The following is a 108,179-nucleotide window of genomic DNA, read 5'->3' as shown; positions in this document are numbered from 1 at the left end:
TGCTTCCACGTGGACGATTGTGCTTTTGTTTCGACATCATAACCGTACACCCATGTTTCATCACCAGTTATGACCCTTTCAAGTAAAGTCGTTTAACAGCTCCTGAGCGATGGTAATGCGTTTGTTTTTTTGATCAAAAATTCTGCAGTTTTGGAACGAATTTTGCTGCCACTCTTTTCATGAAAAAATATGATGGCATGAGCCAACTGATATGCCAACTTCATCTACAACTTCTCTAATAGTGATTCGGCGATCATCCATAATCATTTTTTCCACTTTTCCCACATTTTCATCGATTATTGACGTGCTGGGTCGACCGGAGCGTTCGTCGTCTTCAACGTCTTCGCGGCCATCTTGGAAACGCTTATACCACTCGTAAACACTTGTTTTTTTCATAGCAGACTCACCGTAGGCTCTCTGTAACATTTCGCACACTTGGTTACACTTTATTTCATTTTTCACGCAAAATTTAATACAAATTCTTCAATTCTTCCATTTTTAAACTAACAAAAATCGCCGAGCTCAAAAAAACACGTCTACACCAGCCGCTACAAGACAGAATGTAAACAATGAATACAGCTGAAAATTTCACCATACATTAGGGACATATGTACCAACACAATAAAGAAAAAATTTTGACCACCGGACTCTCCAGACGCGCGCAATTAAAAAATTCCGGGAACTTTTTGAACAGACCTCGTATTATTACACGTAGAAATATGCCAGTTGTTTAAATAAACGATTAGTTTCCCTACAAACCACAAAATAGTGTTTTTAAACCGAGATATTCCCGATTCAAACAAAATATGCTTGCTAGAAACTAAAATATGGTTGTTCCAAACAAATTTTAGTTACTTCAAACACTTTTTTGATGAATCAAACCAATTAATTGAATACGGTTTACTTAATTTAAAATCGAAAGAAAAGAATAAAAAAACTCAAAACTAAGCAATAAAAAGTCAAATAATAGATAGCTTTCATTTTCTGCTTGACGCTGATTGTGCAAGAATTTTTCGATTGCGTTTCGAATTAGATTACGTTTACACGTTTGTCGTTTACACTGCAGTTTACACATGTGTCTCACTAGGTTATATTGAAATTATGTGTTTCACTAGATTCGAAACTATTGATTCAAGTATAACTACACTCCATCTAGCAAATGATGTTCGCTAATCGGAATGACTGGCAGATGGTTGAATCACAGACTAACAGACAGGACACTCAAATTAGATTCGTCAATCATTTTAACGGTCATTTCGAATATTCCTTTATTTGGGACAGTACTCACCTGTGTCATGATGGCGCCACGTTACCCTATCAAAAATATCCTTTCTGTCATCTAGACTGTGTTTATTTTTTTCATTTACCAACAGAGTTGCCATTCATACAGAATTACTTGTAATGTATTGATTTGTCTACGTCCATGCGAATTTCATGCAGGATACAGATTTAATACATATTGCCAAAACTATATACATAATTGTGCTACTTCTCATCCTCCAACGCAGTACAAAATCGAACCCGTTTTGTTACAATATTTACTTGCTTCTGGTCTACCGCCACTTAATTTCGGATGAAAATTACCAACACAATAAAAAATAATCTAGATGAGCAACGTTGAGAAAAATAAATGGTTACCTTCCAAGATCGCTGAAAAAGTTAAGTATATTATCAACGTAATCCAATAATTTATTGTGATGATTCATTTTCAAATATTATGATGAAATCAGGCATCCCTGCAAGCAGCTGATCGGTGTTGACAAACGAGGGGAAACCAACTAGTAAAAAAACTTTCACATAACACAAGGGGTGTACCGATAGTAAATAGTTCGCGCAGTACAATATAGGTGGAACTAGTGAATCACGAAAAATTATTTTGATAAGAATTTACTCATACTGTCATGTCTGTTAGTCTGTGGTTGAATATCATTAAGTAGACGAAGAATTTTTTTCTGGTGTTTTCTCAATAATCGTCGATGGTTTTGTCGATCTCTTCATTTAAATGACTATCAAACGTCAATGTACTTTTTACATTAGATTTAGATATTGCAATGCCTTTTGATGCATGCTTCACCCAACGAGTACTCCAATTGAGGTCCCAATTTTTAATTCCGGCTGTATTTTACACAAAAATTACTGCGGATTTCAAGTTATCTAAAGAGTATGATGCACGGAAACAAAGCCAATGCGATTTTAATAACGCTTTAATGCAATCGAGTTTGCAAAAAAAAAAAAAGATTTCAACCGACGACACGACCAGGCACTTCGAAGAAAAATTGGCAATGAAATTGTCCGTTAACGATTTACCGCCAGTTACCGCAAATATAGCGACCCCTTGATAATGATGAAAATAATCTTCTTGAGCAACACTGTTTATGTTGCTACGAACTAGTTACCAAAGAGGTCCAGAGTAAATAAACAAAAAATTTAAAAACGCAAGATATGCGAAAGGTACACATTTTTGTAAGGATTTTGTTCAATATAGTAGAAAATATGGATCTGTTAGTGCTTCAAGCATGGAACCAGTTACTTCTACTATGAAATCCGAAGAAGGTATCAAATCTTTCCATTATACGCAATTGAATTACTAACCAGTCAACATGTTCTAGCTCATGCGGTGATGGACTCTCAAAGACACGAGTTGCAAAACGTTTCGTAAAAAAAATCGAATTCATGATCGAGAAATAAAAACAATTTATCGATCGAGCGTTTTTTAATGTTCTAGCTGTAATGATGTAGAATACGGATACAAAAATCAAACAAAAGATTGTAAAAGTAGGTAGTAGCTCACAGTCTTACTCAAGATCGCGACCAACATCACATTTCGTCGCTCTAGAATCAAACAATCTCCGTCGTAAAATTTGTTCCCGACGGTCTGGAATTCTAGAATGTAAATAGGCCAGTCTGCGCCCTGATTCAAACATAGGCGCCCCCATTCTCGTTCGATAGAATGGCGCACCATTCGTGGATGATCCCCTTCGCATAAAGATGTGAGATAATGGTTCTTGATAGATACAAACAGGATTATTACGATCTACTGTATACTCCAATTTCAGTAATCCAATTTCGGGAAGGTCCCGGTACGATGGTTATTCACGGTAGAACGTGTACGATCGCTATTTTTACGCATACGAATTTTTTTCGCTTTTCTCGGCGAGCGAGATAAGACCAACGGATTTATTCATACCGAAGTATTTGATCTGCAATGGAGGGTAAAATAGAGTTAAGGTCCATGGTAAAACGATGATTCATAACTAGTACAAGCGAATATGCCCTGCTACTGTTTTCTAATCAATCGAATGTAATATTTTCTGCCGTCCGTTCACCTTGCGCTATGAACATCTAGTAAATGCTAAGCTGATCCTATTTTTTCGGTTCACAGATATCCATATTTCTTTTGGTTTATAGATATAACTTTTTTTGTGTTTTGTGGTTATTTATATAGTACGTTCCATTAAAAAACATACGTAGCCATGGTTCTGGTAACTGTTATCTAAAATCAACAGTTTTCGACTTTTGTTGCCAGTTTTAATAGATTTTCAAGCAACCTCGTTTTGACATTACCAGTTACTGAGGGGTAGTTAGATTTTCGATACAGTTTATATAGACGAGTGGCAAGTCGTGTCGTCGTTTCAACTATCTGCAAAACAAAACTGTTTGCTGCTGATTTAAGAAATCTACCGATTTATGCCCCGTTTACACTTCTGCTGGCTGCCAGCATGCTGGTGCTTGGCTCCAGCACGCTACCAGTGTAATGTAAACGCTTACCAGCTGTTGGTTGTTGCCAGTATGAAAATTTCTGAACGTTCTAAATTTCATGCTGACAAGCGATGCTGGTGAAGAAATTCAAGATGCCGATGAACTGAAAATATTGAAAATCTCGTACGTATTTTATGTTTTTTCAGTTGAAAGCAACAATATCCAAACTAGGAATAATGACTTAAATATTAGAAGATATAGGGTAACAGAGGTATTTTGGCCCACTTTAGGATTGATTTTATTTTGGCCCACTTTTAATAAATATCCACCAAATGTTGTAATATCTTTGAAAAACCCTTCCGCAAGAGGTAATTTAATGTGTTTACCTTCAAATTTATGTAACATGAGTTACTTCACATCAATTAAATCCGATATAATCGATAAAGTTTGTTAGGTGGGCCAAAATATATGAAGTGGCCAAAATACCTCTGTTACCCTATATACTATAGTAATTCAAACATACTCTGAACCACTTTTGAATTCGGCCCTGGTTATACGTGATGACAAGCAATAGTTTATGCTGCTAGGGCTTTCATTTAATGCATATTAATTTCCTTGCAACTCGCCGGTGATTTCAACATATCCGTGTGTATGTTTAGCATATCCTTGGATTGTTTTCGGAATAATGCTCAGATCATTCCGTAACGATATATGTTATATGTGACAGAAATAAAGACAACAAAAAGTAAAGTGAAACGAGTCATTCCAGAATAAAGCTTCTTCAATACGAGCATAATAATCATTGTTTACGCGACCAAACAACTTCTCCAACATTGCATGTTTTTTAAGGATTTTGTTCGTTGTGCAAATTAGACTTTTTAATAGGTGAATAGTGGAATTTCGAACGCGATTTTGGCAATATAGTAAACCACTGAGATTTTACTTACAATTCAGGTAAGTTTTACTTTATTCGAAAAAAATACAGCAAATTAAATACTTGGTTGTGTGCCAGGACTGGCTCTGCTTATCCTTTTACCAGTGTTATTCGTGTATAGTCTGTAAATATAAAATACATAAAAACGATTCCTACAAGCTGCTGAAGGGTTTTCGCTATAAAATGAACTTTGATAATAAGTGGCTACAGTGAGTTTTACTTGTTCCGGGTATCCTGTAAGGTAAATGAGTATTTTAATCCTTGCTTTGTCTGGTGTATCAGTATTTAAATATGCTTGATCAGAGATTTACTAATTAATAACGAATTAACCTAGATCTGCTATAACCGAATCTAGATCCGCCTGCAGTGTACAGCACATCTCCCTAGTTTTATTGATTTCATCTTTAATTCTATCCACATTAGCTTGCAAAAGATAGTTGCCCTTCTTAAGAGAAGCTAACCGTCCTTCGTGTCGTTTCACGCGCGGTTCCAGATTGGCTTTCTTCTTTTCATCAGGGGCATCCTGAAAAGGAAATTATCCACCGAAATTATATGAAATCGATATGAAAAATTAATAAGAGTTTACATCCGCTTCATTTCCACTTTCGCTTTCACTTTCCGATTCTGATTCCGATTCGCTCTCTTCTTCAGTCTCCTCCTCCTCTTCTTCTTCTGGTTCTTCTGGTGCTGGTTCCTTATTTTCTTCCGTATCCTCGTCATCTTCCTCCATCTTCATCATAGCTGCCATCTTATCAACTTCCTTTTGCAGTTTCTTATATTTTTTACGCTCATTCCTAAAGAAGTTAGAATAAAAACAACTTAATTAGTTCAAATTCATCCTAAAAATAATTAATTTGGCTTACTTCAGAGCATATTGATTAGTCTTCATGGCATATTTCAGTGCCTGCCGTTCAGAGTGCTTCTCTTCCTGTTTTTCCTTCAGTCGAATCAATCTAGCTGAGAGCATGTTGACTTCGCGACTCAACCGCTTAGCTGCTTTCTCAGCCTTTTTCTCTTCGTCCTCTTCCTCTTCTTCTTCCTCTTCCTCATCGGGTGCCAGCTCCGGAGAACTCTCCTTTTGGGCCGCTTCACTGATACGCCGTGTTGAACTGTTGCCTCCATCCGTTATGCCCTGCGAATGATCCCCATAGAAAAAAAAGTTGCAATATTATTTCAATAATCAACATTCAAAGGCACAGATCGCTAAAAAGATTGACTACGGCTACGTACTAGTCTGCTTGTGTACAGATTTTAGTATCGAACCACTCGTTTGCGATACTAAGCTACGACGGAAAATCAATCAACCAAAAACACATTACTCGTTACTTTACCTGGTGCTCATTCAAATAGTAGTCATCATCCGTTAAGCACTGCGATCGTGCGTCAAAGAATTGCAACAAAAGAGGTCAAAAAATGCATTAGATTATTCGTTATAGCTGTCATCAACGGCACTTATGATGTGGAGGTACCGTACTACAGTTTGATGATTTCCGAATGAGTAATAATCGACTCTATTTGTCATATTAATATTACGTTTTTCATGAGCTGAATCAGCTGATTAGAAGCAGAAGTATTTCTATTCTTCAGGCTATGGAATCGTCGTTAACCAAATAATCCCAAATAGCATGCGTGTCAGTTGATAATGCAGGATTTTTTTTAATGGAACTACGTGTTGCTTGTATGTAATAAACGATTAACACATCGAAAGAACTGTTCATCGTTTGAAGCGATTCAGCCATAAAGCCATGTTTCCAGGTCTTCATGACTAGTGAAGTGCTGCTCAGCAAGTGCGTGAGGCATCGATGAAAACAAGTGATAGACAAAAGGGACCACGTCTGGAAAGTATGGTGGGTGGGGCAAAAGTTCATATCTGATTTTAGCAATGATGTTTTTGATCGCTTTCGCTGTGTGTGCGGAGGTGTTGTCGTACTGCGAAAGCACTCTTGTCTTGTTGTCGTCTTTCGAGTCGTTGAGCTATGCTTGATTTAATTTCTTCACTTGCTGTCGATGTCGATTGGTATTTACAGTTAACCCTGTTTTGAGAAGCTCGTAGTAGACTTTTTGATCCCACCACCATCGTTTTCTTTCTAAAGCGATGAGGTTTGGCCAGGTTCGATCCATAATATTCTCAAAATAAATCCATTTCCCATCTTGACGGTGAATCTTGAAAAAAATCCGCATTGTTAACTGACACATCTGGCAGATAACGAATATTATTGTTATTCTACTTGTTATTATACTTTTCGCTTTTAGAGTGAGATATGGTATGAGATCTTATGCAACGTATTTGACAAGAAATGTCATCAAAATACACAATATGTACTTGAGTGATAGTTTAGAAAAATCGGATGCAATTTTTACGCATTTTGTTTTCGGTTTTATGAAACAACACAAAGAACTGTTACCGCGATGCGAAAATATTGAAGCGGTTGCTCCAATTTTCATCACACCCTTTGGGATAATGTATCGAACAGAGATAGCAGATAACTAATGCTTTCATTATTTAAATGAATGAGAATCCCGTTATCGGTTTATAAAAAGGTTGCCATTTTCTTTGAATGAAAAAGCCATTAGCAAATCGAATTTGAATAGTTTTGCGATCAGTTTTGGGTGCTTTGCACTATAAATGTTAAACACTCATCACCAGAAATCGAACATGGATAAAAATCAATAGCAACCAAAAAGACTGTGAGAACGTTCATTTGAGTGTAAGTTTGTGAAAATCTGTTCAGCCGTCTTGGAGTAAATTAAGTGACATTCTGTAGCTCCGTAATCGCAAGTTGGATCTAGATGAAATTAAATTGATTTTTGTACGGCTTTCATTTAAATCTAAGAATTTGTGAAGAAAAACTTATGTATATTGTCTATGAAATGAACGTATTTATGGAAGACAAACATTTTGCAATCACGACGAACTGAGTCTACTTATATGACAAGGTGTTTACAGTTACGGGCGAAAAAACGGTTGTTCAAACAAACAAGTCTTTGGACAAATGTACAAGCAGGAGTTCCTGAAAAGTGTGTTCTCCCGTACATTAGAACTCATAATTGACTTGTACATTTTTTGTCTGATTTGGCAAATTGTCACTACATCGGTGTCGAGACAACGGGGTGAATTTCTTTTAAAACAGGTGTCGTAACCTTTTGAGTCGAAAGAGTCAAAAACACAATTCACAAAATTTAAAACGTTTTATGGAGCCATACAATATTTGCTTACCAACAATAAATAGTACTGGTAATTCGAAGAAAATAAAAAAAAATGTTACCCCCAAATTTATGCTAGGTGCACATACCCATAATTCAATAAAATCAATAAATAGTACTTTGATTAACTCCAACGACAGGACAGAATTTACAAAAAAATCTTGCTGATATCTGTTGCCAATTCATCTGCATTTTTTCTATAACAGTTCTGAAGTATTTCGAATTCACAGTTACGCTAGTTTTATCGAAATATTGCTTTGTAGATTCAGACTAAAATAATTTACAGTTTTAAAACAAAACAGTTCGTGTGTCGGAACACAGACTGGGCTCGCTTTCCTTGCAGTTTTATAAAAATTTCTATATTGGTAAGCTATAGAATTTTTCTATAGTTATAGACTGTTGTTGATATTGAAAGTTCTTTCTTCACAAGAGCCCAACATCGCCCGATAGGTCGTAACTCCGGGCAGTCGATACGCCTCTGTCGGTACAACATGGACTCCATTTGTTTTATACCATACCAATATATGTTTGGCGTAGTGACAAGATGCCAAATCAGCTCAGAATAGCGAGGAAGCGTCATGGCTAGGTAGGATTGGTTACAATCGTTTCTTTGGGCATTCTTCACGACATATTTCCTTGTGTACCGTTCCGGTGGTGATGTAGCTTTGGCTTGCTCGACAGCATATCACCTAGTCTGGTTTTGCCCTACAACGAGTCCTGATTAGCACTACGGATTTCTGGTTGGTCATTTCTGCGCGACTTCATATGAAAACTAATGCATATTTTTCCCACTCAATAATTGAGAATTGTTTCTGAAGGTTGAATCTACACCACAGTAGAGATATCTTGGGTAAAAACCTATTTTTTCAGTTTCAAAAAAGGGCCCGGTTTCCCCTATAATATGACTTAAACATATTTAAGTTAATAATAAAATTTATAATTTCCAACAAACGATTTTATAACCAAAATTTTTTCTAGTAATTATACATATTTTCAGATGTATGGTAATTGATAAACAAAAACCATTGTCTCCGTTAGGGAAAGTCAGTTAGTGCAAGATTTTTAGCAGACAGAAAACTCATCACCCTGTAATTCCAGAATCGGTAGTCAGAATTGGATAAAATTCATTAATTTAGTATGGGACTATAAATTCTTTAATTTGAAATTTTGATTTTGAAATTCGATTTGGCCTTTTTTGAGAAAACGATTTAGCTTTGAGAAACGATTCGATACTGGAACCGGAATTCGAAAATCGGTGTAGCCGAAGTTAGTTAAATTCACCTGAGAAGCTGTATAGTTTACATTTGTATCAAAATGTTTAAAAATGTAGTGTAGACATATTTGAAAAATCGCAGCGCGAATTAAATTTTTGAATACCTTCCGAATCGAAAACTGAATACCACTAAAACTGAAATAAGTTTATTTGGTTATCGACTATCCAAATCTGCATACTAATCACACTGTATCCCCAAAACCGGAAGTTGGATCTGACTAAAAAGTAAGATGTTTTATAAGATCTCAATACTTTTCATTTGAATCTTAAATCGGTTCAGCCATCTACGAGAAAAATGAGTTACAAAATTTAAATTTTGTTTCACATACCATCCTGTAGTTCTGGAACCTGAAGTCGGATCCAAACATAATTCATACATACATAAAGTACAACTTTTCATATGAATGTGAGTTTGTAGAAAACCGTTCAACCATCTCCGAGGATATTGAGTGAAATTATTTGTCACACATGTATTTGCTGATCTAGACGAACTGATTCGAATGGTATATGGGTGTTATGTTCTTCCAACATTTATTGCTGTAAGCAGTTTAAATCAATATAATTGTGGAACTGCTTTCAACTCGAAAATGCTGCCATTATCTAGTTTACATGTGTCTTATTCGAACGATTATGTTGCCAAAAAACGAACCGTGCTAAAATCGGTCCGTGGAAATGTCATAAAAAAGGATGCTGTACACAGTCTTTTTGGTACTTAGAAACAATTGCATGTAACGGTATAAAAATCAAGCATTGCTTTGTCATACAGCGCTCAAAACTCCTACTACCGGAATAGGGGGAAAAGTCGCTTACACAAAAATATCGATATTTCCGCTAAAATGGCGGGTTTTAACAATCTATTGCTTGTTGGATAGCTATTACGGTGCGAAATCTAAGTCTAAGAACATATTTTGTTTTCAAGGTCAGTTGTGACAGATATTGTTAAAACATTGAAATTTTTGACATCAAACAGTATAACTCAAAAATAACATACAGACCCACATACACACGCGCGCGCGGACATTTGCTCAGCTGAATCGATTGGTATATGAGACTCGGCCTTCCCATTTTTTATCTTTATAAAAAAAGGTCAAAATCAAAGATGTGTTCCACGTCAAAATGAATTTCTTATCGACTAGTGAATCTTTAATTTGACGAATACTTCTTAGTTAACACGGGACTCCAGTAGAAAATTGTACATACGAACTGAAGTATTTTTTTATGTGGTTTTCTAATACCAGATTTCAAAATCTCATGCTTTTCTAACACATTTGGCATCAACAAAAATTTCGATTTCGGAAGTCTCAAAATTCTCAAAGGTCTCAAAAACGAAGTTCCAAAGTAGATACTCGAAAAATGAAGAGAATTTTTTTCAAGACAACATACGTTTCATGAATTCATGACATCTGGCGACAAAAAATTGAACACGACTTATTTCACTGTGGGACACCTTTTCAAATTTTACTCTCTGAGAGAGTGATAAGATTTTGATCGCGAATATCTCTTGTTGTATCTAACGTATCCACATGATTTTTGCTACATGCCATCGAATATATGATTATAATTTTATGATAAAATTTTCAGTTGTATGCATAATCTGAAATAGTTCAAATTAACCTTTTCTGAAATGGTTCATATCAACGAGTATCAAAGAGGAAAACTCATCATGACGCGTGTGTGACTTTTTCCTATTTTGTAAGCTCATTGCACAGAAGGATTTATATAATCTAACTACCAATAGATTCGAAATTTTTCAACTTGAACGTGTGTTGCAACAACATTGAAGTGTTTCAATAGTACAGTATTGAATTTAATGAATAATATTGAACAATCTTCCACCTGGCAAATATTTCGTCAACGAAAAGTCTAAAGCTTTCTTGAAAGAGGAAGAAGAAGCTTTATGAGGGTGCATATTGCCTCGTGGTTGTCATGAGCTTTAATCCGTTGTTTTGATGGATGTTTACCCGTTGTTTAAGATCATCCTGCCTCTATGTTCAGATAATTGCACTTCGCACAATTTAGAATGTATATTTTTCATGTTTTCCATGATCGGGCGTCATGCCCCGCATATATTTCAATAGACAATTTTTAAGGGTTTTAGAAAATAAGACATTTCATGTATTTTTCAATGTATTCAGCGAGTATTTGTACGTAATTTTGAGAAATAATGATTACGAAAGATAATCATGCATGAAACTCTTTCGTGTTATTCTCTATAGTTAAGATATAGCTACATTTCCTTGGGGGGTGCATTTTACCCCATCTACCCCTATATTATCGTAAAAATATGCCGATGATAATTGTGGGAGATTTCGATATAGATGCCTCAAAACAAGATTATATTAAGTTCATTGATTTCATGAGCAAGTATATGAAGTTGTATATGAGATCTGCTCCTTCACCCTTGAAGGCACATGTATTGATCTCGTATTTGCTAGGAACATCAATATAGAAAGCCGTAGATATGTTTCAAACTTTTCATATCGTAAGCCTACTGTATGATTAATCAATCGCGGGAATTCATGGTTTCTTCATTGGAAGATTAAAATCGGTTGTGAATGCTGTACCTACGCCAACCATATCAGTATCTCATCCACGGACAACAGGTCAGCTTGGAAATAGATGATTCGAATTGAGATCGTCACTCTCCAACACAACCGCCTTCATAAAAGGTTCTTCTCAGAACCACCATTATTCGGAATGTCGAGTTAGTGGTTCAATGCATAGGGCACTGGTCTTACAAACCAGTTGTCGTATGTTCGAGCCCCGACCTGGAAGGATTCGTAGTGTCAGTAGGATCCATAGTACTAGCCATGCAATGTTTAATGTACACTTCTGAATCGGCTGCAAAGTCTGTTGAAACAGAAAGTCAAATTCCACTACAGGAATGTAATACCAAGGCTTTGCTTATTATTCGGAATTGTGAAGAAAACGTGTCAGTTTTATTCGTGTTCACGACATCCAGTTATGTCTCTGACATTACACACCCGCCTTTTTTCCCTAGGCTTTTGATTTTTAATGCGAATTTTCAAAGTTGAGCGAATTTTTCCATTTTACTAGAATTTGAAAACGAGAAAAAACGACACAACAAAGTTGGCATTAAATTAAAAAAGACTCATGTCCATTTCCATTCGTGTTTCGGCGAAGAATTTGTTCTGGCCTTATGCCTACCTCATATTGTCTCTGTTACATAATTAGTCTTTTTAATAATTTTGATGTCACAAAGTTTCTGATTACTTTCTAAATTATATATTTGATAGTAATTTCAATAAAAACTTGTTTGGTCCTATGACCAGTTTTTGCAATATGACCATTGAAAAAATAAAACATCTTACCTGTAACTTTTTCTCCAAATCAGCAATTTTCCGCTTCTGCTCCTCGGACTGCTTGTAAGCGGTATCCAATTCCTTCGCCACCGTCTGATACTTCTCCTCCAGCTGCTTTGACTGTTGCTGTGCTTCGAGTGCTTCATTTTTCAGTGACTGAATCAACCCAGCGTCCGGTCCACTGATGGAACTCTTTTCGTCTCCACTCAATGGGTTCCATCGTTCGCGAGAAAGTTCCGCTTCCAGATTCTGCACCCTCTGCAGAAGCCGTTTGTTCTCCCGTTCGAGTGCTTCATTGTTCCGCAGTTCCATCGCCAGCAGTTGTTTGGTGCTTTGCAAATCATCTCGAACCTTGTCGATGTCATCCATTTCGTCAACTTCATCGTCATCGACGGGTGGTGCTTCCAAATTGGCCCGGGATTCGGATTTCGCCAGCTGCTCTTCCAGTGTCATTTGCCGACGGAATTTTCGCAGACCCTCCAGGTTGGGTTTGCTACGGTCATTACATTTGGTCGGTTTCAGTGATATACCCGATTGGATCTCCTTGAGTAATACGTTGTGGACCGTAGCTTTCTCAGTTTCAAAAATAAACTGATCCTTAACTTTGGTGATCGATTTCGAATGAATGATCGGCTTCGATCTAAAACGGCAAAGGGAAAACTGTTAGCAACGACTGGGAGTTAGTGATAACGAACGTGCAACGAAACAACGGCCATCAAGCAACAGAGCTTCGGAGAGTTACAATACCTATCATTGCATTCAACGTGGCGCAGCTTTCTACCCTGTTCTACCTCTTTCATCATGTCGGACCAGTCCGGTCGTTTACGCGGCCGTTTTCTGCAATCGAAACAGGCATTGGGCTGATTAGTGGTTAGTCTAGACGAGCTCTGGTATTGGTATGGATCTGAGCGACATCAATGTTCTACGAGTATGGATGTACATATTCGGTTATTTACTTGGACGACTTCATACAGTGGGTCATGCAGTACATTTCACAGTTCACTTTTATGTTTTTAATCTATCCCTCGTAGAAATAGTTATTCTAGCTATTACATTTATGTTTTGTTTTTGACGACAAAGCTGTCTTTGATTTTTTCTTTTTTGGTTTAGTTTTCGATTAATAACATTCAATTGTGGTTTCATCATGCCAGCAAGCAAAGACAGCTTTGTTTCTATTTCCATAGGACTAGCTTTACCAGCTTCAACTTACTTGAGCTTCTCGACCAATTCCTTGTGCTTTCCTGAAACATCTCCTTTTTTGAAATCCGGTGGTGGACCCAACTTTGGTGGTGGAGGAGGTGGCGGTGGGACGTTAGATTTTGGCATCGGAGGCGGTGGGGGAACTGTAAAAAGGTTTACAATATTAGGCTGTGCAATTGACTTTGAGGAAAGGTAGAACTTTTTTTTGATTTTGCTTAACTAATATGTACAGTATGAAACATGCAATTTTACGTGATATTATCAGATACCGTGAAAAAGATTCGAGAAGCAATACCATTTCTCAAAACCTACTTAAACCTTACTACTCTCACATATTAGCAAACAGGCAAAAAGCTTGCTTACTTCAGGCGTCTTTCAAAATTTCTCCAACAATGAGACAACTTCTTGTCAATGTTTTTGCAATGACTGCGCGGAAATATATATTGGAGAAGCCAAGTGAAAGAAAAACTAACAGAAAAGATGAATTTTTGGAAAAAGATACGCTCAGAGACAGGACTCGAACCCGCGTTCTTATGCATTCCGTGCATACGCGCTACTATTTCGCCACTCTGATCTTGTTTTAGCCACTCCAAAACTCGAAACAGACATAGTAGCAACGTACATCGAACATGGTCTACATCCTGGCCGTCACCCGACCGATATCTCACATCCAAACATCCTCTCTGTTCATCAAACACTAGTCCTCTCGCTTTATACCTATTTCTCCGATCAAGCATTGAGTAGGAGAGTGTATTCTTGTCAATGGAAAATATCTCTTTGATATCATGAATGTAGTGCGAACACACATTGTAACACGTCGATCAATAAGTCCCCGGTCTGACAGACAGATGACGTCACTAATCAAAAATCCCTCTAGCGTTCAATAGAAACATCTATCAGATGCCATCTGTCTGTCAAGTATGGCAGTTATGTCAATGAAGAAAAAGGAATTTCGGGCGTAGTTTCAACACTTTTTTTTTAATAAAAATACCGTACAAGCAAAGAAATTGCTTGATAAGCATTATCCGTTACTCCAAGCAACTCAACCATAATTAACTGGTATGCTGAATATAAACGTGATGGAAAACCTGAATATGAAATTGTAGGAGATAGTTGACATCGTAAAGGAAGTTTAATAAGATTTTTGCATGAGCATGTTTTCAAAGTTGATGTCGCGTTTTCTCACAGATGATCAAAAACAAAATAAAATCGTTGCGATGGCCGATGAAATTCGAATTCATGTTCGTTAGATTTATTTCCCAGCGACTATTTTTTGTTCTCAGATTTAAAAAAGAAGCTTACAGAAAAGACTGAATTCTAAATTCAGAGCGACATAGTTTGAGAAATCCGTTTAAGTATTTTTGAATTCAAAAACCGGGTAAAGGCATTGAGTGCAAAAACCAATGCAAAAATCGATTGAAAACATCTTTTTTGCAAGAATCGGTTTAAAAAATTTTTAATGAAAAAATCGGTCAAAGCCGTAGAAACAATTATTTTTTACCGGTTTTGGTCTGTCCATACTGAGACTCAATCAGTCAGGGGAGTTTTAAAGCCGAGTCGGTCGGCAAGCAAACCCCGTTCGTCCGGTTCTGTCAAAATTAGGAGCTTTTTCCTTAGTTAAGAGTGAAGTCGTGTTATTTACATTGAACCTTTTCTGTACATTATGAGAAAATGCTGTCCGAGTCCACATCAGACCAATCTGAAAAGATGGCTTCTTTCATACCAACCTGTAAACGGTCTACTGAAAGATAGTTTGCTGTCAGAGTGCAAGCGTTACACGAGGTGTCAAGACGCGCGTGCGAACCAGTTACATTTGATCGAAGCAAACCTGTTAGAGCGTGTACGATGTGGTAAAATTTCATCGCAACAAAACGTTTCCCAAATCGCGTTCGCTCTGACAGCACTCTTAAGATGAAGCGAGAGTAAGCCCGAAACGCTTAACGTTGCTGTCAGAGTGCGAGTGTCACGCGACGCGTTAAGACGCGCGTACGAGCTACACGCTCATTGGACATAACTCAAAATTTGAGTTGAGATTACTCTAATCCATAAACTGAAGCAATCTGTCAACATTTGATTTCTGATTTGATTAAAAATAACTCAAGTTTTGAGTTCTCTCACATTTACTCATGCGTTATAAAGTAAGCGTTGAGTTTTCAAATATTTGAGTGACAAAAAAAACTTAACCGCCGTGTTGTTTGGTGTGTTGTTTAAATACAAACACTCGTCAATAACATATTGGATTCAAAGACCCTTTCCTGACATTGTTGGCTATTTTAATCAAATATGTGATTCTTATGGGTGTTCTAGGTTTCAATTACATCCGGTAAGAAGTCGAACAAGAATGTTTCAAAACCATTTAATTTTAGTCCCATACAGGTCACTTCATTGTGGATTGTTGGAACATTTTGGTCCAACGTCAAAAAAATCTTTAAATTTGTGAAAGAGAATATTTTAGGGTTAAAGAACTCAATGTTTAGTGAAATGTACTCAAATATGAGTGAAAAAACATTATTAAAATTAGAGTTCAAAGAACTCAAATTTCGAGTTAAAATCATTCAAATTTTTTGGTAAAACATTTTTTTTTGTTTTGATTTAATATTACTCAAATTTCATCATCTTTATTTCTTTACTTAAAAATGAGTAAACATAAAGAAACTCAAGTTTTGACTTCGTGCACTTTTTATGAAATTGAGTGGTCACTCATTCTTGAGTGGCTAGTCACTCATTTTTGTTCAATGAGTATGTAGCAGGGGTGATCGGGACTAGTTGGCCGAGTGGCTTTTATGAAAAGGCTATTATGCGCAAAGGCGACATCTATTGTGGTTTTGGTGGAGTATTGGGCCACCTATGTACCGACGTAATTTCAGGTGTTTTTGTGTTGTCGTTTGTACAGGGATCCGTGAATTCTTTTTTCGGCGCAAATAAGTTATCTCCTGAATTCCAAAAACAGTCTAACAGACGGAAAGGGCATTGAAAACCCTAAGAAATGGTATAATGGTTTTCAGTGTTCTCTGCATTTATTGTATGCGTAGTTAATTAATATGCATGCACCTATTCCTATTTACTCGGTATTATTATTCCTTCGTACATATACTTTACTACGAGTTAATCCGGTTTTCTTATGAGAAGTGATATCTACTCGATTCTCTCTCGCTTTTTTTTCTCTCCTCTCTTATTCTGGACCATTGGATGTGCACGGACTTGTTTCCACTAATAAACATTTTCCATTGATGCATTTGATGTGTTTCACATATTTCATTATACTCGGCCAACCTGCCCTTGTTAATAACCTTTTCCCTGATTTTTCTGCAGTAACGAAATTATTTACAAATGTGCTTAAAAGATGTATCTACAAGACAGCGTAAACAGTTTATCAAAAAGTCTAACTCGGTCAACCAGCCCCGGTCTCCCCTACATCACATTGAACCGCTTCGCTTCGCTCCGCGTTCTTCGCTTCGCTCCGCGTTCTTCGCTCACTCTGCCTTCCAGGTGACTATAGTACATTAAATTACGTACAATAATCAGTAACGACTGGTGCACGGTCAACCGACGACAGATTCCCAGCACCTGGACTATCGGAGATGAGTGAGGAGATCGGTAAGCTGAGAACAACAAAGCCGCGGGAAATGACCGACCAATTGCCAGGCGAACTGCTCAAACTTGGAGGAGAGACACTGGCTAGAGCGTTGAACTTGATGATTTCTTAGATTTGGAAGGAGAAGATTCTACCGCAGGAGTGGATGAAAGGGGTAGTATATCCCATCTACAAAGAGGATGATGAGCTTGACTGTTGCAACTACCGCGCAATCACATTGCTGGACGCTGCTTTCAAGGTACTCTCCCAAATCCTTTGTCGCCGTCTATCATCAATAGCTAAGGAATTCGTGGGGTCGTACCAACTGGGATTTTCCGGGGCCCGTGCCACTACGATGAGACGCGTACTCAAAAAGTGTCGTGAATACAACGTCCCACACATCATCTAATCATTGACTTCAAAGCGGCATACGACCCCACAATCGATCGAGAACAGTTATGATAGATTATGCACTAATACGGTTATCCGGATAAACTGACGCGATTGGTCAAAGCAACAATGGATAGAGTGATGTGTTACGTCTGAGTTTCTGGGACGGTCTCGAGTCCCTTCGAAGCTCGGAATGGGCTACGGTAAGGTAATGGACTCCCTTGTCTCTTGTCCAATGTTGCTCTGAAAGGTGTGATTCGGAGAGCGAGGATTCACACGGGTGGTACGAACTTCCGAAAGTCCGTGCAGTTTTCGGTTTCGGTAACGACATTGATATTGTGACACGTAACTTTGAGAAGATGATGGAAACATACATCGAACTGAAAGCCGAAACTAAACGTACCGGACTGGCAATAAATGCGTGAAAAAAAATACATAAAAGGAAGAGGCTCTAGAGAAGAAACACTATGCCTCCCATTAGGAATGATGATAGATGGTATTGATTTCAAGGTGGTTGACGAGTTCGTGTAATTGGGCTTACTGGTGCCCGCCAATAGGAAATTCAGAGGCGTATTTTGACTGGAAATCGTATGTACTTTGAACTCAGAAAAACCTTTCGGTCGAGTAAAGTACGTCACCGCACGAAATTAACCATCTACAATGTGCGTTCTAGATCGGCTGTTCTCTGTGGTCACGAGACCTGGACTATGTTGGTAGAGGATCGATGCGATCTTAGTATTTTCGAAAGAAAAGCGGACTTCAGCTGGAAGACGGAACGTGGAGACGGCGAGTGAACCACGAATTGCAACAGTTCCTTGGAGAACAGCTTATCGTACGTACAGCAAAAGTCAGACGACTGCGATGGGCTGGGCTTGCCATCAGAATGTCGGACGGCAACCCAGTGATCCAATGATCTGATCCGATAGCCACAAGAAAAATAGGAGAACATCGAGCAAGGTGGATCGATCAAGTGGAAGGAGATTTATGAAGTACCCAAGCCTTGAGTGACTGGCGGAGAGCGGTCATGAATCGAGCTACATGGATACGTTTGCTAGATACAGCAAAGAACACCACAGGACTAGTCTGATTCGGGTAAGTAATGGGAGCTCGGTGCATGGAACTGCAAATCGCTTGGCTTCTCAGGGTGCGATCGAATACTGTATGACGAGCTGTAAACTTGCAGCTTCGTTGTTAGAGCCCCACAGGAATTTTGTTGGACAGGAAAAAGGAAGTGGAGAAGCGGCCATCGATCAGCTATACAAGAGTTATGGCACATCTAGTGTGCTTGGGACGAATTTCAAAGTGCTAGCCAAGATGCGCTTAATTGAGTAACAACTAGTCAGTATAAGGATGTACGTATTGAGTTTTAAAGGCCGTTCCTTTAATTACAGCATCATCAACGTTCACATGAAACGAGACACGATACAAATTTGTTATATGAAACCCGGCGTCGGCGACATGAACGTTCATGTAGCCCGGAACACACCCATAAAGACATGCAAAGAGATGGAACAATCATACCACGTAAATAACCCAAGGAAGTTGTATGAAAAGATTAACCGTTTACGTAAGAGCCTTTCAACGAACGAGTGCGAGGAGATCGATAGATGGAAGCAGTACTATGAGTATCATTTGAATCGCAAAACAAAAGATACAGTGAACGACACAGAAAATTATCTGGGGACACGTTCAGCCGACGACAGATTTCCAGCACCAGCTCTATTGGAGATAGGAGAGGAGATCGGTAAGCTGAGAAACAACAAAGCATCAATAACCAGGCAACCAGCTTTTCGGTGTTGCGATCTAGGTACTTCACGCATAATCTATTTAACATATTGTCTTCAAATCAGCATACGACACAATCGATCTAAATCGGCTATGGCAGTTTATGCACGATCACGGGTTTTCGAATAAGGAGTGTATCGAAAATAAGCTATCCACATACATTTGTGTTGTACGCATGTATTTGTGATGGTTTTGTTTTGCTCAGATCACAGCATTCTGTGCGTTTGGCTGTCAGCTTTCGTTTGGTTACTTGTTTGTGCCGTTGGAATTCTGCGTTTTCAAAATGTCGTGTATTGGAAAGGAAGTGAAAATTAAGGTTCTGGACACATGGCTGAGTGAGAAGGGTATTACTATGCGAAAATTGGCAAAGCGGTTTGGAATTCATCATGGCAGTGTTAAAACTAGAGATGGGCAATTCGTTCGCGAACGGTTCAAAAGAACTAGTTCATTTGAAAGAATGAACGAGCTATAGTTCTTTTTTCGAGAACGGTAGTTCTTCATTTCAAAGTCACGGGATCTTTTTTTTTTGTTTTTTGAGTCCGCTTTTTTCAAGAACGATACTAATAAGAAAGTTTTATCACGAAACCGCAGTTCTACTTCGAGGGACCTTTTTTTTGCTCGCTTAAGCTTACAAAAGTAAGTTCTCGTTTAGTCTTTGAACAAACAAACCAACTATGAATAGAACGAACGAACGGCTCTGGAGAACTAGTTCTTTCAACAGAACTCTGCATCACTGAACGGTTCTTTGAAATGAACTGTTTTGCCCATCTCTAGTTAAAACCATCATTAATAAGTTTGGGGAACACTATTCTTTGAATGAGCTACCAGGAAGATGCAGAAAACCCGGTTCTTCCAATCCGAAACAGGACCAGAAAGTGGTATCTCTAATCATGAAGAACAAATCAAGGTCAATACGTGATTTGATCAAAAAAGCAGGAACGAGTGTCGGAGTGATCCAACGTATCAAGAGGCGAAATCACCTGAAGACCTAGACAAAGCAGAAAATCTCGAAACGAAGTGTAGAACAGAAGAATTGAGCAGCAACAAGGGCCCGGAAATTGTATTCGCGACTTTTGCAGTGTTCGGATGCATGCGTTTTGGTGGACGATGAGACTTATGTAAAGGAGGACTCAAAACCCCTTCCAGGTCCACAATATTTTACTGTCGTCGTTGGGGAGGATGTGAGCGATGCGGACAGGTCGATTCAAGTGGAGAAATTCGGTCAAAAGGTACTGGTATGGCAAGCAATATGTTCCTGTGGTTTAAAGTCAACCATTTTTTACACTATCGATCTGAGTGTCTCCAGAGGAGATTGCTGCCTTTATATAAGAAACATAGGACACCTCCACTGTTTTGGCCGGATTTAGCGTCGGCTCACTATGCCAAAATCACTCTCAATTGGCTTACGGAAAAGGGTATAAATTTGGTTGAGCAAAATATCAATCCACCAAATTGCCCTCAGCTTCGACCCATCGAACGTTACTGAGCAATCGTGAAGAGGCTCTTCAAGAAGACTGGTAAGGCAGCTGGGAACATGCAGGAGTTAAAAAAAATTTGGACTCAAGCGTCCAAAAAATGTGATGCAACACTTGTCCGGAACTTGATGAAGAACGTTCGATCAAAAGTTAGAAAATTCGGGAAGGAATAACTTAAATTTCATCCGGTTTTCATTTTGCTCAAGTTTAACCTAGTACGATGAAGGATCAATTTTGAGTTTTAATAAAATATCGTTTTTTATCATAATTTGAAGAAAAAAAATTGTGGATAGCTTTTTTTCGATACACTCCTTAAACTGGTGCGATTGGTCAAAGCAACCCTGAACGAAGTGATGTGTGTTCCTTCAGGTCTCAGAGAGAGTTAAGACAAGGCGATAAACTTTCTGGTCACTTGTTTAACATTTCATTTGAAGGTGTAATTAGAAAAGCGAAGATTGACAGGAGTGACTTCCGAAAGTTCGGCTTCGCCGACGACGTCGATTTCGTGACAGTAACTTTGAGATGATGATGGAAACATACATCGGACCGAACGCTTTCCACTGTGGATATTGTATTGTCGAAGAATTCGTGCATTTGGGATCTAGCAAAGATATACAGTGATATAATGACGTCGACACTCATTTCGATAGTATTGGGCTCACCGAAAGTAGTTAATTTACGTGGCGAGGAATTGCAATTACTTTGAACTAAGAGAACATGTAAATGATTTGATTGGATTTGATCTTCGTTAAACAATAATTAGTTTTCAAACAAACAAATATTTGTGCCATGTACTATTTAATACAATAGAAATCACAAAGCAAAAAAATACTCACTTCTTTTACTACTCTCAGATTTCAGCATCGACGGTTTATGTGGATACGCCTCCTCTTTTTTGGGAATATCTTCCAGCAGTGGTTTTTCCACTTTTTTGAGCTGCACTTCGGGAAGTTTCTCCTTCAAGCGGGGTGCTTTCAGATTCGAAGGAACCTTGCGCAGCTGAATGCGAAAGTTCTTCGGTTCCGGTGATGGCGAACGTTCCCTAACCTGCTCCGACGGTTGCCGAATTACCTTCTTGAGCGGTGGCTTAACAAATGTTTTCGGTTCCGGTGAGGAAGATTTATCCGACTTGGAAGATTTACTCTCGGTATCGGTTTTCTCCGGGCTTTTGGTGACTTTTTTAAGCTGAATTGGCACTTTCGATTTGGGAGGAGAAGGTTCACGCTTCGGTACGGGTTTCTTCACCGGTGGCGGAGTTTCCTCCTCTGATTCTGTTTCCGTTTCATATTCGGTGCTACCCTCCTCCTCCTCTTCTTCTTCCTCTTCTTCTTCGGATTCTTCTTCCTCTTCTTCGGATTCGGGCGAAGGTTCCTTTGGTTTGGGCTTCGGTTTCACAGGTTCCCGTTGAACAGTCATTTGCGGGGTGGTGTTCTTGATTGTCGGTTCCAGTTTGATTGGTTTGGTCAGGGGAGGTGGAACAGGTTTTTTCTGTTGCACTACGATTGGCACCTTGATTTCTTTGGACTGCAGTTTGGCAGCCTTTGCTGGTTCCCCATTTTCTTTGACCGGTGCTGCTACTGAGCTGGTTACTTTCTTCTGTATTGGCGCCGTTTTTGCTGCCGTTGTTTCGGTTTTCTGTGTTGATTTGGAATCCTTCACATCCGCGGAAGCGTTACCGGTAGAGTTCTTACGCGCCCACGCTGGCGGAATGTTTTTATTCACTGTTTCCAATCGATCTTTTAACCAAGGAGGTCGATTACTACCATTTACTGGCATGGTACCACTAAATTCCGAATCACTGCGCGCTGTTTCACCGGCAAGTTAAAAACAATCACTGTTGAATCACCAAGCTTTCTGATTCACCATTCGTTGACACTGCCAGGAAAAAAAATCATAAGTCATTTCAGAGCAGAAGGTTAATTTTCGCTTTTTTGCTCTTTCCCTCTCTGCAGATCTAGTGATATCTATATTGAATAAGTCGACATCTTCGCTCGCGAGAAAATCGGTAAGTATTGGTCGTATAATTGTGTCGTTCTGTAAATTTTGTGGTCATGCTCATGAGGATTTTTTTTTGTTTTTGAAGAATGAAGACGAATTAACTTGAATCACTCATCGTAAAATAATTCACATGCAGAGCTAATGACGTTGAAATAAAAAATATCTGTTACAAAGTACGTTTGTTATAAATGGGCGAAACGTAAAGTATTTGCGTGATCGTTTCCAAAAATAGACACCGGTATCAAAATAAAACCGCAATAGTGATGAAACGAGTGTGATGAAAACATTACCCAACCACCGCGAACCACCTGCCTGTCTGCCGTTGAGATTTGATTTTCGGCTGGGTGTAGAGATCCCCTCCGTTCAAAACATGATAGAAAACGGGGTAGTCCCGAGTTGGTTGGACCACTTCGATATTCCTTCGATTTCGAGCTTGATTCATTATTTCGAAATATTAAAATCCTTGAAAAGAATGCACGAGTACAAAAAAAAATAAAATTAATTTCTTGGTGACATAAGATGAGATTTTCACACGCACTCGGTATGATTACAACACAGTGATCGTCTCACTGCAAGTTATATCATATTGTACGTAAATCGTGATGTAGGCGATTTTTTGTGCTTTTTATAACAAAGAACTGATAGCTTCGATCAGATCAGGACCAGTCAGCTTACAGCAGAATCCTTCACAAAAATCTAATTTATGGAACTGCTATGCATGACAGTTTTCTGAAAACAAAAGATAACATCTCAGTGACTACTTGATGAAGAAGACCGTTCGTACATGCACATTATGTTCGGATTTAGTAAGGGATTATATCGCTGACAATTTCGAACTAATCAGAAGGACGTTCCATTTGAGCAAATTTGTTCTGAAACCTACTTGTCGTGCGATCGGAAAAAGGGATACTTACAAACTAACTTACTAATTATATAAACTTAAAATCGATTCTATAGAAGATTGCATCGATTTTTGCCGCTAAATGATTGTAAGAGTTGTGTCACTCATTTGTACTAAATCAAGGGGAACGTTTCAAGATCTTTTCCGGGATTTTGTTCTGAATCGTTCGAAACATTTCTTTTCTGATGGGAAAACAACTTGACCAAATGGGCGCTAAAATTCCAGGAATAAATAGCGAGTCATCAGCTGGGCCGCCGAAAAAAAAACGGGCCCAAGGGGATTTTAATACAGGCCCCTTCGTTTCGTGAGCAAAAATGAGCAAAAAAAAAAAGATATGGTTTGATTATGAGAAATAAGAGAAATATTTTTGAATTTTCGAATTTCCGGGCCCCCTCTAAAGACTGACTATTTGGAGAGATATTCGACTCAAAAGTTAAGTTTGGAAAAAGGTGGCTGTATCTATCGAATGCTGTAGTTGCTGTCCAAGCGGACGAGTATTTTTTTTTGTCTTTCTCATAAAGAAGGGACCGACTTTTGAACCGAGGCCCGGAGAGCCGAGTTTCATATACCCTTCGGATCAGTTCGTCGAGATCGCAAAGTATCTGTACGTGCATGTTACAAAAATATGTTTTCGATTTGAGAAGAAATGACTGAACAGAGTTTCACGAACTTAGGCTCAAACGAAAGGTCTTATAATCAAGGCAATTTAGAGCGACGAGGCAAAAAAGGGAAAAATTCTTTAAAATTTGACTCACTGTTCCAATTTGTAGGTTAGTTGTTAGCCACACGAACCGACTTTGGCTATGCTGGTTCTCAGATCCTGGTTCCGGAAGTACCGAAAATAATGATCAAAAACCATTGTAACACAGTGGCGCCTCGTGACAAAATTTACGGGTTGTGCACTGATTATGAGGTATGATATCAGATGTAACAGTTCATTGTAAGTAAAAACTAAAGACGGAATGCATATTCGAATATTTGGAATTTTTTATTGTACTTATTTCATATTATCGATACAATAGAAGAATTCGGCGCTCTGCAAATTTCTCAATAACTTTAGTTTTAAATCCGCTGCTGCGTTGCAACTAAGATATCAATTAGTTTAGAACTCCCATAAGCAAAAGCCACTAAGCCTCTCCTGAAGGTGTGCATACAAGTTCTCGCAGGTCCAAACGAGTCTAAGAGAACAGCAAATCTCAGAGCTGAGTAATTCTTTCTCATCTTGAATCTGTGCAGTAACTCATGTACACAGAAAAGGGATAAATAAAATAATTTAATGCGAATGAGGATGTAGTCAATTCCTTCAGTTTGACCGGTTGTGTAGTGCACGAGGTGCACATAAGGACGAGACGCCACTACTTTCTCATATTACTTATATTTTCAAAAATATCACTAGAAGATTCTGGGAAGAATTTTTTTTTTCAATCTTGAACAAAATAAGAAAATTTCTTTAGGTATAAGCTAACATAACCATAAGCTAGCTAACGTATAACCTTTGTAAACATACTTTACCGTATAGTTATGGAACCGGAAGTCGGATTCGGATGAAATTAAACAGCAACCTGTGAGACTATAGGAACTTTTATTTATGCCTGTTTGTCGAAATCGATCAAATCATCTCTAAGAAAATTGAGTGACTCTGGTTTTAAACTTTTTGACCACTATTTTCGGTACTTCTGGAACCGGGAACTTGGAATCAGTATAGCCGAAGTCGGTTCGTTTAGTACGTAACTGATATAGCATACAAGTTGAATCAGTATTAAGCCAAATCTAGAATAATTTTACCCTTTTTTGCATCGTCGCTATAAATGACGGTGTACAATTCAATAGCAACCTATGGGACTGCGAGATTTTATGAGTGACATTATTCGACACATACTTACACACATACACGCACAAACACATACATTGTTCAGCTTGATGAACTGTGTCAAATGATATCGAACACATTTTCACTAGTCACTTTTTCAAGTGATTGCATTAACTTTCTATATGGGAAAGGCAATAAGTGTATTTTTATAGAAAACCATCGTTATCGTGATCTTGTAATAACACTAACAAGTAGACACAAATTGAATAAAAGAATTAAAAATTTATTTTTTTTCATTTGAAAAATATCAATTTTAATGTGGCAACCCAGCACGCTATACGAAATTGAACAAAGCACGCTGCGAACGGAGCTAAGTCGCACGTACCGTTGTGTACTAGTTTTGCATCATCATTTTGAATGACGATTTGAATGTTTTGACACTCATCGTCCTATAATTTAACCGTTGCTGAGAAATCGAAGTGAATTTCGTTCTTCACTATTATCGGTGCTTTCGGAAGCGGAAACCGAGGACTAGTAGTCCCAAAGTAGTTTTATATATTCACTAACTAACAAGAACTACCAACTAGATGAATTTAGAGGTAAGTTTTATGGCACCTCGTTTCGCTATCGCTTGTGAATTAATACTCATGAAATTTTTCGCCAATTGCACTGTAATACCAGAACCGGAAGTCGGATCTGGATCAACTTTTCGAGATTTTTTTTAAGACCTGTTATTTGCTTCTTAGTTTGTGAAAATCGGTTCCGAATTTCCGAAAAAATTAAGTGTGCATTTTTTAATAAGTTTGCACATATTTCCTAGTAATTACTATTAGTTCATTGATCAAATTCAATGATCAAATGGCCGGTCCCGGTTTACACACATTTTTTTTTCGCTCAATATTAATTCTAAACCGATTTCAATAAATTTAGGGTCGTTTGAGGGCTACTATTGGTTTATTGATAATATTCGATGAGCAAGTTGCAGTCGCTTTTGCTACAGGAGATTTTTACTCTCTCTGCTCAATTTTCTCAGAGATGGCTTAACAGATTTCAACACACTCAGGCTCTATTGAAAGCTACTATTGGCTCATTGATCAAGTTCGAAAATCAAATGGATCTCACTTCCGGTTACGTTGGTATAATAGTGACTCAACCGACAAGAAGCAGTATTTTCTCCGCTCAATTTTTGCTGAGATGACTGAATACTAATATACTAATCGATTTATGTCGATAAACTGAGCAAATATCCTTGTGTATCTGTATGTGTGTTGTTAACAAAGAAGTTGAGATCTCAGAGATGACTGGACCGATTCTGATCAAACTAGTCGCAAATGAAAGGGCTCCCCGTCACACTGATCGCTATTGAATGGTTTTGAAATCGGATGTTTATATTTTGAGTTTTACCAAGTTTCATGTAAAAATTTAAGTTTTTTGACAAAATCTGTCACAATTGACCTTGAAAACAAAATATGTTATTAGACTTAGATTCCGCACGGTAATAACTATCCAACAAGGCATAGATTGTTAATATCCGTCTATTTTTAACGAAGATATTGATAATTATGTATAAAAAACTTTTCGCCTTACTCCAGTAACAGGAGTTTTACGCGCTTGATGATAAAACGATGTTTCGGAGCAAAGTGAAACAAGATTTCAATACTGTTTTATGCTATTGTTTCTTAGCACCATATGCAAGACTATGTACAGCATCCTTTTTCATGACGTTTCGATTTTAGCACGGTTCGTTTTTGGCAACATAATTGTTCGAATATGACATATGTATTAGAAAGATGGCAGTATTTTCAAATTCAAAAAATTTCATATTAATATTGATTTATACTGCTTGCCACGATAATTGCTGGAAAAACACAACTTATTACACCCTTATACCATTCCAAGAAGTTCGTCGAGATAAGCAGTGTGAAAATTAATTTCATTATTTTTCTCAGAGATGGCCTAACTGATTTCTACAAACTTTGACTCATATGAACAGTCCTATGCTCCCATATAAGGTTTCTGAATTTCATTTGGATCCGACTTCTGGTTCCGAAACTACGAATGATATATGTAATGAAATTAAAATAATGTCACTCATTTTGCTAGTAGATGATTTCGTCCATCTAACGTTCAAATAAAAGGTCTTAATGTCCCATAGAAACTGTTTGTTTTTGCCTTTCTCATAAAGAAAGGTTATGCAATCACTTGAAAAACCGACTAGTGAAAATTGGCCCGGAGGGCCAAGTGTCATATACCATTCGACTCAGTTCATCGAGCTGAGCAATGTCTGTGTGTGTGTGTGCATGTATGTGTGTGTGTGTATGTGTCAAATAATCTCACTAGGTTTTCTCGGAGATGGCTGAACCGATTTTGACAAACTTAGATTCAAATGAAAGGTCTCGTGGTCCCATACGGAATTCCTGAATTTCATCCGGATCCGACTTCCGGTTCCGGAGTTATAGGGTAAAGTGTGTTCAATATTGTACACCGTCACTTAAACCGGCGAAACAAAAAACGTAAAAAATTTTCTTAACTGGTCTCAAAACAACACAAATCGATAGTCATTGTCAGTAGGCAACTAAACAAACCGATTCCGGCTATCCTGGTTCCCGGTATCCGGTTCCGAAAGTACCGGAAATAGTGGTCATATATACCAAAATGGATCTCACTCACTTTTCTCAGCGATGGTTTGACCGATTTCCACAAACTTAGATTCAAATGAAAGGTCTTCCGGTCCCATACGGAATTCCTGAATTTCATCCGGATCCGACTTCCAGTTCCGGAGTTATAGGGTAAAGTGTGTTCAATATTGTACACCGTCACTTAAACCGGCGAAACAAAAAACGTAAACATTTTTCTAAACTGGTCTCAAAACAATACAAATCGATAGTCATTATCAGTAGGCAACTAAACAAACCGATTCCGGCTATCCTGGTTCCCGGTATCCGGTTCCGGAAGTACCGGAAATAGTGGTAATATATACCAAAATGGATCTCACTCACTTTTCTCAGCGATGGTTTGACCGATTTCCACAAACTTAGATTCAAATGAAAGGTCTTCCGGTCCCATACGGAATTTCTGAATTTCATCCGGATCCGACTTCCGGTTCCGGAGTTATAGGGTAAAGTGTGTTCAATATTGTACACCAATCTTAGGGTCAATTGAAAGGTCTTATGGTCCTACCAAAAATTACTGCATATTTTCGGATGCAACAAACATTTAAATCGTAAATAGTAGAGTTTGTATGTCATGTTAGTTGATGGCCGTACGAACCGACTTTGATTATGCCGGTTCTCGGATTCCGGTGCCGGAAGTGCATATAATAGTGAACCCACTTCGTTTTCTTAAGAATGACCTACGTAATCAAAGCACTGTTTTTTTCTGTATGTTATACTAGTTAATGCACAAACAATCTCTTGGTTTCTTTAAAAAATCGAAGAGAAAATTTTTGAATAGACCTACAATATTATACATGAGAAAGGCATCATCACACTACTAGGTGGATTAAAACAGGTTTTTTAATTAGATACGACTTCCGGTTCAGGAGATTAGTGTAAAAATTTTACATAAATTTATAGGGTTCACAGATTTTGAGAAACGACGATCAAATAAACTTATTTCAGTTTTACCGGTATTCGTTTTTCGATCCCGCAAGGTACCCAAAAATTTTATGTGGAACGCACTATTTCTCTAAGATGGATATACTGATTTTCAAAAATTTCGAATCTAATGAAATGGTTAACAATCCTTTAGACGAATTCAACTGACTTCGGTTACACCGATTTCCGAATTCCGTTTTCGAAGGTATCAGGAATAGATAAGCTAAAAAAGGATAAACAATTAATAAACAACAACTAAAATTAAAATAACCTATGAAACCTTTAAATTATTTCTTTCAATCTAAACATGTGACAATCGATTAAGCATTCCATGAGATGTAGAAGTGAGTTTCTCTTTAAAGTTTTTGTCATTATTTTTGGTACTTCCAGAAACGGTATTCGGAATAAATTAGTATGACGATCGTTTCATTAGAATCGTTTTGAGCCCAACTTTGAAAATTCTTTGGTATCGTCATCTTCTATGATGGTTTGAATTTTAAAAACTCATCACCCTGTAATTTCCAAATTGTTCTGTCTTCGATTCGTCTTTCTGTTCCAAAGTTTTCAATAACAAATCACTTAAAACGAAGGTCTTTAAATTAATTTCAAGAAAATACTCAACTTAGAATATTCACGCGAAAAACACTTGCTGATTAATAAAAAAAAGGTATCATCTCATTGCTAGGTGGATTAAGCCCGTTTTTACATTATCGCTCTATATGACAGGCTGAAATTTCACACCCAATACCCTGTATTGGGTAGATCTAAATTAAATTCTACATTTACTAATAAAAACGTAATACTTTGCTTTTAAACTTGAGTTTGCGAAGATCGATCTAGCCGTTTCAGCGAAATTGAAGTGATTTCCGGCAAGGATGGCTTTTATCGTATCAAAGAACGCTCACTGGCAACTCTTCACACGATTGAGTCAGTGTCATCAAAGAGAGACGGATATCATCGCAACAACAAAAACCCGGCAAGGCTCATTTAACATAGAATCGACACCAGTGCGAGAGCGAATTTCTCTCGATGACATTTCTGAGAATCAAAGGTTAGCACGCTGCTGTGGGGATCCTCTATGAAGCAACAAACGGTCGCTTATTCTCGTTTCGCGATCCGATTCTATACAGGCAGTTGATAATTGCGATAGAATCATTTTACAATTGCCGCTTATTCTAACTATGTGCATACAACCTTTGTATAAGTTATGTCTATGAAAATGAATGTGGATGCTCAACACAAGGATTTGAAATATTGCAACCTAGTATGAGAATCATCAAGTCGAATCATCGATTTGATTTTCTGCGATAATTATCAACTTGCGATTCTCTTTTGGGAAATTCCATACACCAACGATCCTTATCAGGCTGTAAATTTTTGTTAAGAGCGTGAAATAATCAGAGTATGAAGTGGAGCGAAGAAATGTAGCAAACTTCTCTCACGGTTCATGCATTGAGAGACTCGAGTTCTTGTAGCATCTTCTATCGGATTGAAAATGTTGTATACAATATAGATAGCAATATAGCAGCTTCTGTAAAATTTTTGGCAATCACCAACACTGATTTCCGGATTGGAACACGCGAGCACATTTCTGATACTTCCGGAACCAGGAACGCTGAACCGGTATACCTAAAATCAACGTATTTTACCCTAACCTAACCCTACCTGCCCAAATGATGAATTTCACAGCTATTTGAATGAATTTTGCTTGATTCTTCCGTGTCATGTATGTATGTATGTAACATACTCGAAAAAATGAAATTTTTATATTAATCAGCTTGAAATTCCGGAACCGGAAGTCGTATTCGATAGGGTTATATGGGATTGTAAGATCTTTCATTTAAACCTAAGCTTGTGAAAATTGGTTGAGCGTGCTTTGAGAAACTCGAGTGCATTTTTATTTATTTTTTTTACACATTTTATCTCATTACTCCGATACCGGAATTCGAATCAGGATGATATTCAATAGCAGGCTACGGGATTTTGAGTTGAAGAGAATCGATTATGCGGTTTATGCTATGAGAAAAGCAATTTTTATCATTTTTTTACATTCTACAACGTTACTCTTGAACCAGAAGTTCGATTTAGGATAAATTCATTAGAAGGATATAGGACCGAGAGACCTTCCATTTGAATCTAAGTTTTTGCAAATCGGTTCAGCTATCTCTGGGAAAATCGAGTGCACGTTTATGTATACATACACACACACAGACATTTCGCGTACTCGACGAACTGAGTCGAATGGTATATGACAAGGGCCTCGGTTCGCAAGTCAGTTTTCGCAGTTATTGTATAGCCTTTCTATATGAGAAAGGCAGAAAACATCACTTTATCTATAAAAATGTACTAAAAGTTTGAGTATACAGTGGTAATCGCAGATGATTTTTACAAATTATCATAAACTTTCGTTGATTTAGGACATTTTTATATTGAATAGAATCGCGGAATATAGATTTTATGAATATGAAAATAATTCAATTTTAAATCAGGTTTTTTGGGCCTTAATTTAAGTGTTGGAATACACTAATAGTTCGGAAAAGTTTTGAAAAGACTGAACCTACAGTTAGCATTGAAATAAATTGATGTAGTTATTCGACAGGTCAAATTAGTTCTATTCGTGAAAAAAGGTTGATTGAATCGGAATATATTTCTTAGAATAAACAGCTTTGTTCGACAAGACACGAGTGTCGGTTGGTTTTTCTCTTATTCTACTGAAATGTTGTGCTGTGTTAAGTACATATTGATAGTTATAAATTTTGTATGAATCACTACGACATCGAAATAATCTCAGTTAGTCTATTCAGACTTGAAACATTTTAGGCGAACGTCTGTCAACACTCTCAAAGAACTTGCGCGGTGAAGAAAAAGGTGAAACTCTAATTCGCAAGATTGTGCTCAGTTTACCCTACCGGCCGGGCAAGGCCGGAATCCGAACGGTGTGGCAAGATTTTTATACGACCTAAAAATAATTATGTGATTCTCCAATTTCACGGCCCGAGATTGCCGCCGCTCGGGCTCGGCACGCTTTGTTTGTTTACAAAACCGTCGTAGCTCCGGCCATGGCCAGTCGGGTCCGCCTGTTAATTTCTTATTTCCAGTCGCTGGTTGGTAACGTCAACCACAACATTTCTGATGGTACATTGAATGCGAATGGCGTTCTTGTCATTTTTATGGAACATAGTGGCACTCTGGTGAAGAACGTCAGTCGTGTCGGGGTGGTGGATCATGGTTTAATTTTGGCATTCGGTTTCGCGCTACTACGTTTTACTACTTCCAAACGTATCACTCGATCTCATGAATTGTATGAACTAGTTTTGAAGCTTGAATTTTCAGGATTATGCAGATTTGTTTTCGGTGATATTGTTGCAGTCGATTCTATTAGCAACTGAATGTTACCTTGATGGATGTCTCTCCGGACAATATTTAATTTATCAGGTTTAACATATGTTCAAAGAGTATATCAGTTAGTTATATTTTTCGTCTTTTTGTGTTGCCTTCACTTTTCATGTCACATTGTCAAAAATAATCTCTGGTATTCGGCCTCGATTTGTTTCTCAGTTCTCTTCATTTGTCGGTGGGTGTATCATTTTTTTTGCGGTTTCAGCTGAATACATGGATTAAAACAATATCATAATTCATTTGAAATGCGAATTTTCAGCCCGGACTTGAGAAAATGTGTCCACTGTCGTGTGTACCACTTTCCTTGATTTCACGGTCAAGCAATGTATTATTATTCGTTCGGTTGGAAAATCATCACTTTCCTTGCATTTGGTTGGAAAAAGATCACTTTGGAAAAATGAATTCTTCTCAGCTAGTAATGGAGTGTCGTAAGTGAAAAGAAGAGAAAAGATTATCGGAATCAATAATAACCCGAGACAGTATTCGAACAAGATGAGACACAATTTGTTTGTAGCATTGTTTTGCGTTTGAGTAGAATTTTCTGGGTTTTTGTCTAAAACTAGACAACAGTGTAGTGTAATACCTACGTTCGACGAACGAGCGAAGGATGCTAGTCACAGGAACCACAAGACAATGTAGTCGATGAATGCCTGGAAGAAGATGAACCTCTTCAAACGTCGACCCAGCGTTCGATCGTTTTCATGGGATTTCATTCAATTTTTTCGACTACAATCTTTATTGGTCAAAGATTTGCCCAAATATTCAAACTATATCGTATGCTCATTCTACATTCTCAACAATTTATCGATTCAGAAGGTTATCGATCCATCCGCTTTGTTATTAAACGTTCCATTTTAAATTCTTTTTTTTTTCTCTAAAACTATCGAGCATCAACGTTCAAACATTAAGTGATTCGGAAACACTAGCAAGTGGGTGCTCAAGTTTACCGCCTTGAGAGAGGGAACCGAGTGTCTATTTTTGCTCAGACCTTACAATAAATCTGTCCCATCAATATTGCCGTTTAGTAAAACACTGTTCTAGCTTGCTTCTGCCTACGTACCACTCCGATGACGATTGATATTTATTCTGTGTAGCCAATCCTGAGGCTGTGTTAGTTGAGATCCAATATTAATATCAGACACACACACAATGCACGGAACCGCAACTGGTGGCGATTTGGAGAAGAAGGAAAATAAAACACCCACACGATCGTGATCGTGAAAAATTGCTCGTGTTTTCCGGTAGCATTGGGATTAAGCGCACGAATAGCTGTTGAAATGCTGTTCCTAGCCATGAACCACAGCTTTATGAATTTTTGTTCTATGAAATCGAAGTACACATATTATCGGTTTTAAATTAAATATAAATTGTTTCCGTTCGAAAGTGCTTGGCGTAAATGTCACATAAAAAACTAGAAAATTGAACATTTAATGTTTATCACTGGATCCCGATCAGCAAACAATAACAAGTTTATAACAGAAAGCAATTTTCGTTACAAATACTGATACAAGTCTGGTCTTGTTATTCAAAATAACAAAATTTTCTAACATGTATCAAAAAGAGAATCAGTTTAAATATAATTCTGTCACGTATTGATGATCGGGTTCTTAAACTGTTTTCTGTAAATTAAATTTCCAAAACTGCCAGAAAACCATACGTCGATTTAAAGCATATTAGTTCTTGAATGTGAGTTCACGGTTATTTTTACTTGGACCTTTGAAATAACAAATCACTTACGCAATAATAAAAAAAACCTAGTGGTGTTATGATTTTCTTATATAGCACATAAATATTACTGGAGAGTTTTTCAAAAATCTTTTGCTTGAATCTTGAATAACCGAAAGTCTCATCCGAACAAAAGTCAATAGCAGTCTACGATACCATAAAACCTTTAATTTGAGTCTAAATTTATGGAAATGTATTCGGCCATCTCTGAGAAAATGAAAAGAGTTCCGTTTTTGAGTTTTTGACCACTATTTTCAGGATTTCCGGCTTAGAGGCGAGTTGGCATCACTGGGAGTACGATGCGGTGTCTAAGTGCTACTCTCAAAAAGTCTAATTTCAATGTGTTGTTTGATACGTATAGTTAAAAAACAGTGGTGGCAAGTGTGTGTTTATTAGTGAGAGTGCTATTTATTGAATAATGTTGATTCGCAAAACTAAAAATGCTCAATCGACGGAAACTGAGAATTTACCGCCCCAAAGTTCAACGATATTAATCGATCGAAGCGCCGTCTGCATATCATTGTCGGTGTTATCAGATTTCTATGGAATGTGTGAAAATCTACAAGTCAATTGTGTTATTCAAGCTGAAAATCTAAAATTGGTCTGCAGCAAACCCATTCGCGAGTGTTTATTTTATCTGATTTTTTCAGTAGTCGAAGAGACTTCTCGCGTTGTTAAAAGCAATGCGAATAGGAGAAAAAGGATACTGAAGAGATCGTTCCTTAGAGATGTTTTATATTTTTCTTACTTATAATGCCTTATTATATTTCTCCTGAATATCGGAAATCAGCTTTTGTTGAGATCATATTGTTTACCAAAACATATCCGGATCTCTTTCCCTCCCTACTAACACATCTTCTATCTCGTGATGCTCTTGGAATATCGGACTAACATTCCTTCCTTTTCCTCAGTAGCACAGTCTTTGGTCGTAGCCGGCGTCGTTATTGATCATTTAATGAAAAGTTAGGAGTGAATGGGTATGTACAGTGAAAATGATTTGCTTCTCCTTAGCTTCATTTTATTGGTTCATTGTACATTTCCACTCAGTTGGTCAATCACGAAGAGTAACTACGGGCGAATTCCAGCATAACTGAAATCGGTTCGTTTGACCAGAAACTAACTCAACCTACAAATTGAAACAATTTTTATCCAACTTTAGAAAAAAAATCCTTATTTTTCATTATTGCTCTAAGTGACGGGTTGTAATTTCATACACACTTAACCCTGTATTTCCGGAACCGGGAATCGGACCTAGACAAAAATCTGCACTTACTTATGAGAACATAATGCCTTCCATTTCAATCTAAGTTTGTGAAAATCGGTTCAGCCGTTTCTGAGAAAGTGAGATGTGATTTGGAGTACACGATCACGTTTTTCGGTACTTCCGGATCCGGGAATGGAGATCCGATATACCCAAAATCAATGTATTTGGTCATCAACAAATCAAAACTGATCAGATGAAGCATTAAGCACTATTCACACTAGGCCGTGACGTATCCGGAACGGGACTGGACCGGATCCCGTCCGGGTTATGCTTCAAATTTGTTTAATTCAGCTCCATGTGAATATTCTCACTAGACCGTGTCGTACCCGTGTCTGTATCGACACACGTCCGAAGCACTGTCAAAGCATGTGTTGACTCAAAGTTACTATTGGTAGGGACTGGAATTATCACATGCTTCCATCCAAGGCTCCAAGACACAGCGGGAAATTCCACAAAAATCATTAGCAATCTTATTCCACATATCTTCTGTTGGTTTCGGCATTGCATCGTGGATTAATTTTTCGGTAATTACACGACATATCTCGTGAAAAATCTGCTAGACAGCTCCAAGTCTGTAACTAAATGCTATGGTTTTTTGCGTGTCTCCTGTTGCTAAATATCTGAAATCATGAGACGAACCCAAACTATAAGCCATCTAAATAATCGTTATACAATTTTTGGTTTTAGTTTTCTTGACATTTACAAAGAAATCTTGTTAACAAATCAATGAAAATATCTTAAACAAACTGCCAGCCTCTCTCGGGAGTCACTGCTAATCGGAATGTAGTATCATGCTTTTTAAGACACGGATGAATTTTACTCAACAGCGAGTGGAAACAGGCTTCTGACATTCTGAAATATTCCTTGATCTCGACATTCACAAGCTGATTATATAAGGTGGTGAATTAACCCTCAACTGCTCTTTTTCGCCAAAGTGTGTGCATCCAAATCTTCTTTTTTTGTTTTTAAACTGCTGATTATATTCGTCATTCAGTGCAGTTGCAATTAAGGCCAATTTTTTGTTGGAAAATGTGCCATTTTCGTGAGGAACAGAAGCACATCAAATGCAACGATTGTGTATGTTACTAATAGCAAAGGTAGACGGACACGGAAAGTGCAAGGTATGATGAGAATATTTTACAAATAAATCTCGGCACGCTGCGGTCCCGTTGTAGTTGAAAGTATTTAGTTCAATTTTTCAGTGTCATGTATAAAAACACACTCTTGAAAAGTATTTTTTTCTGATTGATAAATTTGATAGGGTTCGACGGGATCTTAAAACCTTTCATTTTTACATATGCTTGTGAAAATTGCTTGCACGGCCTTTAAGAAAATCGAGTAAATTTTTTTTTATTTCGTTGCATATTTTACTCCATTACTCCGGAAATGGAAATCGGATCCAGATAAAATTCAATAGCAGGCTATAGAATTATCGATTATGAGAATACAGTTTTTATTTTTTGTGCATCCCATTACTCTCAAACCGAAAGTTGGATCCGAGTAAAATTCAATAGCAGACTGTGGCACCGAGAGACCTTTCATTTGAATTTAAATATGTGAGAAATTGGTCCAACTATCTCCGAGAAAATCGAGTGCACATTTATACACCACACATACACACCCACACACACACACACACACACACACACACACACACACACACACACACACACACACACACACACATTTTGCGTACTGGAAGAACTGAGTAGAATGGTATATGACACTCGGTTCTCCGGGGTTCTAGGATGTCGAGGGAATAATAACCCAATTGAATTGTGAGTATTTTTTTTTAAGTAATCTATCTCAAACGCCACCATATTATAAATGTGTTCAAAAGCCATTTCAATACGGGATTTCATGCTCAATCGCCAATGTGTGTCACAGTACTATCTGTCAAAATTCGGAATAGTTTGAGCGTGAGTAAAGGTATAACTTTTGAAGATCAGTATCTCAGTGGAAAAAATAATAAGGAAATCTGAGATTTCACATTCTTTTGTTACTGTTTATGATATTTGTCAATTTATTTTCGACTGTTTGTGACAAAAATGAAGACTGCTCAACATATATTTTATGAAACGGTACTGTAAAGTTCTGCCTTTTGTAGGCAGACAATGGGCCGAGGTTGGCATTGTGACTCGATTGAAAGACATAAAACAATCTAAGAAATGCAGGTAAAACTTTTAAAGAAATCACAGAATATGATCACAAACGCACTGGAATACCGAAAAAAAAACATAAACAAAAGTAAGAAAACGGAAGACCAATGCTAGGGATGACCCCCGGATACTGAAGTCGGGGAATCCTTGCATTACATCTACGGACATCAAAAAGTATGTTGGATTGAAAGTAAAGGGCACTCCGCATTCGGCCGAGCCAACCGATCCGAGCTCTCCGGCGTTGACTTCGGCTATGGCTGAGCACGGGCGTGCGCATGTATAGGTACGCCGGACCCGACACAGTTGCTACGGTGCGAAAAGCTCGGTGAAGAATATCGTTGCCAAAGATATGAATTTTATGTCGGGTCCGGCGTACCTATACATGTGCACGACGGCAGCTCAGTCATAACCGAAGAGCGAAAAAAAGATCGGCGATGGAAATGTCGGCCGAATGCGGTTTGACCATAACAACTAGAACAATCCGAAACTGTTTGCTTGGCACGAGCCCGTGTTGCCAGAAAAACATCATTTGTATCGCATGAAATCGTAAGTGAAGACTTTCTTTCGCTAATAATCATCTCGGGAATCTCAAACAACACGGAGTCGATTTTTTCAGAGAGGTGTGACGAAACAAAAGTAAATTTATTCGGAGCAGATAGTACACACAGAAAAGTTGTGAATTTTACAAATGATCTATTCACATACGATGCAATTCATAAAGAACTCATTATACGAAATCAAATGACTAAAAATTCAATTTATAATGACTTCATGTTGGATCAGAATGAATTTTACTGGATCCAATTGTAATTTGCAATCGGCTATCAAGTGCAACTGTACAAGTCGTAGCAGTCGGTTTTTGTTTTTATATCATTGAATTTCTTAAATTTGACAATTGTGTCTAAAATATGACAATTCGAAGTAATTACACCCCAGAACCTATTTGGAAGCCAAAACTACTACAGATTCGAGCACCAACAGGTAAAAGTCTATGTGAAACCTTTTGCTATCATTTTCGGTTCTCAAAACTTCGGTTGAATATTGACACTGCATACTATGGGATTTTCACGGAAAACCACAAATGACTGAAAGGGCAAATGAATGAAAGAACACTATTTTGAAACTACTGTTCTGCTTGTCATTGACTAGACATGGATTCCGTTCTGATGGTTTGAAGGCGAAGCTGAGAGTGACATTTATTTCTCGTCATTTTCATTAGCTCTGCTCATACTATTACATGTTCTTATACGTAAGTTTTTGTGAACTCGCTCCATTTAAAGCGAGCTTTTTTCCACAATACACAATACATGATGAATAAATTCGCCGATGACCAATTTTTGAATTTGACCAGAAAATTCGGTGCTACCCATAGTACCGTGAGGAGAACTCGACTCCGGGAAGTAATCAAGTCGTATCGAGCTAGCAAATAGCCAAATCGGACCATAAAGCAGAATAGTGTGGTCAAAATTCGTTTTCGGAAACTATATGACCAGGTGCTGACCAAGTTCGACAGGTGTCTTCTGATGGACGATGAAACCTATGTCAAGGCTGACTTCGGGCAAATCCCAGGTCAAAAATTTTACTTGGCAACGGCTCGGGGGGATGTTCCAGCAAAATTTAAATTTGTTTTTGGCGACAAATTTGCAAGAAAATTTATGATTTGGCAGGGCATTTGCAGCTGTGGCAAAAAAAAACGAAAGTTTTCGTTGCAAATAAGACAATGACTTCGGAACTATACCAAAAAGAGTGTCTCCAAAAACGAATTTTGCCGTTCATTCGATCCCACGACCATCCCGTGATGTTTTGGCCAGATTTGGCAAGCTGTCATTACAGCAAAGTCGTTCAAGAATGGTATGTAGAGAAAGGGGTCCAGTTTGTTCCGAAAAACTTTAACCCACCCAACTGCCCCCAGTTCCGCCCTATTGAGAAATACTGGGCAATCATGAAGAGGAGACTCAAGGCAAAGGGAAAGGTTGTCAAAGACACCAATCAGATGACGACCTGGTGGAATAAGATAGCTAAATCACTATTAGGAATGTGGTAAAACATATTGTTGTTCATATTGATCACCTACGTGCATCGAAACTATCGCAGTCATTATTTTTCAGTTACGAATTCATTCAGCAGAGATTGTTTTGTTGATGGAAATATAATAACTAATTTTTCCACGAATCACTTCGTTGTCGAACTGAAACTTGGTGAGGAACTAATCTCTCTCTGATTTTCATTTCTTTATTTCATACGGTTCAATACTCCAATACGACAAAATAGAGTCGGGTTATCGTTGTACATTTTATGTTAATAAAATGAGCAGCAGTTGGTTCACTGATCACTATTTGGCCAATTAAATCGACGACACTGTTCTAGTTTTTTTGTTGTCTCCGGAAACGTCGTTTCAAAAAAAATCGTTTGACCTGCTTGTGGTTGAGCAGCTTCTGACATATGTTAGTTAATAATCATCTACCTTCGTCGATTTCCTGCGACGGTTTCGTGAAACCCAATAGTGATGGTCCAAATGCTACCAATGAAAGTCTAACTTCGCCATCAAATATGATCGAACGGCTTTCTATAACTTTGATTCAATTTGAAAGTTTGATATATTCTTGCCGAATTTTGTATATCATGATACCTGGTCCAAAGTAGAATAATCCGAAGATTATCTGTACAATTCCATGAAACTTTTACTTTGAAAAGTAAAGCAAAGTCTTTACATTACATTCTTTTTGTGGAATTTTGCCTTTCTGTTTCAATAGACTTCACAGCCGTTTCTTAGCGTACACAATCATTGCATGACTAGTACAACGGTTCTACTGACATTAAAAATCCTTCCAGGTTGGGGCTCGAACATACGACAAGTGGTTTGTAGCGCCCTTTGCAATAAACAACCAACCCGGGCAACTTTTACTTTGAACTACTACTAAATAATGCATTTTTCTGATGAAAATTAGAATTAACCTTAGAAATCTGATTTCTAATAATGATAAGATTTCAAAAACTGCATTTTCATATCCACAGATTGAACGAAAGGTAATTTTTTTGCTTTGAACGACTTTCAGTAGTAAAAGTCGTCATAATTCGAACGAGGTAATCATCACAACTATTTTGGCAATTTGTACATAATCAACACTCTCACGAATGTACCGACGGCGAGTAGATCCAAGTGTCCTGGTTAACGAATCGAGTGCATTTTCTGGCAGCAAGCTAAATATCTTCAGACTACTCGTTGAACCTCGCTTAGCCGACAATGATTGTGGTAGCCATCATGGATTTTCGGATTTGCACGCGATGACGTCATATTTAAGTCGAGAGCTTTTCCTTTCGTCGGCTCTGTGATCCAGTCGGTCGGTCGGTGCGTAAGTCGAAAGTGTGTGTGTATGTAGCGAGCGAGAAAATTTTGAAATATAATAAAGATGGTGGAAAATTAGACTTCTGAAATTCCGTTCAAGATCACTTTTTTCCTCTGCTTCTGAGGTCACCAGACAAAATACTAGGTCGAAGGCCAACAGCCAATTATTCTGTTTCAAAATCCAACGAAGCGACTTTTTTTCTGTCTACTACTTCAAATTACGCTGTTCATTTTCGGCGACGACCTAATTTTCACCAGCATGTCATAATTTTAATCTTCTCTCCACAGAAACTTTCCTAGCTCTTTTTATTCGTTCGTCACATAGTAAATGCTATCTTGACACGTCGTAAAACTGCACCTGCACACAATTCACCATCCAATAAATTTTAATTATTTGCCACAATTGGATGGAAAATCACTCTTCTTCCTCGCTTTTCCTGATTGCCAATTTTTACTTTGCCACGGTAGATTTTCCACTAATGCTACGCGCACAGAGCCACTGCTTCGGACAAACTGAGCTCAGTGCGGTTCGTGAGTTTTTCCGTGATCGCAGTGAATTCTTGTCCACCAGCAAAACCGAGACGTACAAAAGTTGCACGAAAATCGCAAAAGTCTGGTGTGCGTGAAATGCGCGGCGTATTTAAATTTAACCACCATGCGCGCGTGTTCTACTACCGACAGCGGCAACAACAACACATCGACAAAAAAACAACAGTAAATATTCACTGCAGTTTTGTGCGGTTCTTTACGGTCGTCGGCTACTGACTGTTGTGAAACGTGAAAGGAAAACCGCCAACAGACTACCACCAGTCGTGAAAATTTGTTTATCATGTCTGCGAGTGAACGGCCGAGTCCCATATGATGAAAAGTTGTGGTGGTCGATCATATGGTTTGCGATAGACGAACGATCGGAGATGCTGTCAATTCACGACACTCGTGCAACAGGTTTGCTCTAGGGATGCTGAAAATGTTTGGGGTTTCCAATTTCAATCGAAACTTTTTCGTTAATCAATGAATTTAATATCTTGGAGTATTTCAATGCTATTTATTAGTCAATGTAAAAAAAGCGGGTGGCTAATGTCGGAGACATAATCGGATAACGTGAATACGAATAAATCATTGCTGAGTACATTTACTTCGCATTCGAAAAAGTAGTGAATTTACCATAGTACTGGTCCATGATTGAGATTCAGATCCTGGAGTTGGATCTGGTTTTTCTATATCACTAGACCCAAAAATACGATAAGTCCGATTTCAGTGCCAGGATCTGGTTCAGGAACTTCATGATCTTGAACATGCCAATTACTGATGATTTTGTGAGTAAATCCCATACAAATTTTCATGGTTTCAATCATTTTGCTCATAATCGCAATAATAATAGGTATGATTGCATGAGAAGACACGTTTCATGATTTTCATAATTTCATGGTAATGGATTTTTATCCGTGTTTGTACAGGGCTGACATTATGCATTTCGATTCGTTAAAAATTTCATCGAACCGATCTTATTTCGTATTATTATTCTCCATTCGAACTCGATTATAGAACTTCATTTGAGTTTACTGGAAGAAGTATTAGATTATCGCGAAGCTTTGACATTATGAAATCAAAACAATCGAGCTCGTAAACGAATAAACTCGATAAGAAATGTTCGGAAGCTATATAGCTATCGACTCTGAATCTTCGAATAAGTTTCTTTTTGTTTATTAATTTGATTACCGGCTTGAACCTTCTATGGTCATTCGCCGTTGTTTCTTTTTGTTTGAAAGTAATTATCGATTATCATAAACATATTAGTATTGATAAACTTTATTTTAATGAATTTTTTCATGAAGGGTATTTTTTAAGAGTTTGCTGATTTGAAAATTAAGTAAAACATATACTATATTATGAAACGGCCATTTTTTTCTATTTGGTAGAACATTTCTTATCATCTAACATTTAAATATAATTTCGGGTATTTGGCCGTATCGAGAATTATTCACAAAGCTCATTCTGAAGGTCCAACTTTCGACCACTTTTTCATCGATTTATTAATTTTAGTTGTTTGACGTAAAGCCGCCATAACTAAGCTCAGTTGTGCAATGACTGAGCGGAAACATATATTGGAGAAGCCAAATGAATGAAAAACTAACAGAAAAGATGAATTTTTGGAAAAAGATACGCTCAGAGACAGGACTCGAACCTGCGTTCTTATGCATTCCGTGCATACGCGCTACCATTTCGCCACTCTGAACCTTGTTTTAGTCACTCTAAAACGCCAGTCAGACACAATAGTGCGTACATCGCACATGGTCTACATCCTGGCCGTCACCCGACCGATACCTTATATCCAAACATCTTCTCTGTCCATCAAACACTAGTCCTCTCGCTGTACACCTCTTTCTCCGATCAAGCATTGAGTAGGAGAGTGTATTTATAATCGCTTGTCACCTTCTTTAATGGTGCCAGTCGCTGGCTGGACATCGTCAGCGACAGACCCCTATGAAGGTAGTATTGATTGTCTGCCCTTTCCTACCAGAAGCAGATTGTTACGGAAAATCAAACCGCAATTGTTTTTAACGATTTATTAATTTTAGTTGTTTGACGTAAAGCCGCCATAACTAAGTTCAGTTTTGCAATGACTGAGCGGAAACATATATTGGAGAAGCCAAATGAATGAAAAACTAACAGAAAAGACACACTTTTTCATGCATTTGAGGAAGTATTTCTGTAATGACACGTTGAATAAAGACTGCCCCAGAAAGCATGGACGCAACCAGGGCTGACATTATGCATCTCGAATCGAGTTGCTCGAAACGATTATTTTTGAAGTCGATTCGACTGAACTGAGGCATTACGTATCGCTTTCGACCTCGTGATCGAGATCCTAACAATGTGGTACTAGATTTCGACTGACGCTGCTCGAACTGTCATAACCAGAGATGCCATTTATACAGATTTATCTGTATTATACACATTTTTACATGCGCATACAGATTTAATACAGAGTACAAATTTCTTACAGATTTCTTAAATTGAATACAGATTCATACAGATTTCACCAAAAGTATGAAGGAAAAAATTAAACTATCTATTAGTATTTGAGCTATCTATTAGTATTTGATTGCAATGACGAGATAAATGTTTAGGAATCAACGTACAAATCACTTTTTAAAATATATATTTTTTGAGCAGATATTTAATGAAGAACACTGAAATCCACTTATATTAAAATTTGTAACTTCAATTGTTGTTGATAGGAAAAAACTATAAAATTTCGTCGATGAATATAATATAAGATATGAAATTTAATATACCACTCTATAACCATAATCTATTGGAATAACACCTTTTAACATAATTGTATTGCAGAAATTTCATTTTATTAGCGAATACAGATAAATACAGATATTTTATACGAATCAATACAGATTTTCTATGAAAATATCTGGCATCTCTGGTCATAACATACATAGGTAAACAAACCCATATACATTGCAATCATGAAAAAAATTAAACTGAATTATTGTTCGAGTATTTTCGATTACATTTATTCAGTTCAAGTACTGAAAAGAAGCAAACTGTTTGTAATACTGCGGTTTTAAGTTGCCGCACGAAATTAACATGAACACATTTCTGAAATTTAAATCAAGAAGCAGATTCGTTTCCACTCCATTTGAAAACGTGAAGAATTTTTTCAAGCGTGTTCTTGTACACAATTTATCGATGAACTTTTGAAATTATAATTAAAAAATTCTGTATTTACGTCATCCATATGTGTAGTTTTAATCAAAGGCTTTTAGGTTTTGCAGCTTTCTTTGTAGTATTTTATCATATTTATGAGGAGATATTGCTTTAGCTAATATACCAGGAGCAACCCATTCTTTGTAGTCTTCATTATCTATTTAGGTACTATTGAAGAGTCAAATACACGCTAATAGCACGAGATTGTGATGCTTTTGGCATATTCTAAATACTTTCAAGGTGTTTGGACAGTTAGATATATGGGTAAAAACATTATTTGCTCATTGTTATCGAGCGAATAAGCTTTTTCCTACAATCCGTTTGAGCGACGTTTTCATTCCACAGGATTCAGAAATTTTATTACAAATTACAGTTACTGGGCATAGGTTAGTTTCGACTTACTTTTGTTATTTTTAGTAAACACCACGCAGCTTTCAATTAATATGCTTTCTAAACAGTTCGACTTGTACATAATATGCAAAACACACAAAATATATATAACAATATACAAAACAATGCATTAAAATAAAGATTATCAATACTAATATGTTTATGAAAATCTAAGATGTTATCGATAACTACCTAAATAAAAAAGAAACGTATTCGAAAACTCATAGTCGATAGTAATAAGGCTTTCGACCATTTCTTATCGAGTTCAGTCGTTCACGAGCTCGATTGTTTTGGTTCCATAATGCCAAAACTTCTCGATAATCTAATACTTCTTCGAGTAAAGTCGAACGAAGCTCGATGATCGACTTCGAATCGAGAACCATAATACGAAACGTGGTCGATTCGATAAAATTTCAGTCGAATCGAGATACATAATGCCACCCCAGAAACCGCTGCCATCTCGCAATGGTTCATAATCTGTCAATTTTTATGACTGCGTCCTGTAGTTTACACTCTTCTTTAACCACCTGTGCAGTTATTCGTTTTCATTAGTTTGTTTCGAAATGCGTGGACTTGCAGCAGAACAACGTCGAAAAATTGTGTACAAATGGTGCACAGAACGCGAACTGTCACTGAGAAAGATAGCAAAAATGGAAGGAGTAAGTGAAAAAGCCATGCGAAATGCAATCAGGAAGTTCGGTGAGGATAACACCTTTGAGGATAAACCGAAAACTGGTCGAAAAAAAGGTTCTGCTAACCCTCAGTTGGGTAAACGTATACTGACGGCGTTCGAGCAAATGAAGGAGGTTTCAGTTCAGGATGTGGCCAAAAAAGTGGACACTTCGAAGTCAAATGTTCTTCGTGCTAAAGAACGTTTGAATCTTCGAACCTATAAGAAGCAGAAACAACCAAAACGTAGTCCGAAACAAGAAGCATCGATCAGGCCGAGGGTTCGAAAGCTGTACAATACGATTCTTGCTGGAATTTTGAACTGCATAATGATGGACGACGAAACCTACGTGAAACTCGATTACAAATCCTTGCCGGGACCACAATATTATACGGTGCGAGAAGGGTAAGTGTTAAACCAGTCCGAGACATCGATTGAAGTCGAAAAATTTGGTAAGAAAGCTATGGTCTGGCAAGCAATTTGTAGCTGCGGTTAGATTTCGAAACCCTTCATCGCCACTGCTTCAATGAACAGCGAAATATACATCAAGGAATGTTTACAAAAACGACTTCTACTCATGATTCGAAGCCACAAGGATCCTGTTGTCTTCTGGCGAGATCTTGCTTCTTGCCACTACTCGAAATCAACGATAGAATGGTATACTACCAAAAATGTCACTTTCGTCCCGAAAGACATGAATCCACCAAATTTTCCACAACTTCGACCAATTGAGGAATTTTGGGCATTAACGAAGGCACATCTTAGGAAACATGTCTCGGCCACCGAAACCATTCAAAAGTTCGAAAAAGATTGGAAAAAATGTCAAAACTTGTCGCCAAGAAGTCTGTACGGAATTTAATGAGGAAAGTTCGCAAGAAGCTGCGCCAGCTAGTCTACATTATTTTTCATGCCTAGACACGATTCACCAAAGCTTTTCTAACATTTTCAACGTTTCGGAACACTTAAATCCATTTGCAACACAAAATTTGATGCACGCAAGTTGTTCTAAATTTTCATCCATTATAAAAATCGCCACACGAAAATTTTTCAACTTCTTTGTATACACGCCAAACAAAAACTAATCATACGATATGCGTCAAAATTTAACAGAATGGTTATAAAAGTGTTGCCAACGTTGAGAGAATAAAAGTTTACCGATTGGACAAGCGCGGGAATTTTAAAATGAAAATTCCGGTTCTTTTTTTATCATAAGGTATTGCCACAGGAGGAGAGTACTTTGAAGGCAATAATAAAGAAATTTATTAAAAATTGAAATTTTGCGTTTTTTAATAAAATTCCGGTTCTTTTTTTATCATAAGGTACATATCCTCACTTATACGAGCGCAACCTGGTTCGGAGTGGTGCACAAACTTCGAAATCGAAAATCTCCAAATGGGTGAGGCGAAAATGGCCAGTCACATTTTGACGTAGAAAACAATCAGACGTGATCGAATATTGTATTTAGATGAAAGTTGTTGGCCTTATTGATATTAAAAAACTGTTTCGTACGTGAAAAATATCATTTCATTCTGAAATTAGTGTTTTTGTTAAAGAAATATGAAAAATGAAAAATTAGAAAAAATTATGTGAAACAAAATGTGAGTGTGGTGATGCCTTTCTCATATTACTTATACTTTCAAAAACATCACTAGAAGAATCTAGATTTTTTTTTAAACTTGAATCAAAAACTTTCTTTAGGTATAAACTACCATAACCTTTTCAATTTGTAACCAGTTATGTCAAGTTAATATAGATTTAAATGTGGCAACCTTGCACGCTATACAAAATTGAACAGAGCACGCTTTGTGCTAGGCGGTGGTGTTTTCTTCTTTCGTACCAGCACGAACCGATGCGTACCAGTTTTGCATTATTTTGTATGACAGTTTGAAAGTTTTGACACTCATCGCTTTATAATTTCGGAACCGAAAGTAGGATCTGGATGAAATTGCGCAGTATCATTTAAGACACTAAGAGCTTTAAATTGAATCATGGTTTAACCGTTGCTGAGAAATCGAAGTGAGTTCCGTTTTTGAAGCTTTTCTTTACTATAACCGATGCTTTCGAAAGCGGAAACCGGGAAATAATAGTCCCAACGTAGATTTATATATCGACTAACTAACAAGGTCTGCCAACTAGATTAATTTACTAGTAAGTTTTCTAGAAATTTGCACCTCGTTTTGCCATCACTTGTGAAAAAGTACACATGAAAATGAAAAAATTTCACTTATCGCGATGTAATACCGGAACCGGAAGTATGATTTGGATCAACTTTTTTGGGACTTTTTTTAAAAATTTCAAGACTTTTTATTTGAATCTTAGTTTGTAAAATCGTTCAAGAAATTTCCGAGAAAATTTAGTGCACATTTTCGCATAGATTTGCACATATTGCCCTGTAATTCCGAACCGAAAGTCGGATCAGGGTAAAATTCAATAGCAGTCTATGCGACCATAATACCTTTCATTTGAATCTGAGTTTGTGAAAATCGGTTCAGTTATCTCTGAGAAAATCGAGTCACTTTTTTTTTGAATAAATATTTATTGAAATATGAATTGAAACTAAATTATTAAGATTTAAATTGGGTGTTTAGCCACAAGTGGTGATTTTTCAGCCCTATTATATACATGATTTGGTTATTACCATGAAGACATTATTTGCTTTTGCAATTCTGTGATTTTTGTGTAGGGAAAATTGTGAACCTACTAGTATTGTGTATCGAGTCACATTATTCATCACATACACACAGGCATACATCCATCCATACATACACACAAAGACATTTTGTGATCTCGACGAACTAAGTCGAATGGTATATGACACTCGGCCCTCAGGGTCTCCGTTCCAAAGTCAGTTTTCACAATGATTACATAGCCTTTATAGGGTAAGGGCTCCCTATTTCATCTCATTTGTAAGAACGTCGCCTTCAAACCCCGATTTAGCCACTAAAATCACTGTAACTGTTTCATATTACTGCTTCATTCGCCTTGCTTTGATTCACATTTCTTGAAAATTGAACTAATATTTATAAAACAGCTAAAAACACTATTGATGTTTTCACTACTCTGCTCCTAATTTCATCTCAATGGATTTTTATCCATCCTATCGTTGATCTTTTATTCATCCTATAAATTAGCAATGGCGACAGCAATCAAAACAAAATATTCCACTATTACACTCTCACCCGCATTCGCATGGCTGCCAGATGGCTGACTAAAGGCTGCCAGCTGGAAAAATATGGCTTGCAGACATTCTGGTGACCGACTGCCTTACCGCTGCCAGATATACAACTCAAACGATACAACCGTACCCACCAGGATTTTTCCACATTATTATTATTGGTAAAAAAATTTACTCGTTGAATTATCTATTTAATGGGGCAATGACTTACGGAGATCTAAAGAACTATCTTTTAACATCATTTTATTAGTGAAAACAGATAGAACTGATATAGACTTTCTATGAAAAGTAATACATATTTTCTATGAAAATACCTGGCATCCCTGTGCACAGACGATGAAACACACACACACTTCACAGCGTTATGTTGGCGTATAGCGGAATGAAACCAGTGCTACTAGATTTGCCACAAGGGTTATTTCATTAGTTTTTAACACGCTCTTTCTGGTAATGTTCGAAGCGAAAACAGTTTTATTTAAATATTAATATCGATAATATAATTAAACTAATGTCACGGATACCAAAAACATACTTTTTGATAATAATTTGAAGAAGAAAAACAATTTATTTTTTGTAACAATATGAGATAACTTGGCAACTTTGCGAAACCGAATGAGATGAAAACAAAGCGCAATCAAGTGAACTAAGTGAAAAACTTTCATCTCATATTTTTAAAGACTTTTATTGTTTGTCGGGTAATTTTTTAAGTTTTACATCGTTAATTAAACAAGTGGCAAGTGAACATTACTAATTATGAAGTCATCCAGCATTCAATGGTAGTGTAATTGTGCGAAAAAGTGATCATGTTTTGAGACGAATCGATTAGTAGACAATCAGAAACATGACGAACTGTAAATCTTGAGACGAAAATGTGTCCTAAATTGAAAAGTGAGTTTATTTTAAATGAAAAAAAACGATAACCGAAGAACTTAAAACCATTTCTTTCAATAGGAAAGTGTGACAATAGCTTTTATAATCATTTTAAAACATTTCACAGTTTGGTTCAGGTAGGTTGTAGAATATTATTCATGTTCAAAGTAATGAGGTGAAGGGATGAGATGGAAATAGGAGCTCAGATGAAATAGGGAGCCGTTGCCCTATATGAGAAAGGCAAAACATTACATCTCACATATATTTTTTTTTTTAATTAATAACAATTTATTGGAATATGAGTTAAAATTAAATTATTAAGATTTAAATTGGGTGTTCAGCCACAAGTGGTGACTTTTCAGCCCTGTTTTATATATATATGATTTGACATCATTTGCTTCCGCAATTCTGAGATTTTTGTGTAGGGAAAATTCTAAACCTACTTGTATTGTGTAATGGGGAAAAGGAACTTATATACTAACTTACTAACTAATACAGAGAGCGAATCGATTCAATTGAAGATTGCATCGATTTTTGTCGGAATTTGCTTATTATATTATGTGACATTACATCTAATGGTTCTATATTTGTGAGTCTGTGTAACTCATTTGTACTAAACCAGGGAGGACGCTTCAGAATCATTTTCAGAATTTTATTCTGAATCCTTTGAAGCGTTTTCTTCCTGGTGGAACAACAGCTTGACCAAATTGGTACCGCATAAAGCATGGCTGGTCTGAAAATTTGTTTATAAATTAACAATTTGTTTTTTAGACAGAGCTTAGAATTTCTGTTTATAAGAGGATATAAACATTTAATATATTTATTACACTTTGCCTGGATTCCTTCAATGTGATCCTTGAAAGTGAGTTTTTTGTCATACGTTAAACCTAAGTATTTAGCTTGATCAGACCATGTCAATTCCAAGCCATTCAATTTGAGAATGTGATTATTGTTTGGTTTTAGAAAAGAAGCTCTTGGCTTGTGAGGAAAGATAATTAATTGCGTTTTTGCTGCATTTGGTTTAATTTTCCATTTTGACAGATAATCACTGAAAATATTTAAACTTCTTTGTAGGCGACTGCAGATCACTCTTAGATTTCTACCTGTGGCTAACAGACTTGTGTCGTCACAGAATAGCGATTTCTGACAACCAACGGGTAGATTTGGAAGATCAGAAGTGAAAATATTATACAAGATTGGAGCTACACTCGAACCCTGCGGAACACCGGCTCGTACGGGTAGCAATTCAGATTTACAATTCTGATAGCTAACCTGAAGAGTACGATCAGTTAAATAATTTTGAATCATTTTGATCAAATAAATAGGAAACTGGAAATCAGACATTTTTGCTATTAAACCTTTGTGCCAAACACTGTCGAATGCTTTTTCTATGTCTAGAAAAGCAACTCCAGTGGATAACCCAGAAGATTTATTTGATTTTATCATGTTCGTTACTCTGACAAGTTGATGAGTAGTTGAATGTTCATGACGAAATCCAAACTGCTCTGGTAAAAAAATTGAATTCTCATTTATATGAGTCATCATTCTTAACAAGATAATTTTTTCAAAAAGTTTACTGATAGAAGAAAGTAAGCTAATTGGGCGATAACTTGATGTTTCTGCTGGGTTTTTATCAGGTTTTAGGATAGGAATTACTTTAGCGTTTTTCCATCTTTTTGGGAAGTAAGCTAATGAAAAACACTTGTTGAAAATTTTAACCAGGAGCCTCAAGGCAACATCGGGAAGATTTTTAATAAGAATATTAAAAATTCCATCATTACCAGGAGCCTTCATGTTTTTGAGTTTCCTAATAATTGATTTAATTTCATCAAAATTCGTCTCAATAATGTCATCTTGTGATAACACTTGGGTTGAAATATGATCATACTTCAGTGAGACTTCATTTTCAATAGGACTCACAACGTTTAAATTAAAATTGTGGACACTCTCGAACTGCTGAGCAAGTTTTTGAGCTTTTTCACCATTTGTAAGAAGTATTTGATTTCCTTCCTTGAGAGCAGGAATTGGTTTCTGAGGTTTCTTAAGAACCTTAGAAAGTTTCCAGAAAGGTTTAGAATATGGTTTAATTTGTTCAACTTCTTTAGCGAAATTTTCATTTCGCAAAAGAGTAAATCTATGTTTAATTTCTTTTTGTAAATCCTTAACTATGTTTTTCATAGCAGGATCACGAGAACGTTGATATTGTCGTCGACGAACATTCTTCAACCGAATGAGCAGTTGAAGATTGTCATCGATGATAGGAGAATTTAATTTAGTTTGAGCTTTGGGAACTGAAAGATTTCTAGCTTCGATAATATAATGATTCAAATTATCAATTGCTGTGTCGATGTCCGCAGAATTTTCTAAAATAGTTTCATGATCCACATGATTTTCAATGTGAGATCTGTAATCCAACCAATTAGCTCTATGATAGTTGAAAATAGAACTAATTGGATTAATTATAGCTTCGTTGGAAAGTCTGAATGTTACAGGAAGATGATCTGAGTCAAAATCAGCATGAGTAATCGGTTCACTACAAATGTGACTTTGATCTGTTAGAACCAGATCAATTGTAGACGGGTTTTTCACGGAAGAGAAACAAGTAGGATTACTGGGATGAAGAACTGTAAAGTAACCAGCTGAGAGTTGATTATGAAGTATTTTACCATTACTGTTATTTTGCCTACAATTCCACTGGACATGCTTAGCATTTAAGTCCCCTATTACGAAAAATTTCGATCGATATCTTGTAAGTTTTTGCAAATCGCCTTTAAAGAAATTTAATTGTTCGCCGGTGCATTGGAATGGCAAATATGCTCCAGCGATGAAATAAATTCCATGAATGGTTTCAACTTCGATTCCCAAGCTTTCAATAACTTTAGTATTGAAAGAAGGTAAAATTCGATGTTTAATTTGCCGTTGGACAAAAATGGCAACTCCACCACCAATTCCAGTAAACCTGTCAAATCGATGAACCACATAATGTGGATTACTTTTCAATTTTACATTTGGTTTAAGAAAAGTTTCTGTCACAATGGCAATATGAATTTTGTGAACTTTGAGAAAATTATAAAATTCATCTTCACTCGATTTCAAAGATCGAGCATTCCAATTTAAAATATTCAAATAATTATTTAACATCACTGGTAAATTTTAAATTCATTATAATTTTATTTGCAAATTTCCATCCGATTTGAAATGCTTCAAAAAGTGATGAAGTCGAATTCATTTGAATGATCATTTGAAAAAGTTGATCTTGTAGGTAGATCATTTTATTTTCAGTTATATCGCCTAAATCGACTTCATTTAAAGAAGCGAATGGCATTGAAGGAATATTTGTAGGTAGACTGCCATTAGAAGAAGATGATTTGGCCGGTCTACCTATTAATAAATTGTTTTCGTTAGAAGAAGAACTGCAAGGCGGTCCTGTGTTTTGATTATTTACATTAAAAGAAATAGGAGATAGATTTCTACCTAATATACCAGCATAACTGACATTAGAAGAAGATGATGACGAGGTCGATCTACCTGTCAATAAATTGTTTTCGTTAGAAGACGAATTGGCAGGTGCCTTAGAAGAATTTTCAGGTATATTCTGTAAATTTAAGGTCGTTGATTTGACTTGTTGTCTAAGCGAACGAGCGTTTAATATTTTTTCCCTGACAGGACATTTCAAATAATTGGATTTATGATTTCCATCGCAATTTGAACATGAAAATTTATCAGTGGTTTCATTCATTGGACAAACGTCTTTCGAATGCGATTTACCACAATTCAAACACCGTATATCCATATGACAATTTTTGGTTCCATGACCGAAGCCTTGGCAACGACGACATTGCGTTAAGTTAGCAATACGATTATGCCGTTTATAATGTTCCCAATGAATTTTAATGTGGGAAATGAAACGTACTTTTTCTAAAGTTTTCAAATTGTTTACATCACTTCGATTGAAGTGTATTAGGTAAAGTTCATGGGAAATTCCAGAGCGTGGTTTAGAAGTACCATTCGCTCTTTTTTTCATAAGTATTACTTGGGAAGGGGCAAAACCAAGCAATTCTTTTAGTTCATTTTTAATTTCATCAATACTTTGATCATTTGATAATCCTTTCAAGACAGCCTTGAAGGGTCTGTCTGATTTTATATCATATGAATAAAATTTATGAAGTTTTTCGGACAAATATCGAATAAGACGTTCGTAATCTTCCAATCCATCCACCAAGACTCGACATTCTCCTCTTCGTCCGATTTGAAATGAGACTTTTACTTCCGGGAGAAAAGTAGAAAGCTCAGTACGGAATGCCTTGAAGTCGGAAATCATCACCGTCACTGGTGGCATAGATTGATGTTTCTTCCCAGAACGACAAGCGTCCATTTTGGGAATTTTTGAAGAATTTTCTTCTATGTCGCTACAATCGGATTCAGGAAGAATCTCGTAAATATTGTTAGACGGCATAGGATCAACGGAAGGGAAATCCGTCCGTTGTCTTTTATTTTTACATTCAGATTCTATAAGATCGTGAATGTTATTAGAAAAATGTTGAATAACGGATTGTGATTTATTCCGTATTGAATTATTTTTAGCCTTAGGCTTGTTGCCTTTCCGGTTGGACGCAGGCATTTTTGAAATTAATGAAATTTTAAATTAAATTAACTAGGCTAAATTAGTCTTCGATTAGACTCCTAGCTAGCCTTAAAAAAGGCTGATTAATTTCTTAGTCACTCTAATATCACTCTTTGTATCACTTAGTCACTCTAATATCACTCTTTGTATCACTTAGTCACTTAGTTAGTGATTCAGGTAGCCTTGAAAAAGGCCTTGAATCAATGAAACTCTAGGTAGCCAGAAAAAAATTCCAGGAGCCAAGAGCTATACGCGTGCGGTGCGAACGACTGTTCAACACCGACTGACACATATATTTTTAATTTTGTAATATGCTCGGACTAAAATTTCAGTAATGATAGTGATGGGATAAGTCTTGCAACGCCATTAACAGTATAACAAAGGAATATTTTTCACACTAATCTTGTGAAATCGTTTTACCTGAGTAATGACCGCGACTCGAGCGGATGTTCCGTAAATATGTAAATACATTTTTACGATTATGTTGGACTGTCACTTTGGATAAACTGTCCACCCAAACCCCTTTAATGTAACTCACTTTTGCAGTGAGCTTAGAGATGTGTAATTCGCTCCTGAGCTATTCCAGTGAATCGAATCTTTAAAGTGAGCTGATAGCTCACAGCTCTTTTTAAAAAAACCGCAGCTCACCACTTCATCGCACTGGTAAACAGGGATGCCAGGTTCAGAGATTAATCTGTGTTTCACAGATTTTCAACCTTTTGCACAGATTTAAAAAATGGCACAGATTTTCACAGATTTCTGAAAATGGTCTCAGATTTACACAAATTCGATCACAGATTTTTAAAATTGATCACAGTTTAGCATAAAAAATTACAGAACGGTAGAAAATAGTGAGACCTTTGTTTTTGCTTACCAAAATTATTCCGATCAGCTATTATGGAAACAGGGAAACGTGCACAGACAGATTTTGCACAGACAGGTTTTTAGCTTGATCAAAGATTTTTGAAAAAATGACCTGGTATCCCTACTGGTAATAATAATTCGCAGACAAGTTAGCTCGCATAGCATTGTTCTTTGTACATCAATGATTTCGATCATGCATATGAAAGAAAAACGGAGTAAGAAAAACGGCGCTCAAAACAAACCCTCAGTTCAATCTTCAATGTATCAAATGATACATTGAATCGATTCCCTTTAGTGAGCTGATCGGTTCGGAGCTGCTCACCGGTATGAGCTGTTTCGCACATCTCTAAGTGAGCGTCGCACGATCAACATATCGTCTTAAAAAACGTGTTCCTGTGCAATAACTCAATTTATTTACACGTTTAAAAATGAAATCTCTTCGTAAAAGGTTCGTACTTTTACAATACTTTTTCATATTTTGTTTGGGAAACATTTTACCATTTTTTTAATATGTATTGAACTTTTGATAATTTTTCGGATTTTCAATATTTAAAACTAACTTTGAAAAGGCCTAAAAAATTACATCGAGTTCCACTTAGACTTTTTCTAATATTGTTTATTGTCAAAATGTAAACAAAACAAAAATTACTACATGTTGCTTAAGTTGCGCGTGGAAGCATGAGCTTGCTTGTATTTGCGTGTTTACGCGCACTTTGTAGTAGATACTTAGGTAATAGAGGGAGATTCTGCGCAGATAAATTTAAAAAAAACTGTTTTTAAAATATATCTCAAAAATAATTGTTTTTACATTATTTATATCTTCAGCAAAATACTTCAAATGTTTTTTTCTTCAAAATGAGATAGAAAACAACTTTTTTTTGTGAAAAAAAATTATTTTTATTCGAAATTGGTACTACCTCCTTAACAAAAATTAAGGTGTCACTTTCAAAAAAGCGTAATATAATCTTGTAAAACTTCTTCGAAGACACGTTAGCTCTTAAAAATCAGAGAATGTCAGTACATACTTTTGACCGTCTTTTTCCAGCTTTGGACCACTGTGCGTCATCAGGCAACTGTTGCTGTTAAAATTTTGATGATGTATAAAAATGAAGGTTCCAAGTTTAACTTATGCATAACTTACTGTTTTTTATTTCAGATGTAAATCAGACATTTTCAAAATTATGTAGTACGTAGTACTTTTTTTCTATTCTCATTACATTATTTATCATATTTTATAGTAGCAAAAATAGTTTTTATTTTTAGTGTGAATATTTCTAATTAGAGTCCATTTATATTGATTGTGATGGAATTTCAGTCTACGTAGGAATACTGTTAGGATCCACTACGTCCAGTATAGGCGAGTAATGCGGCCATTCTTGTATTTCCTGATACAGTCTATCGCCGGGACACTCGGTCGGTCGAGTTTGCCTATGACCAATTAGTGTATAGTTTGATGCAATGATGTTATTGCGAACGCCATACTCAATTAAACTTTGTGCAGCGTTGATCATTTTCTTCGATGGTAAATCGACTGGAAAAATTAAAAAAAAAACAATCATCTTAACATCACCAACGAAATATATCCTTTTCGCTACTGAGAACACTTACATCGCCAATCACCGATCATACAGATTCCCACACTTCGATCATTGTACCGGGGTGCATGCGCTCCCACTACGTTGAATCCTCGTCCTTGATAAATTCGTCCATCGCCTCCCACAGCGAAACTGTAACCGATATCATTCCATCCCCGATCTTCTTGGTGCACACGTTGCATTAGCTGCATAGCTTTCGTGCACTCCTTCTCATCGTAGCAAGCCGCAGGCTGGTAGGAATGGTGGATGATTACATAAGGAATAGGACCGGTGAATTTTTCCACGAGTTTCGAAGGTCGAGCATCCCAAAAGTCACGGGTCACATACGGAACTAGAGAACAAAAGAAAAGTGGTATAAGAAATTGTGTTGATTTTTTTTTAACTCAGTAGTACCCAGTCGACAAGGTTTAAGGAGTTTAGGGTACTGAGTCAAACGATAAAAAAAAAATCAATTTCTTTATAGAATCTAATGGGTTATTTCAAAGCATAAAGTTTCAAAGTCGAACTTGGAATAATTTTGAAGATATAGTCTATGTATCTACTCTCGCTTAGCCATGCGTTTTCTCGGAACCACGTTTTCAGAGCTCGATCATACGATAGGAAAACCTGTTTTAATTCACTTAGTGGTATGATGATGCCTTTCTCATTTAGCTCATGTTTTCATAAATAGTAGTAATTACATAAATTGTAATCTTGAATAAGAACAATTTAACATTCGATCAAGCTCGTCGAGCTGAACAATGTCTGTGTGTGTTAAATAATGTCACTCATTTTTCTCAGAGATAGCTTGACCGATTTACACAAACTTATGAAAAGTGTTATAGTTCCATAGGTTGCTATTGAAATTTATTCGGATCTGACTTCCAGTTCCGGAATTGTAGGGTAAAGTGACTTTAAAATTGCTAATTTGTAGGTTATGTTAGTTAATTACTATTTCGAACCGACTTGGGCTATTATGGTTCCCAGTTCCCGGTTCCGGAAATACCAGAAATAGTGGTCAAAACCTCAAAATGGAACTCACTCTTTTTTTCAGAGTTGGCTTAACCGATTTTCACAAGCTTACAGTCTGTTACATAAGAGCGTGGTCACTGTTGTGTCTCTGTTAATTTCATATCAATACGGCTGACGAAAATATAAGCTTTATATCGTTTATTACTCAATTTTTAAACCAAAACGACGTTTTAATTTATCGCGTTAAATGTTAAATTATAATCGTAATCAGAATAATGCCGATAATAATGCATATCGCGCTGCCATATTGCTACATTTTCGTCTGCTACACGCTGGAAAATTAGGCATGTTTAAAATAATAAAACAGTTAGTGGAGCAGTCAGAATCCAACATTTTTTTGAACCTAACTAACCCATTAGGAAATAACCAATATACAAGAAAAAATATTTACAGTATCGAGCCAGATTTTCTGTTGTCAAGTTTCGCCTGTTCGACTTTTTTTTCTCTGCGTGTATAAGTGCGAACGATGTTTATTGTTGTCATGAGCGAAAGTTTTATTTCGAACAGCTTCGCGTAAAATTGCGAGTTGGAAAATGTTTTTCACAATCTTTCAAGAAAAAATAGCCCGATTTCATCCTAAATTAGGTTGACACTCGTTTTACTCATCACACTAGAACTGCCACTAGCTGTTTCATTCCACTTCGAGATAAACTAACACTAATAACAAAATCAATACGTTGGACCAATATTCTGTTAATTTGAATTTGCACTATCATGATTGATATCAAAATGACCGTTCACTTTCTCAATGAGTAACCGTGACCAGGTATCTTCAAATCGATACCTCCAGAAAGACTACCAAACATACCTTGCATCTCAAGTGCATCATTCGCCGATTTCTTTACAGAACCGTTGTTCATCGTAGTCAACAATAAACACGCGCTAACAAATCTTATCAGATTTTGAAAAGCACTACTCAGCCAACTGTCGGCGACCTCCGTTTCTATGCTTTGGGAAGCCGACATACAAACTTGCTCTCTAAACTTCCTGGAAGTACTACCAACTCGGAACACCACTGCCGGCAATGCCATCTGTTGAAGTACCTATATAGTACTGATTGTGTGTCATCCCAATACCGGTCACAACCCACCTATATCAAGTCATCGCGCAGCTTTTCATGTCTGAAATAAAAATCCCCGCAACGGCAGTTTTGTTTTGCTTCATATGCTATATGATTGCATGTTTATCATTAGAGGTGCTCGGGCGATTTTTATCGCTGGTGGGGTGGTCTAGTATTTCGCAGATACGTAGCATCAAGGAACTTGCTAAAGATTATGTGTTGGTGAATTTGAAAAATATTTTTTTTCTATGTTTTAACTTACATACTTTAATACATGCACTCCAAAAAACTTAGAATTTTACAGGTGACTTAATACCTCATACAATGTAATTCAAAAAGACCTAATTTGCCAAATGACGGAAAATTTTATTTGTAATCACCTAATGAGCTTGAATTTTACTGGTTTCGACTGTAACTTGCGTTCTGTTAGCAGGTGCGACTGTATGAATTGAAATGCACCTTTTATCAGCCAAGCAGATGCATGCTTCTGTGGCTCAGTCGATTAACAGATGTACTTACGATCCAATGATTCTCGGTTCAAGTCGCGGCGGTTTCTATCAGTGTTCTTCTTTTTATTTCAATGAATTTCATGTCATGGAGTTTTAGACACAATACTAAATGTTCTTCCACGTAAATTTGCGTGAACTGCGACGCTCCATTTATGTGCATCTAATAAGATGTAAAATCACAGGTTTTCTTTTAAGTGTGTGGTTTCATAAAGCATTCGTATAGTCGAAATCACCTGATCATACGAGTAAGACGATCCCCTGGATTCGATTCCTAAACCCGCAAACAGGGTCAGAAAGCGACGAACGACTAGAAGGTTAAAATCGAACGGAATAATCTATGAAATTATGAAAAAAACGCTTCAAGGATCTGCCCCATAGGGTTGTTCGAGCTGTTGCACAGTGGTCCAAAACTTAAAATTTCATTTCTGTAATTATTTAGCGGCTTTATCGTCTTTGCTATCTTCTGCAAAGTTGTAGAGAGCATTGTTATGGTTTCGTGGGAATAATAGACCATGTTCCAGTACACGCCGGGAGACAGATAAAAAAGTTTTCTTTTTACTAGAAGCAAATAGTCTTTTGGTTCCATGCGTAATTCCTGAATTTCATCCGGATCCGACTTCCGGTTCCGGAATCACAAGGTGCTAAGTATTAGAAATTTTCAAACAGTCTAATAAGCGACGATTTGAAAAAGTAACGAAATTTTCACATCTGATCTTGAAACTCTTTCGAAATTCAGGTCTTGTAAGTTTTAGAATGATGGATGTTAAAAATTCGCAACTTTCTTATGGTTGATGACAAAAAAAACAGGGACTTCATCATCCAGATTGGTATCAACATTATTCCGATTTGTTGGTCTGAGCTTAAGCTTGAGCGACCACCCCTGGTTGCTACTCCGTTACTGAACGGGATTAGCTGAAATTGTACAGGGAATTTCTAGATTAGATATTGGTAGTATTCGCGCGCGTCTCGGTATGTTCCGGTTTCAAGATGCTCGGATGCACCACTAAACTCACTGACTTCCCGAGTGAACGTTTCAACAATATCCTATATTGAAGTCCCGGGAAGTCTTGATTCACAGCTCTTATTCGAGGAAACTGAAGAAAAATTTGCAATATATATCGCGTAAAGAATAAAAACTTCCCTATTTTTTCTAAATGAAATTACGTGATACAAAATAAACGAGTGAATAGGATTTAGACAAAATAGTTGATTCATTGCATTGACATATTCTAAACAGTTGTTATAAAGTCATTTTAAATCACCAAATAATGGTCAACAGATTTCACGCGCGTCTTGATTCTGTATTATTTCCGCTTTATTATTTCAATTATTTATTAAAATTATTAATTGGTTATATTGGTTGATCTGGGCTGCCGGCTACCGAGAAAAATATTATTTTTTGTTTGAAATATTAATATCAAGTGTTTTTTGCCTTTCTTCGGAGGGCCGACTGTCATATACCATTCGACTCAGTTCGTCGAGTACGCAAAATGCCTGAGTGTGTATATGTGTGTTTCTTTTTTCGGAGATGGCTGAACCGATTTTTAAAAACTTAGATTCAAATGAAAGGTCTTGTAGTCCCATACAAAATTCCTGAATTTCATTTAGATCTCACTTCCAGTTCCGGCGTTATGGGGTAAAATGTCCAAAAATTTGAAAATATGTTTTCTCATAGATGGCGCGACCGATTTTCACAAAACAAACTTAGGTTCAAATGAAAGATCCTGCGGTCCCATACGTAATTCCTGAGTTTCATCCGGATCCGACCTTCGGATCCGGAAATATAGGGTAAAGTGTGTTAAAAACTTTATATCATCACTGAAAAAGAACGAAAAATCGTAAAAAAATTCTAAATCGACCTCAAATCTTCTCCAATTGATAATTTTTATCAGTAGACGGTCAAACAAACCGATTTCGGTTATTCTTTCAAGAATCGAAGAAAATTATTTTGAAGAATACCACAGTACTATATATGATAGTATGATTGATATGAGAAAGGCAACATTACACCACTAGGTGGATTAAAACAGGTTTTTTTCTATGTATTCAATATACCGATATATGTTATCTCTGTTATTAACTTTGTAATATCAACGGATTTGCGCAATAGTTGATTTTTATCATTCAATTTATAATCCTGAAAGACAATCAATAACTTGGAAGAAGAAAACATTCCAAGTAAAATTTTTCTCCGAAGCTAGACGGAAATTGATAGGTTGAATTGAAAATATCAGATAACTGAAAGGAAAAAAAACTCCTGCAATTGTCACTTTTTACGACATGGAAGCAGGAACACAGTGGATCTATTCTTGAATTAATTTTTTCCGCCGGATTCCACACGGCATCTAGGCTGGTACTGTCCGGAGAGAGTTAATAGGTACTATCAATCTCCTAGTGAACCCCAGCCCCTCATTATTCCGATTTGTTGGTATGGTGACCAAACTCATTAACTGATTTTTGATAAGTATGACCAGCTTAAAAATGCCCAAATGAGTCACGGTGCGTGTCCCCACACAAAAACCCTGGTTTTATATTGAAAATGATCGTATTTGCTACTAAATTATCTCAGAAGGTTAAAAATAATTCAGAAGTACTTTTAATTTTTGTCATAACCCCAAATAATTGGTTTGTATCCAATAGTATCCAGAGATTCTATGGTAGGATGTACAATGGGGATAAACAAGTCCCGGAACTAACATTTTCTGGCAAAGTTTAACTTAATACATCAACATTATCTTCTTCAAGAGCCACATAATCAGTCCAGCGCTTCTCCAACATTTTAATACCTTTCTGGCAGAACGATTATTCTTTTGTTACAAAATAAGCATTTCTTTCATCAATGACATCCACGTTGAAACATTTTTCGAGACCTGCGAACAGTCGCTAGGCGCCATATCCGGTGAATATGATGGTCACGGCAGAAATTTGCCAGCGAATTGTGATACGGCGCATTGTCTTGGCGAAAGAGTCGTTTCTCACCGATTTCGTTGTCCAAACGCATCAATTGTTTAATGAAACGGTTACCATTGATAGTCTTACCGTTTTTGAGCATCCCAAAATGCTGCGGCTATAACCTTATTGACCCACATTTTTAGAATTTGTCCGCTGTCACATAAATCACTGAACCTTGTCACTACAGAGCAGTTCAATTTGAAACTTAAACAGTTCAATTTGAACCGCTAAGCAGACGTAAAGTTAACGTTATTTGCAAAACACTTTTTTAATTGGCACCGAAGTGTCATGGCTTTGCTGATGTGCCGAATAAAACGTAAAGATCGCGGCATCCAGCGTTTGCTCACGATGGACCATAAAGGACAAAGTCTTGTCAATTCCCAGTCGATATGTGACAATGGACGAAACCTGGATCTATTACTAGACTCCGTAGTCAAATACACAAATGTAGGCCTCGAAATGCTCATATAGCTTTGTTGTACAAAAATGGTCATTATAAAAAACTACACAACTTACTCGAATATACTAGGTCCCTATGATTTTAGTTTAATGAAAGAGAGACATTTTTAGTTTTTTTTTCACGTAGTTATAATTATAACTTGTTTATCATCAAATAGCTCAGAAAGATAATGTATCTTGAACAGAGCTAATAGAAGTCATTTTTATTGACTCAAAATAGACGAAAATGACGAGAAATTACTGTCACTCTCAGTTTCGCTTGCAAACTATGAGAACGAAATCCATGTCCTGTCAATGATATCTCGCTCTAGTAGTTTCAAAATTGTGTTTTCTTTCAGTCATTTGCAGTTTTCAGTAAAAATCTCATAGTATGTAGTGTCGATATTCAACCCAGCTGTGAGAATTGAAAATGACAGAAAAAGGTTTCACAAAAACTTCTACCTGTTGGTGCTCGAATTTGTAGTAGTTTTGGTTTCCAAAGAAGTTCTGGGATGTAATTACTTCGATTTGTCATATTTTAGTCACTTTTTATAGCCAAGCGTCACAGATTTTCGATACATCGATGAAAGAATGAGAATTGAAATTCTGCTGATGCTCGCTGAAGACGTTGCAGGTTTCGTCCTTTCATAGAGGAAAGAGTGACGTTGGCAATTATTCTCTCTCATTTTTTGAATGAGAAACGAAAATGCTTCGTCTCTCTTCGTTTGTTTTGGTGTCGGTCATTTACGAATGAGACAGTAAAATATTGAAAATGAGGCTGTTGGATTGGATTCTTTCATTGAGAATGCCTGACAATTTTAAGCTCTGATCTCGAAAACCACGTTTTAACGTGTTATCAATTAGGAGCGTAAAATTGGACTTTGATCCACTGCGCATTGGAACTGAGCTTTGTTTTCAGGCCTAAAACAATGCTCCAAGGAAGGGGATTCTACTACGACAAGGAAGTCGTCGGAGAAACAAACGCTTATTTCGACGCAAAAGATAAATCCTTACATAAGAATGGTATTGAAATGTTGGAGACATGCGGGACTGATTGTGTTGCTCTTGAAGGAGACTAAGCTGATGTATGAAATTGAGTTTTGCCAACAAAATCTGTTTGTCTTAGTTAGTCCCGGGAATTATAGATTCGCATATTAAATCCGCTCGTGGAATCTTTAGATACCATACCATAATTGAAAGTACTACATTGATCAAAAAGTTTCCGGAATCACAACCGTGTGGCGCTCTCAGTCACCCGATTAGATGTTTTATTTTGCTTTTAGGTTACCACATCTGACATTGATATTCTATCAAATTTTCAGCTTGATACCTGGATATTTGTAAAAGTTACGCTGTATTCAGTACATCTGCGATTATGCGTGTCCTCGATGTTGTAGAATTTTCAAAATGAAATTGAATTTGTAACAACGAGATTGCATTAATTTTTACGTTAAAAACGGTTTTAATGGTGCGACGACATTACCAAAGTTAGAAGAGTGTTTCGGTAACGTTACTCTTCAGAAAACAGTCGTTAATTAGTGGCACGAACGTTTCAGAAGTAGCCGTGAGTCTGTGAATGATGATGAGACAAGCGCTAGGCCATCGACATCGAGAACCGACGAAAGCATCAACAAAATCAAAGAGAGAATGGCCGTAGACCGCAAATCGACTATTAGATAAATGGCAGAGGAGTTATGAGACGTTTGCGTTATTCGTGAACATTTGAATAAAAACGAAACGAATACCATTCAGCAACCACCGAATTCATCTGATTTCGTTCTCTACGACTTTTTCCTATTCGGTCGACTCAAGAAACCACTCCGTGAAACGCGTTTCAGTACCCGAGATGAGATGACTCTGATGGCCATACCGAAAACTGAATATAAAAAATGTTTCTAGGATTAGATCAAACGCTGGCATAAGTGTGCTGCAGTCGGTGGGGAGTACTTTGAAGGGGAAAATATCGATTTTGATGAATATTGTTGTATTTTAATATCAGAATAAATTCCTGGAACTAATAGTACTGTTGTTGTACCGTTGAATTCCACTATGTTATATCACGTCATTACACTCTCACAAAGTCACTATTTTCACAGTCACTATTTTTCCGAAAGTGTATAAAACGTTATAATACAGATACGTATTTCGGAGTGCTATTTGCATCCTTCTTCAGTGTATCGGTTTTATAAGTTTATTGAAAGAAAGCTGCAATGAAGTTCCTTTTATACAAACGTAAGTAGGTAGAAACGTAAGTAGGTAAACCACAAAATGAAAGGTAAAAACAGGTAACAGAAAACTGGAAGAGTTAAGTGTTTTCTATGTTTGTTTTTATCTTGGATACGGGTAGTAACTGGAAAAGCCAAGAAGATCTATTCCCTTGGTCTCGGTTTAATAAAGAGATGGAGTTATTTTTGAAAATTTCTAAACTTTCTGCTGAATCTAATTTCCATGGATTGGAAATTTGTCTTAAGATTTTTATGTCATTAATAGAGAGTTCATGATCTTCAAAAAAGGCATGTTCTGCTACTTTTGACTTGAAGTGATGTGGTAGTCTCTTTTCCAATTCTTTGGATGCTTTCGCTATTTCTGAGATATGTTCCTTGAAACGAATGTCCAGTGTTCTCTTTGTTTGTCCGATGTATATTTTATCGCAATGAGGACACGAGATTTTGTATACCCCAGACTTTTTCAAATTCTCTGTAGGATCTTTTGTAGAACCTAGTAGAGTTTTCAATTGGTAGTTCATACTGCTGAACACTAAATCTAAACCAAATTTTCTTAGTTTTGATTTTAGTGGGTGTGAAATGTTTTGATTGAAGTCCACTGATATTCTTTTAAAATTTTCAGAAGGGGGGGTCAAAGTTGTAAAGGATATTTTTTGAGTTGGGGCCCCTATCCAAATGGCTAGTAAAAGAATTCCAATCTATGCCAAAAAAATTCTTCAGTAAATCAGTTCCTAACACACAGACATTCGTTACTCAACTTCAGAATTCAGGCGATATCAAAGACGACGAAATGATGGTATCTTTCGATGTAACCGCCTTATTCCCAAGTGTCCCAGTGAAGGACTCAATCAATCTGTTGGAAGATTGGTTACTTCAACAAAATAGTAGTAGTTTATGGAAATGCAAAGTACGGTCTTATCTTACTCTAACTCGGCTTTGCATGGATGTAAATTATTTCAAATTCAGAGGGGAATTTTATAAACAATTACAAGGGGCACCAATGGGCAATCCACTCTCCCCGTTTTTATGTGAATTATTCATGGCAAACCTTGAAGAACTTCTAAATAAGCAGGGATTATTACCTAATCGCTGGTGGAGATACGTAGATGATATATTTTGCATCATCAAACGCAACGATTTATCGAACTTTTTAGAAATAATTAATAATTTACATAAAAATATTAAATTCACCTATGAGGAAGAGAAAGACAACAGTTTACCTTTCTTGGACATTCTTATTGTCCGGGAGGCAAAATCCTTAACTTTCGAAATATATAGGAAGCCAACCAATACGGACCGTGTCATACCAAATACTTCTAATCATCCCCATCAACACAAAATGGCAGCATTCCACCATATGATTCACAGAATGCTATCTTTGCCCCTTAGAAAAGATGCTGCGATAAAAGAGAAAAACTTTGTTTTCGAAATTGGAAAGTTCAATGGATATCCAGAGCATACAATTCAAACCATCTTCGATAAAAAATTAAGACTGTTGAAAAAACAATCACTTACAACTTTGACCCCCCCTTCTGAAAATTTTAAAAGAATATCAGTGGACTTCAATCAAAACATTTCACACCCACTAAAATCAAAACTAAGAAAATTTGGTTTAGATTTAGTGTTCAGCAGTATGAACTACCAATTGAAAACTCTACTAGGTTCTACAAAAGATCCTACAGAGAATTTGAAAAAGTCTGGGGTATACAAAATCTCGTGTCCTCATTGCGATAAAATATACATCGGACAAACAAAGAGAACACTGGACATTCGTTTCAAGGAACATATCTCAGAAATAGCGAAAGCATCCAAAGAATTGGAAAAGAGACTACCACATCACTTCAAGTCAAAAGTAGCAGAACATGCCTTTTTTGAAGATCATGAACTCTCTACTAATGACATAAAAATCTTAAGACAAATTTCCAATCCATGGAAATTAGATTCAGCAGAAAGTTTAGAAATTTTCAAAAATAACTCCATCTCTTTATTAAACCGAGACCAAGGGAATAGATCTTCTTGGCTTTTCCAGTTACTACCCGTATCCAAGATAAAAACAAACATAGAAAACACTTAACTCTTCCAGTTTTCTGTTACCTGTTTTTACCTTTCATTTTGTGGTTTACCTACTTACGTTTCTACCTACTTACGTTTGTATAAAAGGAACTTCATTGCAGCTTTCTTTCAATAAACTTATAAAACCGATACACTGAAGAAGGATGCAAATAGCACTCCGAAATACGTATCTGTATTATAACGTTTTATACACTTTCGGAAAAATAGTGACTGTGAAAATAGTGACTTTGTGAGAGTGTAATGACGTGATATAACATAGTGGAATTCAACGGTACAACAACAGTACTATTAGTGACAACATTCTACTAACAGCTCAAACAGAAATTTAGTGAATTCCTGGAACTTTTTGATCAAGGTAGTATTTCTAATAATAACCTTCTGAGAACATTTAGTACTAAATACAACCATTCTTTATATGAAACTATCCATAACTTTCTCAAAACTAGTCATAGAACTTTTGAGTGCTCTACAATTTTACGTGTTTTTGCTAAATCTAACGCTATGCAGAACAATCTCTATCTGTTCTTGTACTCATACTTGAACATTCTTGTTTATTCACTTAAAACCGTGTTGACACTCTCTACAACTTTGCAAAAGATACCAATAAATAAAAGTTGACAATCAGACACCAAAATAATTACAGACATGAAATCAGTTTTGAACCACTGTGCTACAGTGAAAATCAGTCTACTGTGTTTGTGTCAAACAATCAAACAACATTCATTTTTGGGCGCAATTTCACACCCATTGCTCGCCAGATAGCGTTTGACAGTTTCTTACAATAACTGTAGTATTACAAAAAACTACTCACGACATGCTCGAACTCCGTCCATCAGAAAAACACTTATGAAAGTAAATGATACTGTGAAAATTTGCATGGTTTCTTTAATTTTGATTTGGTACACCAAAAAATTCGTTACTGTTTTTGCTTATATATGCTTTCACTATCTTCACTTCCTGACAGTAATTATCGAATGCTATTTGTTATGAGCTATGACACTGTGTCACTTTAACGTTATCAAGCACCGTAAATGAATCACCGACATTGCCACTGAAGTTCACCCGTTTTGTTATCAATCAACAACACACCGTCGTACAACAAAATGCGACACCATCAGTGGGCTCGTTAAAGTGCAAATAATCATCTGATTTTAAACACAATTATTTCACACGCCGCCCGGTTTGAACGGATCCGAACAGGTTACAGTTAAATTCTACGCATGGGTTCGAAAATGATCACTCTTATTAGGACAACTGAACATCCTCTTGTTCTCTCCCGTCACCGTGACTGCAACTACTGCCACACGAGGTGCTTCACCGAAATCAGACACCCGGTTCAATTGACATCAATTACATGACTGTTTATCAGATACGATTAACGCTAACGATGAACAAAACACGCGAAATTGCGCGGGCATTTTGACGAACTAAATAAACAATTACAAAACAGCGAAGTGTTCGTATGAGCTCAAGAATGGTGGTGACGCCCCCTTTTTGAATCAACCGGTGCGTCGGAAAGAATACGATGGAGTAAAAGCTCCCGCGTGGTTTTATACCTTCCAGACAGACAATTTGAGCATGAAACGGCAGGTAATGTGGGACGGAAAGTTAAGCTTTTGAGGTTCGCTTTGCGCTTTGTTTGTTTGGTTGCAAGAAGATGTTTAAAAAGAGTAAATTGAAAAGTTGGTTATAAGTTAGAAAGAGATTCTCTATGTTATGCCACCTTAGCATTTTTTACTATTTCAAAACACATACACGGAAAGACCGAAATTAGCATTTTTGCGAAAAAATTAGTTGATTTTTTGATTTTAGTTAGTTATTTTTTGAGACAACTAAAAAAATCTTACTTTTGCTAATTTAGATTTTTTAATTCTGATTCTCTTAATAATAATAAAATATTTGTTGAAATGGCTATTTTTTTTAGTTGAATTCACCAATTAATCGTGCTGTCATTTCTTAGCTAAGGCACGCTTCGTATCCATTCAACTAATTTTTTAGTTGAATTAGAGAAATAAAACGTTGTTTTCAACCAACATAAATGGTTGAATTGGTTTTTGCAATTAGCAGCTATATGGCGCTCGTTAACACCGTAATGACTACTAGCCACTAGATGGCACACTACTACCGAAAAAAATTTTAGTCGCGGTTATCTTTTCTATATTTGCAGGTATAAATACGATGTTGTATTGGAGAAAAAGACATAAGCGAAACATAAACTTCTTTTTGAAAAATTTTACTTCTAAATCGCTGTTTTCTTCATTCGACTTCGCGAAATCGACTCTCTCACTGAAAACTTTGAACACTCGGAAAACAAAAACCGAATACAAGTAGTACACCGGACGGCGTAGCCCAGAATGAGAAGATACAAAAAAACATCATTTGACGTATACAATTAGAGTGCAACATTCGAAACTCACTTCACTGTTTCCCGTAAAAACATTATTACCCACAATCGCTTCAACTGCGCACAAATTCTGAATAAATACACTTTCCACTAACAGTTTACGTCATTTTTACATATCGGTTTAGAAATTTATATAGGGATATATCGTAACACATGCGAAAAACATCTAAACAATTTGCGAGCAGTTTCAACAAGACTGTCCCTTTTAGCTTTTTAATGGATTGTTTTGCTTTGACACTACTGTCCTTCAGTAATGACGGTGATAGATAAATAGAATCAAAGTTTCTGATTTTAATAACGAAATTAGTTGTCAATGAGAATTTCGTGTTGGATCGAAATATTGCTGGTTTGTGTCCAGAATATTCGCCAACTATACACATTCTCTAAAAATAAGAGTTTTTTTCAGCACAGTAAATTCTAAATTTTAACTAATTTTATAGTTATTTTGGAAATTTTGTTGTTAAAATCAACTAATTCAAAAACAGTAATACGAATTAGGCGCAGAGCTAATTTCGGTCGTTCCACGGAAAGACCGAAATTAGCATTTTGGCGAAAAAATTAGTTGATTTTCTGATTTTAGTTAGTTATTTTTTGAGACAACTAAAAAAATCTTACTTTTGCTAATTTAGATTTTTTAATTCTAATTTTCTTAATAATAATAAAATATTTGTTGAAATGGCTATTTTTTTAGTTGAATTCACCAATTAAACGTGCTGTCATTTCTTAGCTAAGGCACGCTTCATATCCATTCAACTAATTTTTTAGTTGAGTTAGAGAAATAAAACGTTGTTTTCAACCAACATAAATGGTTGAATTGGTTTCTGCAATTAGCAGCTATATGGCGCTCGTTAACACCGTAACGACTACTAGCCACTAGATGGCACACTACTACCGAAAAAAATTTCAGTCGCGGTTATCTTTTCTATATTGGCAGGTATAAATACGATGTTGTATTGGAGAAAAAGACATAAGCGAAACATAAACTTCTTTTTGAAAATTTTACTTCTAAATCGCTGTTTTCTTCATTCGACTTCGCGAAATCGACTCTCTCACTGAAAACTTTGAACACTCGGAAAACAAAAACCGAATACAAGTAGTACACCGGACGGCGTAGCCTGGAATGAGAAGATACAAAAAAAAACATCATTTGACGTGTACAATTAGAGTGCAACATTCGAAACTCACTTCACTGTTTCGCGTTAAAACATTATTACCCACAATCGCTTTAACTGCGCACAAATTCTGAATAAATACACTTTCCACTAACAGTTTACGTCATTTTTACATATCGGTTTAGAAAATTATATAGGGATATATCGTAACACATGCGAAAAACATCTAAACAATTTGCGAGCAGTTTCAACAAGACTGTCCCTTTTAGCTTTTTAATGGTTTGTTTTGCTTTGACACTGCTGTCCTTCAGTAATGACGGTGATAGATAAATAGAATCAAAGTTTCTGATTTTAATAACGAAATTAGTTGTCAATGAGAATTTAGTGTTGGATTGAAATATTGCTGGTTTGTGTCCAGAATATTCGCCAACTAAACACTTTCTCTAAAAATAAGAGTTTTTTTCAGCACAGTAAATTCTAAATTTTAACTAATTTTATAGTTATTTTGGAAATTTTGTTGTTAAAATCAACTAATTCAAAAACAGTAATACGAATTAGGCGCAGAGCTAATTTCGGTCGTTCCGTGTAGTGTTGGGAATCGGATATCTTTGTCAATTGATCAAAGGAACTAGTTCTTCTAGAAGAATGGAGTTCTTAAAAAAAATTCTTCACTCTTATCTAAAGAAATAGACGTAATTGAATTTTATAAGAGAGTATATGAAAAAACGTTCGCAGATTTTTTAAAAATAGTAGAAGTTGAACATGTTCGCAACATCTGAAAAAGTGCACAATCATGCATAAGAAAAGTTGCTGAGCAAGCTACAATTAGTGGTCGGTTCAATGCATACGGCGCTGTTCTTACAAACCAGTTGTCGTATGTTCGAGTCCCGACCTGAAGGAATTCTTAGTGTAAGTAGGATCGTAGTACTAGCCATTCAATGATTCTATATGCTAAAGCTTGCTTCATTTAGAATTGGAACAAACTTTTGCTCATATTGTGGCGCTCCTGGTGGACGGATTTGGAAGTTCTTGGTGCCCACGTGTCGGGAATTTTATCAGCTTCACGTATGATTTTTGACATTCCGCAAATCGACTGTACTTTGTAAACAATCACCATGGAAACCGAAAGAAGGGAAAAAATTGTGGTCTGAATCTAGGCTCGCTAAACAGCTGAAATTGCTCAGAAATACCATATGGCGCGTTATCAAACGGTATAAGGAAACATCGACGACGATTTGGAAGCCTCAAGTCAATCGTCGGAGTGGAACTGTCGAACGGAAACTGCGTGGTAAGATTTTGAAGACGATTAAGAGGAATCCTAATCTGTCGGACCGTGATTGGGCCAGAAAATTCGGTGCAGCCCATAGTACCGTGAGGAGAACTCGACTCCGGGAACGAATCAAGAAGTATCGAGCTAGCAAACAGCCATCAAAGCGGACCATAAAACAGAATAGTGTGGTCAAAATTCGTGCTCGGAAACTATATGACCAGCTGCTGACCAAGTTCGACGGGTGTCTTCTGATGGACGATGAAACCTATGTCAAGGCTGACTTCAGGCAAATCTTAGGTAAAAAAAATTACTTGGCAACGGCTCGGGGGGATGTTCTAGCCAAATTTAAATTTGTTTTTGCCGACAAATTTGCAAGAAAATTTATGATTTGGCAGGGCATTTGCAGCTATGGCAAAAAAACGATAGTTTTCGTTACAAATAATACAATGATATCGGAACTATACCAAAAAGAGTGTCTCCAAAAACGAATTTTGCCGTTCATTCGATCCCACGACCAGCCCGTAATGTTTTGGCCAGATTTGGCAAGCTGTCATTACAGCAAAGTCGTTCAAGAATGGTATGCAGAGAAAGGGGTCCAGTTTGTTCCGAAAAACCTTAATCCACCCAACTGCCCCCAGTTCCGCCCTATTGAGAAATACTGGGCAATCATGAAGAGGAGACTCAAGGCAAAGGGAAAGGTTGTCACAGACATTAATCAGATGACAATCTCGTGGAATAAGATAGCTAAAACGATGGACGAAGAAGGTGTGCGTCGCCTTATGAGCCGTGTGGAAGGAAAAATTCGAGAATTCCTTCGAAATCGTGACGAATAATTTTATCCGTATTTTTTCTTAAAAGTATGAAGAAAACGCTACATTTGTATAAAAAAAAGATCTTGAATTCAATAATAAATAACTGAAATACAGGCAATTGTCTTTGTTCCAATTCTATCTGAAGCAAGCTTTAGGTAAAATCAAGTTAAGTGGTATGTGAGTGAAGTGAATGTGAAAGTGGAAGTGAGAACGACAATAAGATGCTGATTGATTTATTCATTTATTTATTTATTTATTATTGTAATATCCATCAGATACGAAATCTACATGGATATGGGTGGAGAAAAACCCATTTGAGTTGAACATAAAATATGTCATTCTCAAACGGGCGCAAAAACCACCATCTTTTAAAAAAACAACACATAATAATTATCACAATACATCTAAAACTAATAGTCACATAACATTATTAAAAACAAAATACACATAATTTAATTAAAAACAAAAATTAAAGACTAGAAAAAATATCAAAACACAGAAGATCGTTTGACTTTACTAGCGAAGCGGCTGGATGATTCGCCAAACTCAAAAAGATCTTCTACAGCAGTGAATGATCGAATGGCAGCGGTTATCGGTTCATTACATCCAAAACTAGTTCTATGAAATCTTTGCTGAAGTAGAGTGCCATTCCGCAGGGTTCTGTTCGGTGCTCGAAAATTAATTTCGGATCGCAATTCCGGTGCATCGATTTCTCCGTTGATCAGTTTTGCAATAACTACTGCCTGTTGTATTTTACGGCGACGTAACAGCGATTCGATTCCGATTAGTCGACATCTATCCGGATATGGTGGGAGATTCGAGGGATCTCTCCACGGTAAATTCCGTAATGCTAAACGAACAAACCGCTTTTGAACTCGTTCAATTCGCATGCACCACGAGAGCTGATACGGTAACCAAACTGATGAAGCGTTCTCAAGAATAGGTCTAACGAGTGAGCAATATAATGCCTTCAAGCAATGAGGATCTTTAAAGTCCTTAGCGATTTTTGAAATGAATCCCAATTGACGTGAAGCTTTTGAAATGATCAGTGATCGATGTGAATCAAAGGTCAGTTTTTCATCCAACAATACTCCTAAATCGCTCACCTGGTTAACTCTAGTCAGAACAGAGCCACCAATACTGTAATTAAATTTCACAGGATTCAAAGTACGGTGGAACGTAATCACCTGACATTTTGCCACGTTAATAATTAGCTTGTTTCTGTGACACCAATCTACGAACAATTCTAGTAAATATTGTAACCGCTGGCAATCCTCTACGGTACGAACTACGAGGTACAATTTTAAATCGTCTGCATAGATCAATTTGCAGCCATTTGGCAAAACAAATGAGACATCGTTGAAAACAGTACGAAAAGTAATGGTCTGGTAAATTACTACCTTGAGGAACTCCTGAATTGTTCGTAAATTGAGATGATGGGCAGTTATCCAACTTCACTCGTAATACTCTACCAGTCAGATATGATCTTAACCAGGACACGAGCTGCGCAGAGAATCCGAGACGATATAATTTACAAAGAAGTATTTCGTGGTCGATTTTGTCAAATGCTGCTTTTAGATCAGTGTAGACAACATCCATTTGAGTTTTTTCCTCCATGCTAGCGATACACTTAGACGTGAATGTTAACAGATTCGTCGAAACTGATCTTCCTGGTATGAATCCATGCTGATCAAATGAAACGTAATTCCTCACTCGATCTAATATGGCATCACTTACAATCATTTCAAAAAGTTTAGATGAGGCAGAGAGACTGGTAATCAATGGTAAGGGCCAATATTTCAATTATTCTAACATTACTTATAGTAGATATGTTGCGAATATAGTCGAAAGAGAAAGTAAAAAAAAGAATGTTTGCTTTGCTATTGTTTCTCGGCTGTTGCTATTGATCTTTGGTTTTTTATTTCATTCGATTCAAAGTCATGTAATTGTAAAATCACACAATTTTTTATGTTCTTGAATATAAATTTGTGTGAAATACGACGTTCCATTTAAAGGGTGATTTTCCAAAAGGATTTTCAGAAAAAACACAAAAAAATTGAGAAAATTGATGAAATTTTTATTAGAATCTTTATTGGAGTAAATATTATGTGAGCTTTGAAGTTGATTTCACGCAAATGTTGGCCGCGGCTCCCTTTTAGATGGCCCATGCGCAAGGTCCAATTTTGACACACTCTCTTCAACATATCGATCAGTATTTCAGGAATAAATGCTTCAATGTTGGCTTCCAGTGCGCCAATCGTTGCTGGATTTTCCTTGTACATATGAGCCTTAACATGGCCCCCGAAAAATAGTCCAAAAATGTTAAATAACACGGTCTCGGCGACCAATTGACGGGTCCAAAGCGAGAAATAATCTGTTCACCGAAGGCGGCTCTCATTTTAGTCATAATTTCGCCCTCCGTATGGGATGTGGTAACGTCTTGTTGAAATCACATGTAAGGTATGTCCAATTCTTACATGCATTGGTTGCTCTTGAAATGCTTCTAGCTGGTACCTTTTGATGTATCCATTCAACCAAAAATTAGCAGCGTCTCTGAACACAATTTTTCGATAAATAAGTGGATCTTTCCCCAATTTTACCAGCGTCCATTCATCATTAAATTATAGACCAAACGAAGATTCATAATTAAATTATAGACCAAACTGAACAAGTTTGAAAAAGACACTAGACACGATTCACGCGCGATCTGTCAAAACAGTGCTGCCAAAAAAAAATATAACCAAAAAATCACCCTTTATAAACTGTCCAACAAAATAATTATTTTTATTGATAATTTTACTGTGGCGTCGTCCTCGTGTGCACCTCGTTCACTGCACAACCGGCCAGATTAAAGGAAATAATTGTATCCTCATCCGCATTCAACTATTTTTGCCTTTCTCTATAGAAAGGTATTAGAATTGCTGGAAAAACCGACTTTCGAACGGAGCCTCGGAGACCCATAGTGTTATATACCATTCGACGCAGTTCGACGAGATCGGAAAATGTCTGTGTGTGTGTGTGTGTGTATGCACTTTTCGAAGATATTTGAACGCGCTCAATTTTCTCAGAGATGGCTGAACCGATTTTACCAAGCTTGGGCTCGTTTGAAAGCTACTGTCGGGCCATTGATCAAGTTCGAAGATCAAATGGCTGTGACTTTTGGTTCCGGAGATATGATTGTATAAGTGACGTAACCGACAAAAAGCGTTGTATTTGAACGCGCTCAATTTTCTCAGAGATGGCTGATCCGATTTTCACAAACTTGGGCTCGTTTGAAAGCTACTGTCGGGCCGTTGATCAAGTTCGAAGATCAAATGTTTGTGACTTTTGGTTCCAGATATATGATGGTATAAGTGACGTAACCGACAAAACACGTTGATTTTTACCGTTCTTATATATATAAGGGTGCCAAAATTTTGGGATCAACTCTATTTTCGTTAAGTTCTAGTGCTTAAAAGTTTAAGCACCTCGAAAAAAGCCTTCATGCAAAATTTGACCTAAATCGGACATGCTTAAGGGGTGCTGCCCGGTGGTAAAGGTTTGACAATTTTCGATCTTGAAAAAGCACCATAGGGAGGAGTACATGAAATTTCCAAAATCGAAAATTTTTTTTGATGCCGAAACTCTTAAAACTGCATGAAACATCGAAATTTAGTGTCCCCTCAAAAAAAATTTTTTTTGAAAAAATCAGCTTTCTGGGACTTTTTCCCAAAAAAAAAGAAAAAGTCCCAAAAAGTCGACTTTTTCAAAAAAAAATTTTTTTTCGAGATGACACTAAATCTCGACGTTTCATGCAATTCTAAGCCTTTTGGCATCAAAAATTTCTTTTCGATTTCGAAAATTTCATGTACTCCCCCCTATGGTGATTTTTCAAGATATATGAAAATTCCACTAAGTGGACTAAGAAGGCTTTTTTAGATTAGCATCACTGATTACAAATAGACAACGCAAATGTCAAGCACTAGTTTGGAAAAATGATGCTGACTGTGTGACATAAACACTGAAGCATGCTTTTGTGAACTACTTGAATCAGGCTGAATCAATTGGTGACAAAATTAGCATCTAAAATTATTTAATAAAAGTATGAAACATATTTTCATGAGACTGTTATGAAAGAAGAGAAAGACATTATCATACCACTAGGTGGATTAAAACAGGTTTTTAGATTAGCATCACTGTTCTCATACAAATAGGCAACGCAAATGTCAAGCACTAATTTGGAAAAATGCTTTTGTGAACTACTCGAATCAATCTGAATCTATTGGTGTCAAAATTAGCATCCAAATTTATTTAATAAAAGTATGAAACATATTTTCATGAGACTGTTATGAAAGTAGAGAAAGGCATTATCACACCACTAGGTGGATTAAGAAGGGTTTTAGATTCTATTCGATGAAAACAGGTCGGATGGTACCGACCAAAAATAATGAGCCCCGATCTTTTCATATCGCATTGCAGTAGCCAATACGTGGTGCTCTGAACTCGAGCACTTTGCCTTGTGCACCGAAATTACGTATATTTACACACATCTCATATACCCAACTGAAAATTTCAAGTATTTCTCATCGCTGTGTTAGTTTCTTTTCCGTGCACATGAGTTACCGCACAGGTTCAAGAAGAGAAGGAATTACTAAGCTCAGCTCTGAGATTTGTTGGTCTCTCTGTCACGTTTGGCTCTGTTAGAACTTGTATGCACACCTTCAGGAGAGGCTTAAGTGGATTATGCTTACGGCAGTTGAAAACAAATTGCTGTCTCAGTTGCAACGTTGCAGCGGTTTTATTGATGAAATTATCGACAGATTTGCTTCTTCTATCGTATCGATGATACGAAATTAGTTTAATAAAAATTTCCAATCCAAAGGCGTATCGTTATTTCATTGTATTGAAAAACACAAGCAAATATGCATTCCTCAATTTTTAGTGTACACTTACAATGAAATGTTACGTCTAATATCATACCACATATTCAGTGCACAACCCGTAAATTTCATAACGAATCACCATTGATATTATACAATTAATTGAAATCAGCTTTTCCTTACAATCACTATAATGAAAACATACATTCTGATCCTGCTTTTCATATTCATGTGGGAGTCAGCAGGAAAGAACTGTCAACAGATTCTAGCCATCGCAAAGCAAAGTTCTATGAACGAAATATAAATTTGAAGTTAAACATGGAAGGTCGCCCCTACCTTTAGCAAAAATCACACCGGGGACTCCCCGTCGGCCCGGTCATGTTTGGTGAAACAAGAAAACTGGAATGAAATGTGCCGGCAAAAACTTACCCAAACTCGTACATCATCCCCGATCGATCGAATGTCGCACCAGCTAGCAGATGTTGAAGAGCGAATTAAAACGACTCTTAGTTGATTATAATGTCATTAGGAAAGCATTCTACAGAACAGCGGAAATCAGTTGAACAATAACGTTGCTCTAGTGACGTCGAGATGAATGTCCAATCATTATACTTTAGATGCATCGTCGTATTGGGCTTGCAGAGAGTAATCTTTGTTTTTGTGGAAATGGATATCAAGAGATTGATCACGCTTTTTCGTGGTGTCAGGTCTCATTTAGAGGTTTTTTTGCAAGCTTGAGGAAGACCACCCAAAGATTTAATTCGTCACATTCAGGTTTTTCATGGTCTTTTTCGTGTGTATCTAACACATTTTTTGGAAATGAAAAAGTGTTTTGTAAATAGCAGAAGCATTACGTCTGTTTAGTGGTTTAAGTTGAACTACTAGGTGGCATAACAGTTCAACATAAATTGTCATGCACGTAAGAGTCGAAGACGAAACGTGAAGAAAATTTAAAAAAAAATATTTCCGGGGAAAAATGTATCCTTAAATATACGTCTTGTAATCCACCCTTATAACGAATTTGAATTTTTTCATATGATGTAAAATAATAAGAAAATCGTTATTAGGTGTCCAACTACACTACCCACACTTGCATATCAGTCCCATATAATCGAGACGATCAGAATTTTATTTTAGAATTTTTTTGATTTATTGTGCTACCTAATGCTAAATCATGGTATTATTCATGAAATATCGGTAATACACCTTTGCTATTCCAATGTTGCAACAAATGAAATTATTGAAATTTGCATTGAATGCGACTGACATGCGGGTACTTTGCTTATGGGACAGGCATGAATTGATCTTTATTTCCCACTTTATTGAACAAACCCTCAACTTTTATTGCAATTTCTGATAGTATTTTTTAGCTAATTAAAAATTGGCGAAAATCGATATAGAACTGATATGCGAGTATGGGCAGTACAGTTCTCGCTGTCTATAACCTTTTTGACAGTAGAAGTTTTTGCCTTCCGAGGTTACCCATGAATGCAGACATTCTGTGATGTCTTCATATGAGTGGAACTGCTGATCAATAAAAACCATGTGCCTTTTGAACAAATATTAATCGGACGGCACAATATCTGGAGAAAAAAAATATGGAGTAGACGTTCTTGTTTGTACATTCCCAAGTAGAATGGAGTCGCAGTGCTCGACTAAGTTGCACATAGCCTGTTTGATACCATCCCCGATGATAGTTTATCCCGATTTCAATAACTCAGAATGAATGAGACCGGTTAGGTCCCACCAAATACACATCTTAACTTTAGCAACGACAATCATCCCCTTCTACTAGTAACGATTGTGTGGTAGAAAAATACGATATTTTCTTACAATCAAAAATATACAATGCAAACGATAAAATTCCTAATGTGTCAGAAGGTATGATAGATATGTCACAACTTGATTTATAATATTTAGGATATGTCAACAGTAATAGAACCATCAGATGACAAACAGTGAAACCCAAATTTCCGAGAATGAAAGAGATGGTACCTTCTAAGCCACTAATAGTTCAAATCGTAATTAGAACAATTCCCAGAAGGGGGACAATAAAATGGATATGTTCCTTATTCTGAATATTCTAAACTTGTCAGACATTGTCCATGCAAGAACAAATACTACGCTTTGACCTATGGAAAAGTCCTCTTTGTTGCCTTTGGGAGCCGCAACCCGCGTGGACAGCATCATCCAACATTGGCACACCTAGTAGTTCAGTTGCATGTTAAATGTAGCTCTCTCTTAGATTGCGTTGAAAAATGCTTGGTATTTTCTCAACCATTCAGTACTCTCACTCAGTTTTATACTAATGCTTCACACACTCACCAATCATCATTCGTTTTCTATTATGTGAATGTAAAAGTACATTGATTTTCACTTTCATGGTTGAAGATTGAGTGATTTTTGTTTTAATCTTGTTTATACATTTTCTGATATTTTCTCATGCGTAACATCGACAAAGACAGAAAATATTAGTGCAGATCAGAACAGTTAGTGTTAGTAGACCACAGATTTTTCTCGTAGATACTTAAAGTAATAATCGTTTGTACCGCTTCAGAAGACTATATAGGAAAACAGGGCCAAGATCGAAACGGATAGAATACGGAATTCTCCTAAGTTTCACTAACGAAGATAATCAAAACAAAGAAGCAAATGGTAGGATGACAAAATGCCGATACGATACAGACGCCCGGCCTAATAATTGACTTGTTACCTGGTGAAGCACATATCCTGCCTAAGTGACAAATTCTCTGGTGAACTTACAATAGAAGATACTCGTATCTTTCGTTGCTCCTTCGTTACTAGTGTTCATTTGGGCACCATAGGCTAGTTCGTTTGGTGTGGAAAGTGGGAAGCCTTGTAGCCCCCACACTCGGACAGAGTAGTCCATAAAGAAAAAAAAACAACTGGAATTGTAGTGAATAGGGAAACGGCTCTCTGTTTCATCTGAGCTCCTATTTCCATCTCATCTATTTATCTCATAACCAAACTGCACTGAAATATTTTTAAAGGGTAATTTGAGTTTTTGTCACGCTTTCCCATTAAAAAATGGTTTTGAATCCTTCAACGATCGTTTTTAGGATGCCTTTTCAAAATTTACCCTCTGAGGGAGTGATAAGTTTTTGATCGTGAATATCTCTTATATCGTATATATCGTATCAACAAAATTTTTGCTACCTGCCATCGGAAATGTGATCATAATTTTATGATAAAATTTTCAGTTGTTTCAAATAACTGAGAATTGAACTTTTCTGAAATGTTTGGTATCAACGAGTATCAAAGAGGAAAACTCATGACGCGTGCTTGCCTTTCTCGTATTTTGAAAGCTCATAGCATTTAAAATCAGCTCATTTTTTCATTTTCTGAGCAACACTTGTCGAAGCAAGACATACGGGCAGAGATGTCTATCTCCTCTGTGTGACGAAGAGCAAGCAAAATTTCTCCCCTCGCACTGACAACTTCAACGAGAGCTCTTCTCTTTCACATTTATACACCACTGTTGTGTAAGTGTGCACGCATCATGAGTGCGTTTGTTTATTTCCTTTTACCTCTTCCACTGAATCGCACCAAAGTGCTAGAGCATTAGCTAATAAATTCTCTGAGGTGGATGCAGATACTTTCACAGAGGTGTACACGCCGGTGAGCACTCTGCTGTATGGTTTTCGTAGATGAAGCGTGGACACGCAAAATCAGCAAAATAAAACAATTTATCGTAAAATTTTCGGTTTTCCTTGCAAATTTTTCATAGCAAGGCCAGATCTACTCTCTATTAATTGAAGTTCACAGAAGTTGTCGCTCGCCATCACGCGCCAGTGGTCACTTGGGTGTATTTAGACGAGAGCGCGTGTGAGCGATTCATGCGAAGAGAATGTGTTTCACTCGCGCCAGCTGCTTTTACCACAAGCACACACTCAAATGCTGTCTATTCGACACTGAGAAGAAGTGCGCTTTCCTCTTTGTGCGGTGCTTCGTTTTTTTCATCCTCGGTGTGGCAAAAATCTGACTCTAGCGTGTATAACTCTGGTGAAATGCCATCTCTGCATACGGGAGAGCAACATGGAAGTCCTCACGCTTCTGGAATGAAGCGAGCGCCGAACAGCAAAAGTGTGTCGAAGAACACCAAAAACCTGCTAGTTGAAGTCGTCAGTCGTCATGGAAGCGCTGCTCAGTTAAGTTGGCCGGATTTGTGTCATTGTAAGTTCCAAATGCACCTACTGATTCCGAAATGGATTGTTTCATCTCCATTTGGAAATCACAATGAATTCCAATGAGAATGAGTCAAATTTCAGATGAGTTCACCGAGTGTACATGCCAAGAGTCACCTCAGATCTAAAAGCAGATCCTGGTCGTGACAATTCAAGACACTTTTGAGTCCCACAGATCAGAGTTTTTTTCCAATTCCTACCAAAAGTATCAGATTCATTAAAGTGGAAGTTGAATAAAAGTTTGCTCCGTCACTAACACATTCAATTACGACTGGGATCGCTCTCACGCAATGCGAAAATTACAGTATTCATGTAGAACATATCTCTTTACTAGTATGGGTGTCGTTTCGAAATATGCCGAGGCGAAGCAGGGTTGCTACATATATAGATTTGAATATGGTGAAAGGAAAGAATTTCTTAACACCACTAAAAATCCAAATTTGTTTGAAAAGTGTACGCCCCATTTTTATATTCTCGTAAAAAAACGCAGATGATAATTGTGGAGGATTTCAATATAGATGCCTCAAAACAAGATAATATTCAATTCATTGATTTCATGAGCAAGTATATGAAGTTGGATATGAAATCTGAAATACTTTTCATATCACAGACATATTGTATCATTGATCAACCCAGTGAATTAATGTTTTCTTCATTGGAAGACTATAATCGATTGTAAACGCTATACTTGCGCCAACCATAGCAGTATCTCATCCACGGATAACAAATGGAAATAGATCGCAATTCCAATTCAACTCGTCACTCCAGCACAAATGCCTTCATAAAAGGTTCTTTTCAGAACCACTATTATTTTATTATAAAGAACTTTAAAAATTACTTTCTAACATTTAATTGTGTGTTAGAATGTTTTATGTAACTTATCGGTACTGAAGTGTAGGCGCATCGTTTCAAATTCTAGTAGTGAAGAAGTAGAATGCTTGCACAATTCACACAATCGATCAGTCAACTGATACTGGAAAGTGTGAAGGAAACGTGCCAATATTATTCGTATTCACGACATCCAGTTATGTCTCTGACATTAGCCATCCGCCTTTTTTCCATTGAACAGTAAATTCATCTTACAATTTAGGAAACATTTTCGTCTCAAGTTTTACAGTTCGTCATGTTTCAGAATATTTACTAATTGATTCGACATGATCACTATTTCACATAATTACACCACTATTATATGTTAGATGACTTCATAATGTGAAATGTTCACTTTTCAATTGTTTAAACAACATTTGAAATTTTATAACATTACCCGATTAGCAATGAGAATCTTCATAAATATGAGATGAATCAAGTTCGAAGATCAATTGGCTGCGACTTTTGGTTCCGGAGATATGATGGTATAAGTGACGTAACCGACAAAACACGTTGTTTTTACCGCTCCATTATATATCTATATATAAGATGATTTTTTAAGAGCTTGAGAACTTTTTTAAACAATAAAACGCATAAAATTTGCAAAATCTCATCGGTTCTTTATTTTAAACGTTAGATTGGTACATGACATTAACTTTTTGAAGATAATTTCATTTAAATGTTGACCGCGGCTGCGTCTTAGGTGGTCCATTCGGAAAATCCGCTTTTTTATCGACAAATTTTGTTCAGCGATGAGGCTCATTTCTGGTTGAATGGCTACGTAAATAAGCAAAATTGCCGCATTTGGAGTGAAGAGCAACCAGAAGCCGTTCAAGAACTGCCCATGCATCCCGAAAAATGCACTGTTTGGTGTGGTTTATACGCTGGTGGAATCATTGGACCGTATTTTTTCAAAGATGCTGTTGAACGCAACGTTACAGTGAATGGCGATCGCTATCGTTCGATGCTAACAAACTTTTTGTTGCCAAAAATGGAAGAACTGAACTTGGTTGACATGTGGTTTCAACAAGATGGCGCTACATGCCACACAGCTCGCGATTCTATGGCCATTTTAAGGGAAAACTTCGGAGAACAATTCATCTCAAGGAATGGACCGGTAAGTTGGCCACCAAGATCATGCGATTTGACGCCTTTAGACTATTTTTTGTGGGACTACGTCAAGTCTAAAGTCTACAGAAATAAGCCAGTAACTATTCCAGCTTTGGAAGACAACATTTCCGAAGAAATTCGGGCTATTCCGGCCGAAATGCTCGAAAAAGTTGCCCAAAATTGGACTTTCCGAATGGACCACCTAAGACGCAGCCGCGGTCAACATTCAAATGAAATTATCTTCAAAAAGTAAATGTCATGTACCAATCTAACGTTTAAAATAAAGAACCGATGAGATTTTGCAAATTTTATGCGTTTTATTGTTTAAAAAAGTTCTCAAGCTCTTAAAAAATCACCCTGTATATTATAAGGGTGATAATATTTTGGGATCACCTGTAATATCATAAAGCGCTAGTGCTCAAAAGTTTAAGCACCTCGAAAAAAGTCCCCATGCAATTGAAAAATTACCCTAGGGGGGAGTACATGAGATTTCCATGAAAACGTCATGAGATTTAGCATCATCTCGAAAATTTTGTTTTCGAGATTTTTATTTCGATTTCGACGTCCTTACAAATTTATACAAATTTATCCTGTTGGAAATATACAGTGATTTTTCATTACCTCTTTTGTACTGCTGAAATGAATGTCTTTATAGGGGGAGCTTTATGGAACACCAGAAAAAATGGTCAATCTTCTCTGTTTTATTGTACAGAAACAGACCAAGGAAAAATTTAGTTTCAAATATCTGTCAATGTAAATCTGAAAGTTTGATTGAAAAATCAAAAAGGAGTACACAAAAAACTTGTTTTAATGGGAATAAAAACCAAAATTTCATGCATTTTAAGTTCATGCTCATCTGCGTTGGATATCTTTCAAACTAGTGGGGATTTTTGTAGATAATAATATATCTCTATCAATAACAGCACGATGTTTGAAACCTTTTCCATAGAGTACCCCCTTAAATGGCGCTAAATCGTGACAACATCATGCTCTTTAGGTCTCCGCGAGAATTTTCGAACGTTTTTACGCAGGCAGCCAGCTGTGCTTGTGTAAATATCCGTGCAAACGTAAACCGATAAGGCTAAATTTATTGTAAATAATGACCTACGCTTGAATAAATATTATTACTGCAACACTGACACCATAAGCAAATAGCATATGCCAACAAAACATCGTTTATTTTTATAAGGGGATTCCACCTCAGTTGATAGCTCAATTTCTTTTAATTAAATTAAGTTTTGAAGATTCAAGACATCTTTTATTTATTTGAGAAATAAACTAATAAACCCCATATTTGTTCTACTTTTCTAGTACTTTTTCTTCATCGACCATGAAGAGTGCCAAGCTGCAGGCGGCCCTCGCCCGTCGTCGGGAAGCGGAACAGATCAAGTTTCAAAAATCGGCTGCGATGGAACGGTACTACGATCAGTGGAGCAGAATCACGTCTCGTTACGATTCGTGGAATTCACCGAAGTTTCACCAACAGGTCGAGGAGGCGCAGCGACGTCGGGAAGAAGATGAAAAAAAGGAAGCTGAGATGAACGAGCGGCGTGAAAAATCACGAGCCAAACTGCAACAGGAGAAGGATGATTTTCAGCAAGAGATTAAAGGTATTATGGTTTTAGCTTCTTATTAAAGTTAAGTCGTCTAAAACGCGGATTCTTTTTCACTGGACCTTGCGAAATTACGATTACACAGCATTCTGCATTTGTTGAATTTGTTAGACCTAGCTTTTGAAACCATGATGCTTCGAAAATAGCAGTATTTAAGCGTTATTAATTCCAATAACAACCAGGTCACCTAGGATCAAGCTCATCTATACATATTGTCTGTAATACGTAACTGCTTGATGAATCTTTAGAGCAAATTCAGCAGCGCGAAGTTCTATATGGAGGATCTATAATAGAACAGAAACTGGAACAAATGTATCCCCAGCAAGCCGTTCTAGTTTTATTTATTCGACCAGTTATTCTGTCAAATTTAAATCTGATCTACGATGCCGTTTTATGTTTTTTTTTTATATTTGAAACACGAGTAAAACACTGCTGGGCTGCCAGTTTTTCTTGTTTTAAAATCCTGATTTAAACTTTGTAACTGACATAAATTATGCATCTAGAACTAGAACACTACTGAATATGCCCTTAAGGAAAAACATCAGTTTGTTCCAAACAATGCCAATCAGTCCCTTTATTTGAATTTGATTTGATTAAAATATGGTATGAGTTTATTTGGTCATAGACTACCATGATCTGAAAACTAGAGAAATTAATGTACCTATTTTAAAAAATTCGCGACTTCTCACACGTACCTGGACAGCCATGGGCACCAGATGGCTACCAAAATTGTTTCAGTGACGGCTGTCAAATCCAATTTGGCAAAAAATAGTCGCCTGTATCTTAGTTAGTCGAACGTTTTGAGGTAGACGTGACTGCCAGCCGTTTGTCATACCGATTGAAATCTTTGACATTTTCAGCGAAGGTTACCCGCAGAGTTACATGCGTTAATTTTTTTTAGTTATAGGCGTTACTTTTTCGTAAGTTGTAGCCGATACGAAGTGTTACTTTTATTGGAAGTTATAGGCGTTACGAAGTGTTACATGCGTTACGAAGTGTTACAGGTGTTACTTCTTTGTAAGTTATAGGCATTACGAAGCCTTACATGCGTTACTTTTGTTATAAGTTATAGGCGTTACGAAGCGTTACTTGTGTTACTTTTTTGTGAGTTATAAGCGTTACGAAGCGTTGCATTACGAAGTTATAGGCATTACGATGCATTACATGCGTTACTTTTTTGTAAGTTGTAGCCGTTACGAAGTAATACTTTTGTTAGAAGTTATAGGCGTTACGAAGTGTTTAGCGAAATTTTAGGCGTTATGAAACGTTATTTTTTGGTGAGTTAAAGGCGTTACGAAGCGTTACATGCACTACTTTTTTGTAAATTATAGGCGGTATTGTATGATCTTCTACTGATATGACCAATAAATTTAGAAGATATTTCCCGTTCTCCACGAATTGGTTGTGCTACTCTATGCAGTGAATTTTAGTCATTTAAAATAGGAATGTAAATGATCTCAGAATAGGGTAACAGAGGTATTTTGATCCACTTTAGGATTGGTTTTATTTTGGCCCACTTTGTAAAAATATCCACCAAATGTTGTTAATATCTTTAAAACCCCTTCCGCAATAGGTAATTTTAGGGCTGAGGCCAGTAGGTCGCGTATAACCACGTGCCTCGCTCTGCGTATTACATTTCTCTCCATGCTCTCTCGCATATGTGCAAAATGACTCTCGATGGACCGGGTGACCAAGAAAGTTTTGATATTTTCAGTTACAAGTTTGACTACACCACATAAAATCCAATAAAGCTACCGCTTGTTTGATAACCTTTCTGAGCCGATTTTATTTCTCTCTCATTTTCCGTTACGTTACCAGGAAACTGGAGCAGAAAAATGGCGCGTGCATAGAAATCGACTTACCTTCACAATCGAGACAACCCCTATGTTTCTATAATTTATGTTTTCATTTTTATCGTGACAACCCCTATGTTTTTATGCACTAATCGTATCTAAATTAAATTATCTAGACACTGTCAGGATAGATTTTTGATCCATGCTTTTGAAGGCGAGATATTCAATGAACAAGTTGAAAGACGGCGTTTTCAGCTATGCGATTCTTCCTTCAAAAAAAAAATACATTCCCGATCGCAAAAGTCACAGAATAAACTAAACTAATTTTCTAAGAGATTGTCAGTTGGTTTTTTTATATTCGTTACCGTTTCTGAGAAAATCAGATTTGAAGCTCTACTCTTCTAAATCACCCAAAAACACACTGGCCTCAGACCTTAATGTGATTAGCTTCAAATTGATGCAACATGGGTTACTTAACATCGACTAAATCCATAAAGTTTGTTAGGTGGGCCAAAATACATATATGAAATGGCCAAAATACCTCTGTTACCCTATATGGCATCATCACAAGTCTTGTGGATTGTTGTGCTATATAAATATTTAGAAGGTGTTTGACATGCGTTACAGAATTAATATGACGGAAAACGTTAAGAAATGTAATACAATAACCTTCTCTTGGGCACACTCACAATTTGAATTTGACCTTCTGTTTCAACAGACTTCGTAGCCGATTCAGAGTGTACAGAACCATGGCTGGTGCTACGGTCCTACTGACACTACGAATCCTTCCAGGTCGGGGCTCTAACATACGACAACTGGTTTGTAAGACCAGCGCCCTATGCATTGAACCGCCAACCCGGGATAGGGGAAAAGTTTAAAGCGTCTGTTAAAAACGCCGGTAGAAGGCAAACCGAGAATTAGGTACATAAGTAATTAATTCAGTAACATTTTTTTTTTATCTGAGGGTCCCTCCCGAAACGAAATCATAGGTACGGGCCTGGCAGAGGATGCTGTCAACACTGGTTCGAGTTAGCGCGAAATTCGTCTAACATAAATTCAAATGAAAGCCATTAAAGTTCCATACAAGATTTCTGAATTTCATCCGGATCCGATTCCCAGTTCCGAAATTTCAAGATGATGTGGTGTGTGTGTGTGTGTGTGTTTCGGAATGAAAATCTCATCGGTTTCTCAGATATGATTGAACTAGAGTGACGACAGGTGTTCGTTTGGAGTGATAGTTTTGTTCCAAAAGAGCAAGCGATCTGTCAAATACAATGTAGAGGTAACGAAACTGCCAGCATTTCGGATTAAATGTTTTGAATTGTTGCCAACATTAAGGATGAGATGTCGTTACTCTGGTTATAGGCACTCTAGGTTGAGCCATATCGGGAACTTCGATTGTACCAACAAAATAACAGCCAGGTCTCTTAAGAACAAGCTCAAATCTAATCGATTTTTAATGCAACATTACCATTGATAGTTTCCAGTTTATTCAAATATACCGTTTTTTATTCATTCTGCAGCAAAAAACCGCCCCAATTCCAAACCGATTCCAACGGAACTTCTCGAGCACGTACGGGACCGTCTAAACGATCGAGAGGAAGCCAAGCGTCGATTGGAGTTGGAAGCCAGTTTGTACACCAAGTGGCGAAAGGGTTATGACCGCGATGCAATTATACTGAACTCCAAAAACACCCACCAAGCGATGGCCAAACTGAACTGGATGGATCGTCAGATTGAGCAGCAAATGCAGAGTGAACAGGAGCACAAGGACAACCAAGAGCGTGAAATTCGTCTCCACGAAGAGGCCAGACGTCACGAAGAAGTCTTGCTAGAAAAGAGCCGACTACGTGAGCAACAAATCAAAGAACTTAGAAACAGTCAGGAGTTTCACGTGAAAGAGTTAAAAGCGCAGGAGCAAGAAATGAATGAGTTGAAATTGTATGAGTCTCGTTTGCGTACCAAGAGGGATGAGTTTACCAAAGAAATTGAACAGCTCCGAGTTTATAACAATAGGCGCCGAGATCGAGTCGCAGCGATGCATAATGTTAGACGCATCAAAATGATGCTGCGCGAACGTTCCGAATCCGTTCGTAACGATTTAAAGCACGATTTACAGCTTCTGCATAGAATTTCTATTGATAATCCAGAATCCAACGAAAGTATCGATTATCTACGGAAGAAATTTCAACTACAGTATGATTTGGAAGTTGACCAGCAAACCACCATTGAAAATATGTACGAATCGGAAGCGAAACACAATCTTTTTAAATGGGAAGAAAAGTGGAACGATGAAGCTCAGATAAGAGAACAGCAGCTACGATGTTTGCTGGATGATCGCGTCGCGGATTTTGACACCAAACTAGTCGAATGCACTAAACGCCAATGTGATCTACTCGATATTCGCGAAACTCACATCAAAGCCATCGAAGGTGCAACACAGCAGCTAAAAAAGTTAATGAACGATAAATCCAATGAACGCAGTATGACTGCCGATTCCACAGATCACATGTGGGAGATTCTGGAAGAACAACCGTCACCCAAACCAACGGAATCATACCGCAGTCCAACGTTCGATCATATCTTTCCATCGGAAGATTTAATTGTTAAAGATCTTACGCTTAACGACAAAGTAAGCAAGAGTCCTGTACAACCAGGGCCACTGTCGGCTCCACAGTTCGGCCGGAAGAAGGTAGCCTGGTGCTATTAAATTATTTTAAGACCAAATATACCAAACGAAATGTTTCAACGGATAATAATTTGTAATTGAAAAGACTATGGAATTTGTTCCGTCCATTTTACTTTTTCTAACGACTGAATTTTATACTCCAAATAAAAAAAAAATATAATCAATCAAGAATGAGTGTAATTGAGATATCCGAAAGCGTTCCAGTTCAATCAAGAATCGGGACTTCCATTAAGCACGTAGACTCAAGAGGAGAGAGAGAATGTAAATAGTTTTGTCTTGAGTCTTCCCTGATTACTATTTCCCTCCCTTTGGTTGGTGGGCTTGACGGTATTGCAAACATCATCACATACAATCAATTAGCGTTACAATTTGATAAAGATATGCGTTACAGTTTTTAGTTTCATAATTGAATTAAATGAATAATATATGGAACGACTTGAATAAGATGTTGATTGCATTACGCTCCAACATCCGGGGTTGGAGAGGCCGGTAGGGCTTAACTGAGCTCTTTTTTATGTTTTATTTTCATACTACCGGCCCTTATTACCAGTGTGAAGTGAAAATTAAGTAGAGTAAACGTATCCCAATTGGGTTTCACACGATGACAATAAATGAACGGTAAATCGAATCCATCTTTGACGTTTATTGGTGGTTTGTGTACCATGGAATACTGTGGAATGAAATAGAATATTTTAGAATATAATAAAATAATAATGACCGAACCAATGAGCAAACCACTGATAGCTGTCAAACGATGTTCATCCAGTTTATATTGTGAGTATGTATCGTTTGGGACCTGATGGGTGAGATGATGTGTGAATGAAATGTAAGAGTGAGTGCATGCAAGAACGGTAATAAAGGCCACCGTTTCAGCTCAGGACTAACGATCGACCAATAGAAGAGATAGAAATTGGGTAACGGTACCCCCATTCATCTCAAATCCATTAGTCATTTCATGTACGAAAACCATTAGTTAGAGTGAGATCTGTTATCTCTGTTTGATAGATTAATTTCAAGAATAACATGAAATCTGGAGCTTTTTTTTTTTTTGTTCGTTAAAACAGCAGTATTGAATCATTTCTGAACTACTTTTATGTTCCATTGCTTCTTACAGACGAGGCAAAGATTTTGTATTCGATTTTATCTCAATAAATTTATTGAAAGTCGAGTAATCGGTAAAATAACATGGTGACTCTACTAATGAGATGACTATTGGCACACAAATTTTAGTTAGAATCTATTAGAATAGAAATAGTAACTCAATGTTGTGATGCTTGCTTGTGGAATACATGTAGGTATGTATGCATGTGTGTATGCGTATGTGCCTGTGTGTATGTATGTGTTTTTGTGTGTACAACATACATTATACCGTTCCCTCGGGTGTGTTGTATCAAATTGGTTGTGACACATTTCGATTGCGAGTCAGTGTACCAGATGTTCAAAAGTGCCTGAGCGGATGGTAATATACTGTCAAGAATCAACCGAAGATAACGAAATGTGAACATGCTGTAGCAATACTATTAAACCCAAGTGTTATTATCATTTAAATAAAAACGCATGTCCTCAGTTCTTATCCGTCAAACCATGATGAGCTGCTTTTTTTTTTTTTTAAATACGTTTATTATGTCTCAATTGGAAAAAAAGATAAAATAATTATATCGGGATACTAAAATTAAAACGTAATGCGTTTATATCTACTGCGCCGCTGCATTCTTCAATAAAGTTGATGTAGCTTAACAAAGTCTTTAAGATTTGCGTTCGCGTAGTTTTCGCGATCCACTCTAATGATGGTCGTAGCAGTTCACCACTCTGGAATGTGTGCCGGCTACCAACTAGTTCCGAAAGTTTTTGCTGTAGAAGATCGTAAGCTTCACTTACTCTCAAGCAGTCGAAGAATTTGTGTTCGATGGTTTCAATCTGTCCTGTACAATGCAAACATTGCTCGCCGTCGGTTCGTCGCATTACATTCATTAGTCGTCTGTGTGAAACTTTTTGGTTGACCCACATATACAGTGCACTGCGTTGAGATGGTAGCAGCTCTCGGGCATCGATGTTCTTCCATATCTGAGGCCAGTTATATCCAGGATTTGTTGTTTCTACCTTTGGTCTGTCTGTACGCATTACATAAAAACTGTGAATGAGATTGGTGGATGGGTGTTGGCGGATCTGGAAAGGGAGCTGAGGATAATTTTGTAGTATTGTTTTTAGACAGGGGAGGTCTGAGACGGAATTTGCGCGGGGGGAAGTTGCTTGGTGAAGAAGGGAAGAATAGTACGGAAGGATATCAATCTCTTGCAGATGACGGTTGATCAGCAGTGCCTTGCATTTCAAAGCCGGTAAATGCAGTTTGAGTCCGCCATCTTTTTTACTTCGTGCCAATTGTTGCATCGGCACAGTAGCACATGCACCACGGAAGAGGTAGGTTCTCATGGTGGCCGTAAGTTTTGCAATGTGAGCCGGTGTTGGGTACAAATTCGCCGCCACGTACCACATCTTAGACGAAATGAATATGTTCAGAAGGGTTACTTTCTTATGCAACTCTAAACAACGAATCGAGTGCAACCAAACCTGACGTGCAAAAGTTGTCACAATTGCGTCCCAATTGAGCGCCACCATTTCTCGCACTGAGTTTGTGAAGACGATGCCAAGTATTTTTATTGTTGGTTCGGTGCGTACCCAGTCAACTACAAGAGGATTTTCTGTTACACCAACATCGATGGCAGTTGTCTTCGCTTCGTTCAAGCGAGCCCCTGCCACTCGTTCAAAATGCCTAAAGAGCGCACGCATATTATCCAGCCGGTCTGCACTGGTAACAATAGTACTGATGTCGTCCGCATACGCAACAATCAGGTCTGTCCCACACACCCGCTCCAGCTGGCGCAATAGAGGGTGCAAATAAAGCACAAACAAATGCATCGAAAGAGGGTCTCCTTGGCGGACTGACCGCTGAATAGGGAAGGGTGCTGAGAGGTGTCCGTTTATCAGTAAACGCGACGTAGAAGCTTCTGATATGCGAGAAAGCAAATGTATAAGCCCCGCGTTAAAGCCTAAAGAGTGCATGGTTTTGTATAGAAAACCTTGATCCACCCGATCAAAAGCGTGATCAAGGTCGAAAGATACCAGTTTGCCTTTCCTTTTGTTTGCTTTTAGCTGGACTATCCGATCTTTTACCGCCAACGTAGCTTGAAATATGTTGGTGGAACTAGCACATTTTTGCGACTCAGTTAATATGTTATGGGAGTACATAATATTTTCAATTCTCAGTTTAAGTATCCGTGCAAGAATTTTGTAGTCAAAATTGACAAGACTAATAGGCCTGTACGAACGAGCGGTGTCACCCGCTCCACGCTTTTTTACTAACACAATTATCCCATCGACGAACTGTGCAGGAAGGTTAGATCTGATCGCCTCATTCATGATCAGGTTGAGCTCTCGGTGGATTACGTCAAAACTGCGTAAGTAAAATTCCTTAGGCAGCCCATCGGACCCGGGTGATTTTTTCGAAGCACTACCACGGATAACAGATAGTATTTCGCTTGTGGTGATTTCGTTCATGCAGGACTCATTAATTGGATCCTGCTCGGGTATAACTCGCTGGCACTGAAAGGGGCCCCCTTCTACTTCCTCTACATACTCACGTGCGTAAAGATCGGTGAAGTATTGCACCATATGGTCCTGGATGGCAACAGAGTCTTCGATGACTTCGTCTCGTTCGTTCTTCAGGCGCTCGATAGTGGTTCTTTTCCGCACACGCTCACCCAGCTGGTAGGTAGAAAGTGGTTCGTTTGCTACGAATGTCTCGTTGATCCGAATAAACATCTCCGAAAATCGTCGCTGGTGAGAGAGCATCTCTGCTTTTATTCGGTTGATCGTGGTAAGCATGCCCGGATTGTTTTGATATCCGTCATACGCTTGTCGTAGTAAGCCGAACAGACGCTGCTGCTCCCGATAGAATTCATCGAAGGCAAGCTTTGACTTCCAGCGATAGAATGATTTTATTTTTGGTTTTGCGCACTTTAACCACCATTCCATCCAAGTATGGTAGTTACGGCGCTGACGAGTCCAATATTGCCACCGTATTTGGAACTCGTCAATGTTTTCGGTGGTCAAAAGATGCGGGCGAAGCGACCAAAATCCGGTACCATGAGGTCTGTCGGTGAAAGGAAGGCATATTCTAGCGGTAACAGCTTTGTGATCGGAGAAACAGCAGACGTGAGTAGCGGTGGTTCTCAGGTGATTCCGCAGGCCAGCGCTCACATACAGACGATCGAGCCTGGACGAAGAGTTGTGCGTGATGTACGTGTACTCAATGTCACGTGGTCGAAGCTGTAGCCACACGTCCTGTAGTTGTAGTTGTTGGACGGTCGATTGTAACGATCGGCTAGCGTTCGTTCCCGTAGCATCGGATATTCTCAACACGCAGTTGAAGTCGCCACCGAAGATTGTGTGTTCTGTCCGATGACGAAGGTAGTAAGCGACAGTTGTGTTGAAGAAACGTTCGCGTTGCGCTCGTAGAGCAGTACCAGATGGAGCATATACATTACACAGTGTAACATTATTTACACGCAGTGCGATCAATCTTCCGTCCAGGCTTTTTTCCACATGAGAGAATTTTATATGTTCTTTGAGAGCGATTGCGGTTCCTCTCCTCGCATGGTCCACATTGCACACCACGTTGTAGCCGGGTAATGTTAGTGTTTCGTTTTCAACTTCTTGTAAGTAGACGATATCGAGATCCATCGATCGGACGAAAGTGCGGAAAGCACTCAGTTTTGTTTCGTTGGTTATTGTGTTTATATTGATGGTTCCAATGTTAACGCTGACGAAGTCCATCAAGATTGCATTTCACTGTCCGATAGGTCAGTGTGTGCAGACTCGGTCTTGCTGGGTTTTAATTTCTTGTTCGGTTGTCTGTTCGAGCGGCGTGGACCGTTCGATGTCTGCGAGCTGTCCGTTTCATTTCCATCGTTCTTTCGTTGTGAACTGATAGTTGCCGGTATCCAGGGCTGGGGGGCAGCTTGTGCTGCAGTAATTCTCAGCTGGATGGAAGCAGGTGTAGCTGGAAGAGCCATTGTGTTGTTCTGCTGTGTCTCGGTTATCTTCGAGTCGAGGCTCGAAATGCTCGGTTGGAGTCCCGCGGGTTCGGGCGACGATTGTGTTTGTGTGTCCGCTGGCTGTTGCCGCGGTGGTTTTTTCATCGGTACTGTCTTCTTCGGCTGGGCCGACATTTTTGTGACGTTCGCGTATGAGAGGTCCGCTGTAAGCTTCTGAACTAGTAGCTTCTTGTTTTGCACACACGGGATGCCAATGTGTACAAATTCGTGGCAATGTAAGCAAGTGTGCCGCTGCCCCTTGTAACCTACCGCTGTGTCTTCCCCCTGGATGGTCACGAGTGATGGGATATTCTTCTTCACCACCATCCGACGATACGCACACCAGTTTTCACTCCTTCAAATGCACCGTAACGATTATCCCAAAGGAGGTCACGAACTTTTAGCACCTCGCCGTATTCAGCGAGAAAAGACGCGATTTGTGTGTTGGTGACGTCTTCGGGAAGATCGAATATTTGTACATCAACCGCTCCGTCCTCCATCGTTATTCGTAACTTGTAGGACTTCCCGTCGACGTTGAACTCGTGCTTGTTGTCGTGTTGCTCCACAATCTTCTCGGCCAGCTCGAGGTTACTGACCTTCACGAAGGTACATCCAAGCCGTCTGCTTGGCTGAAGTTGGAGCACATTTTCGCGGGTTAAACCGAGCTCCTTTCCGACGAATTTATGGATCACTTCGTGCGAAAAGTGTTTCGGAAAACTCGAATAATCGATCCGAAACGTGTTTTCACGCATCCCGGCGTTTACGTCGCGGTTATCGCGAGCACGGTACTTGAAACTTGATGGACACGATTGGCAAATAAACGTAGTGAAAGATTTTGCGACTTCTGAGAAAACATCGACTGTTTGGCTCGGAAGATGAACCCAGCGAAGATTGCTGAACGGTTATTGTCTAGTCGAACATTTCCGCTCCGGTTCAGTGACGCCATTCCGAATACTAGGAACAAAATTCCGTCATACTCCACTTGTGAGGAAGAAGACCGTATATCTATGACACAGTCTTCAACGTGGACAGGAATTTTATATATTCTAAAGAGAATTGAAATTAGGCCATTTTCCGATTTAACAGCTTGTAGGCAAATTTTGGGTGACATAAATAACATTTTTGGCGGTCATATTCCGTAAAAAATAATAGGAGTCGTTTATTACCGATTTCGTACATCAAATGCAACAATCGGCCAATGTAACGTTCGCTATTGATAGTCTTATTTTTTTTTCAAGACAGTCGATGAACAAAATTTCATGAACGTCCCCAAATACTAAGGTCATAAGCTAACCGTTCCACATTTGCGTTTTTTTGTCACTTTGGATTGTTCTGCCCGACTTCAGTTCACTCGGCTGACTACAGTTTTGATTCGAAAATGTAGTGATGGATCCAGATGTCGTTCATTGTCAAATATCAATGCCGCAAACCCAGTTTATATTAGTGAAACAACACCGGGAATCAACTGTGAAATATCAATGCTGATAACCCGGTTTATTTTGACGAAACAGCACTGGGACAGCAATGATACGTTTTCGTTGTCAATTTATCGTGAGCAAACGCGGAACCCACACTCAGAGATGGCATTTCACCAGAGAGATACACGCTAGAGTCAGATTTTTGCCACACCGAGGATGAAAAAAACGAAGCACCGCACAAAGCGGAAAGCGCACTTCTTCTCAGTGTCGAATAAACAGCATTTGAGTGTGTGCTTGTGGTTAAAGCAGCTGGCGCGAGTGAAACACATTCTCTTCGCATGAATCGCTCACACGCGCTCTCGTCTAAATACACCCAAGTGACCACTGACGCGTGATGTTGAGCGAACACTTCTGTGAACTTCAATTAATAGAGAGTAGATCTGGCCTTGCTATGAAAAATTTGCAAGGAAAACCGAAAATTTTACGATAAATTGTTTTATTTTGCTGATTTTGCGTGTCCACGCTTCATCTACGCAAACCATACAGCAGAGTGCTCACCGGCGTGTACACCTCTGTGAAAGTATCTGCATCCACCTCAGAGAATTTATTAGCTAATGCTCTAGCACTTTGGTGCGATTCAGTGGAAGAGGTAAAAGGAAATAAACAAACGCACTCATGATGCGTGTACACTTTACACCACAGTGGTGTATAAATGTGAAAGAGAAGAGCTCTCGTTGAAGTTGTCAGTGCGAGGGGAGAAATTTTGTTTGCTCTTCGTCACACAGAGGAGATAGACATCTCTGCCCACACTCACAATAGAAAAATGCTTATGCAAAGTAGTGTACAGACTGCGTATGGTGTCCTTAAAATATCAGCTATCTCACGAAATTTTGATTTACGGCTTTCAAGAACGATTTTGTGTAATTTTTTAAGCTTTCCGATGTAATTAATTCATTTGACCGGGCGTTCAGCATCTTTAGCGTCAAACTCTGCATGCCAGCGACAAATTGTTGTTTTTTTAAGTCTCCATAGCAATTTTCAAGCCATTGCTGAGCTTGCACTGTTTTTACCTTTTTTATAAATATAAAAATCAAGTATACAATTCGCTCAAACTTAGGAAAGCTTTTCTTAGGCCCTGAGGGCCGAGTTCCACACACCAATTGATTCAGCTCGACGAACTGAGCAAATGTCTGTTTGTGTGCAAAATAAAGAGGCGTGGATCTCAGAGATAGTAGTACCGATTTTGAGTGGCAAATGAAAGGTCTTCGTGGAAGTATGTAGGTCATTGTTTTTGTTTGTGGTCCTGATGATTATTTTCCGATTTATACAAACTTCTATGTAAACATTGGCAGTATTTGTCGTGAATACGACTTACTTTACTATTGGGCGCCTTTCTAAAATTTACATTTACAAGAATGGGTAGAACTTAACCCGTTATGTCCTAGCGTATGATATATCATATGCAAAACTTCCTATATTTTAATAAGTGTTTACTCTAAAAGTTTAATACCTAACAGCTTTACTAGAGAACTAGTTGATGGTTTACACTTCTAATTTCTTTGTATATTAAAATTGTTCTCATTGTTTTATTTGTGTCATAACCTTGCAAAGTTCACACAAATGACCAAAGAAAAGTAAGCAACATATTCGTGTGAATCTCATGTTCGAAAACATAGGTAATACTTCCATCTTTTGACAAACCATTGCCAAAGGTTCAAATTAGTTATTTCTGTAGCGAAATACCAAAAATATAAGTTAAACATAAAAAAATTGTTGTTAACATTTGAACGTACGATATATCGTTATATATATTTCGTTAGCCGATAAACTCGATCATAAGAATTTTCCGATGATTAGAAGTCTTTCGAAAATCTCTTGCATCAGCAAATCAAATCCATTTTGTTTTACCTTCGGAATGTGAAATATTCAAAAATATGGATGCAAAAAATAGTGATAAGGATAGGGACCCTTTCGGATTTGACGAACACGTGAATATGAACTAGAACGTTAACACATGGATCAATAAGTCCCGAGACTAACAATGGAAACAACATTTTTTTTGCAAAATTTTTTTTATTCATCAACATAATCACCTTTTAGGGTGATACAATGGTTCCAACGTTTTTCCAATTTTTCAATACCATGTTTATAAAAAATTTATCTTTCGCTTCAAAATAAGCTTCAGTTTCAGCGATTGAGCCAAATCTTTTTGACTGGAGCATTTTTTTAAGATCAGCAAAGAGCCAGTAGTCACTGGGGGCTAAATCTGGCGAGTATGGGGAGTAGGGAAGCAGATCAAAGCCCGATTCGTTCAATTTCGCCATTGTTTTCATCGACTTGTGGCAGGATATTTTTGTTCCATCGAAAGCAATCGCGGCACCCACTTGGAAAAAACCTTTTCATGCTCAATTTTTCATGAAGGATAGTAAATACACTTCCATATGATATCTGTGTCATCTCAGCAATCTCACGGAGCTTCACTTTACGATCTTTCATTATAATTTTTGTCACTTCACTCACATTTTCCGGTGTAACGGCTTCCACAGATCTACCCGAGCGTTCCGCGTCATTTGTGTCGGTACGACCACGTTTAAACTCGGCGAACCACCGACAAATCGTTGCTTTTGATGGACAAGAGTCCGGATAACATTTCTCAATCCATTGTTTCGCTTGCACGGTGTTTTTATCCATTAAAAAACAATGTTTTATCAAAACACGAAACTCGGTTTTTTCCATTTTTTAAACAAACTACAAAACGACTTTACTCCAACCTCGATAACTCAGCTGTTTCTGGTCGGATCGACTTAAAATTTTGACCCGTTTCAAGCAAAGGTTAGTACTCTAGAAAGACGTAATTACTGGTTTACTACGAGCGCCATCTCTGCTTTAGTCTTGGGACTTATTGATCCATGTGTTAACTTAGAAAAGGAAGTATGAATACCTCCAAAGCTTTTTTTTTGGAAACAAATGAAGTTCTTTTCTATTTTCGATTACACAGGTTTTAACCTTAGAGTCATTCACCACTTCGGGCCAGAAAACCGAAATGCACCAAATATTTCTGTATTTTGCCTTCATCTCCGATAGTACTTCTACCGGTACTATTTAATAGATATTGAATCGTATATATAAATACCACTCTCAAAATATAGACATATCTCTTATAATTTTGTTGCTACTGTATTGTCCCAGCGTATGATATATCATACATAGGATAATTTCGTTTGGAAAGGATTTTTAATAGTGATTTGGCATTTCCCAACATCTTCAACAAAAAAAAATGATGGTATTGATGATTTCTGCTAATTTGGTTCAAGTTTGGGATCCCCTGGGTTATAATGGGTTAATAGTGAATATCTCTTGTCATACTTAACCCAACAGCATAACTTTTACTCCATGCTATCGAAAACATGATCAGCAGTTTATGATAAAATTTTCGGTAGTATGAAATGACCGCAAGTAAGTTTTCTAAAAAGCTAGGAATCAATGAGTGTCAAAGAGAAAAAGACATTACTTTCATTTGTCATTCTCGTGCTTGGACGATGGTTTTGATGCAGTGAGCAACCTTGCATTCTCGCGTTACCTTTTTAGTTTAATTTTTAAGTATTAGTAAATTGATTATTAAAGAACTTTTTGATATTTTCTTCCATTGACATTTTTGTAATTCGAACCGAGTGTACTTCTACAGGCGAACAATTTAGAAAAAGTATGTCGTTAATTCGTCACACTTTACTATAGGTGCACCGTTACAATTCTGAAAGTAAATAAATGAAACCTAGCACAATTCACACAATCTATCAAAATTATGAGATTCCAGATATTTAGAAGTGTGAAGAATCGTGTTAGTTTTATTCGAATTTACGTAATCCAGTTATGTCTCCGACATTAACCACCCACTTTTTAACAAAATCTGTCACAATTGAACTAAATATTGTTCCAAATTCAGATACCCTATCGAAATACCAAACAAACAGGCCATAGCTGGTAAGAATCCGTTAACTATTCACGGAGAAGACGATATTTTCGTGCAAGCGTTTTTCCGTCATATCCCAACAGTAGGGATTTTAAACGAAGCACGACGAAATGACGCTTGAAATCCAAAGTGAACGCAATTTTCAATACAATCGTTTCTGAGTGACTGAAAGATTTGTTTTTAGCACTGTTCCTTTATAGCAACTTAATTGTTCGTCTGTGACGTTTTAAACTTTAGATTGGAAATTTTGCATTGTCTTCAAATTAAAATTCACTCATTTTTATAACTAAATTAATTGTGACCACCGAAAAAACGAAATTTTTATATCACTCAAATATATTCAAGAAAATATATGTATATAGAAATAGTCCAAAGGCATTGAATCACACGATCTAGGCGGCCAATTGACAGGCCCAAAACGTGAGATAAACTGTTCACCGAAGGCGGCTCTCATTTTGGTCATTGTTTCGCGTGCCATGTGGGATGTGGCACCGTCTTGTTGAAACCACATGTCAGGCATGTCCAATTCTTCCATTTTGGCAAAAAAAAATCAATCAACAAACTGTAGTGCTCACCATTCACAGTAACGTTCCGCCCATCGTCGCCTTTGAAGAAGTACGGCCCGATGATGCCACCGACCCATAATCCACACCAAAGAGCGACATGTCTTCGCTCCAGATGCGGAAATTTTTCTTTTTGGCGTATCCGTTCAACCAGAAATGAGCTTCATCACTGAACACAATTTTTCGACAAAGAACTGGATCTTCCTCAAACTTTGCCAGCGCCCATCCACCAAACTGAACAAGTTTGACAATGATACAATACACTTTTTGTTTTAATAAAGTAAACGATTACCAGTCTTTCTTGTCTCAAATTTTAAGAGACAAACGAATATTGATGCAGAAAACATGTGGATCGATATAAAAAGGTTTTGTCTCACTGTTAGGTTGATAAAGCGACTGGCACCATTAAAGAAGGTGACAAGCGATTATAAATACACTCTCCTACTCGATGCTTGATCGGAGAAATAGGTATAAAGCGAGAGGACTAGTGTTTGATGGACAGAGAAGATGTTTGGATGTAAGGTATCGGTCGGGTGACGGCCAGGATGTAGACCATGTTCGATGTACTTTGCTACTATGTCTGTTTCGAGTTTTAGAGTGGCTAAAGCAAGATCAGAGGGGCGAAATGGTAGCGCGTATGCACGGAATGCATAAGAACGCAGGTTCGAGTCCTGTCTCTGAGCGTATCTTTTTTCAAAAATTCATAATTTCTGTTAGTTTTTCTTTCACTCGGCTTCTCCAATATATATTTCCGCTCAGTCATTGCAAAAACTGAACTTAGTCATGCCGGCTTTACGTCAAACTAACATTAATAAATCGTTGATAAAGCAGCAAATTTTTGGAGGTATCTTTTGGAGATTGGAAAAATCATGAAAAATAAATCGGAAGTTCTGCTGGTAATCTATTCAAATTTGAAAATAGGCAATAACACAGCAAACAGGGTCGCATATGAACTGTGTGAAATTGTGAATGAGCAGCGTGACGAATACTTGCAGATGTCACCGCGATCGACACTATTTTGGGAGCTACATTCACTTCATGTTACATTTTTACGTGTGGTTTAGACAACATGACAATAGTTTTTTGTGGCCTTAAAAAGGGCTGATTATCAGTTCGAATGCACGGTCGGCTTTGGAAGCAGACTAACGGCTTTCCGAATTTCGCGACAGGTAACCGTCGAACGGCAAACGTGAAGCCTCGGATGCAATGCGTCAGAAGATGTCATTCACGAAACTGTTCATGATGCTCATCGGCTTTGAGTACACTCAAAACGTCGGAATAGAACTTCCTATGGCCTCAAAGGTGCTATAATCCCGTATTACATTTAATTCCATCGAGATACAACTTCTAGGTTCGGAAATACAGGATGATGAGTGTTGAACATTTCTAATCATCATTAGAAGTAAAGTTGCAACAAAATCAGAAAAATCTTCTCTATTTGGATAAAAACTGTTTCAATTTTAAGATCTTATCAGTAGGTTTTTATACAAACTTGGCTGCTGCTGTTTCCAGTTTTCGGTTCCGGAAGTAACGGCACATAGATTTACCTGATATGACTCGGCAGATTTTCATTACACAAGCCTTGTGATGATTCGATAGATTTCGAGATATGGTCTGAGATAGCTCCCGTACTTCGATTCGTGGATTTGTATGTCACATCAGTTGATGATCATACAAACTTACTTTGGCTGTACTGCGTTTTCAGTTTCAGGTTCCGGAAGTAGTGGTCAAAACTTCCAAAACGAAAGATTTCTCAAAGATGATTTGAGGTTTGTGAACAGATAATAGTTCGAGGAACCCAAATCAGGTGAACAAGGTGGATGGGCAAGTAATTGGAAACTTAAACCGTTGATTTTAACCATGGTGGCAATGTCCGTATGCTTCAGGTAAGGCCTGTTCACAGCAATTTCGGCCGATCGAACCCCTCTAATCAGAATGCTTTTTCAGCAAAGCTCTGCCACTATTTCGATGAAAGCAAAGATAAAGGACCACAACGGAAGGTAGGAAGCAAAACCTGGAAAAGAACATTTCACAAACTACAATATGGAATCAATTAAATATCATCGATTGTGATGAGAATGCCAACTTTACACTTTATTAAGCAAAACATGCATTCCAGCCTTTTGATGAACGACCGTGACATTATGGGCGTGAGTTGTTTACGTTATGCATTATTGTTGCTGAGACTAAATTGGCTTATTTACTATTGTTTTAGTGTTTTCTGTTTTACTGTCATTTTAGACCTCAGTGGGTGTTGTGTTCCATAACTATTCGTCTTATCACTCGTATCAGTTTTTTTTTACATCATAAGTATATTTAACGACCTTCGCACGCCAATGTTGCGCCCATACATTAAATGTAATTGTAAATAAATTAAAAACCTTACCTCGCTTCCGTACTGTGTTCGGGGGTCCAGTTTTGGTTCTAAGCCCTCTTGCACACTCGAGCACGCATTAACGAAAACAAAACAAAAAAAAACGATATTTTTGAGTAGTGTAGCTTGTTTCTGCGTCATGCAATGCACTGCATTTTGTGTTCTGTTGTTTTTTTTCTTCTATCTGTTGCTGGTCACAATGTTTCAAGATTTTTTTTTTCTTCTGCTTTCCTTCTGTCTAGTCGTGTCCTACACAAGTATGTTATTATTATAGTTATCGTAATTATTTAGTATGTTATATAAAAAAGTTACAATAGGTAATAGGACTACTACAAGGTCAAAACAGATTGCACTTCGATAACCAACTCGGAGCCTTCCGGGGTTGCTCAGATGCTTTTAGTTGATGACCTCCCTTAGGTGGATTGTTTGCCTCCTACAAGTGAACAAAAAGTTTATTTATTATTTCAGCTATTATACAATTATACAACTACCATTCGCTTCTCCATTTTACACTTAATATCCCTGGCAAGTGTGAAGAAAGCTTCGTCCACGTTGACACTAGCCTTCGCCGAGGTTTCCATGAATTTGATACCATATTCTACCGCTAACTGCTCTCCCCGGTCTCGGGTTACCTGCAAACGAAAGAACGCTCATTGCCAGCCTTTGAAACCCACTCGAGAACTGCATCAAACCTGTCGTTTCTCGTTTAACTCGCACTTGTTTCCCAGCAGCATCTTTTCTACGTCGGCCGAGGCATTCTCTTCGATGTTTCTTATCCAGTTCTTGATATTCTCAAACGATTTCTCCTGTGTGATGTCGTACACAAGCATGATGCCCATCGCACCTCGGTAATAGGCGGTCGTGATCGTGCGGAAGCGTTCCTGGCCGGCCGTATCCCTGATGAAAGGAATTGGTTATAAAATGCCATATATTTGATACTATGGTTCTTGAAACTCTCATGATTCAAAATTAATCAGATTGAACAGAATGAAATTTTCGATATCTTGATCTTGGTTTGAGTTTCAATTGTAACTTACCAAATTTGTAACTTAATTTTTTTGCCATCTAGCTCAATGGTTCTAATTTTGAAATCGATTCCTGAAGGCAGAAAGAAAAATGATCAAAAATTTAATATAAATATAATTGTAACATAAAATCGTAAAAAGAGCACCAGACAAATGCTGCCAATAACTTATAGAATTCTAGATGTATCGTTGGGTGGTTCAAGAAAAAATCATGCCTAATGAAGATTTCTAACTTCGTTTCATGGTTGTGCATCGTGAACGTGTTACGCTTTGTTGACATTATTAGAAAATTTTCCTGATAATTACATCACTGTTCTGTTTGGATTGTAAGTTCCCAAGAACTTTGCCCATTTTTCTTTAAAGTTTGCCTCACTGACGGGTAGAAAAAAAACTTCAATTTATTGATTAGTAAGCGGGGGAAATCCTGCAGGAGCTGAATTCACAATATCTCTCTCCAACAGGCATAAAACCTCCTCAACGATTGCAATAATCCAACAGATAGAGTTGTAGAAAGCTTAATACTAAGTATTTAAACTAATCCTATAGTTTAATTTAGCATTCGAATAATAGAATGCGAGAATTTGAGTTTTAAAACAAGCTTTGTATCGCGTTACGAGACATAAAAAATTGAAATACTGGGGAACATCGATAGAATAGACAACAAATACTGGAGCCGTAATCAGTGCGAGTGGAAATAAATTTTTGTAACAATTCTATTCAGATTTTGTAACAGATCGAGATCGACAAGATTACAGCGTTCCTGATAGCTTCGAAGGGTGTAGGGATTCCTTCAAGTAAGACTATGAAGAGCAAAGCGAAAAAAATATGCTGAATAAATGCCTGCGATGCGTTGCGACATCCAACAATTATAATAGACGAATTTCGCGCCAACTCGAACACTCTCTCGACTTTTTTACGCGGGGGATACGTAACGCACAAAAAAAAACAGTAAGTGTTTGAGATTCTTAAAAAAAAATTCCGGTAACACCAGGGCTGACATTATGCATCTCGAATCGAGTTGCTCGAAACGATTATTTTTGAAGTCGATTCGACTGAACTGAGGCATTACGTATCGCTTTCGACCTCGTGATCGAGATCCTAACAATGTGGTACTAGATTTCGACTGACGCTGCTCGAACTGTCATAACCAGAGATGCCATTTATACAGATTTATCTGTATTATACAGATTTTTACATGCGCATACAGATTTAATACAGAGTACAAATTTCTTACAGATTTCTTAAATTTAATACAGATTTATACAGATTCCACCAAAAGTATTAAGGAAAAAATTAAACTATCTATTAGTATTTGAGCTATCTATTAGTATTTGATTGCAATGACGAGATAAACGTTTAGGAATCAACGTACAAATCACTTTTTAAAATATATATTTTTAGTGAAGATATTTAATGAAGAACACTGAAATCCATTTATATTAAAATTTGTAACTAAATTGAACTTAAAAGTAAGACAAGTCTTGGCATCATGAAACATTATTGCCAGACTGACAGTTGTATTACCTGACTCGACGTTGCATATTGGGTTTTGGAAATCCATCTCAGCTTATGAAGTGAACATTTTCAAATTAGACAAGTATATGGCACCATAATTCAATTGTTGTTGATAGGAAAACAATTATAAAATTTCGTCGATGAATATAATATAAGATATGAAATTTAATCTACCACTATATAACCATAATCTATTGGAATAACACCTTTTAACATAATTGTATTGTAGAAATTTCATATTAGCGAATACAGATAAATACAAATATTTTATACGAATCAATACAGATTTTCTATGAAAATATCTGGCATCTCTGGTCATAACATACATAGGTAAACAAACCCATATACATTGCAATCATGAAAAAAATTAAACTGAATTATTGTTCGAGTATTTTCGATTACATTTATTCAGTTCAAGTACTGAAAAGCAGCAAACTGTTTGTAATACTGCTGTTTTAAGTTGCTGCACGAAATTAACATGAACGCATTTCTGAAATTTAAATCAAGAAGCAGATTCGTTTCCACTCCATTTGAAAACGTAAAGAATTTTTTCAAGCGTGTTCTTGTACACAATTTATCGATGAACTTTTGAAATTATAATAAAAAAAATTCTGTATTTCTCATGATTTGTTTCAAGTCTAATACAATTTACGTCATCCATATGTGTAGTTTTAATCAAAGGCTTTTAGGTTTTGCAGCTTTCTTTGTAGTATTTTATCATATTTATTAGGAGATATTGCTTTAGCTAATATACCTGGAGCAACCCATTCTTTGTAGTCTTCATAATCTATTTAGGTACTATTGAAGAGTCAAATACACGCTAATAGCACGAGATTGTGATGCTTCTGGCATATTCTAAATACTTTCAAGGTGTTTGGACAAATTTTTCAATTCACTTGAGTTAGATATATGGGTAAAAACATTATTTGCTCATTGCTATAGAGCGAATAAGCTTTTTCCTACAATCCGTTTGAGCGACGTTTTCATTCCACAGGATTCAGAAATTTTATTACAAACTACAGTTACTGGGCATAGGTTAGTTTCGACTTACTTTTGTTATTTTAAGTAAACACCACGCAGCTTTCATTTAATATGCTTTCTAAACAGTTCGACTTGTACATAATATGTCAAACACACAAAATATATATAACGATATACAAAATAATGCATTAAAATAAAGAATATCAATACTAATATGTTTATGAAAATCTAAGATGTTATCGATAATACCTAAATAAAAAAGAAACGTATTCGAAAACTCATAGTCGATAGTAATAAGGCTTTCGACCATTTCTTATCGAGTTCAGTCGTTTACGAGCTCGATTGTTTTGGTTCCTTAATGCCAAAACTTCTCGATAATCTAATACTTCTTCGAGTGAAGTCGAACGAAGCTCGATGATCGACTTCGAATCGAGAACCATAATACGAAACGTGGTCGATTCGATAAAATTTCAGTCGAATCGAGATACATAATGCCACCCCAGATTTTGAAAGATCTGTCATTTCTAAGACAAAACAAGAATACCGCATTTTGCATTTGGAAAATTTGCATACAAAATTTAACTTTGGAAATCCGCGTAAAAAACACAAAAAACGTGTAAAAATACCTCAGTGTATAAATTTCAGAACATGTAGTTTGGTTACGAAAAGCAATTTCGTTTACTTGGTTTTTCCAAAAATCATACTGATTTTTTTTCAAATAATAGTCAAAAAATGACAAATCCTACAAACAAGTATTGTAATAGGTGTATAAATAAGATCGAGCCGTTTTATTACAGATGGCGTAACAGGATTTCCATTCCAGTTATTTACCTTTCCTAATATGCGATCGAAAGCTACAGTTTCGAAATTAGTATTTCATCAGTTAGCTGAAACGTAAACAGTAATAATTTCTTCACTATGAAAATTTCGAGTTTTGTGTCAAATAAAGTGTTTTTGCAGAGAGTTATTTCAAATTGAAGAAAACAGTATTTTTGTTGAAGCGTGGTGATCATGCACTAGCTGAGCGAACGTGTCGAGCGTAGTTTGCACGGTTTAGAAGTGGCAATTTTGATTTGGAAGTCGAAGAACGACCTGGAGCGCCACCAATGTTTGAGGATGAAGAATTGCTCGAACAAGATTCACCGCAAACGCAAGAGGAAGAACTTGCAAAATCACTCGAAGTTTATCAGCCAGCCAGTTATAAAGTACTGGCGTTGGACTCCTTTTCTTCACGTCGGTACAACGGCTTCAATGGTACAAAAGAAATGG

The 108,179-nt window shown here is 37.3% G+C and overlaps 4 protein-coding genes across 11 annotated transcripts in view; 1 reads left to right on the top strand and 3 right to left on the bottom strand.

The window, feature by feature from the left end:
- Nucleotides 1–4,333: 4,333 nt before the first annotated feature.
- LOC131427164 (trichoplein keratin filament-binding protein) lies at nt 4,334–90,106 on the top strand. 2 transcript variants are annotated; one of them, XM_058590128.1, is made up of 4 exons: nt 4,515–4,653; nt 22,810–22,862; nt 85,188–85,486; nt 88,806–90,106. In XM_058590128.1, the coding sequence occupies exons 3-4, from the start codon at nt 85,207–85,209 to the stop codon at nt 89,990–89,992; spliced, it is 1,467 nt and encodes a 488-aa protein (XP_058446111.1). In that variant the 5' UTR covers nt 4,515–4,653; nt 22,810–22,862; nt 85,188–85,206; the 3' UTR covers nt 89,993–90,106. The 2 variants fall into 2 exon arrangements, with proteins under 2 accessions (XP_058446112.1, XP_058446111.1); XM_058590129.1 differs by lacking the exon at nt 22,810–22,862 and having other exon boundaries at nt 4,334–4,653.
- Nucleotides 4,637–41,643, bottom strand: LOC131427163 (glutamic acid-rich protein). Of its 4 annotated transcripts, none has more exons than XM_058590123.1 (9): nt 41,414–41,642; nt 21,694–22,732; nt 13,644–13,776; nt 13,181–13,270; nt 12,443–13,073; nt 5,965–6,003; nt 5,497–5,765; nt 5,220–5,427; nt 4,637–5,156 (listed from the first exon to the last, which is right to left on the bottom strand). In XM_058590123.1, the coding sequence occupies exons 2-9, from the start codon at nt 22,631–22,633 to the stop codon at nt 4,959–4,961; spliced, it is 2,508 nt and encodes an 835-aa protein (XP_058446106.1). In that variant the 5' UTR covers nt 22,634–22,732; nt 41,414–41,642; the 3' UTR covers nt 4,637–4,958. The 4 variants fall into 4 exon arrangements, with proteins under 4 accessions (XP_058446106.1, XP_058446107.1, XP_058446108.1 ...); XM_058590124.1 differs by having other exon boundaries at nt 41,511–41,617; XM_058590125.1 differs by lacking the exon at nt 41,414–41,642 and adding an exon at nt 23,146–23,558.
- LOC131427165 (peptidoglycan-recognition protein LB) lies at nt 56,280–68,741 on the bottom strand. 3 transcript variants are annotated; one of them, XR_009229244.1, is made up of 4 exons: nt 58,789–59,028; nt 56,983–57,300; nt 56,516–56,905; nt 56,280–56,453 (listed from the first exon to the last, which is right to left on the bottom strand). XR_009229244.1 is itself a non-coding variant. In XM_058590131.1 (3 exons), the coding sequence occupies exons 1-3, from the start codon at nt 68,113–68,115 to the stop codon at nt 56,691–56,693; spliced, it is 600 nt and encodes a 199-aa protein (XP_058446114.1). In that variant the 5' UTR covers nt 68,116–68,741; the 3' UTR covers nt 56,280–56,690. The 3 variants fall into 3 exon arrangements, 2 of the variants coding, with proteins under 2 accessions (XP_058446114.1, XP_058446113.1); XM_058590131.1 differs by lacking the exon at nt 58,789–59,028 and adding an exon at nt 68,049–68,741 and having other exon boundaries at nt 56,280–56,905; XM_058590130.1 differs by having other exon boundaries at nt 56,280–56,905.
- A 12,976-nt stretch (nt 90,107–103,082) lies between the features above and the next one.
- LOC131429868 (ras-related protein Rab-8A) overlaps nt 103,083–108,179 on the bottom strand; it is a 12,254-nt gene continuing 7,157 nt past the window's right edge. Inside the window, exons 2-6 of one of the 2 annotated variants that reach the window (XM_058594298.1) lie at nt 104,427–104,487; nt 104,082–104,286; nt 103,881–104,021; nt 103,702–103,822; nt 103,083–103,638 (exon numbers count right to left, since the gene is read on the bottom strand). In XM_058594298.1, the coding sequence (XP_058450281.1) occupies nt 103,727–103,822; nt 103,881–104,021; nt 104,082–104,286; nt 104,427–104,487 (503 nt within the window). In that variant the 3' untranslated portion in view covers nt 103,083–103,638; nt 103,702–103,726. Of the gene's footprint in view, nt 103,823–103,880; nt 104,022–104,081; nt 104,287–104,426; nt 104,488–108,179 lie in introns of both variants that reach the window. The other variant, XM_058594297.1, reaches the window with a different exon arrangement.

Source organism: Malaya genurostris, chromosome 2 (genome assembly GCF_030247185.1).
Source record: "Malaya genurostris strain Urasoe2022 chromosome 2, Malgen_1.1, whole genome shotgun sequence".
In the NCBI taxonomy this organism is placed as follows: domain Eukaryota; kingdom Metazoa; phylum Arthropoda; class Insecta; order Diptera; family Culicidae; genus Malaya; species Malaya genurostris.
Note: the sequence above shows the minus strand (reverse complement) of the source record. Positions and strands in the feature narration are given on the sequence as shown.

Coding starts and splice junctions, on each gene's coding strand:
- LOC131427163 (XM_058590123.1), bottom strand. CDS start 22,633: ATGCCAGTAAATGGTAGTAATCGACCTCCTTGGTTAAAAGATCGATTG. Junction 6,004..12,442: donor ATTTGGAGAAAAAGTTACAG/GTAAGATGTTTT, acceptor GCACGATCGCAG/TGCTTAACGGATGATGACTA. Junction 5,766..5,964: donor ACTATTTGAATGAGCACCAG/GTAAAGTAACGA, acceptor GATCATTCGCAG/GGCATAACGGATGGAGGCAA.
- LOC131427165 (XM_058590130.1), bottom strand. CDS start 59,011: ATGGCATTGCCGGCAGTGGTGTTCCGAGTTGGTAGTACTTCCAGGAAG. Junction 57,301..58,788: donor TGATGCACTTGAGATGCAAG/GTATGTTTGGTA, acceptor TTTGTTCTCTAG/TTCCGTATGTGACCCGTGAC. Junction 56,906..56,982: donor TATGATCGGTGATTGGCGAT/GTAAGTGTTCTC, acceptor TAATTTTTCCAG/TCGATTTACCATCGAAGAAA.
- LOC131427164 (XM_058590129.1), top strand. CDS start 85,207: ATGAAGAGTGCCAAGCTGCAGGCGGCCCTCGCCCGTCGTCGGGAAGCG. Junction 85,487..88,805: donor TTTTCAGCAAGAGATTAAAG/GTATTATGGTTT, acceptor TTCATTCTGCAG/CAAAAAACCGCCCCAATTCC.